General features: G+C 39.3%; 1 protein-coding gene across 1 annotated transcript; it reads right to left on the bottom strand.

The window, feature by feature from the left end:
• Positions 1-27,994: 27,994 nt before the first annotated feature.
• Positions 27,995-122,050, bottom strand: LOC126175611 (uncharacterized). The gene is made up of 4 exons (XM_049922494.1): positions 121,913-122,050; positions 119,435-119,701; positions 58,258-58,821; positions 27,995-28,122 (listed from the first exon to the last, which is right to left on the bottom strand). Exons 1-4 carry the CDS (start codon positions 122,048-122,050, stop codon positions 28,027-28,029), a joined length of 1,065 nt encoding a protein of 354 aa, XP_049778451.1. The 3' UTR covers positions 27,995-28,026.
• Between the last annotated feature and the right edge of the window lie 22,129 nt (positions 122,051-144,179).

Genomic DNA, 144,179 nt, shown 5'->3' with positions numbered 1-144,179 from the left:
GCAGCTGATTCCCTTAACGGTTTTCTGTGGGATTGGTGCATTAGGTACTAAATGACTTTCACTGTTTTGTCACCCTTTTGTCTCAATTTTCTATGCTTTAGTATATGTTACTTAAATGAATAAGTTGTATTAATATCACTCAAACAGTAAGACTGAGCGATTAAATACATAAATATTCCGAATTGCTCAATACGAGCTTGGAATAATTTTCAATTCTCAATTCTTTTGACTAATTTTTAAAAATAAAACTTTTCGCAACAATTGATTATGAGAAGGAATAGTAGTCTTTAACATCCTTCAGAATTTTCAATAATTACATGTTCCTATAAAAACATATGAAAGTGTGTTTTCCCCATTTAAAATACATGGAGCCAAGAATACCTACGTTACCTCCATGGATTGGGGAATTACGGCTCATGTAGGTGGTCTGATTATAATTTCATGTTAAGCTGTTTTCAAAATTAATCTATAATTTAACACACTGATGTATATACACATAGCTCAACTTTAAGAGTCTAATTTTTGATGTAGGGTAATTTTAAACAGTAATATGATCATTACTGCTTAACCTACCACCATTCCCCCATTCTCCCCTAACAACACCATCTTCAGATACACTATTTAAGTTGAAATCATAAATATCACAGTCTTCATATCTTAAATATTTTTCAAAGATAGGTTTCCTCTCATCATACGCGTTAGTACATTCACTAGGACACAAAATTCTCTTTTAAATGCTATTTCAAACTGACAAAGTCTTAAACTTATACTGGTATTTGGAACTCAAAACAACCACTTCCTTTTGCAAGTGTTCATGAACAAAATTAATTTTTGCTGCATCTGCCCAACCTTTGGGTATTACTTCCTTTAGCTGCTTCAAAAAATGCCACTGGGTGTATAGAACCCTCTGGTATGAACTTTATAAATACCTTCTGGTGTACAGTAGTATCCAAACAATTGGTGATTGCACTAATAAACTCAACATTCCCTTGAACCTTTGGTTCGATTCATTCCTGTAGATGCTTCTCCAAACTAGTCACAGTATTTGGGGCACTAGTTACTTCACAGAAACCTCCATTTTGTTCTGCACATACTATCATGTATCTGAGATCTGGCTATTTATACTTTCACATTCATTATTTTTCTCTCTAGCTCAGAACATAACATCTTAGGTAAATTTTCTATTACTGTTTCTACATCAGAAAGTTTATCTACCTTTTTAGCTATCTCCTCTGTTTGTATTTTCAATTTTAAGAAATTATGGCCACACAGTGGAAAAAAATCAATATATACATTAATATCCTCTCACTACAATGAGTGCACAAACACAGTGAAATGGGTTACAACAATTCTTCATAGACCAAATTAAAAATATTTGTGTCATGTACTGCTCACCTAATTAGTTGCACAGCAAGTCGCCCAGCTCTGCAACATGTAGCATGTGGGCAAGGTGAGGTAGAGGTGAGTCGCTGTTAACTTGTTGCATAGTCAGCCAGTCGGCCACTGCACTGCAGAGTGATGCTATGCTGTGGTTGTGCTGGACAGCTGCCTCAGAAATGCTGCCTGAGAATGCTGCTGCAACTGTAGTCTCGTTGTCCTATTCGAAATTCTTCTGTATTGCCGAAAATTTCTTCTTCATGCCCAAGAACAAGATCGCTTAATCATGCATATATGTACTGCTGTTGATCTGATTGTTCTGGTCAACAATTATTCTCTTCACAAGTTTTTAATGTTATTTAGTTCTTCTTCACTTATTTCTGCTTGGTTAATCAAATCAGCAATGTATGTAACTGTTAATAACTTTAGTTTTTGACTTGTGTTGCTCAGACCAAAGTCACATTTTTTCTCTTATTTTTGTCAAAATTTCATATAAAATCATGAGCAATCTCTCCTTTTCGCACCTCCAATTCATGTTCTACACCAGGGAGCTACATGAGATGTAATGACCAGTCCTGCTGCAGAACTAAGCCAAATTAGGTGTTCATGGTCTTACCTCATGTCGTTCTTCACTTCAAGCATAATTTGTAAGCAAGAATATGTGTACAGCAATTCACCTCATAAGTAATTTCCTGTCACCATTCTCAGAGTTAATCACTTATCTGGTCCTACTATCCAGTGCCACATGACTGTTCTCCTGGACTTCTTCACTTTGTTGCAATGTACGAGTGCAGGAAGAGAGCTGTAATCTGTCCAAGCTACTAAATGATATCCAAGCTACTAAATGACGTGAACAGCTCAGCAGAATCTCTTTTGTATATCACACTCACTGGTTTAGACATACAGCTGTTAAACATGGTTCAGTTAAAACTAGCAGGGGATGCTAGAGCTATTGTGAGATCTGATGGGAAGTTGTGGGATGCTCAGTCCTTTATGAACTTATGAGTAGGAATACCGTGTAAAATTATCAAAAATGTTGAATGAAATGGTAGGTATAAGTATGCCAGATTTGGCTGATGTAGCAGAATACTTTGTATTTGCTGTTAACAGAATTCAAATGAACTACTCAAAATGCCACTCTAGAGTTAGGTAATATTTCTCTCACCAACTGACAATAAGCAAACATACAAAAATGACCTTTCATGGAAATATCACCCTTCAAATTCCAAAATAATATCAAGCACAGTTGATATCATTAACAGGCATAATCGGTAATCATGAAAAATTAACTTCTCACATTTAGGACAATGTAGCACAGTGAACAGCAACAAAATTTAGACTGAAAGTAAAATGAAAGCAGTTATTTTACTCACAGTAAATGGTGGTTTTGCTCATTGTTACATTGTTGTTGCCTATTATTCACTGATAATCTGGCATCTTTCAGGATTAAATTAAAATAAGACACTGTAACATGGCAATGTGGAGTGCATGAATGACTAATCTTTGGATAAGTTCTAGCCTTTTTAGTTAAGTGAGCGCCAATTAGAATTCAGCGAGATGGCAGACAGACAGACGGCCAGAGCGGATGAAGCATGCCAAAGAGTTACGATAAGGGTTGAGTTGCGCGATAGGCCAGCATGGTAACTTGCAAGAACGTGAAGGCAGAGGGACACAGAGAAGTCAGGGGTAGCTTAGAAATATGAGACAGCATCCACAGGTGGGACACCCCTTGGGGATAGAGAAGGTGGACTAGTCGGACCAGGGGCTGCCGAAGGATTAAGAAGTAGTTCGTTTGTAAAAACTTTAAATTAGAGCAGAGGACTGGGCCAGAGTAAAAATTGCAGAAGAGTGTAAATCAAAAGTGTATTTGCACAGAAAGCAACAGGGAAAGTATAAGATAAAATGTGTCTGTTTTAAGGGCAGAGAGCGTGGATGACATCACAAGCGGTTTGGTGGGGGAGAAGGAGCCCACAGCTTGCCATTGTTGAGGACTAGCAGTTAGACCGGGGAGCAGTATGGATGTCCAGCAGTTGCGCTCCCTCAAGATTACCAACTAAACTTTGCTTTTTGGGTAAATCTACATAAGACCATGACGAAGTAACAGTCACATAGGTGGTGAATTTATTTTGACTGTGAATGAATTTTTATCTTAATATGTGACAATTACTAAAGTATAGATGCAAATAGTTAATTGAGCAAAGATTAGTGAACGCAACAATACGACAGTCATTGAACACGTTAAGTCAGCTACTGTCCTCGCTCCTGCTGTTGCAATCCTGTTTTTGATTTGTTTCTGCCAATGATAATTATGGCCCATTGGTTATGATCATGCTTATTTTTATGTGGGTTATCAAGTATGTATATTATGGATTATGTGGGATATCAAGTATAAGCCCCCCATGAACCATAGACCTTACCGTTGGTGGGGAGGCTTGGTTCCTCAGCGATACAGGTAGCCGTACCGCAGGTGCAACCACAATGCAGGGGTATCTGTTGAGAGGCCAGACAAATGTATGGTTCCTGAAGAGGGGCAGCAGCCTTTTCAGTAGTTGCAGGGGTAACAGTCTGGATAATTGACTGATCTGGCCTTGTAACACCAACCAAAACGGCCTTGCTGTGCTGGTACTGCGAACGGCTGAAAGCAAGGGGAAACTGCAGCTGTAATTTTTCCCGAGGGCATGCAGCTTTACTGTATGGATAAATGATGATGGCGTCCTCTTGGATACAATATTCCGGAGGTAAAATAGTCCCCCATTCGGATCTCCAGGTGGGGACTACTTAGGAGGACGTAGTTATCAGGAGAAAGAAAACTGGCGTTCTACGGATCAGAGCATGGAATGTCAGATCCCTTAATCGGGCAGCTAGGTTCAAAAATTTAAAAAGGGAAATGGATAGGTTAAAGTTGGATATAATGGAAATTAGTGAACTTCGGTGGCAGGAGGAACAAGACTTTTGGTCAGGTGAATACAGGGATATAAATACAAAATCAAATAAGGATAATGCAGGAGTAGGTTTAATAATGAATAAATCAATAGGAATGCGGGTAAGCTACTACAAACAGCATAGTGAACGCATTATTGTGGCCAAGATAGACACGAAGCACACACCTACGACAGTGATACAAGTTCATATGCCAACTAGCCCTGCAGATGACGAAGAAATTGAGGAAATGTATGATGAGATAAAAGAAATTATTCAGATAGTGAAAGGAGATGAAAATTTATTAGTCACGGGTGACTGGAATTCGGTAGTAGGAAGAGGAAGAGAAGGAAACGTAGTAGGTGAATTTGGATTGGGGGTAAGAAATGAAAGAGGAAGCCACCTGGTGGAATTTTGCACAGAGCACAACTTAATCATAGCTAACACTTGGTTCAAGAATCATAAAAGAAGGTTGTATACATGGACGAAGCCTGGAGATACTAAAAGGTTTCAGATAGATTATGTAATGGTAAGACAGAGATTTAGGAACCAGGTTTTAAATTGTAACACATTTCCAGGGGGCAGATGTGGACTCTGGCCACAATCTATTGGTTACGAACTGTAGATTAAAAATGAAGAAACTGCAAAAAGGTGGGCATTTAAGCAGATGGAGCCTGGATAAACTGAAAGAACCAGAAGTTGTACAGAGTTTCAGGGTGAGCATAAGGGAAGAATTGACAAGAATGGGGAAAAAAATACAGTAGAAGAAGAATGGGTAGCTTTGAGGGATGAAGTAGTGAAGGCAGCACAGGATCAAGTAGGTATAAAGATGAGGGCAAATAGAAATCCTTCGGTGACAGAAGAAATATTGAATTTAATTGACGAAAGGAGAAAATATAAAAATGCAGTAAATGAAGCAGGCAAAAAGGAATACAAACATCTCAAAAATGAGATCGACAGGAAGTGCAACATGGCTAAGCAGGGATGGCTAGAGGACAAATGTAAGGGGTAAGATAGATATTGCCTACAGGAAAATTAAAGAGACCTTTGGAGAAACGAGAACCACTTGTATGAATATCAAGAGCTCAGATGGAAACCCAGTTCTAAGTAAAGACGGGAAAGCAGAAAGGTGGAAGGAGTATATAGAGGGTCTATACAAGGGCAATGTACTTGAGGGCAATGTTATAGAAATGGAAGAGGATGTAGATGAATATGAAATGGGAGATATGATACTGTGTGAAGAAATTGACAGAGCACTGAGACACCTAAGTCGACACAAGGCCCCGGGAGTACACAACATTCCACTAGAACTACTGACAACCTTGAGAGAGCCAGTTCTGACAAAACTCTACCATCTGGTGAGCAAGATGTATGAGACAGGCGAAATACCATCAGACTTCAAGAACAATATAATAATTCCAATCCCAAAAAAAGCAGGCATTGACAGATGTGAAAATTACCGAACTATCAGTTTAATAAATACTAACACGAATTCTTTACAGACGAATGGAAAAACGGGTAGAAGCCAACCTCGGGGATGATCAGTTTGGATTCCGTAGAAATATGGGAACACGTGAAGCAATACTGATCCTACGACTTATTTTAGAAGCTAGATTAAGAAAAGGCAAACCTACATTTCTAGCATTTGTAGACTTAGAGAAAGCTTTTGACAATGTTGACTGGAATACTCTCTTTCAAATTCTGAAGGTGGCAGGGGTAAAATACAGGGAGCAAAATGCTATTTACAATTTGTACAGAAACCAGATGGCAGTTATAAGTCGAGGGACATGAAAGGGAAGCAGTGGTTGGGAAGGGAGTGAGACAGGGTTGTAGCCTCTCCCCGATGTTGTTCAATCTGTATATTGAGCAAGCAGTAAAAGAAACAAAAGAAAAGTTTGGAGTAGGTATTAAAATCCATGGAGAAGAAATAAAAACTTTGAGGTTTGCTGATGACATTGTAATTCTGTCAGAGGGAGCAAAGGACTTGAAAGAGCAGTTGAATGGAATGGACAGTGTCTTGAAAGGAGGATATAAGATGAACATCAACAAAAGCAAAACGAGGATAATGGAATGTTGTTGAATTATGTTGGGTGATGCTGAGGGAATTACATTAGGAAATGAGACACTTAAAGTGGTAAAGGAGTTGTGCTATTTGGGGAGCAAAATAACTGATGATGGTCGAAGTAGAGATGATATAAAATGTAGACTGGCAATGGCAAGGAAAGCATTTCTGAAGAAGAGAAATTTGTTAACATCGAGTATAAATTTAAGTGTCAGAAAGTTGTTTCTGAAAGTACACTCCTGGAAATGGAAAAAAGAACACATTGACACCGGTGTGTCAGACCCACCATACTTGCTCCGGACACTGCGAGAGGGCTGTACAAGCAATGATCACACGCACGGCACAGCGGACACACCAGGAACCACGGTGTCGGCCGTCGAATGGCGCTAGCTGCGCAGCATTTGTGCACCGCCGCCGTCAGTGTCAGCCAGTTTGCCGTGGCATACAGAGCTCCATCGCAGTCTTTAACACTGGTAGCATGCCGCGACAGCGTGGACGTGAACCGTATGTGCAGTTGACGGACTTTGAGCGAGGGCGTATAGTGGGCATGCGGGAGGCCGGGTGGACGTACCGCCGAATTGCTCAACACGTGGGGCGTGAGGTCTCCACAGTACATCGATGTTGTCGCCAGTGGCCGGCGGAAGGTGCACGTGCCCGTCGACCTGGGACCGGACCGCAGCGACGCACGGATGCACGCCAAGACCGTAGGATCCTACGCAGTGCCGTAGGGGACCGCACCGCCACTTCCCAGCAAATTAGGGACACTGTTTCTCCTGGGGTATCGGCGAGGACCATTCGCAACCGTCTCCATGAAGCTGGGCTACAGTCCCGCACACCGTTAGGCCGTCTTCTGCTCACGCCCCAACATCGTGCAGCCCGCCTCCAGTGGTGTCGCGACAGGCGTGAATGGAGGGATGAATGGAGACGTGTCGTCTTCAGCGATGAGTCGCTTCTGCCTTGGTGCCAATGATGGTCGTATGCGTGTTTGGCGCCGTGCAGGTGAGCGCCACAATCAGGACTGCATACGACCGAGGCACACAGGGCCAACACCCGGCATCATGGTGTGGGGAGCGATCTCCTACACTGGCCGTACACCACTGGTGATCGTCGAGGGGACACTGAATAACCCATCGTTCTACCATTCCTAGACTGGCAAGGGAACTTGCTGTTCTAACTGGACAATGCACGTCCGCATGTATCCCGTGCCACCCAACGTGCTCTAGAAGGTGTAAGTTAACTACCCTGGCCAGCAAGATCTCCTGATCTGTCCCCCATTGAGCATGTTTGGGACTGGATGAAGCGTCGTCTCACGCGGTCTGCACGTCCAGCACGAACGCTGGTCCAACTGAGGTGCCAGGTGGAAATGGCATGGCAAGCCGTTCCACAGGACTACATCCAGCATCTCTACGATCGTCTCCATGGGAGAATAGCAGCCTGCATTGCTGCGAAAGGTGGATATACACTGTACTAGTGCCGACATTGTGCATGCTCTGTTGCCTGTGTCTATGTGCCTGTGGTTCTGTCAGTGTGATCATGTGATGTATCTGACCCCAGGAATGTGTCAATAAAGTTTCCCCTTCCTGGGACAATGAATTCACGGTGTTCTTATTTCAATTTCCAGGAGTGTATTTGTATGGAGTGTAGCCATGTACGATTTTACAACTTGTTTGTAATAAATTGTATCACAGGATTTTGAGGCCAATGAAACTGTAGAATACAATTGCTTTTATCAGAACTGCATTTCATTATTTAGTAGCACTGGAATTCCTCTCCAAAACCTTAGTTCTCCGTATTTACTGAGTCCAGAATCCACAGGGTGCCGAATAAAGTACAAGGGGCTGAATTGCACGTAAGGGCAGGTAAGATTACAGGTCAAGAAAGCGCAGAGGCTGACTACGCTGCCACCAAGCAAGTAAGTCACAAAGACGTCCTGCCATGCACCACTGTAAATCTACCACTTAGCATAACAGACAGTCCAAGGGGGCCAGTATGTTACAAGTTAAGGTTAGTTATTCCACAGAGGAGATGTTACAATGTAGTATTGTAGCGGTTCCACCTGCTTTTATTTCTTCGTTTGTTGTCCTCAGTGTTGACATATTGGCTGAAATATGGGGTTGTAATTTGGACAGTGACTACTGTAAATATTGTAGCCAACAGATGCTTAGTTGCAGTTCACTGTCTTTTACTTTCACTTTTTACAATCTCCCCCAATATACACATTTATACTGCCAGCACACTATTGGTTAACTTTCCATAAGCCTCATTAATAGTTTGCAGGCAAACAGCCACATACTGCTACAATAGTTTCTTGTTGAATGTCTATGAGCAGTAACACCTAACCACAAAGTTCACAATTCTTGAAGAACAATCAGGCACATATGGAGCAGACACTGTCACTGTTTTTATACATGGCCTAATTATTTAACACTTATTCCACAGTTAATTTGAAGCATTGTTGTTGTTCTAACCAGCACAGGTTACTCGTCTGAAACTGTGGACTGACTGTCTCATGACCAAAAATCGGGCCCTTATATATCATCATAATAATATGTGCAGAGACCACACACTGTTCGAAGTTTAATTTACAGAAAGTACAATTAAAACTTAACTCACTGCATTAACTGAATACATCGAAAAATTGGTTCTTTTTAATAGTTTCTTCTACTACACGAGTTAACCCGAATTATTTGTTTATATCATAACAAATACAGTTATGCAAATAATACTTTTGACAAAACTGTTAATTACTTTGAAATTCACGAAGGGCTGGTTTTGCTAACATGTTTTCGAATATAGCCAAACAGATACTTTAAGATTACTAGTATTTCATCTTCCAAATGGTTACAATTATTATTTAATTTATGTATGTTTATATGTCAACAACAGAATTTAAGTTATGAAACAATTACTGATTTCACCCTATAACAAAAGATACTAACTAGTAATAGTCAAAACAAATTACAAAATCAATTACATACATAAAACTAAGCATAAAATTAGATCTGGTGCTATATTCTTTAAAACTGAGGGACAACCTTTCGCTTTTATGAAAATGCAGATTATACTCATGTATGTAAACGTTAATTAGTTCAAAATGAAAAAAAGTGAATTTTAAGGAGCCAGCTGGTAAAACAAGAGGGGAATTACAATTATCCCAGCTTGCTTCGTCACATCACCACCTCACTGGATTCACCAGATAGATATTGCAAATAGCTAACTGGACAATTCAATGACCACAGGTGATGCCACAAAATTGGGTTTAAAATCTACACACAAAAAATATCACATAAGAAATCTTATCAAAAACTACAGTACATAAGTGTTTTCAAAATTATACTTATATGAACTAGGCATACGAAAATCCCTATACAAAATAATTACATACAGTGTATTGTTGTACAATATCACAAAATATCTAGAAGTTATTCTTAAAAAAAAAAATTATGCATCTTCATCACAAGTGATGTACTTTTTTGTTAAGTGAAGATTACATTTTAAAATACATATCACTTTGTACAAGTCCTGTCTTGTTAAACAAAATAAATGCTCAAGAGTTGGGGGAAAAAAATTATACTGTGCATTACAGTTCACTCTATAGAAAATTTCACTTACTCAATGTTCAGTACTAATCACAAGCACTTTCATTTTTTCAATGAGCCTTAACACACTTTCTCACACAGCTGTCCACACCTTCAACAGAACCAAGTGGCAGGTAGCAAGGAAATGCACCGAGATTAGTTCCCTTGGAGGTGGTTCTCCTCCACCACAGTACATGAAAAAATGAGACTAAATGCCGCCGGCCGTGGTGGCCAAGCGGTTAAAGGCGCTGCAGTCTGAAACCGCGCGACCGCAACGGTCGCAGGTTCGAATCCTGCCTCGGGCATGGATGTGTGTGATGTCCTTAGGTTAGTTAAGTTTAAGTAGTTCTAAGTTCTAGGGGACTAATGACCTTAGAAGTTGAGTCCCATAGTGCTCAGAGCCATTTTTTAGACTAAATTCCCTACTTTAGTACACTTACTTTTACTTCTAACTTAAGTCTAAAAATATTGTTTAACACTAATGGCAAAAGACAGTCATTACATCATAAATAAATACATAGTTCTCATAACATTACATTAATTATCACTAAAATTGACTATAGTATGAAAAGTGGTGTCTATAAAAATTTAAAATCAATTGCACATCACACTATGAAACATTACTCCAAGTCATAACTCTGTCTGAAACTGATTAAACTTGAAAGATTTTTGTTTCTTTCCCATTTGCAAAAATTCAAGATGTGCATCATCTCCAGTAAAAACTCAAGGTGTGCAGTAGTATAGATTTACTAATCATTAAGTTATGAAAAAATAGAGTCACCAACACATAACTTAATTACTATTCAAATCAAAACTAAGGGGACTGAAGTTGTACCAAATCATTGCCCTATTTCTTCACTCTGAGTACTACTCTCATACAACTGGAAAAGTAAATCTTCACAAAATCACTAAATGTTACCAAACACTTGACCTGTCAGAATATTCACATCAGTCTAGCTTCACAGTTACTAGTTAATCAGCAAACTTATTGTTCTTTGTGCCAGTATTACCACTTTAAGCTTGTATTTTCTCAGAGCACAAATAGAAGTTTTTGATAACCTATAGATCCAATGATGCAACATTATACAGCTTGTAAATATTGCTCTTTCTGTTAATCTCTCATGCCCAGCTGCAGTGTCATGAATTGCACAGTATACACAGTACTCGATGTGGCCTAGTTCAAAAATAGATCATTGTTACAGTTACGCCGGTCAGCTCCATTATTTTACTTACATTTCTTATCTTGTTAGCTAGTGGAGTGCATTCTCAAAAAAATATCCCTACTGCAGAGACAGACTCCCTAACCATTAAGACCCTAATATTATTCATTATTTATTTATTTCATCATTTCATTACCTAATAAATAAATACCTGCACTACTTACGTAATGCAAAATTGACTCTACTGACAAGCACTCCACAGTAACAGATCCTTATGCTAAGACAAACTTGACTCTCATTTCCGATCAAACAAAATTATCACTCAGAGAAACTATTATTTCACTGTTTTTCAAGAAAGATTGTGAGGCAAGGCTGGAAGTGAGAAATTCCTGGAAGGTTTGGAGAGGGTGATTTTGAGGAAGAGGAGGTAGGTCCTGCTGGATACTTGATGTCACAGCGCTGCAATGGAGCACTTCCTTTCACGTCAATCACCTGCTACACTACCTAAAACCTCTTTCCTCATTACCTTAGCCAGCTTCATCCTAATGCACAACTTCTTCACTTTTGAAGGCCAGACATACCAGCAATTAAAGGGAACAACCATGGGTACCAGGACGGCCACCTCGTACGCCAACCTATTTATGGGTCGCTTAGAGGAAGCCTTCTTGGTTACCCAAGCCTGCCAACCCAAAGTTTGGTACAGATATATTGATGACATCTTCATGATCTGGACTCACAGTGCAGAAGAACTCCAGAATTTCCTCTCCAACCTCAACTCCTTTGGTTCCATCAGATTCACCTGGTCCTACTCCAAATCCCATGCCACTTTCCTTGATGTTGACCTCCATCTCTCCAATGGTCAGCTTCACAAGACATCCATCCACATCAAACCCACCAACAAGCAACAGTACCTCCATTACGACAGCTGCTACCCATTCCACATCAAATGGTCCCTTCCCTACAGCCTAGGTCTTCGTGGCAAATGAATCTGCTCCAGTCCTGAACCATTACACCAATAACCTGAAAACAGCTTTCGCATCCCTACCGACCTGGTACAGAAGCAAATAGCTTGAGCCACTTCCTCATCCCCTAAAACCCAGAACCTCTCACATAAGAACCCCAAAAGTGCCCCACTTGTGACAGGACTGGATCAGACTCTGAATGTGGCTCTCCAGCAGAGATACGACTTCCTCAAATCCTGCCCTGAAATGAGATTCATCCTTCATGAAATCCTCCCTGCTCCACAAAGAGTGTCTTTCCGCCGTCCACCTAACCTTCGTAACCTCTTGGTTCATCCCTATGACATCCCCAAACCACCTTCCCTACCCTCTGCCCCTACCCTTTATTAGACCACAAAGCAAAATACCTGAATTCCTTATGTTCTCCTAAGAAATTACCATCCATTCTGACACTTTGGACATCCTGAGCAACATTAACCACACACTGTTTCATCACTTTATTTTATCATAGTAAGTTCCTCTCTCCTTTTATGGAATAAACATTGCTACCCACACTGTCATTCCACATCTCACTAGAATTAGAAATTACACTTGTCTTACTACTACATTACTTTTACCTGTGATTACAGCATATTTACCGTATTTACTCGAATCTAAGCCGCACTCGAATCTAAGCCGCACCTGAAAAATTAGACTCGAAATAAAGGAAAAAAAAAATTTCCCGAATCTAAGCCGCACCTGAAAATTTGAGACTCGAAATTCAAGGGGAGAGAAAAGTTTTAGGCCGCATCTCCAAATCGAAACAAAGTTGGTCCATTGTAATATGATAGACAATTTAGGTCGAATGAATGACGATACAGCTACAGTAGTTTGGTTCGAGTTGTAAGCTTAGCAGTTAAGCTTTACCACGTAGCCATTGCTATGCGTCAGGCGCTCCGTCCGTATTTTATACGGATACCTTTCCTTTTTCACGTGTTTCGTCTGGTTTGAATCGATTGCTTATTTTGCTTTGATCTGATAAATGCCGTTTTCTTTGTTATAGGTGTTTACGTCACTCTAAGCTGAAAATGCATTACTGCACTGTATCATGCATTGTTTGTCGCATTCTGATAGTGCGTGTTTACGGCCAGTCGCGGCTCGCGGCATGGCTTGCTTTTGTGCGTGCTACCGCCGCGTACAATTTTTAAAAAAAAAAAAAAAAAAAAAAAAAAAAAAAAAAAAAAAAAAAAAAAAAAAAAAAGGAGAGAGAGAGAAAGGAATCGTCTCATTAGCGAAACAATGGCAAGAGACTGCTATTTGTTCTTACTTACACTGCTGCTTTCTTTGATAATGATCAACAAGAATCAAATAATAGACTGCGTATGATAGAACATGTTCTGAACGAGAGTTTGTGAAAATTTTTCTCCGTTTGAAAATCTTTGCGGCCGGTTCTTTATTACATCAAATTCTGCACAGAAATTACAGTCATCTTAGATTTAAAAATCTAGTCACTTGCCGTGCTTCATTTCTGACTGTATCACTATTACACATAAGAATAGTACGAATATAAACATGACATGATATGTATATTCTTCCACGTTGGCTGTTGTCTCACTCTATAGTTTCGTAGTTTATTAGGCAGACAGGATTTAAATGAGATAGCAGCAAACACGAAAGAATACATGGCAAAATGTTTATATTCGTATTATTCTTATGGTGAAGAGAATACTGTATGTGATTCAAATTTCATCAGGTTCCTATTAGCAACCATCTCTTCTCACAGATAGGAAAAAATTCAGAACGTAGAGTTGGCCATATTGACAAACATCCCAAACAGTCTTGCCAGTCAGATTTTCGTAGTACACTGAAATTGTGCTACATTCGAAGATGAACAATACGGAATTTGTATTTACTTCGTTGGATAATGTATGAAAATGCAGTGGTCGAAACTCGCGGCGGAGAAAAAAAATCTCGTCTTCCACTTTTTTTTAAAAAAATTATTTACTGACGCAGAGGTTTTGGCGCCAGTATTTATCTTTGTGCCTACAAAGTATGCTTGCGTAGCGCTACATGTATTCGCCGGCAGAAGTTAGTTGTGGCGGCACGTACGAACATTTTTCATAACTTCCGCTAGCTTTGCACTCGATTCTAAGCCGCTGGCGGTTTTTTGGATTACGAAAACCGGAAAAAAAGTGCGGCTTAGATTCGAGTAAATACGGTATATACATGTGGCTCTTCATCTTGTTTACCTGAAATTCTCGCCCTGATTGAGTTTTGTCATCAAAATTTCTCCTACGATCTTCCACTGAGGGCTTCACCATCTCCAATTTATCAACATAATTCAATAAATTGCTAATATTACCCCTAGGGGTAGGTACAAGCAATTCTCTAACTTTCCGAGGCAACTTAGTTTCTAAACCCATAGTTACTGATTCACTACCTAGCTTGAGTGTGAGCCAAAACTGGAGGATTACCTAGTTTAAATGGTTTGATCCAGAGTCAAAGTCATCTCCTCAATTTCTTCTACTTGAATTTCACCTATCGTTTCCGTGCCCATTCTGGCTATCCTCCACCCAACCATTCCTTGAATTTCCATTGCAATTAGTCCTGTTCATCCTATTTACCTGAAATTCTCGCCGTGGTTGAGTACTGTCATCAAAATTCCTCCTACAATCTTCCAGTGAGGGCTTCACCCTCTCCAATTCATCAACATAATTCAAGAAATCACTAATGTCACCCCAAGGGGCAGGTACAAGCAATTCTCTAACTTTCTGAGGCAACTTAGTTTCCAAACCCATAATTATTGATTGACTACCTAGCTCTTTGTCCAAATATTTCTGTTTGTTTATCCAAATCTGATAGAAACCTTTCACAGTACCCTTCATAGATTCAAATCTGCCCCCCCCCCCCCCCCCCCCCCCAAATTCACTCACTCAAAGTTCTCTGCTGCTTCTCTTTGGACCAATATTAATCTAAAAATGCTTTCTCAAAGCTTTGCCAAGAAGTACAACTATCAGCTACTTAAGCTGCCCATCCAGAAGCACCCCCCTTCAAAAAACCTCTCACACATGACATTTTCTCTTTGTCATTCCATGTTTGAGGCAAATCATTAAATTCCCTAATGAAATGCAGTGGCTGCACTGCCCCATATGGTTCAAAATTATTAAATTTCTTACAACTGACAAATGAGGGACTGTTTGGGACACTCCATACTCTATGCTCTAGATTTTGTACCTCTTCCAACTTTTTCCGTATTTCAGCCAATTTTGAATCAACAGTTTTATTTACTCTTACTAGTTTTTCCTATACCACTACTGCACACTTGGTTTCTACCTCTGTTTCAAAATAATTTTTAATCTGATCTATTTGGTTCTCAAGTTTAACCCTGTTTTCAGCACAAAATTTCCTGGCACCTCTGATTTCATCTTTACACGGTTTTTCAGAAGCCTCCACCTTGCTACTATAGTCATCACAAAGCTTCTTTCTCTCTTTTACACATTCACATTCACCAATGTTAATTTCTCATTAGTGTTATGTACTACTGTCTTTATCTTTTCATCACAATCTTTATCTACCACTTCAACCTTCTTATTTAATTCTAAAAGGCTAGAGCTGACCACCTCAATCTCTTTTTTCATTTCTTTCTTCAGTTTATCCTTTAAGTTAACCATGTCAGTTCTAATGCTATCAGCTTTCTTTTCACCCTACTAATGTCTTCTTTCATACTACTTTCCATCCTATTCATGTCTGCTTCCATATTACTAATGTCTTCTTTCATACTCATATTATTCACAATTTGCCAAAACACCACTTCCAAATTTTCGTCTGCCATAAACTTTTTCCCTTGCTGACTCACTACTAGATTCTTCCTCCTTAACCTTAATGACCTCACCCACTTCAAAACTGTTTTAGTCCATTTCGCTCTTTACAATAGGACTTTTACCCCCCCCCCCCCCCCTTCAAAGTTACATTCATGTCTGATATATAACTACCAGTTTCTACCGACCCAATCCCACTTAGGCCTTTCCATTCGCTCAACAACTTAACCTCTACAGCTTTGTTCTCAGTCACACTATTGTGTTCGTTAAAGTAACTCATTATGTATCACTTAATACAAAACAGCTTTTGCTATGAAATTACCTTATTCTCTTTCACTCTTCTTATGCTGCTCTGCTGCAGCTGTTGTGATTGTTCTCTTGTTCCATCAACTGCACGGCAGCAGTAAGTTGTAATTCTTTCGGCGAGGGGTTTTGTTTACCTCCAGTCAGCTGTGTCCATCTGCGTGCTGAGTGGCTGCTCCTGTACTCAAGGGCTGCTTCCATAGAACCCACCTGCTGACTGGCTGCTGCACCTTCTTCATTATCGTATGATTTTAGCAGTCATGTCCTATGGTGTGTACTGAGCCATTAAGTGGATGGAACAGAGCACCTGACATGTTATGCTTCTACACAGTACAATAAGGTGGACAAGAATTACTCAACAAGAGAAAAGGAAATAATCACGATAATGTATGGCATCACCTCCTTTCATTGGTACTTATGTTGATGATGTTTTACAGTAACAATATATTGTGCAGCAATGAAATGATTTATGGACTTTAAAGAGCTTTGGGCTTTAGAGCTACACGAATTTGATTTTGGATTTGTACACTGACAGGGAAATCACACAGTAATGTGGACTGACTAACAAGGAGTCCACACGGCTACTGGATTTTTGTGATCTTTTATATTTCAGTTCAGAACTCAAATATTATCTAGCTGAAGCAATTCAATGCAACTTTGAAATTTTCAGAGTGCCTTTAATTAAGTAATTCATGGTTGATTTTGTCGACAAGCCACATGACTCTGTGGTAGAATGCTCGCCTGCCATGTGGGTGGCCAGAGTTTTATTCTGGCTAATGCCAACTTTTAATCAATGGTGCACATTCTACAAGCATTTCTGTGAAGCATAAAATATGTACAGATCAAAATTGGTAGTGCTTGAGACATAATTGCTGGTTCAAATCTTGTTTGACTCATTGTTTTTATTCATGTTATCCATTCAGATATAATACTTACAAAATTCATCAAATATATGCAATTCAGCACTGTTGATGGAATGCCGTATACACAGATGAGGTGCTATCAATGCGTAGTTGTGCTGGCAAGTTTAAGGAACAAGGTATTGAGGCAGTCTTATGATTTCATTTTGGTAGGGTAGAACTGCATCCCTTATGCACTGGGAAAAAAGTTGAGGGTTCAGTGAAGCCCATTACTTAAGTTTGTGGAGGCAGAGAGACCATTCCAAATGATCAGTATGGTCATTCTTGGTTCCTTTGCATATACGCTGGGGACAGGGGGAATTATTATGAATTAACTACAATTGGTCATTTTTCACATTTTGTGCCCCTGATCACTGCACCACATCAACTGGCAGAAACAATGGCCTGGGCAATGTTTAATCAGTGGATAATAATGTTTGGAATACCAAAGTCTGCAATAACTGACCGTGGCACTAACTTTATGTCCACATTAAAATTGTGTCAACTGTTAAGCATAAAAATGTTATGGACAAGTGCACTATACCTGTAAGCAAATGAGGACTGAGGTAGTACATTGGACAATAGGTAAAATGCTGAATTATCATGTGAATAGTGGCCATGGTGGCTAGAATTTTCTCCTAACATCTATAGTAGCCTATAACTCAAAGATCCTGTGAGAGTATGGCATTCTCCAAATGAGATGCTTTTGGCCCCTTTCAAATTATGCAAATCACTCCTGGGAGAAGTATATGCTCTATGCACTCTTCTCAAAACTTTGGTGAAAGATTAAAAAGTATCTTGTTTCAGGTTAAAAGATGAATACAAAAGTCCTACACTGGCAGAAAGGGACTCACAACAGAAATGTAAAACTGCCCATTCACCATGTCGGGCAATGGATAACTGTGCTGCAAGAGAAAGCAAAACAATTCATTACATGTAACCAAGGACCTTATCAAGAAGTCAAGATACAATTTCCCTGCATCACGACTACAGATGTGCATGTACGACAGATTTATCCATTTAAGAGTGCTCTGGAAGCACTGCCCCAATTGCTGCCAGCTCCTTCTCTTCTTCTGATGGAGGAAAGAGTGTGTATGGGAGGGGGATTTGAAGGTGGGGGTGGGGGGAGGTAAGGTTAGGAAAATGGACACTCCTGTGGTTACTCTGAGGTACTCATATGTCTTAAGGTCATAGTGTGTCTTCGTGAGCTAACTGAGAATGCAATACATATGTGAATTTTATAGGTTTTCTTATTAGTTATCAGGGATATGTGTGTATATGTGTTATGGTTATGTTTTAAAAAGTACCAAATCATGAACGGTGTTGCACGTAAGAAACAGACACATGGGTGACCGTAAAGGAGGCATTTTTGTTTAGATAATAGGTTACAGGAACTTCCTGGTGAAATTTTTATTTGCCATGTTGTAATGGTAGTGGAACAACAGCAAGTTTAATTTAGTCTGGTAAGTAAACATTAAGGTTATGTAGTGCAGTATGATGATCATTCTGTTAAGTGTGTGGTTTGTGTAGAAGAAGTAGTTGTGCAGAGTTGTAACAGGAAGTAGGCTGTTAGGAAGTACAAGTAAGTGTTTATATGTGTGTTAGTCTTTGGTGTGAATGGTTAAAGATTTTTTTATAATGAATGTTTTCTAAGTTAATTTAGTCACTGAAGGTGATAGGGTAATCTGAGAAAATCCCATGCCTCCTTCTGCACCACGGAATTATTACAGTGCAGAACTAGGCAAGTCACCATCTGCACCACAAAACAGATACACCAAGTCCCTGGGTCATTCCAAGAAGCCTGCGACCGAGTGCCCCACAGAGGCACAAATAGAACTGACTTCTTTCAAAAGATAGTATCACACTGACCACTTTTGGTGACAAATCTGGTAGTTGTCATTTGCATTTGCACCTGCTAAGAGCACAATCATTTTTATGGTACACAGCGACTGGAAGTGTGGGAAAAAAAAGGAATGTTGTTTCTGGGAGGTAATTCATTCCTGAGTCCAGATCTAACAGATCTAAATTCATAATTTTTGCATTGGCCTCAGTTTCCATGTGACACTGGTTTCTATAAATGCTTACATCAGCCTATGTATGTGTGACTGGGAGGGCGATTTGAGAAATGTCCTGTTGGACCCATTTTACATGCTCATCACTAATGCCACCACTGTTACCCAGGAAGAAGTCAAAATGGTTAATTCCCTTATTTGTGGTCCTACAGATATTACCTCCATAATTTTTGTTTCACTGATCCTTGGAAACTTATCTCACAAATACATGCATCCACCAGATTATTTTGTTCCATGGCTTTCATGATGTTTTCAATAAGGTCCAATTTAATATGCAGCAGAGGTAGATAAACATATTTTGAGTCAACAAGGAAGTCTTTGCCACATTCTTCTCTCCAGGCATGTTCTTTCTGAACAGGCCATTTTTCTCAGAATAGTGATTTTTCTGTCTGCTGTCCCACCTGCATGTACAGCAGCAGTACTTTGTGTACCCAAGCTGCAAACCGAGCAGAACTGCAATAATCTTGAGCTCTCCACACGTATGCCATCTGTATTTCTTACATTGGAATGTGTGAACAGCAGTTTAAAGTTCTCATATGCCTCCATAATGTTCACTGCTTGAGCAATTCAAACAGAAGAAAATTTGATTTCACTGTGGAGAAGTACTGCTTTCAGACTACATTTGCTAGACTTTATGAAGAAGTGCACATCACTTACACTGAAATAATGGTGAAAAGTCTCCATACTGGATTTGATGTCATTACAAAACACCATGCCACCTTATTCAGAAAAAAGAGCATGGTGGTCATGATAAATACTCACTTTCATAACAGGAAGAAGAAGATTCTTTTCTTTTAATTGTGAAGCTAGAAACTCAGCTTGTTGCATTGACAATTTTAAAACATGAATAATATCACTGAAATCCCTTGAGAAAAAAGTGGCTCATTTGACTCACAGGGGGTGTGTAATGTTGGGCTGGCACACGTATCTCCTTCTAGGTGTTTGTCTCTATATTGCACTTCACTCACTGTCACATTCTCAGGAGGCACTGGCACTGGCAATTCTTCACTGTGATATCTTAAAGCAGATCGTAAATTAGAATATTGAAGTTTTCTTTGTTTTAGAGGTGATTCCAGCAATTTTTGTCAAAAAGAAATAACAGTTTTTTGTGTGATTCACTGTTTCTCTCAAAATTATGGGGCAATCAAAGGACATGTGATACGATACTTTTAACCAAGCTGTCAGGAGCATAACACATGTCAAACAGTATTTGTAGGGAGCTCATTTTTTGACTTGGTTGCCAACTTTGTATCCAAAATTAAGTTCATAGCACTTTTTACAAGAGGATTAAGTCTTCATTTTTGTGATTTCAGAGTTAACTCACCACAAATGTAACAAAAATAATTGGGGTTGCTTATACAGGTACAAGGCATTTGTTCTTCTCGATTCACACAAAACTCAAATCTTCATGAACCTAACTCAAATCTTCATGAACCTACAGAAACTCACTTCACAAGGTCAGAGCTCTATCACTAATGAGATTGATGCAACAAACACAACACAATGCGATGCAACATGAACATAACACATTGGCCTTCATCATATCCTGGTGATGAATGTCAGAACTAAGGATCATACATGGAATTCCTTGTATATATTTCAACTGTTTACCAACAATTACATACACAAAAATTAATGAAAGCAAATTTATTAATTGACTGTAAAGAAAGCAATATCCTGCATTTTCAGGTTATATAATAGATAAAGGGTACCATATCATGAAATCTGAGCCCAATAGGCAAAAACGGATTTCATTTTCGAATTCAGTAACCACGAATTAGCTAAAAACACCACTCACATTCCTTGTGATAAAAGTGCTATTGACTAGTGTTACATGCCACCATCACTGGAATCACAAACCTAAACATCACCTATTGGTCAACATTTCTGGCTTATCCTTTGAGATCCTGCCCCTGGAAAATTTAACCAAACTAAATGATTCCTCCAACCTACTCCTCCTTACCTTCCTAGACCATATGATAGCTGTGCAAAATGGCCACATATTGATGGAACACCTGCTCAACCATGTGAAAAAATACTGTACCGAACATCATCAGCAACTCATCACTGTAGGATCTACCACATCAGCTGCCCGCATAATTTGGAGATTACTGCTTACTGCAATCTCATGCACAGATGTGGCCAGATTCTACTCTTACCAACCTTTAACCATACTACAGTCATCACCAATGAAGAAGTGACTCATTCTCAAAGAACTGCATTAAAGTAGAACTAAACAGGACTAAGAAACCCCATATCTGTTCCTCATAGGAATGAGACAGTGAACATAATGTAAATACAGAAAAGAGAAAAATGACACCAAAAGATGAAGGTTGTTCAAGAGTGTGTACCATGGTCTTGAGTATGAAAATGTGAAGTCAACATACAATTTTAAATATATTATATCTTCTGTTACAGCCAATTTCTCAAGCAGGAAAATGGTGAACCGGATGTTCCCTAGGAGGGAGGAAATGTAGTGACATGGGCAATATCTGGTGGAAAACCTGAAAAAATTCTGGTCCTAGGTAAAATTGCTAAGTGGGTCTAAACCTTCTATCCAGTCACTTGTTGAATAGTATGGTTTGGCAGTAGGAGACAGCAAAAGGAAGGCCGAAGTTTTACATTCCACATTTAAGAAATCATTCATGCACGAGATTTGTACAAACGTACCATTGTTTGACAATCACACAGAGTCCATTATAGATGACACAGTAATATGCATCCCTGGCATAGAGAAACAACTGAAAAAGTTGAAAACAAATAAGCCACCAGGTCCAGATGGAATTCCAATTTGGTTTGACAACGAGTACTCTACATCACTGGCCCCTTACTTAGTTTGCATATACAGCGATCTCTTGATAAGTGCAAAGTGCCAAGCAACTGAAAAAATTCAGGTGACTACAGTACATAAGAAAGGTAAAAGAACAGATCTGCAAAATGACAAACCAATATCCTTAACATCGGTTTGCTGTGGTATTCTATAGCAAATTCTGAGTTTGAATATAATAAATTTCCTAGAGACCAAAGAACTCATGTCCATGAATTAACATGGCTTTAGAAAGCATCGCTCACATGAAACCCAGTTTGCTCTTTTCTCACATGGTATACTGTCAACTATGGATGAAGGGCAACAGGCAGATTCCATATATCTAGATTTCCGAAAAGCATTCAATATGGTACTCCACTACAGACTTAACAAAGGTACATGCATATGTAATAGGCTCCCAGATATGTGACTGGCTCAAAGACTTCTTAAGTATTAGAACCTAGTATGTTGTCCTCGATGGCAAGTGTTCATTGGAGCCTGGGGTAACATCAGAGCGCCCCAGGGAAATGTGAGAGGACCATTGCTATTTTATATATACATAAATGATCTGGCAGACAGGGTGGGCAGCAATCTGTGTTTGTTAGGCGATGATGCTGTGGTGTACAGGAAGGTATCAAAGATAAGTGGTTGATACAAGATGACCTAGACAAAATTTCTAGTTGGTCTGATGAACGGCAGGTGGCTCGTAATGGAAAAAATGTAAGTGAATGTGGATGAATAGGAAAAACAAATCTGTAATGTTCAGATACAGCATCAGTAGTGTCCTGCTTGATGCATTCATGTCATTTAAATATCTGACCATAACACTGTGAAGTGATATGAAATGGAACGAGCATGTGAGGATTGTGGTAGGGAAGGCAAATGGTCAACTTCGGTTTATTGGGAGAATTTTGGGAGAATGTATTTCATATGTAAAGGATACCACACATAGGATGCCAGTGCAACCTATTCTTGAGTACTGCTTGAGTGTTTGGGATCTGCACCAGGTTGGATGGAAAGAGGACATTGAACCAGTTCATAGGCAAGCTGCTAGATTTGTTACCAGTAGGTTCAATTAGCATGCTAGTGTTACAGATATGCTTCAGGAACTCAAGTGGGAATCTCTGGAGGGAACACTACTGAGAAAGCTTGGAGAACCAGCACTGAAGCTGACTGCAGAACGATCCTATTGTCACCACCATACATTTTGCATAGGGACTACAAAGACATGATATGAGAAATTAAGGCTCATATGGAGGCAAACAGTTGTTTTACCCTTGCTCTGTCTGTGAGTGGAACAGGAAAGGAAGTGACTAGTTGTGTTGCGGGATACCCTCCACCATGCATCGTACGATGGCTTAAGAATATGTATGTAGACGTCACCACATTTTATCATACTGGCAGCATCCTCAACAGCTACCTACCTCAGCAGTGACCCAGTTCTCCACAGAATGACCAACTATCAGAAAGTTTTGAGGGCACTGAAATATATGGCAGTACTTGTCTTCCATGTAAGCGAGCTCACTTTGGCCTTAGATATACCTCCTGGCCAACTGAGCTGGTCATTGGCATGGCAGGGCTATGCAGTGATGCCTGGCGTATATCGGTTTCTGTTGTGGGGTCACAGACACATTTCTGATGCAGCTATCATCTTCACAGCCAGGTTGTAAACCAAGAACGTCTGCCTGACGGCGTAGCCACTGGGCCACCTTCACTTTGTCATTGTCTCCACATGACAGTCTGCATGGATCCTGCCACTGCCTAATGGTACAAAGTATGAATCACAGTCCTACCAGCTCCGAACCATTGGGGTCCACCAGATGCAGCACCAATCTCCAGCCATGTGCCATGGGTTCACCACCCTGGGAAACACCACCTCTTCCACTGGGTAAGCCATTGGTCCTCCTTGCTCCGGCCACCTGATGCTGGAATGCTGTCAAACCATCCTTACTATGAATCAGCCAGCTGCTGGAATGAACCAGTATGCTCGCTACCAGCTGCCTCCTCTAGAAACGTATTAGTGCACCTGGGTCCAGAACTCAAGGCCATTCCTGCTGTTTGCTTAATGCAGGCACGCTGGACTACATTTGTCTACAGTTAACAATTGAGAACTTTGACACCATTTGGCTGTCTTCAATCTCTATGCCTCCACCCTCCTCCAACAAGAGCCACTTACCCGTTCCATCGATCCTGACACCTTTTACAGAATCCAGAAGGACTATCACACTAAAAAGGAGATACTAAGAATTAGAACCAAAAAAAGTAAATAAACGAATAATGCAGGGATTAAGACAATCATTTATAGGAGTTAAGTTACCAGAACTTGCCTGGAGAAATGAAAAAACTAAAACAGTTATCTTTAACATAGTGGTTTAAATTTTATAAGACACTGAACACTTTTTGAACTACTCTCCAGAAGTCAAGATGAACTTTTTCAAGATAAAGAGATCCTTTATATTACCTTATACAATAAATGGAAATAAAAATTTTACGATTAATCATCATCATCATTATTTAAGACTGATTATGCCTTTCAGCGTTCAGTCTGGAGCATAGCCCCCCTTATACAGTTCCTCCATGATCCCCTATTCAGTGCTAACATTGGTGCCTCTTCTGATGTTAAACCTATTACTTCAAAATCATTCTTAACTGAATCCAGGTACCTTCTCCTCGGTCTGCCCCAACTCCTCCTACCCTCTACTGCTGAATCCATGAGTCTCTTGGGTAACCTTGCTTCTCCCATGCGTGTAACATGACCCCACCATCTAAGCCTGTTCGCCCTGACTGTTACATCTATAGAGTTCATTCCCAGTTTTTCTTTGATTTCCTCATTGTGGACACCCTCCTGCCATTGTTCCCATCTACTAGTACCTGCAATCATCCTAGCTACTTTCATATCCGTAACCTCAACCTTATTGATAAGGTAACCTGAATCCACCCAGCTTTCGCTCCCACACAACAAAGTTGGTCGAAAGATTGAACGGTGCACAGATAACTTAGTCTTGGTACTGACTTCCTTCTTGCAGAAGAGAGTAGATCGTAGCTGAGCGCTCACTGCATTAGCTTTGCTACACCTCGCTTCCAGTTCTTTCACTATGTTGCCATCCTGTGAGAATATGCATCCTAAGTACTTGAAACCGTCCACCTGTTCTAAATTTGTTCCTCCTATTTGGCACTCAATATTTCTTTCCCACTGACATTACTTTCGTTTTAGAGATGCTAATCTTCATACCATAGTCCTTACATTTCTGATCTAGCTCTGAAATATTACTTTGCAAACTTTCAATCGAATCTGCCATCACAACTAAGTCATCCGCATATGCAAGACTGCTTATTTTGTGTTCACATATCTTAATCTCACCCAGCCAGTCTATTGTTTTCAACATATGATCCATAAATAATATGAACAACAGTGGAGACAGGTTGCAGCCTTGTCTTACCCCTGAAACTACTCTGAACCATGAACTCAATTTACCGTCAACTCTAACTGCTGCCTGACTATCCATGTAAAGACCTTTAATTGCTTGCAAAAGTTTGCCTCCTATTCCATAATCTTGTAGAACAGACAATAACTTCCTCCTAGGAACCCGGTCATATGCCTTTTCTAGATCTATAAAGCATAGATACAATTCCCTGTTCCACTCGTAACACTTCTCCATTATTTGCCGTAAGCTAAAGATCTGGTCCTGACAACCTCTAAGAGGCCTAAACCCACACTGATTTTCATCCAATTGGTCCTCAACTAATACTCGCACTTTCCTTTCAACAATACCTGAGAAGATTTTACCCACAACACTGATTAAAGAGATACCTCTGTAGTTGTTACAATCTTTTCTGTTTCCATGTTTGAAGATTGGTGTGATTACTGCTTTTGTCCAGTCTGACGGAACCTGTCCCAACTCCCAGGCCATTTCAATTATCCTGTGTAGCCATTTAAGACCTGACATTCCACTGTATTTGATGAGTTCCGACTTAATTTCATCCACCCTAGCCGCTTTATTGCACTGCAATCTATTGACCATTTTTTCCACTTCCTCAAATGTGATCCTATTTCCATCATCATTCCTATCCCATTCTACCTCAAAATCTGAAACATTACTGATCGCATTTTCACCTACATTGAGCAACTCTTCAAAATATTCCCTCCATCTGCCCAAGGCATCCACAGGATTCACCAGCAGTTTTCCTGACCTGTCCAAAATACTTGTCATTTCCTTCTTACCTCCCTTTTGAAGACTGCTAATTACACTCCTGAATGGTTTTCCAGCAGCTTGACCCATAGTCTCCAACCTGTTTCCAAAGTCTTCCCAAGATTTCTTCTTGGATGCTGCAATTATCTGTCTGGCTTTGTTTCTTTCTTCAACATAACTTTCTCTGTCTACCTGGGTTCTGGTATGTAGCCATTTTAGATATGCCTTCTTTTTCCTTTTACAGGCTGCCTTGACTGTATCATTCCACCAAGCTGTTTGCTTCATCCTACTTTTACACACTACTGTTCCAAGACATTCTTTAGCCACTTCTAGTACTGTGTCCCTGTACCTTGTCCATTCCTTTTCCAATGACTGTAATTGACTACATTCAACTAACTGGTACCTTTCTGAGATCGCTGTTATGTACTTGTGCCTGATTTCCTTATCCTGAAGTTTCTCCACTCTTATCCTCCTACATATGGACCTAACCTCCTGCACTTTCGGCCTCACAATCCCAATTTCACTGCACATTAAATAATGATCAGTGTCATCAAAGAATCCCCTGAATACACGTGTGTCCCTCACAGCCTTCCTGAATTCCTGATCTGTTATCATATAGTCAATGACAGATCTGGTTCCCCTGCCTTCCCAAGTATACCGGTGAATGTTCTTATGTTTAAAAAAGGAGTTTGTGATTACTAAGCCCATACTGGCACAGAAATCCAAGAGTTGTTTCCCGTTCCTGTTGGCCTCCATATCCTCTCCAAATTTACCCATAACCTTTTCATACCCTTCTGTTCGATTTCCAATCCTGGCGTTAAAATCACCCATGAGCAGAACACTGTCCTTGTCCTTTACTCTAACAACTACATCACTGAGTGCCTCATAAAAACTATCCATCTTATCTTGATATGTCCCTTCACAATGCGAATATACTGACACAATCCTAATTTTCTTGCTAGACACTGTCAAATCTATCCACATCAGTCGTTCATTTACATACCTTATTGCAACTACGCTGAGTTTCATTTCTTTCCTGATGTAAAGCCCTACACCCCATTGTGCTATTCCTGCTTTGACTCCTGACAGGTAGACCTTGTATTCTCCCACTTCCTCTTCTTTCTCACCCCTTACCCGAATGTCACTAACAGCTAAAACGTTTAGCCCCATCCTACTTGCAGCCTCTGCCAGCTCTACCTTCTTCCCAGAGTAGCCCCCATTGATATTAATAGCTCCCCATCTCATTACCATTTGTTTGCCAAGTCGTATCTTAGGAGTCCCTGGTTTGTCAGTTAGAGGTGGGACTCCGTCACCTCCAAAGGTCCGAGGCATTTTGCTCTGATTGTTGCCAGCATCATATTTAAAGTACCAGGGAAGCAGGTTGCTAGCCTTACTTGCCCTGAGTCCCATTGGGTTTTACCCCTAACGGCTGAGGGACTAACCGGTGGATTTGGTAGTCTTTGCCGTATGAGCACTAAGGTGACCACGACTCAGAATATGTCCGAGATGCTCAGCCTTATTCCAAAGTAACTGGTATCCTGACTGTCGGGACCACTTACTTGGCCACTCACACGTTGCCCGTGGTTCATGAACCAGGACATGACTACAGGAACCCACACCATGAACCTTGATTAATCATATCAGAATTTATTTCTTAAATATCAGTGGACATGACGATTTTATAGCTCAAATCTGATGCATATGCAGAAAAGCAAACAGATTTTCAGAGAACAATACAAACACATATCCCTCTTTTGTGCTAAATCAATAAAAAATTAAAACCTATAACAAAACATGTAGTATCAATGAAACACTACTATTGAATTCCAATAATGAAAGTAATTTTGGGATTAAAGTTATGTCTTACAGCAACTCTCGACGCATCTACTGAAACTGACTGAACCTTACCTCTTATTTTGTAGGTTTTCAATCTCCATCAAAGATTTTTCTTTCATAGACAAAATCTTATGGAGAAAATATGGTAACTGTGTCACAATCACCTGAAATTTTTTTTACAAAATCATTGGTAAATTTAATTTATACTACACTAGTGATAAAAATATCACTAGTCTCTATTTCTGTCTTTGATTTATGAACTATTGTAACAATTACATTCTGTTATTACATATTTCCTTCTCTTTTTAATAGATGCATTAAAATCATGAAAAAGAGTAAGAATATGCTACAAGTCAAGTTATAGTATACATTAGAAAAGAAAAGCAGTTAAACTATTTTTAAATGCTCACAAAATTATTTGTGCTTACTTGGTTTGAATTTAACACAGTAAAGTCAGTAGCAACACTGCTACTTTGGAAAAGACTGCTGATTTTTTTTAGATATGTTAAACAGCTTCTACTGCTACATATAACCTACATGTTCTCATTCTTACTTATCACACATAGTTATCTACAGTTATAAAAGAGGCTAGATATAATGAATGTTGCCACTTATCATGCAGCTAATAGAAATCTTCAGTTCTTCAAAATAATCTTCAGTTCTTTACAATAGACAATCAGATAATTTGGGAGAGGAGTAGCTAAAGATGAATTTTTTGTGATTCTTTGTTTCTTCTTTATGTATTATGGGAGAGTTGAACCCCTTGCATCTGAACACAGTAACCCACTCTTAACCCTCAGCTAGTTAACCCTGAGCTAGGAAGCAAAGGTTATGCGAATATTATTTTCCTGTCTTGAACAATGGGTATGTAAATCAACAAGAACAGACTTTTGTTTTTAGCAATACATACATTAAGAGTAAATATATTGGGGAGTGAGTATATGAATTATGAGAATTTTGATAAGGTCTGCAAAAGGTGTGTGGTTTTCAGGTTTACACATTTTTCTTACTGCTTACTACCGCTGTATGAAATGTAATGTACTGTGGCACTGACACCCAGAAGTTATTCCCATAAGACAACAGGGAGTAAAATTGCAGAATGTGCTACAAACCTACTCTATTGCTCAACACAATCGGAAATTCTTCTACATACAAAACAACCAGGGCTGAATTGCTTGATTGGTTTGTCCACGTGTTAACTCCATTTTAGCTTGTTACTACTGAAATCCAAGGAATTTCACATATACTGCTTCACTTGGTTTGAGACCAGCAATGTACACTCCTGGAAATGGAAAAAAGAACACATTGACACCGGTGTGCCAGACCCACCATACTTGCTCCGGACACTGCGAGAGGGCTGTACAAGCAATGATCACACGCACGGCACAGCGGACACACCAGGAACCGCGGTGTTGGCCGTCGAATGGCGCTAGCTGCGCAGCATTTGTGCACCGCCGCCGTCAGTGTCAGCCAGTTTGCCGTGGCATACGGAGCTCCATCGCAGTCTTTAACACTGGTAGCATGCCGCAACAGCGTGGACGTGAACTGTATGTGCAGTTGATGGACTTTGAGCGAGGGCGTATAGTGGGCATGTGGGAGGCCGGGTGGACGTACCGCCGAATTGCTCAACACGTGGGGCGTGAGGTCTCCACAGTACATCGATGTTGTCGCCAGTGGTCGGCGGAAGGTGCACGTGCCCGTCGACCTGGGACCGGACTGCAGCGACGCACGGATACACGCCAAGACCGTAGGATCCTACGCAGTGCCGTAGGGGACCGCACCGCCACTTCCCAGCAAATTAGGGACACTGTTGCTCCTGGGGTATCGGCGAGGACCATTCGCAACCGTCTCCATGAAGCTGGGCTACGGTCCCGCACACCGTTAGGCCGTCTTCCGCTCACGCCCCAACATCGTGCAGCCCGCCTCCAGTGGTGTCGCGACAGGCGTGAATGGAGGGACGAATGGAGACGTGTCGTCTTCAGCGATGAGTCGCTTCTGCCTTGGTGCCAATGATGGTCGTATGCGTGTTTGGCGCCGTGCAGGTGAGCGCCACAATCAGGACTGCATACGACCGAGGCACACAGGGCCAACACCCGGCATCATGGTGTGGGGAGCGATCTCCTACACTGGCCATACACCACTGGTGATCGTCGAGGGGACACTGAATAGTGCACGGTACATCCAAACCGTCATCGAACCCATCGTTCTACCATTCCTAGACCAGCAAGGGAACTTGCTGTTCCAACAGGACAATGCACGTCCGCATGTATCCCGTGCCACCCAACGTGCTCTAGAAGGTGTAAGTCAACTACCCTGGCCAGCAAGATCTCCGGATCTGTCCCCCATTGAGCATGTTTGGGACTGGATGAAGCGTCGTCTCACGCGGTCTGCACGTCCAGCACGAACGCTGGTCCAACTGAGGCGCCAGGTGGAAATGGCATGGCAAGCCGTTCCACAGGACTACATCCAGCATCTCTACGATCGTCTCCATGGGAGAATAGCAGCCTACATTGCTGCGAAAGGTGGATATACACTGTACTAGTGCCAACATTGTGCATGCTCTGTTGCCTGTGTCTATGTGCCTGTGGTTCTGTCAGTGTGATCATGTGATGTATCTGACCCCAGGAATGTGTCAATAAAGTTTCCCCTTCCTGGGACAATGAATTCACGGTGTTCTTATTTCAATTTCCAGGAGTGTACATTTATTGCACCAGGAGGTCATTTTTATTTGTTTCAAACTGTGTAACACAAGTCTTCATGAAATTAAAATTGAAACAGTTTGCTGTGAACCAGTTGGATGGTTATCCTGTGATCAAATGGGCTCTGTCTTATATGGTTCTCTATGGGACCTAGATTATTAAGATAGAATCACTAGTAAAAATCACAGATTTGGAATAGTTCTTTAAAGTCAACAGAAGGATACCTATTTGCACTGGTTGAGAAGAGGCATTGAAATGTTTCTGCTACCGTGGGAAGCATCCCAACTACTATCGATGTTAAAAATTGCTTCGAATAGAAATATCGCAACTTACAGAATTAAGCACATGGTTCTTTGTTGCTGATTAAGGAATACTTAACCTAAATTGCTTTGTATGTAGGTTTCTCCACTAGGAAAGAGAATCCTTCCTATAGGTGTATGTTGCAGTAATAAACTGCAGAATTATTGAGTCATCGACCTTTATTCATGAAAAATACAAAACACTTTCATTGTCCAATCATTCCATCAACACCCATCACGTGCATTCCACTGCTGTTCCAACTTCCCTCCAAAACACATCTCCCCCAAAGAACAAACAATTTACAAAACATTAACATCTTTGGAAATGGAAGATTAATGATTTAACGTCTAAAATTAATATCAATAATTCTGTCATACTAGAAAATGCATAATTTAAGATTTGATTAACAACTGTCGTAAAACTGAAAGTAGACACTAAGATCTGCACATAGTAAAATGCGTAATTAAGATCTGCAAATAATTTGCATAAAAACAAAAGCAGACACTAAGTTCTGCACATAGTAATGGGAAGGATAGAAATGGGAAGGTGGTTCGATTTCAGCATGGAGCAGTTTCAGACCTTGCCGTACTGGATATTTCATACTCCCCCTATCTGAATCTAGTTTTGTTCCTCTGATGCAGTTTGACAGTGTAATTTTCTTCCTGTAAGTGGATTTCCACCTATGCCACAACAACCGTATTCCCAAGTTTAAGTCATTATCCCCACAATGAAAAACATTAATAGGGTCACAGTTCTTCCAGAATTTCATTTTTGAAATCATAAGATAATCCTTCATGAAATTGGAACTGAGAGGCCATTTGCAAGTTCTTCACTGAGATATGACACTACTGCTCCTTTGTCTAGTTCACTGACTATACAAATCTTTCTACTTGCTTTAGTTTCTGTTTGTACTTTGATATTCATTGTTGTTAAAGCTACCTCATGGTCACGTATGCCAGTTTTGACACGTATGTTCCCCAAGAGGTCAGGTCTATTTGATGCCATTAGATCTAACATATTTCCATCATGAGAGAGGTTCAGAACTACCTGTTGTAGTTCTAGGAGCGCTCACACTGCTGTCTGCTGTCGTAATCAGCATGCTTGACCATGGCTTTGTCATCTGCTGTGGTCCCTTCCAGGTAGGCTGCTCGCACACTGCAGGTGTGAGAGAGGCTGTAGATCTGTCAGCCGAATGACCCGCACACAGCTCCATGTCACCTATCTCATATTCCTGGCCTTATTGCATTTGTATTACGGTCCTTAAATCTTTATTTTTAATTAATTCTTTCCTTACACTTGCTTGAATGTTATCACTATGGTAAATTATTCATATCAAGACATTTAACCAACTTTAACAAGAGTTGTCCAATAAATCTCCTGTTTAATTCCTCCAACGTGAAAAATCCAGTGCGGAAGTTTGGAACACATTTTCTGAATATTCTTTCCAGGCATGATCACTGCACTTGTTTTACTATTTCTCCATGCTCCCACACCCACCTATGCATTCTGGGTACAATACTCTTCAGTCTCAATCACCTATGTGATGCAAGCACAATGCTCTTCAATTTCAAGTGCTCCCACTCCTGCTTCTGCCTTCTGGGCACAATGATTTGACATTCGACATTCTACTGCACCCATCTCTTCTGTCCTGGCGAAATCTTTTTTCCTTCTAGATGCTCCCTAGCCCATTTCTACCATCTCGAGCCAATGATTTTACTGCTTGCTTGCTTCTGCATTGATTTTTTACTACTCATCTGCCTCCACACTCACTATGCTCTCTGGGCAGAAGTGTACTTCTCCCATGCTCCCACATTTATTTCTGGCCTTGGGTGCCAAAATTTTCCTTCCAGAGTGCACCCACCCTCACATCCACAAATGGGGTGCAATTATCCACATGACCTTTTCAGAGTGCTTTCACATATTTTCCGCCATCTACATTCAGTGCATCTATTAATATACATAGTCTCCTCAGAGATTCGCTCTGGATGGCTTCCTCCTCAACTGCTGCCAGTGTTGCCAACTGCTTCAGGTCTCCCAACACCAACCTCACAGGATCCCAAGATAGGGCCACAGCCACTGGACATCTTTGACATTACCATTATTCAGCAGCACTGACACTGTATATCAGCAGTGGTCACCCACCTATTAGGTCAGGACAAGAGAGATGTGTGACTGCAGTCCAGATACACGAGCTACCAGATCAACCTGGTGTGCCCCCAGAAAAGACCAACATCTTCTACCTGAGGGTTTTTATAGTCTTTTGTTCCATACTCAGGCTTCCTCTCACCAATTGCCATGGGCAACATCAGCTTGCCTGAGCCCCAACACGATAAACACCAGGGAGAACTGCCTGTCTCCGATCCTGGCTTCTACACCACGGGATATCAAATACGCCCTCTTGAGTGACTGGTTCCATGAGCGAGCAGTTGCTACCCAGCACCTCAGGGTGTGCCACATCTTCCCATCCTTCATGCACTGGGGGGGGGGGGGGGGGGGGAGCTGTGCACTGGCCATTTGCACAACAGACCTACACCTCCCCTCACACCTACAGTATGCAAGCAGCCTAACCTGGAAGAGGTTACATCAACAGACGACAAAAATACAATCAAGCACACTGACTAGGGCACCAAGCAGCAGTGTGTGTGCTGCTAGAAGTCACTGGCCCTGTGGACCTATTTGCTTCTGTGGACCGTATGAGTGCAAATAGTACCTCTAGTATTGCTGCACCGTCTGGGTATTGAGGACTATACTGAGCCACTCTGAGCAAACTTCCATTTAGTCTCTGGGCCAGGTGCTGACAGCATCCACAGTTCTTCAATCAGAGTCTCATTGGAAACTTCACTATATGTGACATCGTGCCATTCATCAGCCGCAGCTGACCAAGAGAACCACAAGTGTCTGTCACTGTCATCATCTGGTGTTGCCTCTACCTTGGGAACTTCTAAGGCTTTATTGACCTAACCTCAAGTTATATTGTTTCACTATCAAATGAATCACACACTTGACTTATTCACCATTAGAACCATCTCTTCCAGGAGAATCAGCTCCCCAAGTTGTACTGGAGAACTTCTGTGAAGTTAGGGAGGTAGGAGATGGTGTGCTGGTAAAAGTGCAATTGTGAGGACATACTGAGCTGTGCTAGGATAGCTCAGTTGGTAGAGCACTTGTCCGTGAATGGTAAAGGTCCTGAGTTCGAGTCTCCATCTGCCAGGATGTTTCATGTCAGTGCACACCCTGCTGCAGAGTGAAAAATTTATTTTTCTCACTTTACTTGAAATTAAAGAAGGAAATGAATACATTTTTATACATTTTTTTTCTAAAAAATATGAATGTCCTTACAAGCCCACAGAAAAGTCACAACCAAAAGCTTTGTTTTTCAAAGGTCCCAAAACTGACAGAGAAAAGAGGGTTATATGATGCTGATTTAATTAAGATATATCTAAAAGCAGAGATGATGTAACTTACCAAAGGAAAGCATTGGTATGTTGCTAGACACACAAATAAACACAAACACACACACACAAAATTCAAGCTTTCGCAACCCACAGTTGCTTCATCAGGAAAGAGGGAAGGAGAGGGAAATAGGGAAGGATGTGGGTTTTAAGGGAGAGGGTAAGGAGTCATTCCAATCCCGGGAGCGGAAAGACTTACCTTAGGGGGAAAAAAGGACAGGTATACACTCGCACGCACACACATATCCATCCGCACATATACAGATGTAACATTACGAAACAAGATAGCTGTAATGGAAATTGAATAGCGTAAAGTTATCATTAAAAACGCACGCCGCGCGATTTGTGACGATTTGGTTGGTCATAATAGTAGTAACATGCTTTTGAATACAATTAAAATATAACGGCGATACCTGTTTAGTGTTATTGGAAACAATATGTAGTAAATTAATGAGTAAGGTAGCCGATCCTATAAGAAGAGGTGAAATTGGGCATATTAAGGGGTTTTGCTTTATGTCGACTAAGCCCATGACACGGCGTCTTTTTTTCCGTTTACTCTTAGAAAAAAAAAAACAAGTAAGGAAGTGCTAATTGTGCGTTGTGAAAAATATAGGGGCGAATTTTAAATAGCTACAGTGTATAATCAGACTAACAAATGGACATTCAGTTACGCGAAATAGCGGACAGCGAAGTGTGGTCATTAAATTGAGTACACCTACAGGGCGGTAAATTCCGGGATAAGTCTATTCGCATCTCACGAGGGACGCAGTATTGAGATCGGTTTTTTTTTTATTATATCGCGGAGAGCGGGCTTCAATTTATAAAAAGGAGAAAAGCTGTATCATTATCATTGACTGTTGGTGTTAAGCAACCAAAACTGTTCATCAAAGGGTTTCGGTGAATGAGTGGTGAATGCGAAATGAAACTGTGAACGAAGTTATGTTAAATAAAGCAGAAGAGACAAGACAGTTTGGTCGTATCTGTTATTATTCCATCAACCGTAACAATTCTTCTCGTTGAACGAAGCCTTTATAGACGATCGTTATGACAATTTGCTTTGAAGGGATCTCGTTACGAGTTAAGTTTTGGGGACCTGGTCAACAGGGGATAGTTCGTAGATCTTAACTACTGCAGCTATTCTGGAATCAGGTGCTGCCGTGACCGTTGTGTGTTGTCAATGGCTTAAGGTCATCATATCTCATGCTCTAAGATCGACGCGCCTTTCCTCTTGGTATAACGGTGTCTCACGGTAACAACGACAACGCCAATGGTGAAGGAAGATATGGTAGAAGTGGCGCCCAACGTGGGGCTCGATCAAGGAGGATTGCTGCATCGAGTCGAGTGTCATCCGGATTCACGAACCCTAGAGTTGGAAAATATAGTAGCAGCCAGTGGGTCTGTCCAATGAAAGAGGTATTCTTCAATAATCGCTAAAAGTGAGCGATACTACCAGGTATGATTAAAATAACTGTATAATTATATTAAAAAAAAGAAGTTGAGACTTGTGATTTCGGTAGATAAATATATAGTGAAAATAAGTGTATGTCTTGGTAGTGAATAATCATGTCAAAATGAACGAAAAGAATACATGATAATGTGCAGTTGAGTAGAGTAATGAGTAGAGAGAGAGAGGATATGGATGATGCATCCCATGAGCTCAATCTGGGACAGGAGACATGTACAGATAATAATACAGTTATTGATTTAGAGCCGTTAGGAGATTCAAATACAATGATAAGTAAGGTAAGCAGCATGGGAGAACATAAAGATCTTGAGGTTTCGGAAGTAGATCAGCAAGTTGATCCTCAAAATGGAAATATTAATCAAAAAATGTTTGATATGCTGGTGTCAATAAATACTCAAATAGGTGTAATGAATGGAAGACTTGGTTCACTAGAAAAAGATAATAAGCAATTAAAAGAGGACAATAAAAAGTTAAACGAAAAATTTGAGGCCAAATTTGGTTCATTAGAAGTTAAAATGGATTCTTTGGAAAGCAAACTGAACACCTTTGATTATAAACTGGAAAATACTAAGAAAGAATTAAAGGCGGACTGGGAGACTCAATTAAATGCAAAATTTGGAGAACTAGATGTTTCAATGCTAGCGCACAGATAGAAGAGCTTTCGAAACAAATAGTCGAGTTTGAGTCCGATGCTCGTAAGGGGATTGACAAGTATTTAGTAGATCAAACTAAAAGACTTGACGAAGATCTATCTGAATGGATAGAAATAAAAGGAAATGAAATTGTAGACAAGGTTAAGACTACTATAGGAGCCCAGCCAAATGAAAATATCAATGAGCACCGAAGTAGAAATGATGAATTAATTAAGCTCTTCACTAGCGAAATTCAGAAAATAAAAGAGAAAATAGTTGATGAGTTACCTAAATGGCAAAAGGAAACCAATCATAAATTGGCGGAGTTAGAACGAAAGTCATCACAAAAATTGTTGACAGAGGACGAACATTCGGAGAATAGGTCGAAAAACAACCGAACATGTGATAATACGAAGTACAATTGTGGTGAAAATTTGCATTGGGAAGTTGATGATTCGGTTGGTAAAGATGATGATTCTTTTGGTCAGCAAGGATATTTGTCTTCGTTAAAGGTGGAGAACAGCATTTTTAAAAGTAGACAATTCCCAACATTCTCCACCGAAAAGAACAACCTGCATCCGAAAATCTTTATCAATAATTTCAAAAGAATATTTCCACGTAGCTGGTCAGAATATGACCGACTTCAATTTATAGTATCCAAAATTACCGGAGAAGCCGCATTATGGGCCGCTGAAGTAAGTGAAAGTTGCCCTACTTGCGCTGAGTTTGAACAACTTTTTTTGGCTAAATACTGGTCGTCGAGTAAACAAGAGAAATTAAGAAAAGAGGTTTACCAACCTGAGTATTTTAACAGTAAAAGGAGTACTTTAAGGCAATATTTTGAAAAGTACATAAATAAGACACGTTACTGGAGTGATCCAATTTCTCACAAGGAAGTGATCAGAATTTTGAAGGGAAGGTTGCCCATAAATATACGTGAAAAGTTAATAAATGTTCCTGACCACGATGTAGAACAGTTCTTGTCGGTGATTGACTCTATAGATATGATTATGGAAGACGCAAGACAAATGAGTGGTAATCAAATGTCGACTCACACTCATAGTAATACGAATAATTATAATAATAATTTAACGTATGATAATAATAATACCGAAAACCAGGTCAAACCCGCATCACAGGAGCGTGGACAATCTTCATCCTATGGTTGCAATAAAAACAATGATTATAATAAATATAGAAGAGATACTTACGGTGCTAGAGGCAAACATCGATATGGTGACGCGAATATGCATAGTAGTGATATTAATAAGAGTAACAGGTACCCAAGTGATGATCCCAATTGTATTCGACCTTGGGAAGATAATTCGAAGTATAATGTTCATCGGCAGGATGGAACAAATGCCTCGAGTCCTCATCCAGCACAAGGAGTTATACCAATGGGCGAAGGAGCCTCCAATGTGCGACGGGGTGAATACCATAACTCGGATCATACTGTACGGATTGTGGAAGTTCATGAACCCCCACCGATGACTCAACAAGATACATTAAACTAATACCAGTCACTAAATGCCTTCCTAGGATGACTGGAAAGGAGAAGGAAGGCAGGCATCAATTTGAACTGAGAGTATTAAGGTACAATAATGATCAGGATATAAGGAATGAATTAACTGAAGAAAAACCTGAAGTTTCTAATAAATGTGGACAAATTTTACAGGCAATAATTCCAACAAGTATAAATAATGTTGATGTTGAAATATTAATTGATACTGGAGCAACTATTAGTGTCATGACGCTGGACTGTTTAAAACGGATAAGCTGAGGGGTAAAAATACCCACTTTTCCTATCACAGGATGTACCGTGTCTGGCGCGTTCAGCGCAAAAATGCAAAAAGTTGTGAAACAGATACGTGTCGACGTTACAATACGGGGGGCTCAAATAGAAAGTACATTCCTGGTTGTTCCTAAAATGACAGTACCATGTATCTGGGGTTTGGATTTTTTATGTGAGACCGGTGCAATCATTAATTTAGAGAAAGGTGAATGTATATTTAATTCCAATGGTAATGTTTTGACAGCCACCCCGAGAAAGGGCCGAGTAATTCCAAATCAGTTGTGTATGAATCTAATGGTAAAATATGTCAGTATTGATGATGAAAATGTGTATGATATATGCCTTATTGAATGTTCTGAAGAAATGATTCATAAAATGTCAATGCAGGAAAAGGTGTTAGAATCAGAATATTTATCTGTTACCCAAAGGGACGAACTGTACTACTTGTTGGAAGCATATCAGTCGATTTTTAGTAAACGTCCACGTATAATAAAAGACTTTGAATTCCATGTAAAGACGTATGCACATAAACCCTTTTGTCATACTTCCTATTCTATCCCATGGACAAAGAAAGAAGTAGTCAGAAAGGAAATCAATAAAATGTTAGAATGGGGTATTATTGAGCCCTCAGATTCCGACTATTGTAACCCTCTTGTGGCGGTAATTAAACCCAATGGTGACATCAGATTGGTGTTGGATGCCAGAGAGATCAATAAGATCATTATACCTGTACAAACGCGACCGGAGAACCTAGAAGAGTTAGTACAAAAGTTTTATGGTGCCCACTTCTTAACTTCGAATATCGAAAGAATCTAGAAAATATACTGCATTCATTTTTCTGGGCCGAAGTTACCAGTTTACCGTCATGCCATTTGGGTTGAAAATAAGTGGTGGTGTTTTCATATCGGCATTAGATACCATACTGGGCAGAGACCTTTTGAATGAAGTTACTTTATATGTGGATGATTTGCTAATTGCTTCTGAAACTTGGGAAGAATATTTCGACTTATTAAGAAGAGTTTTTGTGAAATTTTTGGAATACGGAGTTACTGTAAATTTGGCAAATCCAAGTCTGCTCATAACCAATTGAAATTTCTTGGACATATAATCACTCCTGAAGGGATAAAACCAAATCCTAAAAAGATGGATGCCATTAACAGATGTGCTTATCCAAAAAATAGGACGGAATTAAAGTCATTTATCGGCTTAGTTTCATTTTTTCGACGATTTTTACCCAATCAGTTAGGAAGCCAAGACTGTTTGTTACGGCTGTTAAGAAAAAATGTCATGTGGGAGTGGAACTCCGAATGCACGCAAGCTTTTGATAACATCCGCAATGCTTTGACTAATGCTCCACTGTTACATCATCCGAGACTTGATCAAGATTTTTATATTGCTGCGGATGCTTCTGAAACAGGATTGGGTGCCACTCTTTTCCAGATGGACAATCCAGAAGATATCAGTACCATCAAAATAATTGGGTTTTCCAGCAGAACACTCTCTAACTGTGAACGTGCATATTGTACTACTGAACTGGAAGTACTGGCCGTGGTCTGGTCCCTTAGAAAGTTTCACTATTTTGTATATGGAAAGAAGATCATTGTATTCTGTGTCCACAAAGCTTTATCTTTTATTTTAACAGGAAGGATGTTCCATTCACGTTTAACCCGGTGGGCCTTGCTACTGCAAGAATATGATATTACGCTCAAATTCATCAGAGGGAAAGACAACATCATAGCCGATGCTCTTTCAAGACTACCGAAAAGAAAGAATGATGACGAGTGTGAAGAACGGACTATTGACTTTAAAGTCATGAATTTATCAAGGCAATGTTGTGAGAGGCAGATTTCACAGCTATGTCGAAGTCTTCCACAACTGCAAGAAGATGATAAGTTGTGGAAAGCCATGAGGCATGCTGTTGAAAGCAAAACGCTAAGTCACTCTCAAGAACAGTATCAATTAAAATCCGGAATATTGTATCGAAAGAAGGATGAAGAAGACGTTTGGAAAGTTTGTGTTCCAAATAAATATTTAGAATCACTAGTATGGTACACTCACTTGAATTGGGGTCATTTTGGTGCCGCTAAATGTACAGCCAAAATAGCACAATACTGCTATCATCCAAATTTGGGACGTATAGCTACAAATATTCTTAAGAAGTGCAAAATATGTCAGAAGGCGAAACCCATAAACTATTGTCGGAAGATAGAATTACATCCTATCATCCCACAACAACCTTTAATGTTGGTGTCATGTGATGTCTGTGGGCCATGTCCCATGACACGTGGACGGTTCAAATATGTATTGGCTTTCTATGATCTCTTTTCAAAATATGTGAAATTATATCCTTTGAAAAATCTCCACGTTCGACCCATGTTACGCAAATTTATCAACAACTATATAACTGAGCTTGGCAAACCTATAATGGCCTTGACAGACAACGCTGCTTGTTATACAAGCAAAGTATGGAGAGACACTATGAAAGAACAAGGAATCCAGCACATTTACATCTCAAGATTTTACCCTTGTGGAAATCCGGTTGAGAGAATCTTCCGAGAGTTGAACCGATTTTTACGGACGTACATACCCAAACAACATTATAAATGGATCGATTGGATTTATGAATTTGAGAAAGTGTATAATGACTTACCACACTTATCGACTGGTTATTCACCTAACCAAATAGTATTTGGTGAAAGTATTGTGCCAGAATGGATGAAGAAATTACCTGCGATAGAACAAAAGATTACCAAGAAAGAAGATATGGTGAAGAAGGTCTATGAAAACCTGAAGCATCAAGCACAATTGAGAAAAACCCGTTTTGATAAAAATGTGAAGAAAGTAGTCACATATGATGTAGGGGAAGAAATTTTATTGAGAAATCACCCAAAAGCATCAACCAGGAAAAGACCGAATAAGAAATGGCAATATTTATAAACAGGTCCATACAAAATAATGAAAATACCTCATGAAGGGAGCTACCTCCTGGCAGATTGTGATACTGATGTAATTAAAGGCTTGTTCCCTCACATAGACCTGAAGAAGTATTATCAATAATGAGCAAAATATAGATTCAAGAAACACTGGATGATACCAAGACTACACTCAGTGGACTAAATAAAAGCACCAGTGGATAAATACGTACTTATACTAACTTACAAAGAAAATTAAAGAATGTACCGACGATTTCCATGAGATACCTTCTTGGTATCAGCAACAATGTCGACGCTGAAATAAGATTTATCCTCTCACCGAACAGCGAGGATGGATGATTTAAAAGTGGAATTAAGAGAAACAGAAAAGGACCAAATCCTCTCTGGTTAAACAAGTGGCCTAATAAGGGTTTTGGCCTAGGATGCCAATCGTCGAACCTGGCTGTGATCCCTGCCTTGCACAGTCGGTTGAAGAACTGAGGGCTTCATCCAAGAAAAAAAATGTGGTGTGAATATGAAGTGATTAGTGTGAAGTGTTTCTAAGACAACCTATAAACAAATGTGGAATTTAGTTAAGGGCATTTTGTCTAGGCCCATTAACTCAACTTAAATATTGTGGAATGTATGTACTGACTTGTTGAGTGAATCTGAGAGTGAGTGTATTCACCGAAGGGCCGTGTAACATTACGAGTCAAGATAGCTGTAACGGAAATTGAATAGTGTGAAGTTATCATTAAAAACACACGCCGCGCGATTTAATTGAATAGCGTAAAGTTATCATTAAAAACGCACGCCGCGCGATTTGTGACGATTTGGTTGGTCATAATAGTAGTAACATGCTTTTGAATACAATTAAAATATAACGGCGATACCTGTTTAGTGTTATTGGAAACAATATGTAGTAAATTAATGAGTAAGGTAGCCGATCCTATAAGAAGAGGTGAAATTGGGCATATTAAGGTGTTTTGCTTTATGTCGACTAAGCCCATGATACGGCGTCTTTTTTTCCGTTTACTCTTAGAAAAAAAAACAAGTAAGGAAGTGCTAATTGTGCGTTGTGAAAAATATAGGGGCGAATTTTAAATAGCTACAGTTTATAATCAGACTAACAAATGGACATTCAGTTACGCGAAATAGCGGACAGCGAAGTGTGGTCATTAAATTGAGTACACCTACAGGGCGGTAAATTCCGGGATAAGTCTATTCGCATCTCACGAGGGACGCAGTATTGAGATCGGTTTTTTTTTTTATTATATCACGGAGAGCGGGCTTCAATTTATAAAAAGGAGAAAAGCTGTATCATTATCATTGACTGTTGGTGTTAAGCAACCAAAACTGTTCATCAAAGGGTTTCGGTGAATGAGTGGTGAATGCGAAATGAAACTGTGAACGAAGTTATGTTAAATAAAGCAGAAGAGACAAGACAGTTTGGTCGTATCTGTTATTATTCCATCAACCATAACATTTCTTCTCGTTGTACGAAGCCTTTATAGACGATCGTTATGACAATTTGCTTTGAAGGGACCTCGTTACGAGTTAAGTTTTGGGGACTTGGTCAACAGGGGCTAGTTCGTAGATCTTAACTACTGCAGCTATTCTGGAATCAGGTGCTGCCGTGACCGTTGTGTGTTGTCAATGGCTTAAGGTCATCATATCTCATGCTCTAAGATTGACGCGCTTTTCCTCTTGGTATAACGGTGTCTCACGGTAACAACGACAACGCCGACGGCGAAGGAAGATATGGTAGACAGACACAAGCAGACATTTGTAAAGGCAAAGAGTTTGGGCAGAGATGTCAGTCAAGGCGGAAGTACAGAGGCAAAGATGTTGTTGAATGACAGGTGGGCCTCAACCTCCGCTAATTTCAAGTTGTCGCTGCTCATATCTCACCTGTCATTCAACAACATCTTTGCCTCTGTACTTCCACCTCAACTGACATCTCTGCCCAAACTCTTTGCCTTTACAAATGTCTGCTTGTGTCTGTATATGTGCGGATGGATATTTGTGTGTGTGTGTGTGTGTGTGTGTGTGTGCGCGAGTGTATACCTGTCCTTTTTCCCCCCTAAGGTAAGTCTTTCCGCTACCGGGATTGGAATGACACCTTACCCTCTCCCTTAAAATCCACATCCTTCCCTCTTTCCCTCTTTCCTGATGAAGCAACCGTGGGTTGCGAAAGCTTGAATTTTGTGTGTGTGTGTTTGTGTTTATTTGTGTGTCTATCAACATACCAACGCTTTCATTTGGTAAGTTACGTCATCTTTGTTTTTAGATATACTTTTCCCACATGGAATATTGATTTAATTAAGAGATTTATTACATAAAACATACTCAAAATTTGTGTGAATTACATAGAGTGGCACCTATATTGCCTGAGTTAATCACTATATATTTTTTGCATTTCACTTTCTGTAAAACAAAGCTTCCTCTGTTACTATTCTATTTATTTTCTGTCATTGTGCTTCTATGACACAATAAAACCATAAAATCGAAAGTGTATGCGGTGAGAATAAACAGATCTGGTTACAAGAGATAAGCTAAAAATGATTCCATGGTTTGTCTTTTGCTCACAGGCACTATTAAAGATTCTTTGATATAAAATATGGAAGTCAAGTGTTAAATTTATAAAAAAAAATCACAGCTTGAGGTGAGATGTGCCGCTGAAACCATTTTCTGCACAGTCAGCCATCAAGTTAACGAAGTTATCACAACCTCAAAATGACATTACTTATGTATGTTACATTAGTGTTTGTACAGACAGGATGAGATGTGATAATCATATGATATAAACTTGTTGAATACTGATGTGAAAGTGGCTAGCATTTATTCTCCAGGGCCAAAAAAAACTAAATTACTTTAGAATAAAAATAGGGTGATGTTGCTACACGCGCAGAGAAAAAGTCCTTTACCAACATAGCGCACTACCTTAAGGTGCTCTGAGGAACATTCACCAGTCGATACGCAGCAAGAGAAGTCAAGCAGCACTCAGAATAAAGACACTTTCACTGTCACAATTTTTTTAGTAAACTGTCGAAGTATTCGTAATAATGTTCCCGAACTTACTGCCCTCCAGGAAAATTCTCACACTTAAATTATTCTTGGGACAGAGAGCTGGCTGAAACCCAAAGTGGAATGCTCTGACATATTTAGTGAGTCATGGAACATATATCGTAAAGACAGATTAGATGCCACAGGAAGGGGAGTGTTCATTGCAGTTGACAGACATATTGTCTCTATTGAGGTTGAAGCTGATTGTAACAGCGAAATCATCTGGTCATGTATAACGGCTGTAGATGAAACCAAGTCAATTGTTGGACATTTTTATCAGTCACCCAATTCTGTTGTGACAGTTGTAGCATCATTCAAAGAAAGTCTACAGTCAATAGCGCGTAAATACCCAGATCACACAATACTGGTTGGACGCAACTTTAATCTGCCAAATATCGACTGGGATGTCCATGAATTCATATGAATTCACTGCGGGAGGTGCAGAGGAGGGGATGGGGTGGGGGGAGTGGGGGAGGGGAGGGGGGGGTGTACAGGCAGACAGTCATGCAAAATAGTTTGGAACAGGTTTTCTGAATATTGTCTTGAGCAGGTGACTTGGCAGCCCACATGCAATTGAAATGTCTTAGAACTTGTAGCTACAAATAGGCCGGACCTTATCGACAATGTCAGTATGGGAATAGGGATTAGTGATCATGATGTCATTATAGCAGCTATGACTAAAAAAGTTAATAAATCAGTCAAAAAGGCTAGGACAGATAAGCAGTTATTAGCATACAAGCAGTTATAAACATCTCATTTAGACAAGAAGTGGCATCACTTAGTTCCAGTAAGATGGATGTAGAGGAATTATGGGCAAAGTTTAAGCAGATTTAAATTGTGGTCTGGAGAGTTATGCACCTAGTAAGTGGATAAAGGATGGAAAAAGCCACCATGGTTTAATAACAAAGTTCAGTGGACACTGAGGAAGTACAGACTGTTGCACTCTCAGCTCAAAAGGGAATGCACAAATGACGACAAGCGAATGTTAGTAGAGATGGGAAAAGATCTATGCGCAAACCATACAACAACTACTATTATCACACATTAGCAAGCAAAAGGTCTGACACAGAAAATTTTGGTCATATGTGAAATCACTAAGTGGGTCTAAGGCTCCATTTAGTGTCTTGTTCACAAGTGTAGTGTGAGAGTTGATGACAGCAAAACAAAAGCTGAAGTTTTAAAATCCATGTTCAAGAAATCATTCACACAGGAGAATCGCACAAACACACCATCATCTGACCATTGGACAGACTCCCCTATGGACAACATAGTAATAAGCATACCTGGCATAGAGAAACAACTGAAGGATTTGAAAGCAAATAAATTACCAGGTCCAGATGCAATCCCAGTTTGATTTTACAAAAAGTAGTCTATGGCATTGGCCCCTTACCTAGCTTGCATTTATCGTGAATCTCTCACCCAGCAAGAAGTCCCATGCAACTTGAAAAATGCGCAGGTGAATCCAATATATAACACAGGTAAAAAAAACAGACCCGTAAAATATCAGACAAGTATCTTTAAGTTCAGCATGCTGTAGAATCCTTGAACATACTCTCAGTTCAAATATAATAATCTTTATTGAGACTAAGAAGCTTATATGCATGAATCAGCATTGTTTTAGAAAGCATCGCTCGTGTGAAACTCAGCTTGCCCATTTCTCACACGATATACTGAGAACTATGGATGAAGGGCAACAGGCAGATTCCATATTTCTAGTTTCCACAAAGCATTTGGCACAGTACCCTATTGCAGGCTGTTAATGAAGGTGCAAGCATATGGAATAAGTTAAAAGACATGTGAGTGGCTCGAAGACTTCTTAAATAATAGAACCCAGTCTGTTGTCCTCAACAGTGAGTGTCCAACAGAGACAAGGGTATCATCAGGAGTGCCCCAGGGAAGTGTGATAGGACTGCTGTTGCTCTCTATATACATACAATGATTTGGATGAAAGGGTGGGCAGCAGTCTGTGGTTGTTTGCTGATGATGCTGTGGTGTACGGTAAGGTGTTACAGTTGAGTGACTGTAGAAGGTACAAGACAACTCAGATAAAATTTCCAGTTGGTGTGATGAATGGCAGCTAGCCCTAAATGTAGAAAAATGTAATTTTAATGCTGATGAGTAGGAAGACCAAACTTGTAACGTTTGGTTACATATTTACTAGTGTTTTGGTTGACATAGTAAAGTTTTTTAAATATCTGGGCGTAATGTTGCAAAGCGATATGAGGTGGAATGAGCACGTGAGAACTGTGGTAGGGAAGACGAGAGGTCAACTTCGGTTCATTGGGACAATTTTAGGTAAGAGTCATTAACCTGCATAAAGGGCATTGGTGTGACCACTGGTGTGACCTATTCTTGAGTACTGATTGAGTGTTTTGGATCTGTACCAGGTCTTATTGAAGGAAGACATCGAAGGAATTCACAGGCGGGCTGCTAAATTTGTTACTGGTGAGTTCGAACATCAGTTTGGATTCCGTAGAAATGTTGGAACACGTGAGGCAATAATACTGACCCTGCAATTTATCTCAGAAGATAGGTTAGGGAAAGACAACCTACATTTCTAGCATTTGTAGACTTAAAAGAAGCTTTTGACAATGCTGACTGGAGTGTTCTCTTTCAAATTCTGAAGGTGGCAGATGTAAAATACAGGGAGTGAAAGGCTATTTAAAATTTGTACAGAAACCAGACGGCAGTTATAAAAGTTGAAGGGCATGAAAGGGAAGCAGTGCTTGAGAAGGGAGTGAGACAGGGGTGTAGTCTATTGATGATATTATTCAATCTGTGTACTGAGAAAGCAGTAAAGGAAACAAAAGAAAAATTTGGAGCTGGAATTAAAATCCATGGAGAAAAGAAAAAAACTTTGAGGTTTGCCAATGAAACTGTAATTCTGTCAGATACAGCGAAGGACTTGGAAAAGCAGCTGAGTGGAATGGACAGTATCTTCAAAGGAGGGTATAAGATGAACACCAACAAAAGTAAAACGATGATAATGGAATGCAGCTGAATTAAATCAGGTGATGCTGAGGGAATTAGATTAGGAAATGAGACACTTAAAAGTAGTAGATGAGTTCTGCTATTTGGGGAGCAAAATAATGGATGATGGTCAAAGTAGAGAGGATATAAAATGTAGACTGGCTACGGCAAGGAAAGCATTTCTGAAGAATAGAAATTTGTTAAGACTGAGTAGAGATTTAAGCGCCAGGAAATCTTTTCTGAAAGTATCTGTATGGAGTGTAGCCACATATGGAAGTGAAACATGGATGATAAACAGTGTAGATAAGAAGAGAATAGAAGCTTTCAAAATATGGTGGTACAGAAGAATGCTGAAGATTAGATGGGTAGATCACGTAACAAATGAGGAGGTACTGAATAGAATTGGGGAGAAGAGGAATTTGTGTCACAACTTGACTAGAAGAAGGGATCAGTTGGCAGGGCACGTTTTGAGGCATCAAGGGATCACAAATTTAGTATTGGAGGGAAGCATGGAGGGTCAAAATCATAAAGGGAGACAAAGAGATGAATATACTAAGCAGATTCGGAAGGATGTAGGTTGCAGTAGTTTTTTGGAGATGAGGAGCCTTGCACAGGATAGAGTAGCACAGAGAGCAGCACCAAACCACTCTCTTGACTTAAGACCACAACAACAACAACAACAAGTTCGAACAACTGGAGAACCGACATTTGAAAGTGCTGCTGAACAATTCTACAGCCAACAACATACACTACACATAAGGAGCATGAAGATAAGATATGAGAAATTAGGGCTCATACAAAAGCATATAGGCAGTCATTTTCCCCTTCCTCTATTTGCGAGTGGAACAGGAAAGGAAATGACAAGTAGTGGTATGGGGTACCCACCACCATGCACCATACAGTGGCTTGCGGAGTACGTATGTCGATCTAGTTATAGATGCGTAGCATAAAAAAAGGTTAAAACCATAATTTGAAAAATGTCGAACATTAGTCCGACACTACAAGGTGCAGATGCTACTGACACCACTTTGAGGAGGGGAAGAAAGGAAAGGCGGAAATTATTTAAATACTAGTGGCCAGAGAGAGTAGTCATTTGTGTATGAGTTGTGTGAATGTGTGAGAGTTCCACTTCTAAGAAAGGAATTTGTCCAAAAGCTCATAGATTTCTTATATTCTTTTTATTGTTCCTGTCTACGACTCAACACCTCCTCTGTGTGAAAGGTAACAATCTATCTTTTTCAAGTTACCTTCCATTTGGGAAGTGGGTGCACTCAGCAACTGTTATAGGACTTGTAAAGGAAAAGATAGATTTATAACTTATAGAGTGCAGCAATCAGTCGTACTGACGCCCGAACAACATGGACTTACATGCACTGAGAATAGAAAATAGTGCACTGAAAATGGCTAGCTACTAGCCGAAATCTGGATCTGTGTAATAAAATCTAAGAAGCTACTAGCCGAAATCTGGATCTGTGTAATAAAATCTAAGAAAAGTACGACTTATTGCTGCACTCTATAATTTATAAGTCTATCTTTTCCTTTTCATTGTTATCCCATCCTGGACTTTCCACTGTTTAGTTATGATTAAGTTAGATGATGTGGTAACATCCAGCTTAGACCCAAAAGATATCATAAACATAACAAGGAAGTTTTTACAAGTTGCTTCTTGCATAGAAGATAACAGCAATCACCCATTGTCAATAACGCTGTTCATTCACACAAATAAAATCATTGCTGATTTCAAACAGACTGTTCACCTTCAGATAGCTGTTGTTGTTAATACATTTTTTGCTGTTTACATCAATTGTTGGATTTTTTTTCAACAACTAATATAAATGATAAATGTAAAATAAACATGAACAGACTTCTGAAGCTGAGCCTGTCAGTTCAAAACAGGTAATGGCACTATTTGTGTAAACAAATAACATTGTGAACAGTGCTATTTGCTGTTTTCTCCTTTGCAAGAATCAATTTGTATTTTGTACACAGCCATGGTCCCAAAAATGAAAGTATCCAAAAAATAACTTGATGGAAGTTTTTATTCCAAGTGCCATTAATACTGAGGCATCATGTTTTATTTCTGATAACACAAGCTTAAATATACAGCTTTATGTTTTTAACTAGTACACCTGTGGATAACAGAATACACTTCTCATACCTTTTAAATTTTGGAACTCCAGCAGAATGCATAGTCGGCGCAAAGACCATTTGCCATCTACTAAAGCATGTTTGAAAGGCTTTCTCTAAGATTTGGAGCCTGGATCAAGTCTAGGGACATGCAACAGAGAGTTGATAACTCAATAGTGCTGAATATTTGTTTTTTGGAAAAACTGCACTAAGAATGTTTTCCATTTCCACTGTCAAAAATGTCATTCGCCATTTGTCTAATGTCAGTCGCCATTTGTCTAATGTCACTCACCATTTGTCTAATGTTAGTCTCAGATGTCAGATACAGAAGCAGTGTTCTCTGGTATTTAACTTTCATAATGACAAAAGTTACTGTACATTTGAGACATGTTATATGGAGTTACTGAGTGAAAAGATCTTTGTATTTATTGATGGCAAACTGAAATTGGTTGAAGATTCTCAGATTACAACACAAAGACAACTGCAGTGGTAATGAAGTCAACTGAGCTGCATCAACATGGCTCAAAGAATATATACTTACAGATGCAGCATTTCAGAGTTTCAAGATAACAAGGTATTTCAATCTGAGCGCACATATATTTACAGGGGAACACCACAGCAGTTGATATGATAGTTATCCAGAGATAATCCTTGAAATAAATCTGGAAAAAAGGGTTTAGTTAATTATGTTTAAGGAAATTATGACAAAATGTACAGAAAGGCCAACACAGCATTAAGAAATTGAAACACAGTGGGTTGGAATGGAATCCTGCCAAGGAAGTCAGAAAGCAAACACCCAATACCATCATGCCATCACCTTGGCACATCCTCTCCCTGATGCACAACTCTCAATTACAGCATGTGCTAGCGATCCGACCATTGACGCTGTATTGCAACAGGAAGTCAACTGCTCCCAACAGCCCCTGCACTTCTACTCCCACAAGCTTATGCCATCACAATGCAAATGGTCTGCTTTCAACAGAGAACACTTAGCAGTCTATGAAGCTGTGTGCTATTTTCAAAACAACACTGAAGTATGCCTCCGAGCCTTGTTGGCTCCCTTTCCTTTTACAAATTCCCCACCTCATCTGCGCAAGTTTTCAGATGCAGTATTGAGAGTGTTGTTTATCCAGGGAGTGTGGTGGTGTTCCAATCAGGGAAAGGAGGTGTTGCTGTGGGAAGTAATGAGGTGGGACCGGTAGTGATTGGGCACTAATGCCTCCTCTCTTGATGTCAATAGGGGGGTCATGTGGTTCAAATTTGTGGCAAGGCATACTGACTTGGGCACTGGGAAGTTTGTATGGGTACAATGGCTCTTTTAGTGTACAGTTTACTAAAGTCTTCTGAAATTGATCAATTTGCCATCTGGTAATCTATATAGCTGTGCTTGGTAGCTGATCTGTGGCCACAGAATTAAGCTCCTTTGTTGCTAGTTTGCCTACTGTGAATTTTGGTTTTGAGAAATCCACTTCTTCTGTGAAAGGGTAGATCAAACTTTTCACGTGTGCATGACTGTTCCACTGGGTAAGAGTCTTGCTACCCTTCATGTCCCATCACCATCCCATTGGAGAGGATCTAGTTGAGCTGCAAATTTCTGGTTATTTAGAGTTCTTAGTCCATGCTTGGAAATACTTCTGGAATTACTTTTCTACTGTGCCATCTTTGTAATACCCACAGCGCCCAGCGCCACAACTGTGGCAGTGTTGAGCATGTTGCAGTGGTCTGGACTTAGATGCGGCTTTAGTCTGTTCCAGCATCACAGTAAGTCGGATGTAAAACCTTATGGAACTCTTAGACTACAGTGCTTTGTAGCTTTGCATCTACATGCCATGCCAACCTGCATCATCTTTGCCGAGGAGGTCGCTGCTTGCCAAGTTATGTAATTGTAATCTGTTAACTGTTTCGTGTAATTGCGGTCTTCCTCATTCTAAAGGCCTAAGGGGTCAGTGGAGTTCGGCACTTGCTAACTTTTGTAATTGTAATCTAGTAGCTCTTTTACATAACTGTTGTTTTTCTCCTTCTAAGGGCCTAAGCGGCCAGTTAACCTGTGCCAGTTTAGTACCCCTTGTTTTAACACTGAACTTGGCCAAGTTGCTTCTCTATCCCCCCCCCCCCCCCAAAAAAAAAAAAAAACAAAAACACTGCTCCTGTTGTAAACTGCTAACTCTTTTGGTTTAGTAGTTTATTTAATGTGGCAGCCCAGAGGGGTAAGTTTGTAATGTTCCTGTCAAAAGTAACAGAAAATTTTATTTAACTTATTTGCACACATTACCATTTTCCCAAGTTATGCCCTTTAACAAACATGCTGTAACTTACCAAATGAGAAAGCGTTGGTATGTTGATAGAGACAACAAAAAACACACAAACACACACACAAATTTCAAGCTTTCGCAACCCAAGGTTGCTTCATCAGTAAAGAGGGAAGGAGAGGGAAAAACAAAAGGATGTGGGTTTTAAGGGAGAGGGTAAGGAGTCATTCCAATCCCGGGAGTGGAAAGACTTACCTTAGGGGGAAAAAAGGACATGTATACACTTGCACACACACACAAATCCATCTGCACATACACAGACATAAGCCAACATTTGTAAAGGCAAATATGTACATATGTACATAGATATATATATATAGGGAAACATTCCAGGTGGGAAAAATATATCTAAAAACAAAGATGATGTGACTTACCAAACGAAAGCGCTGGCATGTTGATAGACACACAAACAAACACAAACATACACACAAAATTCAAGCTTTCGCAACCAACGGTTGCTTCATCAGGAAAGAGGGAAGAAGAAGGAAAGACAAAAGGATATGAGTTTTAAGGGAGAGGGTAAGGAGTCATTCCAATCCCGGGAGCCGAACGACTAACCTTAGGGGGGAAAAAAAGGACAGGTATACACTCACACACACACACACATATCCATCCGCACATACACAGACACAAGCAGACAACACCATTTGCACACCTGTGTCTTTATGAACTGTCTTTCGGTGTACAGCTTGTACTTGTGGCAGCACCCCCCTGGCCATCAGCTCTCCAGCAGGCTCTGCACTACCGGGGTGGGGAGCTCTGTGGGAACAGCAGCATTGCTGACCAGTGAGAGCTTTGGAACAGGCTCTCTCTGACTTGGCAGTGCAGTCTTGGACATTTTAGTGTGCGGACGTGTACTATCATATGTACTGTTTTTTCCTCAATAAAATGGTTGTTACACTCCGTATCTATGGCGTGATTTACTTCCTGTCACCGTTACATACCGGAGTTCCACAAACTTAGATAGCTGATTACATACAAATGATCGAAAAATAAACTTTGAGAAAATCCAGATTATGCAGTTTAAGCCTAAGTAATTAATAAAAAATTCCAAATCGTTCACAAACACCAACAGCTTCAAGAAACAGATCACAACAAATTCCTTGGGATATGTCTGGAATAAAATCTGTCCTAGGCCACACATACACAAACCAATCAGCAAATAAACTATATGGTTAAGTATTTGCAATGTCTGTACTGTCCAATTCAAAAACTTGAGCACTCATATTTTGAATCAATTGTAAGTAACATGTCAAAAAATGTATAGCACATATTGAAAGAATTAGAAACAAATGAAGTAAGAAATAACAGAAGTTTCATGGTCCATACTCACATGTATGCACAGACTCTACGATACATGTAAATGAATTTAAACTGAAAAAATATTCACTGTACAGCATATGGTATGCTAACGAAGGCATTGTGATATGTATTAACAGAAAAGTGGTACTATTCCTGCCACGAATTTCGTGATGATAACATAAAATTACAGTAGCTTATAATACACTTCCCATAAATTAAATTCTCTAAATAAAAATTTCATATTAATTTATGGAAATGTTTTCAATAGCTGCAGTAATTTAATAAGATCATTTTGAAAAGTGATGCATCACAAATTAAATGGTTTCATCTGTTTGTAATGGGACAATAGAATATTGTTTCTGAATGTCAAGCTGCACAGCTTTTTTATGATGCAATAATAAACAGTACTGATTTTCGCATTGCATCAGAAGCTCTTCAGGCTACCTATGATATCATCATTTAGGTGTTAATTTATCTTCTTGTATCCAGCAAATAACTTCCTTTGTCTGTTTACCATCCATTCACTTAGATAAATGCATTCCCAATCCCAATTTCAGATTTATTAGACACAATTATTTTCTGCACTCTATATACCAATACATTTATTCATCTTCCTATCTCTCCTAGCAATTCCCATCACTGTAGTAAGTGGGAAGAGGTAAATCTTTCCAGAAGTGGTAAAATTTTAGTTTCACACTCATTGGAAGCTTAATTTTGTAAACTCAAATCGTTGATCAAAGATACTTCAGGCTATTTTTACACTTTTCTTATTTATTTTCCTGTCATTCAGTCATCATGTCCAGCATCTGTGAGTACAGAAACTCTAAAATTGGTTCTATAGCTTGACATTTTTTAAATTGTTTGGGCCACCTCTGGGTCACAGTGCTTTGGTTTTTGCTGTGCTGTTGTCACCTACCACTTCTGGTGTTCTTGGTGGAGATTAGCAGTTGTTTTTGCATTAGTATGTTGAACTTTTGTGTCAGCTCAGTATTCCCCGGTCTCATCGAGGTTAACTTATGTAAGGGATTTTAGGCTGGGTCTGGCTACATTGTTATTTTGTACTATTTTCTTTCTGATTTTTCATTGCATATAGGTTAAGTATTATTACAATTAATTTTCTTGCCATTTTCACAATTTCTGTGCTACAATCTTCTATTTGCCATTGGAGTTTACCTACATGAGTGGCAGACAGTACAATCTCATCAATAAATTTATCACAGTTCATATATGTCTAATTTAGAAACATTGCTTCTTTGTTTTCACAGTTTATGGATCTGAACACTTCCACTATGACTCTGTAAACAACTTTGGTGATGTGGAATCTCCTTGTCCGACTCCTTATTCAGATCTGAAGTCTTCATTACCATGACAATGTCTTTTGCAAGCTGTGGTATCCCCACAACTCTGGTGATATGGAATCTCCCCGTTTGACTCCTTATTCAGTTCTGAAGTCTTCACTGCCATGACAATGTCTTTTGCAAGCTGTGGTATTTGCATATACTGCCATATACAGGGTGTCCCATTTATCTTGACCACCCTAAATAACTGTTTGTCCAGATGCAAATTATAAAATGTTTCAAGCAAATGTTCTTCAGCCATCAGGGGGCATCAGTCAGCATCATTGCCTTCATTGTAGCTTTGTTTTTTTATAAAGATTTGAATAGCAGTATGACTTTAAGCGGCACCCTGTATTTTTTATTGGGTAAATAATTTCCTCTCCTAAAGACCTATTCAAAAAGGTATCACAGTGTACCATTCACTGAAACAAACCGTTGTTAATTACGTAACACAACACTGACTTTGAGCCCGGGATCACAAACTCGTCTACCTGCTGAAACTCGTCTACCTGCTGCAGTTGTCAGAAAACAAATGAGAGCGAAGTTATAACATAACACAAAATTGACATCAACTCTCTTGTACCATTGCTCAGGAGTAGAACATTCAAAGGTGCTCAAAGTGGTGACCCTGGACACCGATACACTGGTGCACTCGTTGAGTGAAAGAATTATTTACTGTTTCCATTGAAGAGAATTACAAGCAAGCACGATACGTTCCTGCATGTCCTCTGGAGTTGTTTGAGTATAGCGATAGTCAACGTCTTTAATGCATCCCCAAAGAGAAAAGTCAAGAGGATTTAAAACAGGAGACCTAGCAGCCCAAGTAACTGTTCCTCCTCGACCAATCCATCTGGCAGGATACTATCAGTTCAGAACATGACGTGCATGCAAGGCATTGTGTGCTGGACATCCATTGTGTTGATACCACATAAGCATTCTGATTGTTAGAAGCACTTCATCCAGAAGAGGAGGAAGAATTCATCTGAGGAAGTTGGCATACGCGGTGCCATTTAGACTACCATTGATGAAATAAGGGTCAATAGTTGTAGTACCAAGCATCCCATACCAGACATTAACTCTACATTGACGCTGATGTTACACCTGTCTAAGCCATCGTGGGTTGTCGCTGGACCAATAATGCCTGTTCCTTGTATTTACTTGTCCTTTGTCTGAGAAGGAACATTCATTGGTACATAGAACACTGGAGAAGAAGTTAGGGTTGCCGAGCATTTGCTGCTGTGCCCACTGACAGAACTGTACGATTCTGGAAATCATTACAATGCAATTATTGATGTAGGTGTACATGGTAAGGATGCAAGCAGTGATGGGTAAGAATACCATGTACACTGGTTTTAGGAACACCAAACTTGTGTTCAAGCTGTCATGTGATCACATGTGGATTCATAGCAATGGAAGCGAGAACAGTAACTTCGGCAGCTTTGTCTGTGTGAGTGCTATGACGATTGCGTGGTCGTGGGTTGAAACTTCCTGTTCCCTGAAGCATCGCAACAAGACAAGAAAATGTCCATCGGGAAGGTGTGTTCTTGTCAGGATATTGCTCTCTGTACAGTTCCGCTGCCTGTGTAGCATTTTGCCTACCTTTAACAACAACAATAAAGGAAACATTTATGTCGATGCAGTTTGTAGGAAGGACAGCCTTTACTGTATGCTTACTGTACACAACAGTATTTAAATGGACTAAACTACTGTGCTAAATGTACCCATACATAAGAAAACAGTATTGTAATTACTGTTCTGCTAACTTACATTCCCCATATATGAGTAGCATTTCTACCTTCTCTTCATTGGTGTACATTCTACTCACACAACAATGTTTGACAGAATGATGGGTGTGCATTCTACTTATGTTTACATTTGTTCTCTGTCAGCGTCAGCTTGTGGATGTGTTCCATTACCCCGAGTACCTGCACTAAGCACTGGGAGCGTAAATGTCAATGTTGTATTATGTAACTAATAATGTTGTGTTTCAGTGAATGGTACAGTGTGGTACCTTTTTGAATAGGTCTCTAGGAGAGGAAATGAATTACCAAATAAAAATACAGGATGCCATTTAAAAACTTCATACCGCTGTTCATATCTTTGTGAAAAACAAAGCTACAACAAATAAAATCATGCTGATTGATGTCCCCCTGAAGGCTAAGGAAGATTTGCTTGAAAAATTTTGTAATCTGCATCTCAACAAACAGTTATTTAGGGTGGTCAAGATAAATGGGACACCCTGTACATATTCTCCAATATACTAATGGAGACTGAATTAATGCCTTCCTTCTCAAGGGATGTTAGTACTGATTTTTTTTAAGTGAGTCAAAAGCTTTCTCAAGATCTATCATTCCCAAAGAGGTAACCCATAATCTTTGCTTGATTCTATAATTTTATTCACAACTTGCAAATGGTGCACTGTACTATATGCACTACCAATGGTTGCTTGCTCTTTCCCCTGACATTGTAATTGTAACTGAGAATATGGGAGCACATATTTCCACATTATATTTCTAGATTTAATTGTTATTCAAGCGAATTTGCTCTTTTCCCTTCAGGCACACAGATTTTATTACTGTAAATAGAACTGACCATTTAAATCATATGATAGTGGAGAAGTCTGGGTGCAGTATAAATAATGGAAGGAATAAGGGTAACCAATCACCACCACATGGATAAAATGATGATATAGTATATCATTATACATAGTTAGATGATTCCTGTGTGCTGAACAAGGTCAGTGACTTTTATTTGTGATTTTAAGTGAATTTTGTCTTCCATAGCAAGAAGTAAGAACATTTCTGTTTAAAGAAGAATTAAGTTCCTTATCATTAACAGTCAAAGAGAAACACCTGTGAGTACACTAACCCTCTCAGACTCGCAGTATTATTCTGTGAATTACCAATAGTAATAGCAGTGCTCACTCTTTTATGTGAGATGTTGTAGAATTAAACTGATTTGTTAGTGAGAAAGTCTTTGTAAATTAAAGCCATTGCTGTAGGCCGCCATTGCAGAAATGTTGATCTCAAGAAAATTTGAGGTGTTACTGTGAAAACATCATTATTAGAATTTGTTCAAATTTATGTTGGGAAAGTATTGTTCTGAAGAATACAATTAATAGCATGAATTTGCACACATAGTGAAGCTTATCTGGAAAAAGACTATTGTCCTTTTCAAACACAATTATGAAATCTACAAAGCGACATACTCCCCTACCACCCACTTTTCATTAAATACACTATCATGGCACACTGATGATTCTGGTCAATTTTTTGGGAAGAGAGAAATGAATTTATATGAGGTTTCAGCTTTTACTGAGAATTTGCAGCGTCTTTGACAAGCAGCCAACTAGATACCTCAGCAAGCTGCACAACCATGATATTACTCAACATACAGAAAGGAGTTTTTAACCATTCATACTACTCTCAAGGAGAAAGGTATTACACTAGTTAGGAGCGATAAAACTTTTTCCATGAATTTTTATGTCTTAGAATATAACTGAATTTTTCCATGCAACGGACTTAAAGTAAGACCAATGAGGTTAGAGTAAACAAATACAAAGTTAATTGAAGTTAGTGTCCTTTTCTTTATTTCCATTCCCATTGTGAGAGATACTAGAATAAGCACTCAAAATTGACTTAACAAGACTGAAAATGTTGCCGAGTTTTCACGTAAGGTTCTTCTTTCAGAGCTAACTTACAAAAACTTGTGCAAAAACACATACAGCTACATTGTCCTGGAGCTACAGCCCAACAAATAACAGCCAATATGTTATGAATTCACATGGGTAGATTTCTCATATCATGACAAAATTCTGCAGACAACAAGAGGGAACATCTCTCAGTGAGAAGCAGAAATGTTTCACACAACTCCAAACAGAAAAAAGGTACAGATTGTACATAGACATAGCTCTTAACAATTACTAAGAGTACTTACAGGAAAGTCACTTGTAGAGTTAGTTTGGTCACAAAAGATTATCTTGGGATCACCACCTTCTGAACCACATATAACAACTTTTGGAAACAATTCTTCATTTGAAAAGAAGTTGTTTGCTCTTTTTGTATCCTTTATCTGATGCTTCAATTCTGGAATCACAGTGTTTACAGCGATCCATTCTCGAAAGCCTTCACTGACTACTTCCTCTTCTGATATAGTCTCTAGTGTCTTACTTACTTCATTTTCCAAAATATCCGGATGATTCAGACTTGAAGAAATTTCATCTATTTCATTGTTGTCACTATTAAAAGATGGCTCCAAGTTTACAGGGGTCTCAGAGACTGATGATTTAATACTTATCATCTCATTATTCACATTTCTATCATCTCCTTCAAATTCTGCCTGTTCTTCATCTGAATTAATTAGATGTTTAAGATCTGTATTTGAGACACCAACTAGAGCTTGAAGCCTTTTTGATGTGTTGTGTAATTCATTAAGTTTGTTTTTAATTTCATCCTTATATTTATCTACTTGTTTTTGTTCTATCTCTGTCAGTTCACCTTTCTGAAAAGCAAAGAACAGGTATATACGAAAATACAGCAATCACGAAACAAGTACAAGAACAGAATCTTATGCAAAACACTGTAGTTTCTGAAGCGCACAAAATAGTTTTGTAACACCACTTTATCTTACACATTTTTGGAGCAACAATCACACACTAAGTTGCATTATTCAGTCTCTAGACCAAAAAAACTATATGAAATATTATTACTAATTATTAAAAGTAAAGTAAAAGGCTATAGCACTCAAACAGGCTTCAGGTCTGACTGCAGGTAGAGTGCAGCCTTTCATTTTCCATGGCAGGGGGAGGATGGAGAGATCATTCCCTGGCCACCTTTTGTCCCAGGAAAAATCCTTGGTGGTTAGTTGATAGCAGGTGTAATGGATCTGACAAATAGACATAATTTTGTTATATTATACACTAAAGTCATGTCAAAAAAGCCTTTGCGTAAGATAATAATAAGTTAGGTGTTGCGATCAATAATCGATATTGGAATTCTATGGTCTTTGTAGCTTATGTCCGTGATCTTTGGTCTACAACAGGTTTTTGGCCACTTGAGTGTTGGCCGCGGTTGACTGTAGTTGTGTATCTAGTTGTGACAATAAAAGTGTGTTTTCGATACAAAGAAACCGTGGAATACTGCGACATGATTTCAATAGTCCTGTGATAATTAAAAAACCTGCACCTTTTCTTGGACCCAGAGCAGCAAAGGAATCATCGCCTAAACAACGAGAAGCCACATGGACAACGCAGACTCAGCAGCATCAACAAAGGAGACATCATGGCCAACTCTACTACAGCCATTAGCCACACCGTAACGGTGTCCTTATGGAGATAACTTTTCGTGCACAGTAGAGCGGGTTCGTGACAACTGGGGGCTCATTGCCAGGATTAAGACATATGTACTGGATTGAAAAAATCTGTTTTGCAGAAGTCTAATGACCACGTGGTACAAAGAAGTGCTATACATGGAAGTCAAGGGAGATGAAACGTAACAGTAAAGTGGACTGACCACACGAGTGAGGACTCAGACTGAAAAGATAAGTACATTTGTGTAGTGCTGTTTGCGCTGTTTATTCCTTTTATTATTTTGTGTGTGAAACTTCACGAAAATGACCATTGTGAAAGAGGAAAGTGGTGCTGAATCCGAGCAGGATTGTGAAAATTTGTTAGTCTTTGGGGTCGTAGACATGCCGATAAAAACAGAAGACGAGTCAGTCAAAGAAGCGGATCAAAGTCTTAATTCATCAGAACATGATGGAACAATCGTTAGCTTTAAATCAAACAGTTGCAGCCCGCTTACAAGCTAATGAAGATCAATTGCAAAACATGAATCGGACGGTCGACAGTTTTCAGGTTATAAATCAGAAAGTGTCGCGTCTAGAAGGAGCTATGAACAAAAAATTTGATAATGTCTTACTTTGGGGTAATAAACTTCGCAACGATATATCAAAGATAGACAAGAAACTTAGCAAGGCAGAAACAAAGATTTTGGCGGTAGAATCTAAAGTGGGAGAAGTAAAATCTAGTCTGAGTAACAAAATTCAGTCTGTAAAAAATTAACTGGTCACAGACAGAGAGAAAAATGCAAAGTGTTTTATTAATGTTAATAGTCATATAGATACAGTTTGTTTAAATGTAAAAGCTATGGCAGTAGATCTTGCAAGTAGAGTAGATTCGAAACTAAATGATGTGAATGATAAAGTGGAAACAGTCAGTAACACAGTAAAACTCCACGAGATTGAAACTAAGACAGATGTTAGTGAATTAAAAAGTACAGTATCAGAGTTAAACCAAAAGTTTGAAATATTTAGCAATGATGTAGCTAACAAAAATTTTTCTATGAACACATGTACTTTATTATCCAATATTCCAGTTAAAAACTTTTCTAATGAGTGTAGTTTGCATCCTGTTGAGTTTCTGCAGAGTTGTAGAGACAATTTTTTGCCCAATATGAGTGAAAGTTTCAAAATTAAGTTTAATAAAAAATTTTTGGAGGGGGAATCTTTGTCATGGGCCAATCAAAATTTTTCTATGGACATGTCTTATGCAGAATTAAATTGAGTTCTTAAAACGGTTCTGGTCTGAAACTGAACAAGCCAGGATAAAGAGCGAGTTCCTGAATGGACCAAATTATAGGGAAACACGGGGGCTATGAAACAGTTTTGTAAGAATCAACTGAAGAAACTTGTACATTTGAGTAAACCCTTTGATGAGCTCACACAGATGCTTTAAAGAGAAGGTTGCCAACAGATGTGCAATGGGACCTAGTGTATGGACCAGATGACAACATTGAGCAATTTCTAAACTACGTGGACAAACTTGACAGGATTATAGACAGTGGGGAAACCAAAAAACTATTTCAATCACACACAAAGAGGTGGGGATCATAGTTTTGGGGAAACACTAATTTTAACAGGAAGGAAAACAGAAGGCCCAACAACCATAGTTTTCATCATAGGGAACAAAATAGTCACAATATTAATAATAATTTCCATTCAAGGAAAAACTATAATTTCCATTCAAGAGGACAATCTGGGAACAATTGGAATAGAAGTAATTACAGGGAGTCTGAAAACAGGAATTGGCGTGAACATAGGGACACCAGGAGTCAGAAAGCTATGGGGAGTCATGAAGTAAAAAACTAGCATGCGCTCCATTGTCGGTCCACAAGGTAGGGGCGAAAAGCATAGATAATAGATGGACCAATAACACTGACTACGTTGCACCAAGAGATACGTCTCAAGTAATGAGTAGTTATCTTATGAATGTGTACTACCCTCTAAACACAGTACCTCTTAAGAACGAACACATTGGTTGTAATAAAGACCCAGAGAAAATAACTGACTTAGTTGAATTTTATGAATGGGCAGAAGCTTGTAGTTTGTCAGAGGACCAGCAGATTAATGATTTAAATGATTTAGGAATTGATGCACTGATGAGGGAACCAAGTGAGCAAATTGTTGACACTGATTTAACAAGCAAAGAATTAAAAACACTTGGGTGTGAAAGCAACGTTTTAAGTTTTCGGGAGAGAGAGGTTGATGATTGTAGTATTTGGGAAAATGAAGATTTAATGATACATGATGATGGTGAAAAATATTTTGTTTGCTTGAAAGAGGAAATGGAGGCATTAGGTGGTGTGGGAGAAACTGATATGCATGTTGTAGATGTATCCAGTTTAAGTGGTGTTAATGCCAGTGTCACAACCAAATAGGCTCTGTAATCCAACATCTTATGAAGGAACCTGGGCAGTTGATAAAGATTCCCTGAACAGTAAAACTGACTGTGCAAGTAGACTACCATTTGCAATGAACAAAGGTGAATTATTTCTTTATGATATGTGGCTAAAGAGTGATGCAATTAGAAATGATAGCAATTTTAGAAAAATGATTCTTAATATATCTCAAATTTTATATCCTGATTGGTGGCTAAATACTAAACATATTATTGAACAACTGAAGGATAAATACCTTAGTGATGAACGATGTTATATGGGTGAAAATATTTGGATTAATGAAATTATCAATGCAAGTGACAGTGCTAATGATGTGTGTGTTAATGTAATGACCGTAGATAATAAAGGTGACAGTTATATAGCTACTTTTAAGTCAGGAAGTCATTGTTTTAGTGAAATTCAAAATGATTTATTGTATGAATATGTTCAGCCTGAAAAAAGTGATTACTTAGGTAGTCCATTCATTAGAGCTAAAGTTGGTACCTGGGAAGGCAAGTGCCTTATAGACACAGGGAGTCAGGTGTCCGGAATATCTGAAATACTAAGCAAAAAGCTGAAGTACGAGAAAGGTTACATTGAAATGCCAGTCATTGGGGTGAAAATAAGAGGGGCTACAGGAAAACATAGTAAAACTGTGAAAAGTCGTCAAACTTTGTTATCTTTTACAATAGAGGGAGTCACATTTACACATGGATGCCTAATTATACCAGGCCTCAGTGATGACTGTATTCTCGAGATGTCATGGATTCGGAGTGTAGACGCAAGATTTGACTGGGGAGGACAAAAACTTATCATAACAACACCAAATGGGGGATGTATCTCCACCAAGTTTGTCAGATCAAATACAGTTTTGTGTAATGATGAATTTAACACTATAAATCTTGTGAAGGAGAAAAGATATGTTGACAAACACATAACAGAGCTAGATTTGAGTGAAGTAGATTTCAACACACTGGTAAACACTAAGATTTCAGAAGCCAGCAGTATAAATGATGAGCAAAAACAGGAAATAGAGTCTTTGTTATGGGAATACAGTGATATCTTTAGCAACATTCCAGGGAAAGTTAGAGGTTACAAATGCGCTTTGCTATTAAGATCACATGACCCATTTTTCATAAAACCATATGGTGTGCCCATAGCAAAACATACAGCAGTTGAGAAAGAATTACATAAGATGGAAGTGTGTGGCATAATTGAAAGGAGTATCAGTGCTTATAATAACCCACTGGTAGTTGTGTCAAAGAGGGATGGAGGAGTGAGAATAGTTCTTGACTCCAGGCCTTTAAACAAGATCTTATACAGGGAAACAGACCACCCTGAAAACATTGACGAGCTGTTGCACAAGTTCAAGGACATAAAATTAATGTCAAGTCTAGACTAACCTCAGGCTTTCACCAAGTACCCCTGGCACCCAAATCTAGGAAATACACTGCTTTTCTTTACAATGGCCGTTGCTATCAGTATTGTGTAGTCCCGTTTGGCTTGAACTCATCGGTAGCAGAATTCATTAGAGCATTAGACCATGTGCTTGGGCAGGAACTTGTATCCAAATTAGTGATTTATGTAGATGACATTTTAGTAACTGGACATGATTGGAATGAGCATTTTGGTTTTTTAAGACAGGCATGTGAAAAACTTAGAAGAGGGGGAATGACACTAAAACTAGAAAAGTGCAAATTTGCAGTACCTCAGTTAAAATTTTTGGGACATGTCATAACAGAAAAAGGAATTTTGGCTGATCCAGACAAAATTAAAGCTATTGGAGAGTCATCCTGTCTAAGTAACTTGTTAAAGAAGGACACTGTTTGGATATGGAGTAAAGATTGTCAAGAGGCTTCCGACATAATAAAAAAGGGACTGATTTGATTTGATTTGATTTATTTCGTGTTCCATAGGTCCAACTGTGTTGGATACACAAGGACGTGGAACGAGTCAGTTTTTTACAAATACAATCTGATAATCTTATAGCATATACAGAAATTTGAGTACATAATTATATAAAAATTTATACAGTAAATTCTTTGGGCAGCAATACAGAAAAAGAAAATACATATTTTCTTAGAATCATTAAAACACTACAGAAAACAGATATGGAGCACACACAGTTACAGAGCTCAGGTTAAATAAAATTCATAGTGGCATTATGTCAACTTGTATTATATAGTATTAAAATATTACAATTTATTTAGTTAAAAATTCATCTAGTCTGCAAAAAGCTTTTTCTAGCAAAAATATTTTTAGAGCTTTCTTAAACTCACTATTGTTATGAATCTTTGTCTTTATTTCGGGAGGAAGAGCATTGAAGAGTTTTGTTCCAGTGTAGTGGACACCCTTTTGTGCCAAGCTCAAATTTCTGAGTTCACTGTGTATGTCATTCTTCCTCCATGTGTTATGCTCATGATAATTACTGTTTGGTTGAAATATATCTATATTTTTACAAACAAAACACATGAGAGAAAAAAATATATTGGCATGTAGTTGTGTATATTTTAAGATTACGAAAACTATTTCTACAAGAATCTCTTGGGCGCAATCCACATATAATTCTTAAAGCTCGCTTCTGTGCAATGAACACTTTCCTTGCTAATGGCTGGTTGCCCCAAAAAATAATTCCGTACTCAATGAGACAATGAAAATAGCCATAATATGCCACTTTTTCAGTGTTAGGTTCAACACATGTAGTGACAACCCGTAAAGCATAGGTAGCAGAGCTAAGCCTCTTACAGAGATCAAAAATATGTGAAGACCAGTTCATTTTCTTGTCAATGTGCACTCCAAGAAATTTTGTTGTTTCCATTCTAACTATTGGTTGATTACCACATGTCACACTTATCTCTCTCTCTTTTTCTGTTTTTGTACAGAATTGAATAAAGCTGGTCTTACTGGAATTTAATGAGAGACCATTCACCTTGAACCAATTAACCATATCTGAGAGTATGTGATAAATGAGTTCCTCAAGAGTGTTGTCTGTTCTACTGCTCATAAAAATTGTGGTACCATCAGCAAATAATGTAAATTTACACGGCAGGCTTGTACATGATGGTAGATCATTTATAAAAATCAGGAATAATAGTGGCCCAAGAATTGAGCCCTGGGGCACTCCACATGTAATGGAACTCCATTCAGAATCTGAGGAAGTGTCACATACTCCACCCGAGCTATTCAACACAACTTTTTGTTTTCTGTCTTGGAGGTACGACTGTAGCCAATTGCCTGCAACACCACTTATTCCTACTAATTTTGCTTTTTGCAAGAGAATCTGGTGATCAACACAGTCAAACGCTTTGGATAAATCGCAGAAGACACCAAGTGCTAGCATTTTTTCATTAAGAATTTCTAGGACTTCATTTGCAAGTGCGTAGACTGCATCTTCTGTTGAACGGCCCTTTTGAAAGCCAAACTGGCTCTTACTGAGAACTTCGTTCTTCATGAGATGATCAGTAATTCTTACATGTATTAGCTTTTCTAGAATTTTGGAGAAAGCTGTCAGCAAAGAGATAGGTCAATAGTTAGTTAGTTCAGCTTTATCACCCTTTTTGTACAGGGGCTTCACAATGGCATACTTAAGTCTACTGGGAACAACACCTTTCTAAAGGGAAGCATTGAAAATATGACAGAGAATGTCCCTTATCCACACACAAGAATATTTCAATAAATTACTAGATATATTATCAACCCCTGCAGAATTCGTACTTTTTAGAGACATGATGATTTTTTGAATTTCTTCTACAGTGACAGGATTAAAGTGCATTTCTGAAATTGTGTTTGAATATACGGCTTGACAAAGAGTTACAGCTTCATCAACATCGGGCTTGCAACCAATCTGTTGAGTTGAACCTGTTACACAGACCAGATTTCAATTTACCTTTCTGTTTACATACCGACAGCAGTGATTATGGACTAGGTGCTGAATTATTTCAAGTACAAGAAGTCAATGGGGAGACAGTTCATGTTACAATTGCATTTGCAAGCAGAATGTTACTGAAGCATGAAAGGAACTATACAGTAACAGAAAAAGAGCTATTAGCCATACAGTGGTCATTTTCAAAATTCAGGACCTATTTACTTGGACATAAGGTAATAGTGTACTCTGATCATAAAGCCTTAAGCTATATACAGGAATGCAAGCTCTATCATGATAGGCTTACAAGATGGGAATTGTATTTACAACAATTCAACTTTGAAATTAAGTATATTAAAGGCACTGACAACATAGCTGCAGATGCTCTATCAAGGCTGCCAGTAGGAGGGGAAACAGAAATTTTTGATCAGAATGAAGAAAAACAGTTTAAAATGAGGTATATTAAAGGGGTCACAGATGAAAAAGTTGTTAGATCATTGTGTGATAAAATCAGGAGGAGCCAGAACCGTGATGCAAATTGGAAATTAGTAAAGAGCTGTTTAGGGAAAAAGAACTATGAAAAATTAGACAAGTACTATAAGGTATTTAAAGGTACTCTGTTTAAGAGAACTGATGAAGACTCAGACAATTGGAAACTATGCTGGCCTGAGGAGGAAGCTGAGAGGTTAATTAGGTATATTCATGAGAGCTATGGTCATTGTGGCATACAGAAGTGTATGCAGAAATTACAAGAAAACATATACTTCTACAATATAGCCAAGAAAGTTAGAAAAGAATTGTCAACTTGTGATAAGTGCCAACGAGTCAAAGTAACAGAAAATGTCAAGGTGAAATGCAAAACATTATTCCCGCACAACCTCTAGACTTAGTGGCTGTTGATTTCTGTTGGGCCTCTTCGAAGGAGTAGGAGTGGCCACTGCTACATTTTTGTCATGGTGGATGCATTTTCTAAACTAATCAAGTTGTATCCTGTCAGAAAAGCCACAGGTAAAGAGATAGTTACAAAAGTTGAAAAAGACTATTTCTTAAATGTTGGGAAACCAAAAGCAATCTTGTCAGATAATGATTCTCAGTTTTTGTCAAAAGTTTGGAAAGCTTTTGTTGATAAATCGGGAATCAAACATGTTCAAATATCTGTATATAATCTGCCGTCAGACCCAGCTGAGAGGTATATGCGCGAGATTGGTCGTTTATGTCATACATATTGCAGTCATAAACATCCTACATGGTACGACCAAGTAAGAGACTTTGAAGATGTTATGAACAGCTTGCAGCCCACTTCCACGAGATTTTCACCTTATGAAATTAAGTTTCATCTAAAACCAGACAACATTATCACTGAACTCATAGAATTTCCACCGTACACAATGATGACTATGCGTGAACGTGAAGCCATAGTCAAAGAAACCATGATAAAACCGGGGGAAATGAGAAAAAGACGACATGATGGCAAGATCAAAGCAACCAAGTTTAAAGTAGGAGATTATATTTTAGTAAAATCACATGAGAAATCAAAAATTCTAACTTCTGAAACAAAGAAATTCTTTGATATATACATGGGTTCATTCGAGATTGTAGAGCATCCACACCCTAATGCATACCAGTTGGTGTATCCTAAATCCAGGAAAGTTCTCGGGCTAAGGAATATTGTTTCATTGAAATTGTATAAACAAAAGGGGTAAGACTATTTTGAGAAAGTTAAAAGGTGACTCAACAAAGGTTTTTCACTGGAAATTATGAAATTTTATATATAAAAATTGTCTCATTTTGATACAGTTTTGTGCCCTTTAAAATGTTTATTATTTGTTTAATATGTATTCACTGTATGAAGTGTTTGCAATGAATTTTCTGTGTAATACGCTTGCCATGTTAGTTCTTGATATTTCTGTGTGTTTATGAAATTTGATTGATATTTGATAATTTGTGTAATTTTAGTTTGTGTAACTCTCACACCACACTTGTTGAGACATCATTTAAAATGCAAGCCACTAATCAGCACTAAATCTGTCTTGCAACAATTAAGTTTTTTAATTTTTTTAATCTTAATGGCAGAGTCACTACACACTTAAGTGCTTGAGATGTCCAACTCTACTAGGAGACAATCATTTTTAGTAAACCACGTGAATTACTGTACATTTCTTTCTCAACCACTGCAAAAGCATAGGCAATAATATTTTTTAATTTTGTTAGATACATACCATTCCAAAACTTTCATCCTTTGCACTTTTACTGTGAATATGAACCCTTGTAATGAACTGCCTGTAACTTTACTTTTGAAAACAATTTAATTTTGTTATCCTTGAAGTAAGTGTTATAGTCTGTGATAAGACATTTTACACCCAATATGTTGATGCATTTGTATTACATGTTTATTGAATTTATTATTTTTTTAAAGGATCTGTTTTGGACCAGTGCATGCCTTTGTAGTATTACTCAGACAGATTCTGTAAACTTCTCCCACTAGATAAACATTACCAGAAGGTTAACTATGTATCCTAACCATGTACTTACATATAAACATTATGTAACCAAAAGGTGATCTCTGTATGTGATTTTTAGATAACATGGCATTATAGCCAATGAAGCGATACAAACAGCTAAGATTTGGAAACAGACGCACTGTATGAAAAGCAGAAATCAGATCTTTTAACGGAAGTCACCTATGTGCAGATGGACAATGTGGGACAGACTGTGAGTAGTGTGAAAAGTGGGCAACAAAAGAAAATAAAACAAGCCTGCAGTTAAAAGTTAGTCTTTCAATGGTTTCATGTGAAGTGTTACAACATTATGGACTCTTCTAAGTGAAAATTGTGAATCTTCTTTTGTATTTCATTTACTCTATGGTTAAAATTGTATGTGTTCCTTTACTTAGTATAACAATTTCAGTGTTAGCATAATTCAAAGGAAACAGTTATATTAAAAATTGTAATTTATTTAAAATCATATTCTTGGCAGTTTCATTGTTCTGGTGTCAGAATTTTGTTCGCATTTTCATACTTACAAAATTCTTGGGGGGCTATTGTAATGGAACTGACAAATAGACGTCATTTTGTTATATTATACACTAAAGTAATGTTAAAAAAGCTTCTGCGTAAGATAATAATAAGTTAGGTGTTGCGATCAATAATCGATATTGGAATTCTATGTTCTTTGTAGCTTATGACCATGATCTTTGGTCTACAACGGGTTTTCGGCCACTTGAGTGTTGGCCACGGTTGAGTGTAGTTGTGTATCTAGTTGTGACAATAAAAGTGTGTTTTTGATACAAAGAAACCGTGGAATACTGCGGCATGATTTCGATAGTCCTGTGATAATTAAAAAACCCGCACCTTTTCTTGGACCCAGAGCAGCAAAGGAATCATCGCCTAGACAACGAGAAGCCACGTGGACAACGCAGACTCAGCAGCATCAACAAAGGAGACATCATGGCCAACTCTAGAAGTACTATACAGCCTTTAGCCACACCGTAAGGGTGTCCTTATGGAGATAACTTTTCCTGCACAGTAGAGCGGGTTCGTGACACAGCGTGAGAACCTGGGGCCATCCTGAAATGACTGGAATAAGGAAAAATGCCCAATCTTGCCCCAGATTGAAGCCAAGACCACTGGGCCTGGAGCTTAGCACTATACCAGTTAGATCAAAATAACATTGGCAAATATTACTATTATTAATACCATTATTTTAATTTGTTTATGATTTAGTCTGTCCCATTTTGAAATGATAAAGCAGAGGGTTTTAATCAGGAGACAAAGGTCTTGAAGGTAAAGATAAGCTAATCAACATACACTAATTATAATATTTACGAAAGTGTTACCGATCACACGCACTGGCTTCATTTATTTACTCCCATAGACATCCATCTCTCACCATAATATATATTCCAAGCCAACACAAAACAACATCAATTTTGATGTATGAAACAACTGTGTCATAACAATTCTATTACAAATCAAATCTCCACAATAATTATAGAGATTTAAGGAAATTAAAAGTTCTGAATTGTGTGAACATTATGAAAGCAATATTTTTAAGTTTTCTGTTAACAGTCAGCAGTAGAATGAGTACAGAAAACTGCTTATTGCATGACTACGAAAACTATTATGCCTGTTGATACAATGAATCAAAGCAATAGCTAAACGTGCATGGGCACACACGTGTGTGCGCGCATACAAACACACACACAATTATAAACAAATCACATTCACATAGCACTGCAAAATGCAATGACAATGTAGCACTAAACGACTAAACATACACATTTCCTAACAAAATACCATAAAATAATGGACATAGACAATAACACGGATTCTGAATAGAACTAATAAAGGGTGGTATCCATAAGCGTTAGAAAAGTCAGGAAATTGTGCTATTTATAAGTGGTAGAAAATTATACTGCCAAAGGATAGGGACATCACGAGATTTTATAATGGCAAATGAATTTCCCCACAACAATTACTTTAATATTTATGGTGGTGTTCGTTATTGCAGAATTTCTGATAAAACATTCATAAATGTACTACTAGAAAGAGAAGACGCTAATAATATTCATCACTCCACCATAGTACGACACAGAAGGGAAAGGAGTTGTCAGCCATAAAAATTATTGATCATTAATCTAGTGATGTATAGAAAGCAACAGAATATTAACATCATGCAAAGACTAAAATCATATCTCCAGAATGAGATTTTCACTCTCACCAGAGTGTGCGCTGATATGAAACTTCCTGGCAGATTAAAACTGTGTGCCGGACTGAGACTCGAAATCTGCAAGGTTCGCAGAAGAGTTTCTGTGAAGTTTGGAAGGTAGGAGTCAAGGTACTGGCAAAATTGAAGCTGTGAGGACAGGTTCTGAGTCATGGTTTGGTAGCTCAGTCAGTAGAGCACTTGCCCAATGAAAGGCAAAGGGCCCGAGTTCGAGTCTCAGTCCGGCACACAGCTTTAATCTGCCAGGAAGTTTTGAAATCATATCTGTTTGATAACTTCTTCCACTACCATGAAAAATTTCTGACTGTGTAGTAGTAGTATAATATAATGTGTGTGTTTGTTCTGACAAGCATTTAAATGTTGTGTCACAAGATTTTTCACTGAGAAAACATATTATAAATGCGAACTGAATCATTCTACATCACAGTGACAGAGATTATACTTATGATCCATAGAACTTGGAGCACATAACTGTCTCAGTTATTAAGGTACAAAGAAAAGACATGTCATGTAAGAGCTGATGGGTGGTGGCCTCTATGAAAATCAGGCTCCAACATGTACAAACACAGTAGTGCCATGCGTGGAGCTCAGCCTATAGTAGTATAATGGGGTTTGTGGTCACTTCTTATGCTATCCCATACTGTAATATTTTTAGAAATGCTTTATTACTATGTTACCATGCACAAAATGAAAAATGTTATGTGTAATATATGGATTGCATGTCTCAGCAATACAGCCAGCCATACGGTAGGTGCAACCACAATGAAGGGGTATCTGTTGAGAGGCCAGACAAACATGTGGTCCCTGAAGAGGGGCAGCAGCCTTTTCAATAGTTGCAGTGACAACAGTCTGGATGACTGACTGATCTGAACTTGTAACATTAACCAAAACAGCCTTGCTGTGCCGGTATTGCAAATGGCTGAAAGAAAGGGGAAACTACGGCCGTAAGTTTTCCTGAGGGTGTGCAGTTATAGTGTATGGTTAAATGATGATGGTTCCTCTTGGGTAAAATATTCCCAAGGTAAAATAGTCCCCCGTTTGGATCTCTGGGCGGGGACTACTCAGGAGGACATCATTATCAGGAGAAACAAAACTGGCAATCTGCGGATCGGAGCATGGAATGTCAGATCCCTTAATCAGGCAAGTAGGTTAGAAAATTTAAAAATGGAAACGGATAGATTAAAGTTATATATAGTGGTAATTAGTGAAGTTCAGTGGCAGGAGGAACAAGACTCCTAGTCAGGTGACTACAGGGTTATAAATACAAAATCAAATAGGGGTAATGCAGGAGTAGGTTTAATAATGAATAAATAGGAGCAGGGGTAAACTACTACCAACAGCATATTGAACACATAATTATAGCCAAAATAGACATGAAGCCCATGCCTACCACAGTAGTACAAGTATATATGCCAACTAGCTCCACAGATGACAAAGAGATTGAAGAAATGTATGATGAGATAAAAGAAATTATTCAGACAGTGAAGGGAGACGAAAACTTAATAGTCAGGGGGACTGGAATTCGATAGTAGGAAAAGGAAGAGAAGGAAAAGTAGTAGGTGAAAATGGAAAGGAGGAAAGGAACAAAAGAGGAAGCCGCCCGGTAGAATTTTGCATACAGCACAACTTAATCATAGCTAACACTTGGTTTAAGAATCATGAAAGAAGACTGGTATACATGGGAGAGGCCTGGTGACACAGGAAGGTTTCAGATAGATTATACGAGGGCTATCCACAAAGTACATTACGTTTTGGAATTAAAAATAAATAAAGCATTGGAATTTTTTTATTATGTACAGATGACAGCCACACTTAAATACTACTTTTCTACATAGTTGCCATTTAAATTAAGGCACTTATCGTAGCGATGGATGAGCTTGGAAATTCCTTCATCATAAAATTCAGCCGCCTGCGCCTTCAACCACGTGGTTACCTCTTTTGGGACAGAAAAGGTAATATTTTTGTGGATTTCATGGAAAGAGGCACTACAATAAACTCTCAAAGGTATTGCCAAACTCTGCACAACCTCAGAAGAGCAATACAAAACAAGCGCAGGGGAAAGTTGGGCTCAAAGATCTTGCTGATTCACGACAACGCCCGGGCCCACATGGCAAATGCCACTCATGAAGTTCTCGAATCTTTTAAGTGGGAGTTGTTTCCTCATCTGCCATACAGTCTCGACCTAGCACCGAGCGACTTCCACTTATTCCCAGCAATGAAGATGTGGTTGGCTATGCAGCATTTTGATGACGACGCACAGCTTCAAGAAGAGGTAACCACATGGTTGAAGGCGCAGGCGGCCGAATTTTACGACGAAGGGATTTCCAAGCTCGTCCATCGCTATGATAAGTGCCTTAATTTAAATGGCAACTATGTAGAAAAGTAGTATTTAAGTGTGGCTTTCGTCTGTATATAATAAAAAAATTCCAATACTTTAATTATTTTTAATTCCAAAACATAATGTACTTTGTGGATAGCCCTCGTATAATGGTAAGACAGATTTAGGAACCCGGTTTGCAATTGCAAGGCATTTCCAGGGCCATATGTGGACTCTGAACACAATCTATTGGTTATGAACTCTAGATTAAAACTGAAGGAACTGCAAAAAGGCAGGAATTTAAGAATATGGGACCTGGATAATTTGAAAGAACCAGAGGTTGCAGAGAGGTTCAGAGAGAGCATTAGGGAATGACTGACAAGAATGGGAGAAATAAATACTTTAGGAGGAGAATGGGTAGCTCTGAGAGATGAAATAGTGAAGGCAGCAGAGAATCAAGTAGATAAAAAGATGAGGGCTAGTAGAAACCCTTGGGTAAGAGAAGAGATATTGAATTTAGATATTGAAAAATATAAAAATGCAGTAAATGAAGCAGGCAAAAAGGAATACAAACGCCTCAAAAATGAGACTGACAGGAAGTGCAAAATGGCTAAGCAGGCATGGCTAGAGGACAAATGTAAGGATGTAGAGGCACACCGAACGTAAATATCAGTAACAAAAACTGGCGTTTGACGGGACAACGTACTACGAGAAATAGTCAAGCCGTAAATCGTGCTCAGAATGCAATGCTCAGAAATCGTGTGTTGTCTAGCGCCACGTGTGATCGTAGCCCTGTAAAATCTGAATGTAAACAAACTGTAACTGAAAACAAAGCTAATGTGGGGGTACGCCTACGTGAAATGGATCCAGAAAGTGATTTTAAAAGTGTAACTACTGATAACCGCCGGGTGCAAGATGCTAGCAAGGTCAATTTGCAGTCTAACTTTGCTCAATATCTTACACAAAAACTAACCCAAAGTGAACAATCCGCCACAAAGTGTATGAATAGTCCGCCAACCAACATAATCTCTCAAGCACCAATATATGTGCAGGACAAAAACGAAAGAAATTCCAGAATGTTACATAGCAAGAAAATCTCGGAAAAAATGAAAGTATTAATATTAAGTGACAGTCATGGAAGAGACTGTGCTCAAATACTGCAAGACAAACTAGGGCCCTCGTACCAGGTAAAAAGCATAGTAAAACCTGGCGCCCCACTAAAAGAAGTGATAAAAAACGCAGAATATTTGACAAGAAGCTTCGGTACACGTGATACTTTGATTGTAATAGGGAGTTCTAACGACATAGACAAACCTCTCGATCTAATGTTGAAGCATGTGGTAGAACCACTGGAACCAATACTCGCTCTAAAAAACAAAATGAATATCATTATCCATCCTATACCCAGGAGATATGATGTTCAAAATTTAAATAGTAAAATTAATACTGCAAACCTCCACCTGATACAGGCTCTGAATTTAGCTAAACAAAAAAAGAATTGCTGTGAACTTTAAAATAGAGAGACTAGCCACAAACCACTTCACAACACATGGCTTACACCTAAACAAATGTGGCAAGGAGATTATCTGCAATAGACTGGCCTTCCTGACAACTATGGGTGACAATAAGAAACCAAAAGTCAGAAACCATAAACAGACACTAATAAGCAATTGGTTAAAGACAAACAAGATGGGAAATAAAAAGAGTAATAGTGGCCATACTGTGCAAACTACACTAGACAAATGGGTCACAGAGACAAAACACAAACCCCCTGACCCCTCAAAAAGATCAAGAACCTGAAAGGATCAATAATATGATGGTGAACATTATCGAGACATCCCTCCAAAACGTCAATGTGATGCCTCAACAGTGTGAAGTGCATGTGGATACTTTTCAGGCCCACCTGGAAGATGAGATGGCTGCCAAGGACGACCAGCACAACTGCTCAGAAGTCAACATGCCTGGAATACAGCACAATTTAAACTCAAGGTCAGTGACACAGTAAATATGACTTCGACCCCCTGAGTAAACCCCATTCAGACCTGAAAATCTATTATCACAATGCCCAATCCTTGAGCAACAAAACTGATGACTTAAGCATTTTGCTGACCAGTGAACTAGGTGATATCTCAGTAGTATGCCTAGCAGAGCACTGGCTCTGCACTGATGTGGTTAAGCTAATCTCACTATCCAACTTCAAATTGTGTGAACACTACACCAGATCAAATCATGGACATGGTGGGGTTGCCATCTTCATCAAACAACACATTGAATATAGCCCACTTCCTACCCTAAAGGAAATAAGAACAAATAAGATCTTTGAATGTGCAGCCATAAAGCTTACAGAACTAAATCTAATTGTAGCTACAATCTACCGTCCCCCCTCCAGTAGTATTAATGATTTTCTGTTACAAATGGACTTGTTTCTATCCAAAATAAGTCAGTGGAAACAGGAGGTGATTATATGTGGTGACTTTAATATAGACTTTCTCACCCACAACATAAACAGGGAAACATTGATTAACATTGCAAAAACTTATAATCTGCATGGCCTTGTAAACGAGCCCACTAGAATAACACCCACATCCAAGACAGCTCTAGATCAAATTTTTGCAAATAGAAATAAACTTAACCCAACTCTAGAAGTATACAATGCAGGATTCAGTGACCACCAAGCTGTCATTCTAAAGGTCGAAGTTAGCAAAGATACCTCAAACCCAGTCCCACCTAAAACTTTACGAAGCAAGAGAACTTGAACAAGCTAAATGCCCTCCTTATTAAAGAAAAGTGGACAGAGATGTACACAGCCAATGATGTCAACATGAAATTCAACATATTTCTTGACAAAATGATCCACCACTTTGAAGAGGCCTTTCCGCAAAAACCAGTAAGAATAAATAATAGAAACAAGAGTTGGATTACACCAGCTATAAAAATCTCTTGCAAACATAAAAGAATACTCTACATGTTATGTAAACAAAGTAGTAACTCCCCCCAACTAACAGAATACTATAAAAACTACACATGTATCCTAAGAAGAGTGATAAGACAAGCAAAAAGGATGCAGAATGATGAGTACATTGACAAATCCAGCAATAAAGTAAAAGCAATGTGGAATATCATAAAAAGGGAAAGAGGGGAAATGAAAGCTTCACATACGAACATAGAAATCAAACTCCACAATGAATCTATATCCAATCCCGAAGTTGTGGTGAACTCATTCAACAATTTCTTTACAAGCATAGCTGAAAAACTGGTCCAAAGTAATACTAACACAAATTACCAACCAGCAAACCAAAAATATCACACATGTGCAGAATCAATTTTCATTACCAAAGTCACTGAAAATGATGTTGGAAAAGCCCTCAGAGAGTTAAAAAATTCATATTCAGCTGGAATTGATGGTATCCCAGCAGCTGTAATCAAAAATTGTGAACACACAATTGCTGAACCATTAACTCACCTCTGTGACTGTTCTTTCCAGGCAGATATCTTCCCTGAAGCTCTGAAACTTTAAAAAGTAATTCCTGTCTTCAAAAACGGTGATAATAAAGATATGAATAACTACAGGCCTATCTCAATCTCATCCTGCTTTTCTAAAGTTTTTGAAAAAATAATGTCCAAAAAAATGATGGACTTCATTGAAAAAAAAAAGATTTACTAAGTTTAGCACAACATGGGTTCAGTAGCAACAAATCTACTGAAACTGCAGTATATGATTGCATAAATACACTTTTAGAACTGTTAGATAGAAAACAACCCATAACACGCATATTTCTGGATCTGTCAAAGGCTTTTGACACTGTTGACCACAAAATATTACTGGAAAAATTAGAACACTACGGTATCAGAGGAATTGCAAACAACTGGACTGCTACATTCCTAACCAATCGGATGCAGAGAGTCAGCATGAAATATACTAATAGACAAAGCAACTCAATAACCGAAATACTATCAAGTAATAAAACTGTAAAGCAAGGTGTTCCACAGGGCTCAGTATTGGGACCCCTACTTTTCCTCCTGTATATTAATGACTTGAGCCTGAATGTTGATGCACACAAAACAATAATATTTGCTGATGACACAACTGTACTCCTCAAAGGGGAGAATACAGAGGCTGTGCAAAAAGCTGTGAACTTGGCTACTGATCAACTCAGCAACTGGGCAAAAACCAACAGATTAACTATCAACACCAAAAAGACAGCTTCCATGAACTTCCACACAACACAAAATGCAAATTCCTCTCAGCCATCTGTCACTATAAATAACCAGTCAATAGATACTGAAACTGTTTTCAAATTCCTAGGTCTGTGGGTTCAAGATAACCTGAAATGGAATACACATACAGGAAAGGTAAATGCCAGGATTTGCACTGGCTGTTATGCATTGAGTGTACTGAAAACATGTGCTAGCCTGAAAACATTAACCAGTGCATACTAACTACGCTTATATACAAGCCCACCTAAAATATGGTGTAATATTCTGGGGAAATGCTCCAACTGCTCTGAGCACATTCAGAATCCAGAAGAGAGCAATGAGGATTATTACTGGGAGCAAACCCAGACACTCCTGCAAACCCATCTTCAGAAAGTTGGAAATCCTTACACTGCCTAGCCTCTACATTCTTGGGACTCTAAAATTCTTCAGAAAACACATAGTGCCAATTGACCCCAGAGTCATAAAAAATAATGAAATACATGAACACAACACCAGGAAAAATGCAAACCTGCATGTTATATGTACAAACACTCAACTGTGTAAAAAGGGAGTTTTCCACATGGGCCTCCAACTGCTCAACAATCTTCCCACTAGTATTAAGTCCATCGAAGACAACATAAAATTTAGCAAAGCCGTGAAGTCATATTTGTTGTGTCACTGTTTTTACTCTGTAAATGAATACTTAGAACAGTAATCTTGCTGTTTGTGTTCAATTGTAAACATTGACCACTATAATACATTAGGATACTATAGGCTTACGTTAATACACGTTAACAATGTTAAATGATATTTTCCGACATCTGCAACACACTGTGTACCATCAGATCACATGGAATAAATAAATAAATAAGAGGCTTATCTCACTAGGGGTAAGATAGATACTGCCTACAGGAAAATTAAAGATACCTTTGGAGAAAAGAGAACCACTTGTATGAATATCAAGAGCTGAGATGGAAAACCAGTACTAAGCAAAGAAGAGAAAACAGAAAGGTGGAAGGAGTACATAGATGGTCTATATAAGGGCAATGTACTTGAAGGCAATATTATGGAGACAGAAGAGTAAGTAGATGAAGATGAAAAGGGAGATATGATACTGCATGAAGAGTTTGACAGGGCACTGAAAGACCTAAGATAAAACAGACAACATACCATTAGAACTACTGATAGCCTTGGGAGAGCCAGCCATGACAAAACTCTACCATCTGGTGAGAAAGATGTATGAGACAGGCAAAATACCCTCAGACTTCAAGAAGAATATAATAATTCAAACCTCAAAGAAAGCAGGTGTTGACAGGTGTGAAAATTTCCGAACTATCAGTTTAATAAGTCATGGCCACAAAATACTAACACCCATTCTTCACAGACGAATGGAAAAACTGGTAGAAGCCGACCTTGGGGAAGATCAGTTTGGATTCTGTAGAAATGTTGGAACATGTGAGGCAATACTGACCCTCTGACTTATCTTAGAAAATAGATGAAGGAAAGGCAAACCTAAGTTTCTGGCATTTGTAGACTTAGAGAAAGCTTTTGGCAATGTTGACTGCAATACTCTCTTTCAAATTCTGAAGGTGGCAGGGATCAAGTACAGAGAGCGAAAGGCTATTTACAGTTTTTACATAAACCAGATGGCAGTTATAAGAGTTGAGGGTCATGAAAGGGAAGCAGCGGTCGGGAAGGGAGTGAGACAGGATTGTAGCCTGTCCCCGATGTTATTCAATCTGTATATTGAGCAAGCAGTAAAGGAAACAAAAGAAAACTTCTGAGTAGGTATTAAAGTCCATGGAGAAGAAATAAAAACGTTGAGGTTTGCCAATGACATTGTAATTCTGTCAGAGACAGCAAAGGACTTGGAAGAGCAGTTGAACGGAATGGACAGTGTCTTGAAAGGAGGATATAAGATGAACATCAACAAAAGCAAAACGAAGATAATGGAATGTAGTCGAATTAAGTCGGGTGATGCTGAGGGAATTAGATTAGGAAATGAAACACTTAAAGTAGTAGATGAGTTTTGCTATTTGGGGAGCAAAATAACTGATGATGGTCGAAGTAAGAGAGGATATAAAATGTAGACTGGCAATGGCAGGGAAAGCGTTTCTGAAGAAAAGTTTGTTAACATCACGTATAGATTTAAATGTCAGGAAATATTTTATGAAAGCATTTGTGTGGAGTGTAGGGATGTATGCAAGTGAAACATGGACCCTTGTTTAGACAAAAAGAGAATAGAAGCCTTCATGATGTGGTGCTACGGAAGAATGGTCAAGGTTTGTGATTGCCATGGTACAGTACTAACAGATTTTGCTTGTAAGGTGCAATATATCACAGCAGTATACTACCAAAATCTCTTGACAATGTTACAGGTGACTCTCATTACAAAGTACTGGAAGAAGCTGTCCAATTATGTGTTTCCGCTATACAAAAATGATACAGCTGTTGCTGCACAAGACACAACTTGCTCCTTTTTTGGGGTATCAAATACTGCCTCACTCCTCCATATGCTATTTCTCTTTGCTCAGATGTAAAAACCATTGTGTGATAGGTATTCCTTGAATAATAACAAAGTGGTTTTCAAGGTGGAACATTTCCTGAATAGTTAAAAAGTACACTTTTACAACCAAAGATGCCACCAATTCAACCATCATTGGAAAAATGGTCTCGCACTGAAGGGTAATTATGCAGAGTAGAACTAAAACCATCACCAAGTTATTTTCGCTAGATGATCATCAAACCTTTATGATAACTGCTCATATGGTAGAGTATCTTGGACACTGACAATGTATTGGTTCCAACAACGCTACCCAAAAGCTGTCAGCTTCATTTGTGGGAACCAGAATACAAACAGAATGTTACTCAAGATTGTCTGCACTGCCAAGGTATCAGTGAACAGAAAAGCACTGATGAATCAGATGCACATCAGGCAGGAACATTTTCAGGAGACTCTGGCTAGGATGAACTAAATGGCTAAAAGTGAGATGAATGTGTGACTAAATACAAAAGGCGGAATGACATAAATGTTGGTAAATGTCTACTTTTGCAAGAAAAAGCTCAAGAGTTGCTACAAATTTCAGGCTTAAACTATGAAGACATTTGGTAGCAGCAAGCAGCAGATGCACATAGCTGAAAAACAACTGAAGAACAGCCCAATGCCAGGGGAGATGACACAGTCATACATAGTGTTTTCACACAACTCTATTCGGTGAACCTGAATATGTTGAGAGCATTGCAAGTTAAACACCTGAGGAAATGTTCCTTTTGAACAATGTCACCATAGCAGGGGACTTCATCAAGTGGTGTCATTAACCAAGATGGCCACAAGTGTGGAAGCCGATAATTTTAACACGAGAAATAGTTATAGTTATGTAGCTAAAAAGAAAACCTGTGAAAATTGTAAAGTTGAAATTACAACCCTAAACGAACGAATTTCAAGCCTACAATTCGTAGTCAATAATTTAAAAAGGGAAATAGCTGGACTGAAGAAAGAAATCGGCGAAGTACAAACAGTGGAAAATTCGTGTGAAGTGAAACAAGATACACGTGATAAATCATCCAAGTGGATAGCAGTGTCGCAAAAAGTTCGGTCTCAAATCACGAAAACTGTTAAAAGTGTTACTTTCTTAGAGAAAAAAACAAATATGATGTATCATAACGAGTGTACAACTGATCGTGACGCTGTAAAAACCTGCAATCCGAACACCAACAGTAAACTTGGAAACAGTGGTAAGGGCAAACACGAATCATTAAGGGAAAAGTGTGGTATTCTCTTGCTTGCCAACAGCCACGGCAGAAAGCTATCAAGCATGCTCCGGGAGAAAAATCGAGAAACGGCAGTGACTAGCATAGTGAAACCTGGAGCGGGAACACACCATGTCGTAGACATTGATCTTCAGATGAACACAATAGAGGATAATGACTTTATTGTATGTATAGCGGGTTCGAATGACATAGCTAAAAATGAAGCCGATGCCTGCGTTAAAACGCTACAGGACTTTCTAGAAGTGAATAAATCTAGGAACATAGTAGTAGCCACTGTGCCTCATAGACACGACCTAATTTACAGATCGTGTGTTAATAAAGAAATCAGGAAAACTAACATCAAAATTAAGAAATTGTGTGCAGAATACCCAAAGCGCGATGTACTGGACGTAAGTAAACTACATCGAAACCTACACACCAAACACGGAATGCACCTTAATTAAGACGGAAAAAGTATTATGTGCGATCACATCAGTGAAATAATTAAAAAAAGACTATTACGAAATAGATCAGTCTATTAGCTTCCTGAAAGACTTACAAGCAAAAATGAGGAAAGCAAATTCGACAAGAACGAAGAAAGCAGGACAGAGGAGACATCAGAAGATCCACAAAGGATTGCAGCAGCTACACCTGTAAGAGTAAATTTAAGATCAAGACGGAATATACCCAAGAAGGAGGATTTTTTCTATCCCCCTCTGAGAAAAGAAAAAACTTAGCATCATCAAACAAGTTAAAGATACACCATAAAACTGGCAAAGGACTCCATCAGCAAATTGTAGTAAATAAGGTAAAGTCTGAACCTCCTCACCAATGTGTAAAAAAATTAAACAAAAAAATTCTTGATCTAAAAGTATACATCCATAATGTACAAGGGCTCAAAAGCAAACTTAATGAATTAGAAATTTTGTTATCAAGTGCAAGTGAACTGTCAGATACTCAGATATTATGTATTAATGAACATTTCTTGAGGTCTTTTGAAATAGAAAGTGTTGTGATACCAAATTTTAAACTCGTGGGTCACTTCTCAAGAACATCTTACAAAGGTGGAGGCAGTTGCATATTTGTAAAAGACAACATTACTGCTACACCTCTTGATATTTGCAATTCGTATAGTATTGAAAAAGATATAGAACTGTCAGGTGTAGAGCTTACAGATCTAAATGTTTATATAATAGCACTTTACAGGTCACCCTCTGGTAACATAGGGACTTTCTACAAAAATCTAGCACCAGTAATAGAAAATCTAAGTAAAAGAAAATCATATAGTGTTCTAATATGTGGTGACTATAATATAGATTTTCTCTCAGAAAACCCCAGCCATCTAACCATTAAAAACTTTATGAACAGCTACAACCTAGACCTAATGGTTAACACTCCAACCAAGATAACAAATCACAGTACCACTTGTCTGGATCAAGTAGCAAGCAATATAAATTGTACTGTATCCTCCGTCAAACTAGGATTTTCAGACCACAATGCATCAATTATGCAGGTCTGGTTGCAAAATAACAGTCACAAACACAATAAAATCACTGTACAGAGGAGAAACTTCAATAAAACCCACATGCATACTTTCCTCTTTGATATACAAAATGAAAACTGGCAAAATGTATACGAGGCTCAAACAGTAGACAGCAAATATGAAGCATTCTTGGATATTTTCTGTTATTATTTTAATTGCCACTTTCCCTTACAAACAAAATGTATCACCAAAGATAGAAAACTCTCCAGCTGGATCACCCCAGGAATCATTAGATCATCACAAAGAAAAAGAGAACTTTTTTACATGAGCAAATCCAAACTAGGCAGTAGTGAAGCATTTAAGTCATACTTTACTCTATATAAAAAGATATTAAAGAACATAGTAAATGCAGCCAAAAAGCTACAGAATGATAACTACCTCAAATTGTCATCAAATAAGAGCAAAAGCATGTGGCAACTCATTAATATGAATACTAATAGAGGAAAACAGTTACAAAGTGATATTAGCCTAAAAATAAATGGAAAATTAGTCTCCTGTGGGAAAGAAACAGCAGAGGAATTCAATAACTACTTTACAGAAACAGTAGAAAACCTGGCTAACCATCTTAAAAATAGCTGTCCCTTACAACTAGAACCAAACTTATGCTCTGAGACTCTATTTCTAAGGCCTACATCTGAAATTGAAATAGAAAAGACACTGCATAGCAAAATTAAAAAAAAATCATCTGCTGGACAAGATCAAATCCCATGCTTCCTCCTTCATAATTGCAGTAACTCTATCAGTAAACCCCTCGCTCACATAATAAACTTCTCATTCCTGAATGGTACATTTCCTGACATGCTCAAAATTGCAAAAATTATACCTGTCCACAAAAAAGGAAGCAAAGAGGATCCCAGTAATTATCGACCCATTGCACTGCTTTCAACTTTTAGTAAAGTATTTGAATATATAATGGCCACCAGAATCATGTCCTTTCTAGACAAAGAAAATATCCTGTCACCTGCTCAGTTCAGCTTCCAAAGTAAGAAAGCTACAACAGATGCAATACAAGAATTTCTAGATCATGCACTGGAGCTTGTGGACAAAAAACTCCCAGCCATAGGTATATTCCTAGATCTAACAAAGGCATTCGACATGATTAACCATAGTATACTTCTGCAAAAGATGCATTCCTATGGAATAAGAGGAAATGCCTATGACTGGTTTAAAAGCTATCTGGAAGACCGACAGCAGTATGTCGAATTAAATGAAACTAAGCTCTCAGGTACAGCTACCACAGTACATTCCTCCATACATACCATAAAGCAAGGCGTTCCCCAAGGCTCCGTCCTGGGCCCTTTGCTGTTCTTACTTTACATAAATGACCTTCCTCACAGCCTACCAAACACAAAAACCCTTTTATTTGCTGACGACACCTCTATACTCAAATTCTCCAATCCAATATAGATAGAACCACAGATCAAATAAGTCGATGGCTTCAAAGTAATAGGCTGCTGATTAATGCAAAAAAGACAATTGGAATAACCTTTCACACTGCCCAAAACAGAAATCCATTACAACCAACTATATCACTGGAAAAAAATAATGTTAATGAAATAAAATTTTTTGGGGTCACTATTACTGATACGCTCACATGTAAAAGGCACATTGACGTTACCAGCACAAAACTTAGTAAAGTATGCTTCATGATTAGATCAATAAGGAACGTCACTAACACAAGTACCCTAACCACAATGTACCATGCACTCTTTCACTCCGTACTTAACTACGGAATCATCTTCTGGGGCCAAAATTCTGAATCAATTAAGATATTCAAACTGCAAAAGAAGGTAGTCAGAACAATTATGTTCAAAAAACAAAGAGACACTAGTAAACCATTATTTAAGAAACTAAATATTTTGCCCCTCCCATGCCAATACATACTAGAATTATTATTCTTTACCAAAAAAAGTATCAACAAAATTAGCAAAAATATGGACTACCACGATTATGACACAAGATCAAAAACCTCTCTAAGAATACTTCCCCACTCAACAAAACTGTACAGTGATGGTGTCAAGTGCATGGGAATAAAATTATATAATCATCTTCCAACTTTTATACAAGAAATCCAAGAAATAAATAAATTCAAACAGACAGTGAAATCTCTTTTATTAAAAGAATGCTTTTATACCATCCAGGAATATTTGGAATCAAAATTGTCTTAGTGCATGATAAAGTATCAAAGCTGAATGTTGTTAAGTCAGTTTTGTCACATCATGTAACAATTCTCTGTAAAGCTGTAACTTTAAGTAATATAATTTTGTAGGTAATGTAAAATAATCTTTCCTCTGTATTCATGTTTACTATTTTAGACTCCTGTAAACTGTATATTTGTATTGACTTATCCCATATCAGTTGTACAAGCCATTGTACTGATTTGATCCACAGGACAAATAATAAATAAATAAATAAATAAATAAACACATCAAGACAATACACCAAAAAAGGGTACACTGAAAAACGTTCAAAAGATTTCCAAATGTAATATCAATGGTAGTCATGGAAGACAATCAGGATCGCACATCACATCACTAATACAGTGAATACTTAAGAGAGAAGATATGAGGGTTTATGATTTATGTTACTGTTTGGACAAAATGAGCAGCATGGCCAATCTTCAGGGTGCTATAAGAAGGTGAATGCCAATGTGACCTGGCAACTGAAATGTGTCAGATTAAAGGTATTGTATACCCACTAAAATTGACAAGATTGCCTATTGTTGGACATTTCTGGAACTGCAGGAAGCCCTAATCACAAATTGTTAACATATTTGAACATCAACATTTTTACTGATATTTAAAGTTTAAACATCCATTTGTTTATGGTGCATAATAAGCATTAGCAGACATATCAACATGTACAATATGCCACCAAAGAGTTCATAACCTTAATTACATGATGAGCTAGCTTGCTGTGTGATATGAATGAAAACAAATTGTTAAATTATTTACATTTTTTATTAAACTGTGATAAAACAAAATTTGGCACACAATTACTTAGCAGCAGCATGTTGACTTTGCAATAGGGATTAAGATGTAATAATTTATTTACATATGATTTGTTATATTTGTAAAAACATTATGAAATGTGTAGTGCCACAACAAGAAGAAGAATAAGAATATGTATAACATTGGTGATGGAATAAAATGCACACAAAGAAGATTTAAATGTATGTATATTAAAACTTATAATGTATACAGAACAGTGCATTCTGCTAAAGTGGAGCAAGGAAGTAACAAACCTGACTACAGTAGCTAGTCATGTGACCAAGCACCGGAGGTGGCAAGCAGAGAAGCTTCGTGGTCTTTTGTCACTGTCATTTGAGGAGAGAAGATGGGGTTCTGATCTTTGGTATTGGAACAGAAGAGGTACTTTTAAATGAGCTTTAGTACAACTTAGAAAATATTACAAGGTGTTTAAAATTTTACATGTGCTACAAACTCTCACCTACATTGTGTGTTTGCCCAATCACTACAGGTTGCTACTGACAGGGCCAAAGTGAACATGCAGGTGGTTCACCTGCCAGGAAGTAGTTAGTGAGCTCACTAATAGGGTCTTGTCCAGAACTGCGCACAATATTCGCTACTGTTTCAGGATCTGGCATCCAAATAGTTATTCGTGGTATCTGCAGTAGTTAATTTATTTGGGGACTCTGAGCTATGTCTCTGCAGTAGCAGCAGTAAAGTAATATTAGGCATTGCTTGCACTGTTGTGTCCATGCCAAATGAGTCACAGCATGTTATGACAGGGCAAGATATGCACTGGCATGTTTACGGCAATATCATAGGGCCACCATAACTGTAAGGCTGCCATTCACACTGCCTGGTGAGTCGTGACCATGCGCTACCACATGCAATACCACCAAACATATGGTGACTTCCATGCCATTTCCACACTTTGCTGTAGGTAAAGCTGTCTTCCACACCGTTTCCACATGCTATCGAGGGTCCACGTCATGTCCACACACTGCCAAAGTTCCATGCCATCACCAGTGCTTCCAATCACCATATCCAAGTGCTGCCAGGGATCCACACCATGTCTCATTGCTCCAGCTCGATGTTGCTGCATGTGGAAGCCACCAACTAAGTCATCACATTGTTGTGCTGCTGCTGATGACCGCAGACATCGCATCACATGAGAAATTGAAAATAAGTACAGCAGCAGTTGTGTTTCCAGTATCTGTGTTTTCAATTGCCAGCCATGGCCAATGAAACTTGAGAAAGTTGCTAGCGAATGTAGATCACATCTTGGAAGTGATGAAAACAATCATAATATGCAAAAGGAAGAAGTAGGATGGATTCCAGTAAGTGAAATTAATTCGTTACTTGGAGAAATAAAATGAAATGATTGTGTGGCATTGTTGGCCAGGAGGCCCCACTCGGGTTCATCCGCCAAGTGCAAGTCTTATTTCAGTCGACGCCACACTGGGTGACTTGTGTGTCAATGATGAGGATGAAACGATGATGAGGACCACACAACACCCAGTCCACAAGCGGAGAAAATCTCCAACCTGGCAGGGAATCAAACACGGGCCCACTGCATGGGAGGCAAGCATGTTACCATTCAGCTAAGCAGGAAATTGTAGTTGGTTAAGAAAGGAGGAGGTTGACTACAGTTTCAATGGTCAGGTATCATATGCAAAATTACAGAAAAAACCTTGTTGCCTGAAGAATGGAATGAACTAAAATTCAAAATTGCCAAATAATTGGAGGAATTAAGTGGAGAAGAAAATGTTGAAGTTGCCATTAAAAATCTGTTTGAAAGGGATAGTGATGTGCATTTCGGAGAAAGATGTAAAGGTATTTCTATTGCAGCAAAATAGAAGCTTATTTATCAGATGAATCAGAACTGCACAGACCTGAAGTAATGGTGATACATCCTATAGTTGATATCAGTGTGGAACTAAAGATGTACATTATTAGACTATGGCTCAAGTTTGTCTGCAATTTCTGAATCTTTCTGGCAACAAATTAAATGTTTAGGATTAATATAACTATCAGTTACAGAAATCTCACATGCACTAAAACCAATGAGGAGGGAAGATAGCTAATCAAGAAAGTAAAACAGAGGAAGAACAAAACACAGAAGAGCTAAAAGAACAAAATAGGGAAATGTGACTGGCTGACTACTTACAAAAAACTTGGGTGAACCAGCCACCCTGTTGACTCATTAAAAATATCTCCCCCAAATCTTGTTAAAAACAAGGGACAATTCACAAAACTTTAAATGTGAACCACATTTGTTTGATCATTACATGATATAGACTGCAGATCCACCGGCAAATCCACTGCAGTCCGCTGGTCAGCAAATAAAATGCAGTCCAATATAATGTGATGCACCGTGATCTGCACTCCACAAGCACCACACATCAGATGGTCCTCTCACTGGGGTAAAAATCCATGCACCATAGGGCTGTGGCCGATACGAAGACAAGAAGGACCTCATCCCGTCGATGGGGTTGGGAGGAAGTACGCCTTGGTCGAGTTGTGGGCTTGATGACATGGAGCTTGTTGTCAGTCACTTCTAGCCACTCATCTTCTCATTGACACAGGACTTTATACCTCAACATTGAGGTGAGAGCATGAAGAGGATAGCACACCGAAAGATGACGATCATTTATGGCTGAGGGCACTAAACAGCTAGGTCATCAGTGCCCTTGCATTAATGTTACACTGAAGAAGATCAGTAATCTGGAAAACTACATTTGATCCCACCACAGGAAACGTAAAACAACCCCAAGAAGGTGAGGTTCAGAGAAGCCTGTAATATTAAACCCCAGCGAGACACAGCAGGATAACTAAATGAAATCACGGAGAAAATACTTGTAAATATGCTGTTAAAAAAGGGACAAATAAGTGTGGCTGGATGACGACTTAGAAATAATACATGACCCAGCCACTTTGGGGCACATTAAGATCACACACCAAGTATTTTGGGAAGAATTCCAGGCAGCACACAAAATTTTAAGACACGAACAACACTCACCTCATTATCAGTTAAAACAGACGGAAGATCCTGTGGGAGATCCAGTTCAACCCACAGGTTGTCATATAAAACAAACTCAGTTAAAATATGTCGTACTGACAGCCATGACCCACATCTCTGACATACTGAGGGCTGCTCCCAAAGTAAGAGGAAGCCATGTGTCAATGGACAATGTCCCACTCTAAGCCAAGTAAGGGCTACTTCTTCACACCATCGCAAGCGGAAGGAGGTGATCCAGGGTCGCACTTAAGTCTTGATGGAACATAGTTTATTGTTCCTCACTTCCAGCCCCTGGGACTCCCACCAACATATGGCCTTCCTGGTCACAAATGAAGTGACAGCCCGCAGAGAGACTGAACAGTGGGCAGGAGGAGGAAGGGAGCAAGCCTCCTTAGCAGCAGCATCAGAGAGTTAGTTTCCCTGGATGCCTATGTGCCCTGGAACCCAGCAAAAAATGATTTCCTTGTTTCGCCTGCGCAAGTGAAGGAGAGCGTTGTGTACTTGTTGCACCATCTGATCTGTTGAGTACATCTGTCAAGCAGCGAGAATGGCACTTTGAAAATCAGAGCAGATGATAAATTTGTGTCACAAAGCCTTCTCATCTGCTCCACTGCCGTCAGGATAGCAAACACTTCTGTGTAATGAACTGAAAACTGCTCTTGGAGCCCCATACTGAGGACAATGTCAGGGAACATGACAGAATAACCGAAAACATCTCCCTGCTTAGAACCATCCATGTAGACGGTAATAAAATCTGGGTGGCTATGTAAAATTTCATTAAATTTAATTTTAAAAACATGGTCTGGGGACAATGCTTCTTGTAAGGAGTCAGTTCTAAAAGCAATCTGGACCTTGGTAGTAGCCATGGGGAGGTCCTACTCCACCCCTGGCTTAGGACCTTAATGCCCCCCACCTGCAGTAATCAAGGCTTTCCCTTGCATGGATCCCAAATGGCCATGTTGCATGTGGTCAATGATCAAACTGCAGTTCCAGTAGTGGCTGAACAATGTAACTGGATGTTGGTAATGTGGGAATGGACAAGGGCCTATACCCTATTTACTCGAATCGAAGCCGCACTTTTTTTCCGGTTTTTGTAATCCAAAAAGCCGCCTGCGGCTTAGAATCGAGTGCAAAGCAAGCGGAAGTTCTGAAAAATTTTGGTAGGTGCCGCCACAACTAACTTCTGCAGCCGAATATATGTAGCGCTATACAGGGATGCTTTGTAGCCACAAAGGTAAATACTGGCCCCAAAACCTCTGTGTCAGTAAATAAATTTAAAAAAAGGTGGAAGACGAGCTTTTTTTCTTTGCCCCAAGTTTCGATCACTGCATTTTCATACATTATCCAACGAAGTAAATACAAATTCCGTATTGTTCATCTTCGAATGTAGCAGAATTTCAATGTACTACAAAAATCCGACTTGCAAGACTGTTTGGGATGTTTGTCAATATGGCCAACTCTATGTTCTGAATTTTTTCCTACCTGTGAGAAGAGATGGTTGCTAATAGGAACCTGATGAAATGCGAATCACATGCAGTATTCTCTTCACCATAAGAATAATATGAATATCAACATTTTTCCATGTGTTCTTTCGTGTTTGCTGCTATCTCATTTAAATCCTGTCTGCCTAATAAACTACGAAACTAGAGTGAGACAACAGCAAACGCAGAAGAATATACGTATATGTTTATATATTTATTATTCTTATGCCTAATAGTGATACAGTCAGAAATGAAGCACGGCAATTGACTAGATTTTTAATTCTAAGATTACTCTAATTTCTGTGCAGAATTTGATGTACTAAAGAAGCGGCCGCAAAGATTTTCAAACGGAGAAACATTTTCGCCTAACTCTCATTCAGAACATGTTCCATCATACGCAGTCTATTATTAGGTTCTTGTTGATCATTATCAAAGAAAGCAGTAGTGCAAGTAACAACAAATAACAGTCTCTTGCCATTGTTTCACTAATGAGACGATTCCTCTCTCTTTTTTTTTTTTTAATTGTAAGCGGCGGTAGCGGGCACAAAAGCAAGCCATGCCACGAGCACAGACAGGCCGTAAACACGCACTATCAGAATGCGACAAACAATGCATGACACAGTACAGTAATGCATTTTCAGCTTAGAGTGACGTAAACACCTATAACAAAGAAAACGGCACTTATCAGATCAAAGCAAAATAAGCAATCGATTCAAACCAGACGAAGCACGTGAAAAAGGAAGGGTACCCGTATAAATAAGGACGGAGCACCTGACGCATAGCAATGGCTACCTGGTAAAGCTTAACTGCTAAGCTTACGACTCGAACCAAACTACTGAAGCTGTATTGTCATTCATTCGACCTAAATTGTGTCTCATATTACAATGGACCAACTTTGTTTCGATTTGGAGGTGCGGCCTAAAACTTTACTCTCCCGTTGAATTTCGAGTCTCAAATTTCCGGTGCGGCTTAGATTCGGGAATTTTTTTTTCCTTTATTTCGAGTCTCATTTTTCAGGTGCGGCTTAGATTCGAGTGCGGATAGATTCGGAGTAAATACGGTATGCTTGGCCACCATGAGAAGATGATGTCGAATAAACAGTGAAGGCTCCCCCAGACCTATAACTGACACATTTAAGGATGTTTAAGGCCTTGAGGCATCTCAGTTTCAGTTCTGTAAGGTGTGGCAACCATGTTAACTTCTCATCAAAGATAAGAACCAAATACACACCGAAAGACCTGACGGTCACGACATGCCTCTTTGGATGCTCGACCCACCCTTTCATTCCCTGGAATTCCCAAGTGGCCTGGTAGCCATCAGAAAGACACCTCCTTCCCCAGTTGCTGTGGTTGGAGGAGGGCATCCTGAATAGTCTGGGTCACTTTATCTGCTGCGTACAAACATTGGATCACTTTATCTGAACGAACATTGGATAGAATAAAGGGCACTCAGAGAATCTGAACAGACGAGAAATCTAACAGTGGGATAATGTCTCATCTGCTCCAGTTGTTGGGTAATGGGCGAGTTGTGGCGCCCTGAAAATATTCTAAGTTCGGAGTTGGCATGGCCGCAAGGGGCCGCTCGGCAAGCTGGGGCACGTCAGCAACCACGTGGTGCCAAATGTTAGCCGGAGCAAGAGGGGTAGCCCCAGCACGTGGTCCAGGCCGACCATGTGGCTGAGAATTCCATGTTGACGCTGTGACGAGGACTGTGCTTTGTGTCAGTAAAGGAGATTTGTATGCAGAGAGTGTCAACCATGGCGGACTTTGTGAAACCATAATGACAGACATTTCACTGTTCATGTAGAAATTAATACTAGCGAGAGGAATCATGATACCATAAAAACAAACATACTACCATTATTTGCACAATGATTCTGATGTTGTAATCAGATTTTCAATATCTTTATTACTTTAAAGTTTAATATCTGACTGTAAATTATACAAGTAACACCCAACAACGATTTTCCAAAATCTAAAGGGTTCATCCGATTTTGTCGATCCACATGCCTTTAAAGACATTAGTGTAAACCTAAATTGGTATTATGAATTACAGGCATGTAAATTGATTAGTACATGAGTTATTGGAGGTGAAAGTGGCCGATTACTATTGATCACATCAGGCCATAAGTACTCCACAGTTACACAAAAAAACGGTAGCAGCATGCTTATAAATACATTTATTTGTCTACGTCTTTGTTTATATCCAATATGAACTATTAATGAAGAAATTGGTCAAATATTTGCTGTGTTTTAGAAAGCACAGAGACATTAGGCTACTGGTCTACTTTTTGTTCTATTCCTTTGAGAGCGTGTTATGGTCCAGTCGTAGGAATATTTATTTAATTTCAAGTTTAAATGTAAATGTATGTGTTTCAATACGTTTGTGAGTGTGTGTTGGCTTGGAGACATGGCGGGAGCACTCTAGGCAATCACAGCGCTCGTTACTACGGTAGGCGACTACCGAAGTCAGTGGCACAAGACACAAGGAGGGCTGGACGGGAAGGCACAACAGTTGGTCGCAGGAAATACTTGGAGAGTGTTTAGCAGTTTGCGCTTGGTCACGGGAGATAGAAATATTTCATAGTTCTGACTTGTGTACTTGTGAAATTTCTGTGGCTTCTGCAGTGAAGACATAGTATGTGTTTAGAAGTGAATATCTCACCAGCTATGTTGTAGTTCATAACTAATTACATGAAGTAGGAATCAATTGTTACCCTGTCATTCAACTTATATCTACATCTACATCTACATTTATACTCCGCAAGCCAACCAACGGTGTGTGGCGGAGGGCACTTTACGTGCCACTGTCATTACCTCCCTTACCTGTTCCAGTCACGTATGGTTCGCGGGAAGAACGACTGTCTGAAAGCCTCCGTGCGCGCTCTAATCTCTCTAATTTTACATTCGTGATCTCCTCGGGAGGTATAAGTAGGGGGAAGCAATATATTCGATACCTCATCCAGAAACGCACCCTCTCGAAACCTGGCGAGCAAGCTACACCGCGATGCAGAGCGCCTCTCTTGCAGAGTCTGCCACTTGAGTTTGTTAAACATCTCCGTAACGCTATCACGGTTACCAAATAACCCTGTGACGAAACGCACTGCTCTTCTTTGGATCTTCTCTATCTCCTCCGTCAAAACGATCTGGTACGGATCCCACACTGATGAGCAATACTCAAGTATAGGTCGAACGAGTGTTTTGTAAGCCACCTCCTTTGCTGATGGACTACATTTTCTAAGGACTCTCCCAATGAATCTCAACCTGGTACCCGCCTTACCAACAATTAATTTTATATGATCGTTCCACTTCAAATCGTTCCGCACGCATACTCCCAGATATTTTACAGAAGTAACTGCTACCAGTGTTTGTTCCGCTATCATATAATCATACAATAAAGGATCCTTCTTTCTATGTATTCGCAATACATTACATTTGTCTTAAGGGTCAGTTGCCACTCCCTGCACCAAGTGCCTATCCGCTGAAGATCTTCCTGCATTTCGCTACAGTTTTCTAATGCTGCAACTTCTCTGTATACTACAGCATCATCCGCGAAAAGCCGCATGGAACTTCCGACACTATCTACTAGGTCATTTATATATATTGTGAAAAGCAATGGTCCCATAACACTCCCCTGTGGCACACCAGAAGTTACTTTAATGTCTGTAGATGTCTCTCCATTGATAACATGCTGTGTTCTGTTTCCTAAAAACTCTTCAATCCAGCCACACAGCTGGTCTGATATTCTGTAGGCTCTTACTTTGTTTATCAGGTGACAGTGGGGAACTGTATCGAACGCCTTCCAGAAGTCAAGGAAAATAGCATCTACCTGGGAGCCTGTATCTAATATTTTCTGGGTCTCATAAACAAATAAAGCGAGTTGGGTCTCACACGACGCTGTTTCCGGAGTCCATGTTGATTCCTACAGACTAGAGTCTGGGTTTCCAAAAACGACATGATACTCGAGCAAAAAACATGTTCTAAAACTCTACAACAGATCGACGTCAGAGATATAGGTCTATAGTTTTGTGCATCTGCTCGACGACCCTTCTTGAAGACTGGGACTACCTGCGCTCTTTTCCAATCATTTGGAACCTTCTGTTCCTCTAGAGACTTGCGGTACACGGCTGTTAGAAGGGGGGCAAGTTCTTTCACGTACTCTGTGTAGAATCAAATTGGTATCCCATCAGGTCCAGTGGACTTTCCTCTGTTGAGTGATTCCAGTTGCTTTTCTATTCCTTGGACACTTATTTCGATGTCAGCCATTTTTTCGTTTGTGCGAGGATTTAGAGAAGGAACTGCAGTGAGGTCTTCCTCTGTGAAACAGCTTTGGAAAAAGGTGTTTACCATTTCAGCTTTACACGTGTCATCCTCTGTTTCAATGCCTTCATCATCCCGGAGTGTCTGGATATGCTGTTTCGAGCCACTTACTGATTTAACGTAAGACCAGAACTTCCTAGGATTTTCTGTCAAGTCGGTACATAGAATTTTACTTTCGAATTCACTGAATGCTTCATGCATAACCCTCCTTACGCTAACTTTGACATCGTTTAGCTTCTGTTTGTCTGAGAGGTTTTGGCTGCGTTTAAACTTGGAGTGAAGCTCTCTTTGCTTTTGCAGTAGTTTCCTAACTTTGTTGTTGTACCACGGTGGGTTTTTCCCGTCCCTCACAGTTTTACTCGGCACGTACCTGTCTAAAACGCATTTTACGATTGCCTTGAACTTTTTCCATAAACACTCAACATTGTCAGTGTCGGAACAGAAATTTTCATTTTGATCTGTTAGGTAGTCTGAAATCTGCCTTCTATTACTCTTGCTAAACAGATAAACCTTCCTCCCTTTTTTTATATTCCTATTAACTTCCATATTCAGGGATGCTGCAACGGCCTTATGATCACTGATTCCCTGTTCTGCACATACAGAGTCGAAAAGTTCGGGTCTGTTGCATTTAATTGCTGGACCATCGACACCAATAAGTGTTTTGCAGAAATATACTGCATTCTCAAAAGTACTTCTACTGAAAGTCGTTAAGATAGTACCTGCAGATTTCATTAATTGCAATTTTTCATTTATAAATACCCTACTAACACTAAGAGTGTTGAGAGAAAGACAAATAGCCTCCTGAAGAAAAGTACTTTGTCACAGGAGACTATCAAGAGTCTTAATTCTTACTGTGCTGTACCACCTCCCTAAGGTCCATAAAGAGGCTGTCCCGTTGAGGCCTATTGTTTCTAATATTGGTGCTCTGACAAATCGTGTAGCTAAACATCTTGCTAGTTTGTTGAGCCCACTAGTAGGTAGGTGTGAACACCACATTAAGAACTCTGCAGATTTCTTATCTGGATTGCAGGGATTGCGTTTGAATTACTCTGATATTTTAGTCAGTTTTGATGTGGTTTCTCTTTTCACTCACGTTCCTCTCTCTGATTCGTTGCAGCTAATTGAGATTAAGTTTGGTGTCGAATTAACAAATTTGTTTCAACATGTGCTGAATTCCACTTACTTTTTATTCAATGGTCAGTACTACGAACAGACTGATGGAGTTGCAATGTGAAGCCCGTTGTCACCTATTGTGGTCAATTTGTTTATGGAGGACTTTGAGGAAGGTGCATTGGAGTCAGCGACCTTGAAATCTGCGTGTTTTTTCAGATATGTAGATGATACTTTTGTTGTGTGGCCTCATGGTAGTGAGAATTTAAACCGGTTTTTGGAACATCTGAATTCAATCCACCCGAATATTCAGTTCACTATGGAGGTGGAAAAGAATAGATGCCTTCCCTTCCTTGATGTGTTGGTCAAAAGGAAGACTGATGGTAGGTTGGGGCATTCTGTTTATAGGAAGCCCACCCACACTGACTTTTATCTGCAAGCTGATAGTTGTCACCATCCAGCTCAGCGTGAAGGAGTACTTCACACCTTGGTTCACAGGGCCCAAGTTATCTCAGACCCTGAAAGTTTGGCAGCTGAGCTAGCACATCTCGAAGTCACCTTTCGTCAGAATGGTTATAGTGAGAGGCAGATCAAACGTGCGTTGCGCCATCAGCCTTCTGTGCAACGGGTGAGTGATGATAGCAACGAAGTGGGACCTAAGTCAACGGCCTTTTTGCCTTATGCAGGAAGCATTTCCAACAGGATTGGCCGTATTTTACGGAAATATGATGTGAAATGTGCTTTTTGACCACCTTCCGAGATTAAGGCCCTGTTGGTGTCCGTAAAAGATGATCTTGGTTTGCGTAAGGCTGGGGTCTATTGTGTTCCTTGCAGTTGTGGCATGTCATATATTGGTCAGATAATCAGGACTATGGAAGACCGGTGTATTGAACATAAGCGTCACACACACTTACAAAAGCTGACCAAATCCGCTATTGCAGAACATTGCCTTGACACCGGTCATCCTATGGAATACAACAACATGGAGATTCTGGCTTGCATGTCAAACTGTTGGGATAGTGTTATTAGGGAAGCTGTTGAAATCAGACTATCAAGCAACCTTATTAACAGAGATGGTGGATTTTGTTTAAATGCTGCTTGGAATCCGGCTCTGTCTCTCCTCAAAAAACAGAGGGACAAAATTAGTGCTACCTCACCTGTTGATTAATAGTAACCATCGATATTTCTGATGTTGGTTATCTTTGGTTGTGTTGACACTTGTTTTGTGTGTGGTATCGTCCTTGTTCCTCCTCTATGAACTGAGGTATTAAATTTGCTTGCACATTTTTTCTACCTTGCATTTGTGCCTTGAGAATGGCAGGGTGTGCTCCTGTCGAAATATCGGCGGTGTCTGACGACGTCACCCGGCAGCAAACCCGTAAGTTATTTGAATTTTCCCAGTATTCTACCAATAAACTGAAGTCTATCACCTGCTTTGCTGACAGTGCCTATGTGATCACTCCATATCATATCCCTATAAAAGTGTTACACCCACATATTTGTATGAGATGCATGATTCCAACTGTGGCTCACTTATAGTCATAGCATACTACATTTTTTTAGTTTTGTGAAGTACACAATTTTACATTTCTGAACATTTAAAGCAAGTAGCCAATTTTTTTTCCAGTTTGAAACCTTATCAAGATCTGACTGAATATTTATGCAGCTTCTCTCAGACAGTACTTAATTATCAATAACTGCATCATCTGCAAAAAGTCTGTGGTTACTGTTAATATTGTCCACAAGGTCATTTATCTACAACATGAATAGCAGAGGTCTCAACATACTTCCCTGGGGCACACCTGAAGTTACTTCTACATCTGACAATGACTCTCCATCCAAGATAACATGCTGCGTCCTCCCTATCAAAAATCTTCCATCCAGTCACAAATTTCACTTGATACCCCATATGATCATACTTTTGACAATAAGTGTAGATATGGTACTGAGTCAAACGCTTTCCAGAAATCAAGAAATACTTTACCTACCTGACTGCCTTGGTCCAAAGCTTTCAGTATGTCGTGTGAGAAAAGCGTAAGTCGGGTTTTGCATAATTGATATTTTCTGAATCCATGCTAGTTGGCAAGGAGGAGGGCATTCTGTTCAAGACGCCTTATCATTTTTGAGCTGTATGTATGTTCTAAGATTCTACAACAAATTGATGTCAACAACACTGGACAATAGTTTTGTGGATTACTTTTACTCCCCTTCTTGTAAAGGGGTGTGACCTGTGCTTTCTTCCCAGAACTGAGCAGGTTTTTTGTTTGATGTGTTTGTGACAGATTACAGTTAGGAAAGGGGCTAACTCAGCCACATATTCAGTATAGAGTCTGACAGAGATTCCACTGGGCCCTGGAACTATGTTCAATTTTAACAATTTCAGCTGTTTCTCAACACCACTGACACAAATACTTATTTCACTGGGAACATTTGAAAACATAGTTAAGTATTTCAGCGTTTGCCCAATTTCAGTTCCTGTCTCATACATTAGGGACAGGACACAAACTTTAGTGCCACTAACAGCCTTTACTTATGATCCAAATTTCATTGTTTCTTGTGGAAGGTCATTTGACAATATTTTGCTATGGTACTCTTTGAAGGCTTCACAAATTGTGCTGTTTACTGAAAAATGCATTTCATTCAGGATCTATCTAGTCTTATACTTTGTTTTACACCTATTATGCATAAGTCTCTGTTTCTTTACAGTGATTGTATGCCATGGATGGTCCATCCCATTTTGAACTGTTCTACTGGGTACATATCTATCCAGTGCATGGTCAACTATTCTTCTTAGCTTGAACCTTAGTTCCTGTGCATGCTCCTGCTTTGTGCTGATTTTTTATCTAGTTTACTGAAGATATATATCTTTCCAATTGTTTTAGTTGTTCTTTGTACTTTAGTAATCACTGTTTCCACAACCGCATCATGCTCACTGATACCAGTTTCCATCTGTGCATCCACAAAGAGGTCAGATCAGTTTGTCACCACCAGATCCAATGTACTTGCATCATGAGTGGGATACAGAAGTATCTGTTCAAGGAAATGTGGTGATGCACTACACTGCCAGCATGCCAGCAGATGACATGTGGATCAGCCATGAGCAAAATGGACCTATGATGTGGAATCTCTCTCCACCAAGTGTTGCCCTGCTGCAGCTTTAGGGCTTTTCAAAAGAGGAGCATGCAACATAGGGAGCTCCCTGACTGGAACTTCCTGTGCTGGCGCCAAACGACTGATATGTTAGCCCGAGTGATATAATGTTTTATAGTGTCAGTTGTGCTATGTGAACTTGAAAAAGGGACTTGGCACAAAATGTAGTAACAGTACTCAGGATACATACACATGGAGAGAACACAATGCCAGTGAGTATGTACTACATGCTTTGGCTGAACAATGATTGCTGGCATCTGCAAACCTTGCAGAGTACTAGTGGCAGAGGATTAAATTTTTGTTCATAACTTGATACTGATGTTTTCACATCGACCCAGGCAGTTTCTTGGGATCTCTAGGCTACTTCCATGACACGGTATTCTTAGTAATAATTGTATCCTAGTGGATAGTATGCTGCATGTCCCCTGATCATTGTAGACTGCCATTTGCATGCCCACAAGCTTTTTTTGTTGCCTCCTCCATCGTCGTCATGACCACATGTATACAAATGGCATGCACACCTCAACTGAGAGACCCTATGGTGGTGTTATCTTGGCTTTTCCCCAGCATCCCATCTGTAGTGATACCACACACACTTAGATTAAATTATTTCATGCAAGGCATATTTGTGAATCCTTTACTTTTTATACCCTGTATTTGCTTAGGTATGAAGTCAATGTATATTATTTTTTACCTTTATAATTCGTTACTTTCCACTCACTGCAACCTTCAGTTCAATGAGTTTACCGTGTTCTATAGGAATTATTTCTCCTGTGTCAATTTTTCTCATTACATAATTTTATTTTGTTAAAGTTCTCCTGTTAATTTTTATGTAATGGTTCTGTTCCAATAAAGGAACTGAAAAATCAACCACTAACGCCTATACGTACTAGTGCACCGTAGGCAGCTTATGTGTGCAAGGACAGTGAGGAATGCATTTCCTGCCCTAGTGACTCTTGACTGGACTACCCCCACTACCCAGCTATCACCCACTGCAAAGGGTCACATGCACTGCACAGCCATTCCCATTCTTCCGCCTGCCACCACTGGTGAAGATAGCAGTGTGCCACAGTACAGACTGACTTGCTACACTGCTCCCAGCAAGTCCAGCCCCCACCAAATGCCAACCTCGCCCCCTCCCTCCCCCGCCAACCCGCAGGCACAGGTGGAGGGATTCCAACTGTTGTTAAGCAGTTTGCAGACATTAACACTGCACAGGGTGCACTGTGAGCCACACACAATGTGTCACCTGCCCAAATGCCTGCACACTATCACCTCTCCTGCTAAACCCTGACCCTGTGCAACACGACATCCAAACTCGATCCACATCATCTTTCCTTAACTTCTACCCAAAGTGTTCCACTACTCTCCTGTTCGTAGTTCTACAATTCCCATTTCCTGACAATATGCAATCATGCATTTCTTTAAGAATTTCTTCTTTAAGCTCTGCTGGCACTACTACCCTCAGCCCCAACCTCACGTTTTACACAACAATCCATCACCAATAGTGGACTGCAGCTGTGACACATACATTTTACATTCCACAGACTTGTGGGCAACTTCACACTCAAGTTTGCTCAATCTTAATGCACATCTGGTCAGTCTACTAGAGTGGTCCTTAAGCCCCAACAACCACTTAAAGGCTGCATGGTCAGTTATTACTTTGAGCTTTTTTCCATACAAATAACATCAGAAATACATGATTCCAAGTATCACACTGTGCATTTCATTTACTGTTGTGGAGTAGTTTTTTTTTTTTTCATCTTACTGTTAAGATGTCTGCATTCATAGTAGAATCTATATCTCTTAGTACCATCTGGTAACTTCTTGGCACAACTACCATGTCTGGCCACAAATGTACTTGTGCTATCTTCTACTACTCCATCACATAGTTATTAATCAATGAATTCTTCCAACATTATAAGTGGTTTGTACATCATCCAGGACTTCCAAATTAGTTACCAACATTCCTTTGCTCAGCTCTACACCACTGGTGCAGCATTATCCAAGTTCATGGATACCACTTTCCCACCAATCTCTCCCATATGCACAAAATGCTTCTCCTTGCAAAACAATGTGTTACTTCTAAGGCATTTTATGCAAGTGGTTCTACCCAACACAATACATTAACAGGCAATTTTGGTTCCACATTTACCCAGACCAACTTCCTGGTCCCTTGTGGCACTATAACAAGCAAATTAATCACTAGTGTTGTTGATCATAGTTCAAGTGTTTCATCTCTTACAAGCTTTCTCCCCTAATTTGAACATTGTCCCCATAAGTTCAACTACATGATTCCTAAGGTCCATTTTGGCATGCTACATTATTAGAAAGTCTAAACCTCATGCCATAACCTTCACCTATTCAGGCCACAACTTGTATGCATTGTTTAAAACACTATGTCCCAACCTGAAAATCTACCACTGCTGAATCCAAAGATTCCACGTCATTATCTCCAACACCATGTAAATTATGGTATGGAGGGTACAATTGCCTCTGACCCATGAGGTCCATACTTGCTACCAATACATGCACCCCTCTGTCCAAAAAAAACTTGTGCTTTCTACCCTTCACTACTCCAAATATACTACATTCTGCCTCTGCATCTGTACTTGTTGCATCAAAATTCACTGGGAACTTGCCTGGGGTTCCCTCTAGCGTTTAACACCTACTTATTCATCACTTGTTTTCCCTTACCATTCCTATAATCTTGTTGGTTGCATCCAACAACATGACATCTACTACACTGCCTCTACTACATTGCCTCTGCACATGTCCTGTCCTCCCACATTTGTAGCATCTCATGTTAGTGGAACTGCTCCCCTCTTACCCCACATTCCTGTTGCTAGATCAATTTCTTCAAACTCTGTGGCTAATCTGATCATAGAGTACAAATGCTTCTGGATATGCATTCTTACCATTCTCAACATATCAGGCAGCAAGCCTCTTAAAAATGTGTCTAATGCCCTCTGTTCTGCTTCCTGGAGTAGGAATTTATTTCCCTCATCACTTTCCCCTAATTAATATGTCAGCACATTCACCTTACGTCCTGTCTGCAAAATTCTCTAGTGACTTTTCTTCAACACAATAGTCAACTGTTCATGAGAAAACCTTACACTGTTATCCTTCTTGTACCTTTGTAGCGGGCCTTGTTTCAGTTCATCAAACATTTGCGTACCTCTTAGTCCCTTCGTGCATCCGATACATGTCTTTCTCTAACAATTGTAAATTTGTCACCAGCAGTAACTGACCCTGCAACACTGGATGTTAGTTGCAGGTCATCCAAGAGGAGGAGATTAGTGTTTAACGTCCCGTCGACAACGAGGTCATTAGAGACGGAGCGCAAGCTCGGGTGAGGAAAGGATGGGGAAGGAAATCGGCCGTGCCCTTTCACAGGAACCATCCCGGCATTTGCCTAAAGCGATTTAGGGAAATCACGGAAAACCTAAATCAGGATGGCCGGAGACGCGATTGAACCGTCGTCCTCCCGAATGCGAGTCCAGTGTGCTAACCACTGCGCCACCTCGCTCGGTAGGTCATCCAAGAAATACATTATGTCGCCAGCTGACTTTCCAGAGAAAGGCATGGTCAAACTGTCTGTGGCTGGATCTAATAAAGGAGTAGGTTGTTTGGCTAATTCCAACTCCTCAACGCTAGCTGCAAGCTTGTTACACAAGTCCATATCATCCACTCTCAGTGGTGCTACTTCATTAACCAAAGCTTGAACTTATAACAGAACGTAAAATCATGTATGTCAGTAATTTCTTTATGTGTAATGTTTTATGTAAATATAGCCTTTGACTGTGAGTTTAACAACTAAGAGACGGTTATCTTTGGTCATGCAGGAAGGAGGTGGATCTTTGGAAGAGGTGGTTGAGGGTCTTTGGATCGAGAGCGTGGGTTGGAGGAGGTGGTAATACAGATGTGGTGTAAAACAATGTCTTATTTCATATTATTGTAGAAGTGTTAAATGTGAATAAACGAATTAAATAGTGATATGCAAAACTAATGTAACGTTTGCTCTCTAAAAATCAAAATACCACATCGCCCTATAAACCAGTTAGTCTCATCCAAACACAAAGAAAACCGCGGGAACATCGCAGTGGAATCACCTCTAGACTTCACGAAGACAACAACGCAGCCATCGATATGAGTTAAGTACCAAACTGTTCGTACTTGTTAATGACCTCGGACTATAAATTTGAATCTCCTGTAGTGCCTGAAGTCACCATGTGGACACAGGAGTAGGACTACTTATAGACTGTGGAAATCATATGAAGAGGTCTGTTAAACTTGGGGGATATTACAGTTAAATGCGATGAGACTAATCGTGCTTCGTTTGCGGAACATTATAAACTTTATAATTCGTAAAACATGAATAACATCGTACACGTTTCCTGGACCAGAAAAAGTAGTGTGAGAACCAGCAAAGTGCTGGCTTATTGGAGAGGTGGACCTGTGATCGACGTCGTGGTGTGAAAAGATAAATACAATTCTGCTTTGTTTTAAACTTTTCGTCAAAACAGTGTCCAAACACGTGGTATCATCATGACGCTATCAGAAGAAATTAAAAAGGAAGTGGGGGAAATGTTAGACTCCAACGTGTGTGGTGTAAGTGATGATCCAGATGACTCACAAACCGAAAAAAAACTGGAACAACAGGACTGGGTAAGTTTACTCTTTGCCAGAATGGGAAAAATGCAGTCCGAATTAACAATGGCAATGAATTCAAATAGTGAATTCCTAGAATCGAAAATAAATGCATCCAGTGAGTCACTAGAAGCGAAATTAAACTTAACTAGTGAATCGCTGGAAGCAAAAATGAAAAGCAACGGTGGTGTACTGAAAGAAGAGATCTCAAATTGATCTCAAATTTAAAACTTCAATTAGGAGAAAGTTTGAAGGGCGTGAACTCCAAAATTGAAGCTATAGAAAATAAGTTTGTGACCTTCGAAAATAAGTTGGCCACAGTTAGCTCAAGTCAAGGGAAAGAGATTGAAAGGTTAACTGCAGCTCAAAAAACTGTGGAGGAGAGGGTAGACAAATTAAGTCTAGATACAGAATCAAAAGTTAACTCCTTAGATGCTGAATTCAATAAGATACAAGAGTCTGTAACATGTAATTTAAGTGTAATAGACAAGAGATTCACTGAAATGCAAGATAAATTTGTGTCTAGAAATTTATGTATGAATGGTGGAAGTGTGTGGAGTAATTCACCTGTAAAAAGTTTTCCTTGTGATAATTTACACCCTGTAGACTTTTTACAACACTGCTCTGACAACCTTGTTCCTGGCATGTCTGATAATCTAAAGATTAAATTTGCCAAAAAGTTTCTTGAGGAAGAAGCTTTGTCTTGGGCAAACCAACATTTTGATGAGTGGAAAATGTTTGATGATTTTAAGAAGAGTTTCTTAAATAAGTTTTGGTCTGAGACTGAACAGGGTAGAATAAAAAGTGAATTTTTAAATGGGCTTAGTTTCAGGGGCAGAAACCACTCAATGAAAGACTTTTGCAGGGATCAACTAAGGAAATTGGTGCATCTAGATAAACCCTTCGACGAAATGACGCAAATTGATGCCCTTAAAAGAAGGTTACCTGAAAGAATACAGTGGGAATTAGTGCATGGACCTGACGAAAGTTTAGACCAGTTTCTAAAATATATAGACAAAATGAGACAGGGCAATGGAGAGAAATGTGCAACAATTTAGCAACGGAAACCATTACAGTGGGAGGTGGAATTCTGATTACCGTGGGGAGAACCCTAGAAGGGACGATAGAGATTTTCAGAATGAAAACCAATATGATAGAACAAGAGAGTACAATGCTAATGGGAGAGGGAGTAACTGGGAAAACAATGGTGTAACTAGGAACAACAGATGGGAAGGTAACAACAGAATGAATACAAATTGGAGGAGTGACAATAGAGGTAGACATCTGGAAAACTCCGGACCGCCTCAATGAGGGTCCTCAGCTTTGGGGCAAACAGATTTAAACATAATAGGACCACTAACTTTCACACAAAACCCAATAGTGTAAATAACTGTACCATTAACAAACAGGTTAAAAACCAGGAATACCAATTGAATTATATAAATTTTGATAAAAAATTTTGGGATGCTATGTGGCACAGTAGACCACCACAAAAAACATAGGAAAGAGCAAAGTTTTGACTCAATTCTGGATGAGGAGATGTTAAATGATTTTTACAGCTGGGCAAAAAGGGGAGAGCAAGCTAATAATGAAGAGAGAAATAAATGTTTTAGTTCAGAATTTCACACAAGAAGGTAATAGTGAATCAGCTGATGATAAACCTAAGCAACAGGAAAAAGGATCAACCATAGAAAGTGAGAAACAGAGAGAAATAGATGAAACTGGCAGTAAAGTATACCATAGTAGTGATGATGTTAGTATTTTTGATGTGGAAAGTATGGTAAGCAAACCAGAAAGTGAGTACAATGTTTTTATTGAAATAAATAATGAAGTGTTGGAACTTGATGACAGTTGTGGTGACGAAGCAAAGGAATATGATAAGAATAATGAAGTGACAGCTGAAAATCAATTGCTACATGTCTGTCCTGATGATTTCATGGTTAATCAAAGTGGTGATAACAAAAGTGAAAATATTGTGAAAGAATTAGATTTGCGTAATATTATTGAAAGTAAAGGAAGCCAATTTTTAGAAATCCTGTGGAACCAGTATAATGAGAGTTGTAGTAGCAAAGTGTTCTGGTATCATCTAAGTATAATTAGTAGAATTTTATGCCCACACTGGTGGGAGAGTAAAAGAAAGAGTCTGAGTGAAAGGTACATAAACAGTAGGGAGATATTTTGTGTGCAGCCAAAGTGTAAACTTGACACTAGTAACTTTGAATCTGAAAATCAGGTAAACCTGATGAAGACTGAAAGGGAGGAAGTAGATGGAAATTATAAAGAAATTGAAAAAGATTTATTATATGAAGTCCCCGAGGGGAAGGCAGATGAAAAGGAATTAGGCTGTCCATACATTAAAATAAGAGTAAATCAGTGGGAAGGGCACTGTCTTATTGATACAGGAAGCCCCATATGTGCAATATCAGAAAAATTTAGAGATAAAATTAGAGATGGTAAGAACTTTGTAGAAATGCCGGTTGTAGGGGTAAAAATCAGATGTGCCACTGGTAGGCAAAGTAAGGTAGTTAAGAGTCAGGTATTGTTAACGTTTGAAATTGAAAATGTGGAATTTGAGCAGGGTTGCCTTGTGGTGCCAAGGTTAGAAGAAAATACCATTTTTTGCATGGATTGGATCTTAAAAGTGGGTGTAAGCTTCTCTTGGGAAGATAAGAGTGTTATAATTACTGAACCTGAGAAAAATAGTATTCTGAAAACAGAAATGTTCATCCATAACTGTAGTAATTCTTGCAACCATATCAAAGCTGTTGTAAGCGAGGTAGATAATCAAGCCATAAGTGATAACACATCCTTTGACCTTATAAATGAACAAAATTTCGAAGAATTAGTCGAAGTCAAATTGAAGGAAGTTGTAAATCTAAGTGAAAGTCAGAAAAATCAGTTAAGAGAAGTGTTATGGGAATTTCAGGATACATTCAGTGAGAGACCAAGGAAGGTAAAAGACTATCAGTGCAGACTTCAACTCAGAGATCATCATCCTTTCTTCCTAAACCCATATGGCATTCCATTCTCCAGGAAAAAAGATGTAGAAAGGGAAATCCAAAAAATGGAAACTTGGGGGATTATAGAAAGAAGTAGAAGTGCTTACAACAACCCATTAGTAGTTGTGTCTAAGAGAAATGGTGGGGTTAGACTTGTACTTGATTCTAGGCACCTTAATAAGTTTTTGATTAGAGAAAATGACTATCCTAACAATATGGATGAACTCCTGCACAAATTTGATAATATAAAATTTATGAGTAGCCTAGACTTGACATCTGGTTTTCACCAAATACCACTTGAACTTGATTCTAGGAAGTATACTGCCTTTTTGTATGGTGGCAAAAGTTACCAATATTGTGTTGTCCCTTTTGGATTGAATGTATCTGTGGCTGAATTTATCAGAGCACTGGATTTTGTATTAGGTGATGAATTGTCTTCAAAATTAATAGTATATGTAGATGACATCCTTGTAACTGGAAAAACCTGGGAAGATCATCTAAACCTTCTGAGACAAGTCTGTTCAAAATTGAGGGAAGGGGGAATGACTGTAAAATTGGAAAAAATGCTGTTTTGGAGTTAATGAACTGAAATTATTGGGGCATAATATTTCAGAAAAGGGAATCTTACCTGATAAGGATAAACTTGAGGCCATTGTAAACTTCGCTACTCCCAAGAACAAAAAACAACTCAAGTCCTTTTTTGGTCTCACTGGTTTCTATAGAAAATTTCTTAGTACCCAAGCTTTAAATGCAAGCTGCTTATGTAACTTACTAAAAAAGAATACTGTTTGGGATTGGACACAAAAATGTCAGGATGCATTCGTGGAAATAAAACAACAACTGTCCCAAAGTCAGATGTTGTATAGACCTGTTATGTCGTTACCATTCTGTATAATGACAGATAGTAGTGAGACAGGTTTAGGGGCACACTTGTTTCAAAACATAGAAGTATTAGGAAAATCAGAACACCATTCTATTGCTTTTGCTAGCCGGGTTTTACAAAAGTATGAAAAATCATATACAGTCACAGAGAAGGAACTACTTGCCATCCACTGGGCATTTAATAAGTTTAAAAGTTATCTGTTAGGGCACAAGGTAATTGTTTTCTCTGACCATAAAGCTCTAGCGTACATTCAGGAGTGCAGACTCTATCATGACCATATAACAAGGTGGGTTTTATTCCTTCAACAGTTTGACTATGAGATCAAATTTATTCAGGGTAAACATAATGTCATTGCAGATGCCCTTTCCAGACTACCAGTAGGTGCAGATGTTGAAAATACTTATGGAAAAGAGGAGAAAGAGTTCAAACTTATGTACTTAAAGGGTGTAAAAGATGAAGCTGAAATACTGAAAATCTGTAATGATATTCGTAGAAACCAAAATCATGATGAAAATTGGAAGTTTGTTAAAAGTTATATAGGGAAAAAGGGAGGAGAAAAGGTAGAACAGTATTATAAAGTACAAAAAGGGATTTTGTTTAGGAGACCTAGACCTGACTTAGATAATTGGAAACTATGCTGGCCTGAGCAATGTATTGACACGTTAATCAGTTACATACATGAAAGCTTCGGACACTGCGGAGCAACAAAATGTATACAGAAGATACAGGAAAATGTATACTTCTATAATATCAGCAGGAGAGTGAAGACAAAACTTGAAACCTGTGATTGTTGTCAGAGGGTAAAAGTGAGTAACCAGACTTCTAAAGGATTGATGCAAAACATTTTACCAAATAAAAACCTTGAATTGACAGCTATTGATCTATATGGACCAATACCAAGATCAAGGGGAGGGTATAGTTACATCTTCGTTATAGTTGACGTTTTCTCTAAATTTATAAAATTGTATACATTAAAGAGAGCAACCAGTAAACAAGTTATAATCAAGCTGACGAAGCATTATTTCACAAATGTTGGTATACCCCAGGCCATCATGTCTGATAATGGGTCACAGTTTACATCTAAATTATGGAAAATTTTTATTGAAGATACAGGAATAAAACATATTTTGATTTCGGTTTGTCACCCATCAAGTAACCCAGCAGAAAGGTACATGAGGGAAATTGGAAGGCTCTGCAGAACATACTGTAGTAAAAATCATGTTAATTGGATTTAAAATGTTACTGACTTCGAGAATATAATGAACAGCCTACAGCATTCATCCACTGGTTTTTCACCTTATGAGGTAATGTTTAATAGACGACCTGCAAATTTGATTTCTGAGAATACTGATTTCCCACCTTGTCAAACTATGACACCCCAGGAAAGAGAGACAGCTGTTAGGAACACTATGAAAAGACAAGGAGAGGTAAGAAAACGGAGACATGATGCAAGAAGTAAAGGAGTACAGTTCAGGACAGGAGATCTGGTTTTAGTAAAAACACAGGAAAAATCTAAATTGATGAGTTCTGAAATAAAGAAATTTTTTGACATCTATATAGGCCCCTTTGAAATCAAGGAAAACCCTCACCCTAATGCCTATAGGCTAATCTACCCAAAATCCAAGAAGTTATTTGGACCGCGCAATGTTACAGAGTTAAAACTCTACAAACATGACCCATAAAATAGTCATTAATAAGTAAAATGCTGCTCGGAAAGAACTAGTTGACTGGCCCAACTATATCACTTTATTGTTTTATCATTCAAGGAAAACTTCATGTCAAAGTGTGGGACTATGTCAGCTAAAAGTATGAAGTAGATTTTGTGTTAATGTGAATTATGTCTGTACTAATTTCTCTTTGTTCTCTAATATACCCAGTCTTTAAATTTGGTATGAGATCAGTGTGTCGGACTACGAACCATTCTACAGTGTCACAGTAATGTCTCTTAACAGAAAGCAAAGTTAATGATGTGGGCACTTTTAAAGTAATAAGATATGAATAGTGATTGTGTGTAAGAAGACAAAACCTTGTCATTTGTAAGCTATGTCAGATGGAACATTATTTAATGGATAAAGCAAACTGTAGGTACTTGTCAGATTACGAGAGTGTGCTTTGAAAGACCAGGTATGTTATAGTGTGTTAAAAATATAGTGGGTAGTCATGAAATTTAATTATGCAAATTAAGAATGTATTGAGGTTTAGAGCATTATGGAAACAGATGTTGGTGTGTTACTTTTGAAACCCTTGTGATGGATTGAAGGTTATGTGACACTAATTTTGAAGTTTATATTGTGGGAGAATATTTTGTAATAGTTTAGATAATTTAATGTTAAAGTGAATGAAGAGCTGTTAGGAATTTATCCCATACGTTGTTACACAATTTGGAATAATTTCTATTCATGGCAATATGCTATTTGAGCACAGGAGAGTAAACAAAAACGAAACACTGCTTAATAATGATGTAAAGTTAAGGTATAAATACTAACAATCTTACACAATTTAAGTGTAGAGTTTGTCATAATTTGACCTATAAAGCTGACATAGATGTACAATGTGAGGATACTGCAATGACAGTCACAATCATATATGGAACGTCTCAGCTACCTCATTATAAAGGAAACATTCAATCATAAATATGTAAACCAATCTGACTGAAAATACAGTGCTGATCACACATAATTGAATTTGCACTGGATTCACCATGTGATTACATTCATCACGTATACATGAATTTTCCGTAAGAGACAACCATTTAACATTGTGTATAAGTATTACAATATTTTGAACTATGTCTATTTTACGTATGTGGTTAAAAGAACCTGTTTATTTTAGAATAATGATTTCTTTAGATTTAATGGTTGTTTTGGGCACAAGCCATGCCATAAGGTATTTTATTGAAGCACTTATATTAAAAGATTGTGAGAGATGCCTGCGTTCCACAGTTCACTTAATATATTCTAAAGAAACCACTGTCAATGTTTCATGCTATCAGAAGAGTGAGTTTAACTAAGATGCATTAAGTCAGTATTGAAGTAAACTTGATTTTATACATATACTATATAATTATGTACCCATCTTAACACGGCTCTGCAGCTACCATGATCAATTAAATATAAGGTGCCATACTTTATTGTTAGTTATAAGCTCATTACACTTATTACTCAATACAGCCAATGTAACCTTCAAATTGTATATCATGGAAAAGTATATATCTATAACTAAGATCACTTGGGAAACCAATTTTATTACTAACTTTCAGAACTGGAAATTCTATTATGATGTGTGTATTAGATATATTTCATTCCATAGTGACACACAATCCCATGCATGCCATGCATGGACTTGTGTGTGTGTGGGGGGGGGGGGGGGGGGTATTATAACAGAACATAAAATCATGTATGTCAGTAATTTATTTACGTGTAATGTTTTATGTAAATATAGCCTTTGACTGTGAGTTTAACAACTAAGAGACGTTTATCTTTGGTCATGCAGGAAGGAGGTGGATCTTTGGAAGAGGTGGTTGAGGGTCTTTGGATCGGGAGCGTGGGATGGAGGAGGTGGTAATACAGATGTGGTGTAAAACAATGTCTTGTTTCATATTATTGTAGAAGTGTTAAATGTGAATAAACGAATTAAATAGTGATGTGCAAAACTAATGTAACGTTTGCTCTCTAAAAATCAAAATACCACATCGCCCTACAAACCAGTTAATCTCATCCAAACACAAAGAAAACCGCGGGAACATCGCAGTGGAATCACCTCTAGACTTCACGAAGACAACAACGCAGCCATCAATATGAGTTAAGTACCAAACTGTTCGTACTTGTTAACGATCTCGGTCTATAAATTTGAATCTCCTGTAGTGCCTGAATTCACCATGTGGACACAGGAGTAGGACTACTTATAGACTGTGGAAATCATAGGAAGAGGTCTGTTAAAAACTGCATCCTGACACGTGATGTCCTGTGCTGAAACTCTGTCACTGCAAAATTTTAATCTCCAAAGCACATGAAATGAAACACATGAAGTAACACAGAACACACCTACAACAGATTGTATACCACAATACAACATTTACATATTATATCTTATCAACAACCATCTTAACACAGCATTGACTAGCCATATGCCAGTACGTACAGCAACACAAATTACTGGTAGTGATTCCATGCAGAATGTCCAAGCAAATTACAATGACCGCATCACACCAGTACCAAATAATGCTTCTTTACATTACTGCAGGATTGGGAAAGATCAGCCAGTTCCATTGGCTACACAGGTGAAGCCCTGAAATTTCTGTGAATATCCCACTTATTTCCATGTCTTCTACATATAAAACGGGGAAAACAACCACAAAAACCAAGTCTGTTCACTCACACCCTCTGTTTGACAAAACTGCATGATGTGGTTGCGAAGCCATGCTGCATGTAGGTCCACTAATACCAAGATACTACTGACACCAATCTGTAGCAACCCTGGGTGCGTGGTGCCTGTCGCTACAGTGTCAAAATGATGAAATGACAGGGTGTTAGGTGATGCTGCTGGCTAGGAAAACTTGGCTGAAAGCTGAAACATCTTAATGCACAACAATGATTGAAGTGCTCCAACCCCACAGATATGTCCCTTGAGTTGTATGGTTTGTTGGCTGCTGGATGTGTGACGTCCACATTCTGCTATGATGCCACTATTTGCCTCACTCAGTAGAATGTGCACCATTTAGCACTGTGCAGCTATGAGCAAGAAGTGTCTGTAACATGAACTTCTGCCTAGATCCACATAGAGGTCCATTGCTATCAGAAGAGAAGTTCACCCTGCTGAGGATGCATGGCAGTCGTACTGCCCTGGCTGTGAACTGCTAACCTCCAAGGCAGAACTCTGGCTATTACAGTACAGCCTGAAGTTAGCTCATCCATTATACTGCCCAAGTCCATGGGTGCATACTTAACCCTGCTGGTCTGATGCAGATGACTGCCCAGATCACTTTCACCTGCTCGTAGCTAACACGGAGGGGGCGTGCATAGCCATGGTATCACATAGCGTGCTGCCAGACTGTGCATAGTCTTGTTAGAACCAAAGGTGATTTACAGTGATTAATGATACATTTATTGTGTTGCTTTGTACCTTCCAGGCATGTACATATCAACACCTTTGTGACACAATGGTGTGAAAGCCCTCCTCAAGCATGTTCGAAGTTTCACTGCTTTTCTGCGATGTTGCCAAGATTTCACGGCTTAGCCTGGCTGCCTTGTGATAGGTAAATAAGCTTCTTTATATCATCACATACCAATACCTCCACACCTGCCTGCTCGCCTCGCATACCACAGCAATGCCTAAAATTATGAGCAACGTTGAAATAAAAACATAAGACATTTTGAGAGCCTTCAAAAATGATAAATACTAAATAACACAAAACTGCTCACTGTCGGGTTTGAGCTGGTGACCTGCAGCATGTCAGCCAGCAACGCTGACCGCTATGCCAAACTGCACGCTGCACAGCTCACAGTAATATGGCACAGGATATTTGTTTGTGAGTTGGATAAAAATATACTTCTTGCTACTCTCATAAAAAGTTTCAGTATATCTGAATTAGGAGCATTTGATACAATAAATATAATTTATGAGCTGCTTAGAGCCTAAGGGGTATAGCTACACTTTTTCTTTCTTTCTTTCTCTTTTGATAGGGTCAGGATCTTGTTCAGCATATGGTGTTTCGTTAACAGTGCAAATGGTGTGAGCCATAACTCATTAAGTAACTGTACAGTAACAGCAATAATTTCTACTATGCTCATTCAGCAACAGCACATATAGCAGCAGAAGTTTCTGCTGTAAGTACAGACCTCTATACATTAACAGCTGATGTGGTGAAGTTGTGAGTTACACCACTGTGCTTGCTATTGTTTTGAGTTTTCTGAATTCACATAAGATGTTCGATATTCTGACTGTTCCAATAACAGGACTTTACTCATTTAGTTGTTTAAATTGGGTTCAGTGTGTTTCACTGTGAGTTATAGTGATAAAGACAATTATTTGGGATGATAATGAATCCAGCGATTAATATTTTCCACCACATTAAGAGTCTTTACTCAAAATGTGCTGTTGTGTGGCCTGATAAAATGGAAAATGTCACATCATTGACAAACAAATGGCAGTAACAATTAAAAAAAACTGCAACTAACATTATTCATGTGAATATTGATGGAAGAAGTGAAACAGAATGAAAAAAATACTTCTTGAAAACATTCAAAATCTCTGATGGTAGAATGACCCGAGCCATAAATGGATAAAACTTATAGAGCCTTCGCATGGAGATAAATAAGCCAAAAAGTTCCAGGTATAAAATTCCAAAAGAAAAGTAGTAACAGTATGTGATCACATAGCGCCACTCCCATCTTAGATCCCACACTAGATCCCACAACCCAATCACAAAATATTAAACAGAAAAATTGAATATTCAGCCACTCAGTAATTTGTGCAAAAAACATACTGAAAGTCAAAGAAACGAGCCAGCTGCAAAAAACATTTATTATAGAACTTTTGCCACATTCACCTTCCATTCCCAAGTGCATCACAAATTCTCTTTTGTACAATGTGATACTTCAGATAATAAACTCAAGCATCAACAGATGAACAAGAAAAGGCACAGCTTCAACAAGACCATGAATTGCATCTACATAAGCCTGGACAAACTCAGGACTCTATGAAAATGGACACGAAAAATCAGTTTCTGATAGCTCCTACTATGCCTTTTCTTTTGATTTAGAAAATTCTCTGCCCTATCCTACACTGACATATTAAGTAACTTATTACAAACATAATTCACATGTTTCCAATTTGGGTGCCACGAGCTGTCATCAAAATTGGGATTCATAAACTGCTGGAATGAAGTGGCTGGATCTCAATGTTTCTAAGAAATTCGTGCTTGTTTAATCTGTTGTTGTTGTTGTGGTCCTCAGTCCTGAGACTGGTTTGATGCAGCTCTCCATGCTACTCTATCCTGTGCAAGCTTCTTCATCTCCCAGTACCTACTGCAACCTACATCCTTCTGAATCTGCTTAGTATATTTATCTCTTGGTCTCCCCCTACGACTTTTACCCTCCACGCTGCCCTCCAATACTAGATTGGTGATCCCTTGATGCCTCAGAACGTGTCCTACCAACCGATCCCTTCTTCTGGTCAAGTTGTGCCACAAACTTCTCTTCTCCCCAATCCTATTCAATACTTCCTCATTAGTTATGTGATCGACCCATCTAATCTTCAGCATTCTTCTGTAGCACCACATTTCAAAAGCTTCTATTCTCTTCTTGCCTAAACTATTTACCGTCCATGTTTCACTTCCATACATGGCTACACTCCATACAAATACTTTCAGAAACGACTTCCTTACACTTAAATCTATACTCGATGTTAACAAATTTCTCTTCTTCAGAAACGCTTTCCTTGCCATTGCCAGTCTACATTTTATATCCTCTCTACTTCGACCATCATCAGTTATTTTGCTCCCCAAATAGCAAAACTCCTTTACTACTTTAAGTGTCTCATTTCCTAATCTAATACCCTCAGCATCACCCGACTTAATTCGACTACATTCCATTATCCTCGTTTTGCTTTTGTTGATGTTCATCTTATATCCTCTCTTCAAGACACCATCCATTCCGTTCAACTGCTCTTCCAAGTCCTTTGCTGTCTGTGACAGAATTACAATGTCATCGGCGAACCTCAAAGTTTTTATTTCTTCTCCACGGATTTTAATACCTACTCCAAATTTTTCTTTTGTTTCCTTTACTGCTTGCTCAATATACAGATTGAATAACATCGGGGAGAGGCTACAACCCTGTCTTACTCCCTTCCCAACCACTGCTTCCCTTTCATGTCCCTCGACTCTTATAACTGCCATCTGGTTTCTGTACAAATTGTAAATAGCCTTTCGCTCCCTGTATTTTACTCCTGCCACCTTTAGAATTTGAAAGAGAGTATTCCAGTCAACATTGTCAAAAGCTTTCTCCAAGTCTACAAATGCTAGAAACGTAGGTTTGCCTTTCCTTAATCTTTCTTCTAAGATAAGTCGTAAGGTCAGTATTGCCTCACGTGTTCCAGTATTTCTACGGAATCCAAACTGATCTTCCCCGAGCTCGGCTTCTACAAGTTTTTCCATTCGTCTGTAAAGAATTCGTGTTAGTACTTTGCAGCTGTGGCTTATTAAACTGATTGTTCGGTAATTTTCACATCTGTCAACACGTGCTTTCTTTGGGATTGAAATTATTATGTTCTTCTTGAAGTCCGAGGCCACCTCGCCTGTTTCATACATCTTGCTCACCAGATGGTAGAGTTTTGTCAGGACTGGCTCTCCCAAGGCCGTCAGTAGTTCCAATGGAATGTTGTCTACCCCCGGGGCCTTGTGTCGACTCAGGTCTTTAAGTGCTCTGTCAAACTCTTCACGCAGTATCGTATCTCCCATTTCATCTTCATCTACATCCTCTTCCATTTCCATAATATTGTCCTCAAGTGCATCGCCCTTGTATAGACCCTCTATATACTCCTTCCACCTTCCTGCTTTCCGTTCTTTGCTTAGAACTGGGTTTCCATCTGAGCTCTTGATGTTCATACAAGTGGTTCTCTTATCTCCAAAGGTCTCTTTAATTTTCCTGTAGGCAGTATCTATCTTACCCCTAGTGAGATAAGCCTCTACATCCTTACATTTGTCCTCTAGCCATCCCTGCTTAGCCATTTTGCACCTCCTGTCAATCTCATTTTTGCGACATTTGTATTCCTTTTTGCCTGCTTCATTTACTGCATTTTCATCAATTAAATTCAATATTTCTTCTGTTACCCAAGGATTTCTACTAGCCCTCGTCTTTTTACCTACTTGATCCTCTGCTGCCTTCACTACTTCATCCCTCAAAGCTACCCATTCTTCTTCTACTGTATTTCTTTCCCCCATTCCTGTCAATTGTTCCCTTATACTCTCCCTGAAACTCTGTACAACCTCTGGTTCTTTCAGTTTATCCAGGTCCCATCTCTTTAAATTGCCACCTTTTTGCAGTTTCTTCAGTTTTAATCTACAGGTCATAACCAATAGATTGTGGTCAGAGTCCACATCTGCCCCTGGAAATGTCTTACAATTTAAAACCTGGTTCCTAAATCTCTGTCTTACCATTATATAATCTATCTGATACCTTTAACAGAGCAAAATACGAGCACCATCCTCAAAACATGTAGCAATGTACAGTCATACCAGGAACTGGGACATAGCGCTGAAATTAATGAAACTAGTTTTAAGGAGTAGAATAATATTGAAATCAGAGACCAAAAGTTCATGAAAAGTGGCCATTCCAATCTCTTCAATGATGGTGGTCTTGCCTCAATAGAAAACTGCAACAAGACACAACAGATCTTTTGCCCCAATGATTGGTACAATATTATTGTCAAGTCCAGCATACCATCTGTTCACTGCCAGATCTTCCAAATTCTTCTTTTTTTCTGACAAGGCTGGAGATATTGGGCCACTGAATGGAAATAACAATATTAATGATGACAACTAAAATTCTACATCTACATCCGTACTCCGCAAGCCGCCTGACGGTGTGCGGCGGAGGGTACCTTGAGTACCTCTATCGGTTCTCCCTTCTATTCCAGTCTCGTATTGTTTGTGGAAAGAAGGATTGTCGGTATGCTTCTGTGTGGGCTCTAATCTCTCTGATTTTATCCTCATGGTCTCTTTGCAAGATATACGTAGGAGGAAGCAATGTACTACTTGACTCCTTGGTGAAGGTATGTTCTCGTAACTTCAACAAAAGCCCGTACCGAGCTACTGAGCGTCTATCCTGCAGAGTCTTCCACTGGAGTTTATCTATCATCTCCGTAAAGCTTTCGCAATTACTAAATGATCCTGTAATGAAGCGCGCTGCTCTCTGTTGGATCTTCTCTATCTCTTCTATCAACCCTATCTGGTACAGATCCCATACCAGTGAGCAGTACTCACGTAGTGGGCGAACAAGTGTACTGTAACCTATTTCCTTTGTTTTTGGACTGCATTTCCTTAGGATTCTTCCAATGAATCTCAGTCTGGCATCTGCTTTACCGACAATTAATTTTATATGGTCATTCCATTTTAAATCATTCCTAATGCCTACTCCCAGATAACTTATGGAATTAACTGTTTCCAGTTACTGACCTGCTATATTGTAGCTAAATGATAAAGGATCTTTCTTTCTATGTATTTGCAGCATATTACACTTGTCTACATTGAGATTCAATTGCCATTCCCTGCACCATGCGTCAATTCGCTGCAGATCCTCCTGCATTTCAGTACAATTTTCCATTGTTACAACCTCTCGATACACCACAGCATCATCTGCAAAAAGCCTCAGTGAACTTCCGATGTCATCCACCAGGTCATTTATGTATATTGTGAATAGCAACGGTCCTATGACACTCCCCTGTGGCACACCTGAAATCACTCTTACTTCGGAAGACTTCTCTCCATTGAGAATAACATGCTGCATCCTGTTATCTAGGAACTCCTCAATCCAATCACACAATTGGTCTGATAGTCCATATACTCTTACTTTGTTCATTAAACGACTGTGGGGAACTGTATCGAACGCCTTGCGGAAGTCAAGAAACACGGCATCTACCTGTGAACCCATGTCTATGGCCCTCTGAGTCTCGTGGACGAATAGCGCGAGCTGGGTTTCACATGACCGTCTTTTTCGAAACCCATGCTGATTCCTACAGAGTAGATTTCTAGTCTCCAGAAAAGTCATTATACTCGAACACAATACGTGTTCCAAAATTCAACGACTGATCGACGTTAGAGATATAGAGAGATATAGGTCTATAGTTCTGAACATCTGTTCGACATCCCTTCATGAAAACAAGGATAACCTGTGCCCTTTTCCAATCTTTTGGAATGCTATGCTCTTCTAGAGACCTACAGTACACTGCTGCAAGAAGGGGCAAGTTCCTTCGCGTACTCTGTGTAAAATCAAACTGGTATCCCATCAGATCCAGCAGCCTTTCCTCTTTTGAGCGATTTTAATTGTTTTTCTATCCCTCTGTCATCTATTTCGATATCTACCATTTTGTCATCTGTGCGACAATCTAGAGAAGGAACTACAGTGCAGTCTTCCTCTGTTAAACAGCTTTGGAAAAAAGACATTCAGTATTTTGGTCTTTAGTCTGTCATCCTCTGTTTCAGTACCATTTTGGTCAAGAATGTCTGGACATTTTGTTTTGATCCACCTACCACTTTGACATAAGACCAAAATTTCTTAGGATTTTCTGCCAAGCCAGTACATAGAACTTTACTTTCGAATTCATTGAACGCCTCTCGCAAGCCCTCCTCATACTACATTTTGCTTCGTGTAATTTTTGTTTGTCTGCAAGGCTTTGGCTATGTTTACGTTTGTTGTGAAGTTCCCTTTGCTTCCGTAGCAGTTTTTTAACTCGGTTGCTGTACCACGGTGGCTCTTTTCCATCTCTTACAATCTTGCTTGGCACATACTCATCTAATGCATTATGTAAAACCCATGTCTGTTTTTATAGCAAATAAAATCCTTTACTTGTTTGTATCACAAGTGGTTTAACTTAATTTGGGACCTTACATCAGGTCTACAACTGAATAAAATTTATTGAAATTGTTGATTTTAGTAAGGATAAACTATTCTGACAGCATATATGATAAAAAGGTAATACAAAAAGTACTGTTGAATTGTGAATAACATTCCTTGTACAGCATTAAATATCTCACAATAAGAATAATTTGAGTTACACTACATGGGCTTGAAGGGGCTCATATGAATCTCCATAAATTGTAAGAAACAGATGTTTTGGTGTGGATGAGTGATAGGTCTAAAATAAAGTCTCTAATCAATGATTTACACAAAACTGTGTGATAACTTATGAAGTTCATTTTTAATCAAACTTCTAAAACTTTTTGGTGATTATGTCACCTCCAATACTATAAGTATTTGGTGAATGTAATGGTGGAATCTTAGAACCTCATAGAATCCAAATTTAAGTCACTCTCATTTCTTTTTTATGTGGCTTTTGTGGTGGAAAAGAAGGATCTGTAAAAGAAAGCAGCTGGGATCAGTGCAGATCTTCAAAGAAATTAACGAAACTCTGTGCTAACAAGTTGTCCATTTCAATTCTGGTTATATCTATTTACGTTAGTTGCATTTCAAATAGTGAGTGATTCCCAAGTGAAATTTAAATAAACTTAATTGTAAAGCAGCACTACTATTTTTCTCAGTGTTGGAGTTGTTAGTCATGTAGTACCCTGTTGATAATAAGTGAACATTTGTATGACCTGTAAGCCCAGATATGTCCTGTGGTGTAATCATTTATTTAGTATTGAATGTGAGATGGCATAGACAGGAAAAGGTGTAAGTGATAGCACTATAGCACTACAGACGTGTTTTACCTCTTGAAATAAATTCAGTTTATCTTTCACAAAAGAAATATGTTCTCCTAAATAAGTAAGCTTCTTTTCTGCTTCTTGAATTTCATTAGTGATCCCAAATTCTGCATCCTCAGATTTGTCAGACATATTTCCATTGCTGTGAATTTTGATTTCTTCAGTGTTACACAATGTCATTACTTTTTTGTGACCATCCTCTGTGCACAAGGATGTTTCTATGTCCTTGAGAGTCTGCATTTTAGAATCCTCCTCCTCCTCCTCCTCCTCTTCCTGTGAAATAAGTAAGTTCTTCTTTCAAACAACAACAAAAAATAATAATATCAGTTATCTTTATTAACCACTGTAGTTCTAGAAGGAATTACCTTCTAAATAATGACAGAAGAAAACATTTCCCTAATTGCAAATAAGTATATGTAAAGAGATAAAAAAATACTAGCTGAATGAAATATAATCTTTAGGCAGCAGCCATTAATCATACATACAGAAGGATCACTTAATTATGAGAAGCTTACTAACTATGTAAACAAAGCTACGTGTATATGTAACACTAGCTTAGCGCCCACTGCTCTGCTTGTGTAGACTGTGTGGCGTGCACAGATTTATTTTTGTTTTTCTTTAATCCAATTTTTATGTTACTGCTTTTTGTTAGCCTCCCAATCTCCACAATAACCTTGTCAGACCCTATGCTCCTCCTTCAACCATCTCTCTACCCTATGGCTCCTACCCCTGTGATTGTCCCTGCTGCAAGACTTGCCCTTTGGAGCCCCCTGCCACCACCTATACCAGCCCTGTAAGTGCAAAACATATACTATCAAAGGAAGAGCCATCTGTGAAATGACAGGTCATATATGAGCTGTTACAAAAACACTGTTTGGCCTTTTACATTGGCATGACTACCACAAAGTTGTCAGTTGGGATGAATAGGCATAGGAAGACGGTTATACCAGCAACACACGAAATCTTGTTGCAGAGCACACTCTACAACATGACAATTGTGATCTTGGTGCCAATTTTACCATGCACGCCATCTTCATTCTTCCCCCAGACACAAGTTTTGCAGTACTCCACAGGTGGGAACTAGCGCTACATGTCCTTTGTTCTCACTGTCCATCTGGGCTTAATTTGCATTAATTCTGGGCTTAATTTAAGCTAATTTCTTTCATCTCAGCATTTCTTCAAAGTAACTACTCCTTTCTTCACTCCATTTTAGTTTTCTACATCTTTCATTTTCTAACCTGTCTATTTTTTGCTGTACCCCTCTCACCTCTTAAGTACAATGCACTTAGCTTTTCATACTTATTAAGTCGTGCACAACATTGTAGCAGTAATCTCTGTCTTGCATATTACCTTTAAGCTCTCAGGCTTTCATATCTCGCATGATGCAGTCTCCAACAATATGTCTTTCCTTCTTATCCTGTCCAGTAAGTGTCCCCTGATCTGGAGTTCTGGGTGACTTTCCCGAACCCTACCCCTTTTCCTAACTCTCTCCAGTCTTTTTCCTTCACCCCTGTTCCTTTCCCTTCAACTCTTCTGCCAGAAGAAGGAGCCACCAGCTCATAAAGCTTGCATATGTAAAACCTTTTTTTATATGTGTGTTCTCCTGATGTTGCTTGTGAGTAGATTTTTTATCTATCCAATATCTTGACATTAATTTTTAGAAACTAGTTATAGTCAGCAAAGAAGAAATAACATTCTTCTTTTCTTGATAACAACGCCATTAACAAGAAATAATAATTACAAATCATGAATACAATAATTTTAAACCATTCCCAGAAAGAATTTAATCAAAAATCACAAGTGAAAAGTAAATACAAAAGATTCCATGCATCACATGTTCATTGAATTTACTCTGAATCTACTAGATTAGTTTCAAGAAGCAATGGCAGAGTATGCAGTAGATGCACTTTAAGAAACTGAAATAGATTGGCAGCCTACAATAAACTATTTTCACCTAATACAGCCAAGCTGCACTGGCAGCAGTCAATGCATCAACTTCACTATGAATAATGAGTTTGTAACTAGTCAGCTAGCAGCAATGGAAAGTAGAGTAGAGTCAGCAATGTAGACACAAAGCAGAAGCATCAACAATTGGAGCCAGCAGCAGTTGGTGATTAGCAGGCAACACACAGCAACAAACCACAGGTATACAAGTCAATGGAAGTTTGTGGCAGATAGCCTGGCATTACACAACACCTCAAAAGGCTCCACTACATTTAAACCTTGTGGGTTTTGTTCTTTTCAGATACAATATACAGTGAAATGGTTTCTTGAGTATTTTGTCACTTGATTTCCTCAAACAGACAAAATGTTTTCTTATATGGATCAAACACTGAGTGAGATAACTTCTCAATTAAATTAAATTATGAACACACTAGATAACACAGTATACTTAGGAAAACACAGAACGTGTGCTCCCTTTCAGGCTGGTCAGGGACCTGCACACTCAAATGACAAGGGCTGCTCCTAATCCCACCAACTGACATAGGACAATCCCATCTCTGTCCATATGTGCACCCTTGTTGAAGCAGTGTTAGTATGCAAAATTCTACCACGAGCAACAACAACAACTGAAGACTTCCACAATATACCTACAGATATAGAATCATCTCTGCCACTCATCCCACATGGACCAGGTCATGTGGAGCCCTGCATACTGATGCAGGAGAGGGTTTAGCATTATATGACTCTCTGGTTATTTGCATGTTCTAGGAATCATAATTACGCTATGATGTGGGATGGCAACATGCTCACTTTTTACATGAATATCTTAAGCTGCTACTTCTTTCTTTCTTTTTCCTTCTTACAATGCTTCTATGCTCAAGTATTTTCAATGTCTACATTTCTCACATGCTCAACTAAGATGGTGCCATGGCGCCATGTGGTAAAGTCATAAGTGAAAACTGCACCAGCAAAAATGAACTTAAAAGTGCAAACAACTGCAAGATTTGTGACAAGAAAATATTAAAGTATATCCAGTGTAGCAACTGTCACCGTTGGTTTCATGAGAAATGTTCCAAAGTAAGAATAAAATTTGTAACTGACGATTATACATGGTCATGTCTTATGTGCGTTAGTGATGCCTGTGAACGCAAATTTAAATACGTAATCAGAAAAAAGGACGAAATAATAAGAGCACTTCAAAGTGATATGTTTGCTCTAAACAAAAAATATACTGCTCTGAAGACTATGAGTGCACTTTTGGAAAAGAAAATACATTTCTCTCCATCGGTAGAAGACCACAATAAAGAATCTGATATAAACAAAGCAGACATGCTGATTCACCGTAAAAATTGTACTTCATCGAAAGAAGACAGCCATAAGCACCGGAGAAAGACATCTCAGCATCATGTAAGAATGGTTTTTCAAAGGAATATGCTATGTGTACATCAAACAGCAGCGGAAAAACGGCTACAAAAGAACAAAGTGAAACTACTTGGCGACAGTCATGCAGGAAACATTCCGGAATTATTGACAAACAATGTGAATGACTGTGTTCAAGTTTGTGGCATCATAAAACCTGGAGCAAATTACGAAAGCGTAACATTGAGTGTTAACAAAGAATGTTCTGATTTCACAAGGACTGATTGTGCTGTGCTCACAGTGGGTGTTAATAACATCTACAGTAATGAAGCTAGTACCTTTGTTAAGAAGCTGTTTAAGGTGCTACGGTTCCTGTATTTCACCAATGTCATCGTAACAACATTGCCACTAAAGTATGACTTACCAGACTGGTTGTGCATTAAGAAAGAAATCAGACTTACTAATTTGAAGCTGAAAAACTTCTGTGCCAAGTTTGTGAGTGTTAAGGTGATAGACATTAGTAACTATGACAGAAATTGTTTCACATACCATGGAATGCATCTCAACAAATACGGTGAAAGGACGCTAGCTTCTAACATAAGCAATGCTCTTGAAGAGATCTCTCTTGTCACTGAAAGTAGAAATACGTCTGTTATTGTGCTGAGTGATCCTTCACAGGGAAACTAACAGAGTGAACCAATTCCCATGGAATTTGGTCCACGAGAAACAAAATAATGGAATGAAATTTAGAATTAAAGACCCACTGAGGTGCCACATTCGATGACCAATTAAATGATTCTCTGTTTGATTTAGTTCATAATAATTTCAAAATGTATCTTAACATAGGTGGTTTATCAATAGGAATGATGAACAAATTGTATGCACTAGAAGTATTTCTAGAGAACACAAATTCTGTAAAAGTTATATGCTTAAACAAGCACTGGCTTGAAAGTGAAAAATATAGACTTGATAAACTCACTTTCAGGTTACAATTTAGAAGTGAGTTTTTGTAGACAAAGGATTGTGCATTCTAGCAGAAGAATCACTAAGCTTTGAAGTCAGGCAGACTTTTAATTGCTTGAACAAGGAACTATTATTTGAAAGCTGCTGCACTGAACTTTTGTAATATGGTATATTAATTATTAGTTTATATCATATCCCTGACTATTCAGCCACATGTGCATTTTTAGACAAATATGAAACATTGGTATGTAGATTTGAGGAAGAAAAGTTATGTAAAAAGGTCATAATTTGTGCTGACTTCAACATAAATGTAAGACTTGATGACAGGTTTACTGTTTCTCTGAAGGATAAGTTATCTACAAATGGCTTAACGTTAAACTTTAGTTAGTACACTAGAATAACAGCATCTTCTGCAACATGTATAGATAATACAGTGAGCAGTATCAACTATGGTGCTACAGAAAAGTTCATCTTAGAATTAAGTATATCTGACCATTCAGCCCTTTTTATCCCTTTGCCAAATTTAGATAAAACTGTAACAGTGAAACGGGTCAGGAACTTCAGCCACCACAATGTGAATACATTTGTCTTAAGACTAAATGAAATGTCCTGGCCTTTCAGCAAGCGGTACTCAGTAAACACAAACTACAATGTTTGTAGCAGAATTCATGAATATTTTCAATGAATACTTCCCCTTCATAGCAGCTTGTGACAAAAACTGTAAAAAGAACTCTTAGATAACTGAAGACATAAGGATCTCTAGTATTAGAAACAGGAAACTGCACGTGGAAGCAAAGAACAACCATGATGCAGAGTTTGAAGCTATGTAAACAAATACAAAAAAAATATTTGGTACAGTAGTTAAACACGCAAAACAAATGGCAAACATTAAATACATATCAGACGCCACAAATAAATCAAAAGTTGTATGGCAAATTGTCAGGAGCGAAATAAGTGCAGAAAAAACAAAAAGTTTTAATCATAAATTAGAAATAGATGAGGAAATGATTACAAGCTCCAGACATATTTGCCAAGAATTCAACAGGTATTACATAAATTGTACGAAAATTGACAATCTCCCTCCTCCACATGGAAGTCCCAATATAATGCAGCACAGATCAGTAGAATTCTAATTCAGTAAGGTATCCTGCTATGAAGTGGCTAACATTCTAAAATCCCTAAAAAATCTCAAATCCATGGGCTGGGATGAAGTTCCAACAAAAATAATAAGGGGAGGATGTGATAATATTGCACCCCAACTTTGCCACATGATAAATCAATCGTTTGATGAGGGCTGTTTTCCGGACAGGCTGAAGTATGCAAAAGTTTGACCTATCCACAAAAAGGGCAGACAAGAGGAAATATGACTTTTTCGCCCAGTATCAATATTGCCAACTATTTCTAAAATATTTGAGCAAGTAGTGTGTAACCTACTAGAAAAATATAACACAAAACACTATTCTTAATAATCAATATGGATTTAGAAAGGGCCAAAGCACTGCTATTAATGAACTAGTCACTAAAATATGCAAATGCCTTGATAACAAGGAGAGTGTATCCGGTATCTTTTGTGACCTCAGTAAGGCATTTGATATGGTAAACCATAAGCAGCTGCTCCTCAAATTAGCTGCTTGCGGCTTTCATGAAAAAACTTTACTTGGTTCAACTCGTATCCCAAAAATAGGAAGCAGAGGGTAGTTATACAAAATAACAGAGAGAAAGCTTGCTCTAGTTGGAAGGAAATACAAGCAGGTGTACCCTAGGGATCCATACTAGGCCCATTACAATTTCTATATTATATAAATGACTTGCCAGGTAAGATAACTTCAGATACGATTCTGTATGCAGATTACTCAACAGCAGTTGTCTGCTGTAAAAACACTGAAGAATTAGCACAGAAAACAAAACAGACTCTTCAAGAACTATAACATTGGATAAATAATAATTCTATGAAACTGAACCTAACACAAACACAAATTGTACACTTCAGGACAAAACAAGTTGTTGAATATATAACACAGTTAAGTTATGAAAGCAGAGAACTGTTAACTGCACATTCTGTCAAATTTCTGGGAGTGACCATAAACAAAAACTTATCATGGACTGATCATGTGGTTTGCTTATTGAAGCAGTTAAATAGTTCTGATTACACAACGAGGGTGCTAATAAAACTAACTGACTTAGCTGTTAGGAAAATTGCGTATCGTGCATATTTTATAGCAGTTGTAAGATATGGCATCATTTTTTGGGGAGCTGAAAAACGAAGTCCCCTCAGTGTGTTCAAGCTACAGAAAAAAATTATTAGCGCTATGACTGGAACAAACAGTAGACAATCATGCAAAGCTTTATTTGCAAGCCTTGACTTACTGACAATTCCTTCCATGATTATGTGTAAAACACTTCTCTTTGAGTTAATAAACCTACATCTTTTTGAAGGAAATTTATTAACACATGCTTACAAAACAAAGCACAATCAATATTACATGTTGTTATTCCACAGACTAACGTTGTTTGAAAATACTCCATATTAAAATGGCTTTGAAGCTTAGCAACAAAATGCATTCAAAGTTGAAGGACTGGAAGCTAGAACCTTCAGCTGCAAACATTGAAAAATATTTAACACGCAAATGATACTACAGTGTGAATGATTTTATAAATCAGGAAGACAAGTAGGAGATCTTACATTTGTTATGTTTTCTGGTTTTTCCTACATTACATTCTATGCATATGCTTATGCTTACTTTTAATGGAGGTATATGTTCTTTTTATATGTGTCCACACTTATAAACTACGTATAGTGTGAACTATGTATCTAAATATCTGGATGTATACATACAGGGCTATTACAAATGATTGAAGCTATTTCATAAATTCACTGTAGTTCCATTCATTGTCATATGGTCACGATACACTACAGATATGTAGAAAAACTCATAAAGTTTTGTTTGGCTGAAGCCGCACTTCAGGTTTCTGCCGCCAGAGCGCTCGAGAGCGCAGTGAGACAAAATGGCGACAGTAGCCGAGAAAGCGTATGTCGTGCTTGAAATGCACTCACATCAGTCAGTCATAACAGTGCAACGACACTTCAGGACGAAGTTCAACAAAGATCCACCAACTGCTAACTCCATTCGGCGATGGTATGCGCAGTTTAAAGCTTCTGGATGCCTCTGTAAGGGGAAATCAACGGGTCGGCCTGCAGTGAGCGAAGAAACAGTTGAACGCGTGTGGGCAAGTTTCACGCGTAGCCCGTGGAAGTCGATGAATAAAGCAAGCAGGGAGCTAAACCTACCACAGCCGTCGGTTTGGAAAATCTTACGGAAAAGGCTAAAGCAGAAGCCTTACCGTTTACAATTGCTACAAGCCCTGACACCCAATGACAAAGTCAAACGCTTTGATTTTTCGGCGTGGTTGCAACAGCTCATGGAAGAGGATGCGTTCAGTGCGAAACTTGTTTTCAGTAATGAAGCAACATTTTTTCTTAATGGTGAAGTGAACAGACACAATGTGCGAATCTGGGCAGTAGAGAATCCTCACGCATTCGTGCAGCAAATTCGCAATTCACCAAAAGTTAACGTGTTTTGTGCAATCTCACGGTTTAAAGTTTACGGCCCGGTTTTCTTCTGCGAAAAAAACGTTACAGGACACGTGTATCTGGACATGCTGGAAAATTGGCTCATGCCACAACTGGAGACTGACAGCGCCGACTTCACCTTTCAACAGGATGGTGCTCCACCGCACTTCCATCACAATGTTCGGCATTTCTTAAACAGGAGATTGGAAAACCAATGGATCGGTCATGGTGGAGATCATGATCAGCAATTCATGTCATGGCCTCCACGCTCTCCCGATGTAACCCCATGTGATTTCTTTCTGTGGGGTTATGTGAAAGATTCAGTGTTTAAACCTCCTCTACCAAGAAACGTGCCAGAACTGCGAGCTCGCATCAACGATGCTTTCGAACTCATTGATGGGGATATGCTGCGCCGAGTGTGGGAGGAACTTGATTATCGGCTTGATGTCTGCCGAATCACTAAAGGGGCACATATCGAACATTTGTGAATGCCTAAAAAAACTTTTTGAGTTTTTGTATGTGTGTGCAAAGCATTGTGAAAATATCTCAAATAATAAAGTTATTGTAGAGCTGTGAAATCGCTTCAATCATTTGTAATAACCCTGTATATACTACTATTTTGAAAGTATGTGCTCTTTAAAGTACGTCCATATTTATAAACTAGAGAAACAAACATGAAAAATACTTAAAAAGAATAATTTCAAAACACTGTGGAAATTTTAAGAAACCAGAAGAGAACTAATTTAATTATCTTTTTATGTTGTAATGTGCTTCTGGAAGCATCCATATGCTTTATTTTAATGTATATTGTTTTAGGGTATACTTAAGCAGGCACAGAATTATTCACTGACAAGTCTGCAATGTTTCAAGCAAATGATTGTATATCACATGTCATGTGACAATAAAGATTCTACTCTATTCACACACACACACACACACACACACACACACACACACACACACACTAACAATTGTTATACATTCAAAAAATTCTTCTTTGGGGTAGAAGGAGTTATCAAGTGGATATGATTGTTCGAAGTTAATTTTCATATCCATCAAAATCTTTACATCACTTGGTAGGAAGTCAAATATTTTTATGGCTCCTCACTCCTTCCTTTGCTGGTCTCAAAGTATGTGAGGGACAGTTTAACTTATTTCTTTGTCTACTATTATATTTATGATTGTTACTGCCGTTTTTCAACAACAAAATTCGTAAGGGAGTCGATGTACTGTGAAGCTGTTTTCATTAGGCTCATGTGTTTAAAGAGATATCTACAAGAGGTTTTAGAATGGATACTACATATTATACTAATTACATATTTCTATGCAACAAATATGTTTGTCCTAAATTATGAGTTACCCAGATGATGGTGCAATAAGACATTAGTGAATGAAACTGGGAAAAGAAGTAATTTGATGTGAGATGATTCCACATCCTTCATGTAATTACTGAATATGTTCATTTCTACTTACAGCTGTCAGATATTATTTTTCTTTTATTTAACAATGGAAATTTCAGGATGAAATGTAACAATATTATGAAAAGCATAGTTGCTACTAAGCATATGGCAGAGACACAGATAAGCACAACAAAAAGACTGCCAGAAAGTACGCTTTCAGCCAACAAAGCCTTCATCGAAAATAGACAGCACAGGCTGACATGGCCTCAGCAGCCAGAGACTGTGGTCATGTTTGTGCGATCATCACACATAATAGGTCCCCTCCTGTTCTTGATATATGTGAATGACCTCCCTTCTTATGTGATACAAGATGCTGAACTGACACTGTTTGCTGATGATACAAGCATAATTATTAATCCAGTAAAAGAAAGTCCAAAAGAAAATGATACAAATAAGGTCTTTGGAAAAGTCATTAATTGGTTTTCTGCGAATGGTCTTGCTCTGAACTTTGAAAAAACACAGTACATCCAATTTTCTGCTGCAAAAAGTATAATTCCTCCAATAAACATAACATATCAAAAAAAGTCAGTAGCCAGGGTAGAGCATACTAAGTTTTTGGGTGTACGTATAGATGAGAGTCTTAATTGGAAAAGTCATATTTTGGATCTCCTAAAGTGACTACGTTCAGCAACTTTTGCAATCAGAATAATTGCCAATTTTGAGAATGTAAAAATTAGTAAGCTAACATACTTTGCATACTTCCACTCTCTGATGTCAGACGGAATAATATTCTTGGGCAACTCAACACTTAGGCAACAGGTATTCACTGCTCAAAAGTAAGTAGTTAGAATAATGTGTGGGGTTTATAGCCGCACATCTTGTAGGCATCTGTTTAAAAGGTTACGAATTCTTACAACAGCTTCACAGTACATTTACTCAGTAATGAGATTTTTTCTCAACAACATGGACCAGTTTAAAATCAACAGCGACCTTCATGATTACAATACCAGAAAAACGAAAGACCTACACTATCCTTTACTTAACCTATCTTTGGCACAGAAAGGGGTAAAATATGCTGTTATAAAACTTTTGATAAATTACCAGATGAAATAAAATGTCTGACAGACAGCAGTAATAGTTTCAAAAACAAACTGAAATCATATCTCCTTGACAACTCCTTCTATACCACAGATGAATTCTTGAATATGAGTAAATAAATCTGGAGATATAATATATGCATTTTGTGCCATTTAAGGGAATGGGATAGGTAATAGAAATATTTAGGTATAAGGCTACAACGAAAAAAAAAAAAAGACTTGTTTCCTGTGTGCATTTCTTGTACATTTGACACATTCCACATCATAACGGTTCTTCCGTGCTATTGATCAATGGAACACATAACTAACTAACTAATTAACTAACTGTGATGTGTGTATGTTGTCTATTTCCAAAAAGATTTGTTGGCTGAAGGCTTACTTTATGACAGTCTTGTCATTGGACCTATCTACAGCTCAGCACCTATATGGTGAGTAGCAACTATCCTTTTCATAGTATTGTTCGTTTATTCAGTGTGACTGTAATTCCAAGTATCGCTCATCTTTAAGGAGGAAATCTGGAATACAAATATACACCCTGGCATAAATACAGCTGTGAAGTACGAACTATGTGCACGTCACATGGTACACAACTAATCACGAATTAAAACAATCCAAATACAAAACCACAACTGTAACATATATCTAACGTATGTCTGTCTGCTATACTTGTCATCCAACTGTCAAGCAGGCCCTTATGAACATCGGTGTACATTTATTACATTTGTCATCTAAATGTCAAGCAGGACCACAAAAATGTAAGAAATATGTTACTGTCATGGTTTTTATTTTGTTCTGGGATTACTCATATGCTTATGACTTGGACGCAATTCATACTCACTTAATTTTTGCTAACAACTGTATTTATGCTTGTGTGCACACTTGTACATATTTTAGATTTCTGCCCGATAATATTTCACCATAATATGCATAGCTATCCTGGCTGCATGCAAAGTAGCATGTAAGTTTCTCCACTCCCTCCTTTCTCTACTATCTTAGTAATGAACATTGTCCCTCATGCTACTTCTTGACCTTAACATTCTTCTCTGAACAACACGGCAGAAACACCCGCTCCCATCAGAGCAGAATCTTTCCAATCCCACTCCTTCATTCAGTCATTTTCCCAAAATACTCCCCATTATCAGGAACCCAACTCTGAAATAGCCTCCCACATTATATTAGAGAACTGAATAAAATCTACAGCTTCAGAAGACAGTTCATGAGATACCCACTAAAGCAACAATAATGATTATCCTTGTAACTCTTCAGGCTTTCCCGGCGATCTAATGACATCTTGGGTTGTCGGGTGTTCTGCGGGATATCAGCGTCGTACTTGCACAATATTTCGGTCACGTAGCTCATGACCTTCATCAGGTGCGACCTGAGACTGCTCCTCAAGTGGACCTGGTCCAGTATTTATGCATAAATACTGGACCAGGTCCACTCGAGGAGCAGTCTCAGGTCGCACCTGATGAAGGTCACGAGCTACGTGACCGAAATATTGTGCAAGTACGACGCTGATATCCGGCAGAACACCCAAACCCAAGATGTCATGATTATCCTTGTCCCTGTACACACTCATTACCCTTGCACATCCTTGTTTCCAACAAGATCTTCCTCACTTCCCAGTATTGTTAGCTGGTGTAGACTCCTCAAATTTCCTTTCTCCAGAATTCATTACATTAGAAAACATCTATTTTGTACACCTATAAATTATTTCATATCTGTCACTATCATTATTGTTATTATTATCACAATTATCATTATTAGTCACAGCAACAGCAACAGTAGAAGTACTGCCAGTGTGGCGATGCGCTATACATTCATGCCCACCACCCGTCTGCCCTAGCAGATGATCTCACACTGTAGCAGATGATACATCACCCAGCAACAAAACTGTGTCATGAACTGTATGCATCAGAGGACAAGTTTTCTCTGCTACACACCTGTTTGCTCCAGCGCATGCAGTTTTTCGTAAAGCACGAATCATCCAGAACACCCTACACTTCCCAAGCTGATGCCAAGCTGTCCACACAATGAATGAAGCAATAAGTTTATGTTAAAATTATTTCATTACTGGAACTTAGCAGCTTGAGATAGTGCTACGAGACAGGTGAACAACCCACAGAAACATCAATGGTGAATTGTTTTTGTGTTGTCTATAAAGCGAACAGAATTGCAGGCTCCTGTGACACCTAAGGAGAACTGGTAAGTGAGATTGACACCATACTTCAGGAAAACATTATTCAGCACCCGCTTTGTAGTATCATGTCCTGAGCATGGATTATCTGGTTTATGTCTGCCCCGATAGCTGAATGGTCAGCGTGACGGACTGCCATCCTAAGAGGCCCGAGTTCGATTCCCAGCTGGGTCAGGGATTTTATCCACTCAGGAACTGGGTGTTGTGTTGTCTTCATCATCATTTCATCCCCATCCGGCACACAGGTCGCCCAATGTGGGATCAAATGTAACAAGACCTGCACCAAGGCGACCAGACCTGCCCCATAAGGGGCCCCCGGTCCATGACGCCAAATGCTCATTTAATTTCCATCTGCTTTATGGAGCCTGTTGAATAATAGTGAGTGTGGCAAGATACAATCTCTTTTTGTTAACTACACGCAAAACCCTGTGGCACAACACATGGGGCTGTTAAAGACTGAAAGACCTAACTACGAAGTCTGTTCAGAAAATTCTGGAATTCTGGCCACAAAATTTTTCTTCACTTACCTTTTCCTTATTAAGCATGATCTCTTTTGAAATAGTCTCCTCCACAATTGACACACTGCCCCCAATGCCATTTCCACTTCCAAAGTAGCCTAGGTATGCCTCTTGCCAGATCATGCTCTAGCCGGATCATGCGAAGCACATCTGCAAATTTTCTTTTATCTCCTCTATCATTGCAAATCTTCATCCTTTCAACAGAGTTTTCAACTTTGGAAATAAAAAAGAAGTTCACAGGGGCCAGGTCTGGAGAGTATCGAGGATGAGGTGGCACAATGATTTTGTTTTTTTGTGCAATAGTCACACAACAACAGGTATGAATGTACGGGTGCATTAAGGTGGTGCAAGAGCCATGAATTGTCTTGCCACATTTCAGACTGCTTTACATTCTAATATTTTCTTGCAGGTGTCAGAACATGTCCCAATAGTACCATAATTTAACAGTTTTTCCCCTGTGTCACAAATTCATGATGAACTAATCCTTCAAAGTCACAGAAAACTATCGGCATGGTTTTGACATTTGACCTGACCTGATGAGCTTTTTTGGTCTTGGGGAACCTTTCCTGACCCATTGTGAAGATTGAACCTTGGTGTCATCATCATAACCACAGACCCACATCTCATTACCAGTTATATTTCTCTTAAAGAACATCTCATCTTCATGTGCATGATCCAAAAGCTCTTCACAGATTGTGAGGTGAAGGTCTTTCTGGTCTTGACTCATGAGCTGTGGGATGAACTTGGTGGCAACACGATGCATTCCAAGATGCTGTGTCAGAATTTTATGACATGATCCAACTGAAATGTTACAATTCTTCTGCAATCCTTCGGACAACCTGTCTCTGATTGGCACACATAATTTCGTTGATGTTCCTGACATGAGCATCGTCAGCAGATGTCAAAGGATGTCCTGACCATTTTTAAACTGTGTGAAGTATTCGCAATACTAAGTATGTTTCAAATAGCTCTGAGCACTATGGGACTCAACATCTTAGGTCATAAGTCCCCTAGAACTTAGAACTACTTAAACCTAACTAACCTAAGGACATCACACACACCCATGCCCGAGGCAGGATTCGAACCTGCAACCGTAGCAGTCCCGCGGTTCCGGACTGCAGCGCCAGAACCGCTAGACCACTGCAGCCGGCTACTAAGTACGGCTTAAGCATTTATCACTGTATGCTTCCTGCATCATTTGGTGTGTGTCTCTGTAATGGTTTTCGTGAGTTTCACACAAACTTTAATGCAGGTGCATGGCTCCTCTAACTCTGCCATCTCAAAATTCCCAAAATTTGTGACACAATGTCCTACTGAATACAGCACTGAACAATAGCTAACAGTCATACAACAATGAAACTTTCAGCAGTTACACATTAAACACGGCCATGTGCAGGGATGCCCATTGCATTTTGCTCCAACAAATCATTGGCAAGAAATTTCGAATGTTTCGGAATTTTTTGAACACACCTCATATGTTAAATTAGCTTCATGTATGGTACCTGAAGTCTGTCTATTTGTATGTCATATTTTGCTATAATCACTGTTAGATTTGTTTCATCCTTTGTGCCTCAATTTCGTTTACTTGTAATTCAATTTTGCTTTGATCATAGTGTTACACGACACACTTATGGTACCTCCAAGTTCATTTATTTGCACTTGCATATTTCATTGATTACAGTGTCAGACTGGCCCCATTAACCACACAACGTGAAAAATGTTACTCTTGTTGTCTTAAGAAAAACTGTGTAAGCAGATTCCCCATAAATGGATGGAGGGGCACCCCTCACTTGTTCTCGTAATGCTTTCATGAGTGATGGGCATTACCAGATAAGACTCAACTGAGTTTTTGACCACATGATTTTTTGTGCCAATTTACCTGTGTACATGCCTTCTGTGACTGATTGTGTCTGTTTGTGTCCCAGTAAAGGAACTGTTTAGTATTCGGACATATTTTGTTACACTGTTCCCACGCTTTACCCATTTGTTTTACCCTCTACACCTAGCAAACCCATGGTATCCACCTGTCATCTTCAATGAGGAGCACTATTTCCCCGCTGGTGATCCTGGCCAAAAAGAAACCCTCCCACCCTGCCTTGGCCAAGCCCTACACCATGACTGGCCCCACTGAGTGGCTGCTGTTGTCACATTCCCCTACCATCCAGCTAGTCCTTTCTATACCGTGCCATGTGCATGCACACCATGTGCATGCACGCTCCTCCACCTCCCAGCTAGCATACGCCATGCAGGGCTGCATAAATAGCACAGCACACTACTCTGCTGTTCCAGTACTAACACAGTAAGTGAAGTGTCTTTACACATGGTGATTCCAATCCCGTCTTAATGCTACCTTGAAATTTAGTACTGCCCAGTAACAACCCCCACCCCCCTGATCAGCAAGCACATTTAGCTGAGTTTCACACTTTCCTCAGCCACTGCATGCAAATCGCAAGGACTGTCACCACTCAGACAAATACCCCCAGCCCAACTCTCAACCGTCCTTCCAGCACATTCGATGCCCTGAAACACCGGCTGATACCACAGCTGACTATGTCAGAAATGAAGCACATGCATACACTATCTTCATCACAGGAATTCATCAACACGTGGCCCTTGCAACTTCTCCAGCATCTCCACACACTTCCTGAACTTATTATCAGTTCCAAAACAAAGCTACTTGCAAGTTGACTCAGTTGTCTGTCCACCACAGTCTCCGTGTCTTCCGAGTCCCTAGAGCCACACACTGTCACTGCAGGGCATTGCAAAGGCCCTCCACACAGTCTCTCACACATAAAACCATATCGGCATCCATGTCCTCCACACCCCATGAAGCCTCAACGGAAAGCTCAGTTCATAGCCCACATGATCAGTGAGATGAACAAATCTCCTCCACCCTGGAGTGGACACCTGCCCCGCCACTCACCCCCTCACCGCGCAACTCCCATCACAGTTAGCAAGCACATCCAAGCAGGCACACACACACCAAATCACCTAGTGGTGGCCAGGACATTTGGGATGCCGGTGATCGTTGGTGATATCACAAGTGTTCCAGCAGTGACACTGCAAACTACGGGGCATCAAGTCCATTGTTCCCAAAACTGACAGCAGCTGGCAGTAGGTGCACCCAGCTCCTCTGCTATTTCTCAGTGCCTGTTCATGTACTATTACTGATACCCCTCCTACCCAACAGCCTACCAGCTTGACACTGGTTCTGACCTCACCACCTATCCCTGCAAAATGATAGCCTCCTCTGCCCCTGCCACTCCCATCTCCTCCTCACTGGAGGATTCCACATCCAGTTCGTCAACCTTGGACTCAGCAGAGATTTTGCTTGGACCTTTACCATGCCTGTCCTTGGCATGAAATTCATCACCTACTACAGCTTCCTTGTCGACTTTGTGAACTGCTGTATCTCGATGGCATGTCATGCCATTCCATTCCTTGTACTGTCACATGTTTTGCCCTCAAGCAATTGTCATACACTGGCCCCTTTGCTGACCTCCTCACTGAATTTCCTCTCCTCACCCGTCATTCAAGCCCTTGGCTGGAGATTCACCACAATATGTTGCACTACACTGCAAAGATGCTGGGTCCCTCCAGTTTTCTGTCGCTACCACTGCCTTCCTCTGGGTAAGCGAAGAGCTGTGCAGACCAAAATTGAGGCAGGGATTTCCACCAGTGTGCTCCAGCCCTCAAAGTGCCCATGGGCCTATGTCTCGCACATCGTCCAAAAAAACAATGGCACTTGGTGACCATGTGCTGACGTCTGGGGCCTCACTGCCAGGACGATCCCCAACCACTACCCACTGCACCTCTTGTGCAGGGTCCTTTTGCTACCCTCATGACAGCACACACCTCTGCTCCAACAGGTGGCCCTGTCTACCAGCAAGAGGTGGCAGGTAGGTCACCTAAAGTGCTCGCACAGGATGGCATGCATTATGAAATATGCATGGGGTGCACTGTGCTCCATCTACCATACACGATCTGTCCGATCAGCAGCACACTTCCGCGCCCTCCACTAGGCCCCCACCAGCACCACAGCACACTCGACTATGCTTGCCACGGTGCATCACGGCTCCCTGCACCAGCTAGCAGAGTGGCAGGGTATTTAGCTCACAACGTGATGTTCCAGGGGCTGTCGTGTGGACCATGCCTTCCCCTCCACCACAGCCAGTGCCCCAGGCCTGCCAAAATTGCACCACCAGCTGTGGCAGTCTGCCAATTGATGCTGGAAGTGGCCACTGCAACCAGCAACCTGCCTTCTCTTTCTCACATGGCAGAGGTGGTGTTGGGGGCAGGGGAGGGGAGGGTAAACTTTGTGGCAACATACTACTATACAATTGTGCCTACCACCCATCTGCTCTAGCAGATGATCTCGTGCTAGAGCGGACAACATATCGCTTAAATTTTAAAAAATAAAAAAAAAAAAAATAAAATAAAATAAAAAATAAAAACGCATCATGAATTGTATGCATCCAAGAACAAGTTTTCTTTGCCACAGCACTTGGGATTTTTCTGTAAAGCATGCTATCGCAAGTGCCCCCAGAAGCCCAGCAGCCCACACTTCCCACCCAAATGCCAAATTGTCCACATGATGAATGGTGGGATTTAATATTCCACTGATGTTAATCGTAGTGCCACTAGATAGGTGCACGACCCATGAAGACTTCAATGGTGAGAATCTAGGGTATCTGCCAGTCATGTTCACTGAGGAATGCTATTCCCACACCAGTATTAATGTTATCAGTTCTTAGTCAGTATAAGCTACTCACACTGTCTCCACAGTCTTGCGTGTTCGAGTGTTTACTAGGCACAACCTTTTATTTTAATAACAGCGTAGTGTACAGTACCGCCATTGCTATCGACCATTGTATCAACCCTCGTATCGTACAGGCTTCTGTTCATTTGGTTAGAACAGCTCAGTGTTGGTTAGACCGTCAGTGAGAGTGCACCGCTAGTTCCTGCTACTAATAAGGCGAGTACACCGTTCGCTTGTTACATATTTTTATGAGCTTCAAACTGGAGTGACTTATTTTCAGTTATGTGTGTAGTTACTAGTTTATTTTTGTAATTTATTGCGTGTTCGAGTGCTTACTAGGCCCAATCTTTTATTTCAATAACAGTGTACTGAACAGTGCCGCCGTTTCTATCGACCGTTATATCGACCCTCATATCATACAGGCTCTTGTTTGTTTGGTTAGAAAAGCTGAGTGTCAGTTAGACCGTCAGTGAGAGAGCACTTCGATCTCCCGCTCCTAATAAGGTGTGTACACCATTCTTTTGTTGCATATTTTTATGAGCTTAAAACAGGAGCGACTGCAATAATGGATAGGAACTGTGATTAGTGTATAAAATTTTGAGCTGAGTTGGTGACCCTTCGCTCACAGCTCCAGGCTGCGTTGGCTTCTGTCACATAACTTGAGGCTGCTGCCAAGGGGCATCACTGTGGGGGATCGAACGCAGGAATGAGGGGGACATCAAGCATGTCCCACGTGTCCCCCAATCGTTCCATTGCTGTGCCCGCCCCGGGTACTGCCTGCAATGAGGTTGACCCCTCACCCGTGGTAGAGTGGGAGATCATTCCAAAGTCTGGCAGGCAGGGAGTCATTCTGGATGTGGAAAGGGTGCTTCCAGATGCCATCAAGAGTACAAGGTGCAGCCAACTCCAGATGGTGGCTTATGTCAGTACCAATTACGTGTGTTGCTTTGGATTGGAACAGATTCTGTCTGGTTTCAGGCAGCTAGCTGAAATGGTAAGGACTGTCAGTCTTGCTTCCAAGGTTAAGGCGGAGCTCATCATCTGCACCATCATCGATAGAACCAACTGTGGCCTTTGGTGCAGAGCCGAGTGGAGAGTTTGAATCAGAGGCTCATGTGGACTGTGACCGTGTAGGCTGCAGATTACTTGACTTGCGCCATCGAGTTGTGGGTTTCCGGGTTCTGCTTAATAGGTCACTATAGGTCTTCCACTGTGGCGAAATAAAAACCGAAAACAACTGACGATTATGTAAAGTGTATCTTGCAAATCATGTGAACAGCCGCCTGATGATGAACTTGCCAGTTCGAAACTGGTTACAGTGCTATTTACCTAAATAAATAGCAGTATTAATAGTGGTTGGTTGCTGTCTTCTTCTTTGTAAGAATTAACCTACATTAATTGTACACAGCCACAGTCTCACCATGTCAGTTATAGACAAAATAGCAGCTGAAGTAGATAGTTCGTGTAAAATAGTATGGGTAGAGGTTATAACTCAAAATTGGACTAAACTATTAATTGGAAATTTTTACCGAACCCCAACTCAGAAAATACAGTGGCTGAACAGTTCAAAGAAAACTTGCATCTCATTTCAGATAAGTACCCCACTCATACAATTATAGTCAGTGGTGACTTCAGTCTACCCTCAATATGCTGGGAAAATTATACGTTTAAAGCCAGTGGCAAGCATAAAACATCATCCGAAATTGTACTGAATGCTTTCTCAGAAAATTATTTTGAACAATTAGTTCATGAGCCCACTCAAAGTGTAAATGGTTGCCAAAGCATACTTGACCTTTTAGCAACAAATAATTCTGGACAAATAGTGAGTATTGTGACGAGTACAGGGATTAGCAACCACAAGGCAGTTGTTGCTAGGCTGAATACTGTAACACCTACAACCATAAAAAAGAAACGCAAAATATATCTATTTCAAAAAGCTGATAAAAATGCTCTTAACACCTGTTTAAGAGACAGTCTTCACTCCTTCCGATCTGATCATGTAAGTATAGAAAAATTGTGCAATGTTTTCAAAGAGATAGTATCGACAGCAATTGAGAGATATATACCACATAAATTAATAAGTGATGGTACTGACCCCCCATGGTACACAAAATGGGTCACATTGTTGTTGCAGAAGCAACGAAAAAAGCATCCCAAATTTAAAAGAACGCAAAATCCCCAAGATTGGCAAAGTTTTACAGAAGTTCGAAATATAGCGCGTACTTCAATGTGAGATGCTTTTAATAATTTCCACAACAAAATTCTGTCTCGAAATCTGGCACACACTGCAGCGGAGTGTGCGCTTATATGAAGCTACCTGGCAGATTACAACTGTGTGCGGACCAAGATAGACTTGCCTTTCACAGGCAAGTGCTCTACCAACAGACCGTGACTCACAACCTGTCCTCTCAGCTTTACTTCTGCCAGTATCTTGTCTCCTACCTTCCACACTTCACACAACTTCTCCTGTGAACCTTTCAGAACTAGAACCCCTAGAAGAAAGGATACTGTGGAAACAGGGCTTAGCCACAGCCTGGGCGATGTTTCAAGAATCAATTTTCATTCTGCAGCACAGTGTGTGCTGATATGAAAACTTCCTAGCAGCTTAAAACTATAAACTAGAGCTGTGAGGAAGGGTCATGAGTCGTGCTTGGGTAAGCTTGGGTAATTCAGTAGGTAGAGCACTTTCCCGCAAAAGGCACGGTTTCTGAGTTTTAGTCTTTGTCTGACATGCAGTTTTTATCTCTTAGGAAGTTACCTATCAGCACGCACGCCACAGTAGAGTGAAAATCTTTCTGGAAACATCCCCCAGGCTGTGGCTACGCAATATCTCCATGATATCCTTTCTGCCAGGAGTACTAGTTCTGTAAGGTTTGCATGCGAACTTCTGTGAAGTGGAAGGGGGCAGACAAGGTACTGGTGTAAGTAGAGCAATGAGGACAGGTCGTGTCATGCTTGGGTAGTTCAGCTGGTAGAGTCATTCTTGGGTAGCTCTGGTAGAGCACTTGCCCAGGAAAAGCAAAGTTCCAAAGTTTGAGTCTTGATCCAGCACACAGTTTTAATCTGCAGGAAAACATGTTTTTGTGTTTTGTAAAGTGCTCAATTGTGCATTTTTGAACATTTAAGACAAGCTGCCATTCTTTGCAGAAGTTTGATAACTTACCAATATTTGACTGAATACTTGGGCAGCTTTTTCTAGACAGTACTTTATTGCAGATAACATTGTCATCTGCAAAAGGTATGTGGGTAAAACTGATGTTATCTTCTATGTGATTAACATTAAACATGAACAGAGGGGGTCCTGCACACTTCTCTGGGGACGGTTGGAATTACTTCTACTTCTATTGATGAATCTCCATCCGAGATAACATGCTGTATCCCTCCCTCCAAGAAATCCTCAGTCCGATAACAGATTTCTTTTGAGACCCCATACAGATTAGCAAGGGTGTCATTCTGTTCAAGATACCTCATTATGTATGTGGTCAGAATAAATTCAAAGATTCTACCACAGATTGATGTCAGTGATACTGGATCAAGGAGCGCTAATTCAGCAGCAAATTCTGTATAGGTACTGACAGGGGTTACACTGAGCATGGAGTTTTCTCCAGTTTTAATGTTTTCATTGGTATCTTAATGTCACTGATGCTCACACTTAATAACACTTATCTTTACAGAAGTGTGAGAATTAAAGTAGGGTAGTACTATTGTATTTTCCTTTAGAAAGGAGCACTTGAATGTGGAATTCGGCATGTATGGTTTTGCTATTGTTTACTCCCTTATGATGATTGTTGTCAACAATCAATGACAATACAAAAACAATAGCAACATTCACAAATATAATTCTAGGACGAGGAACGATTTACATAAGCCTTGGTGTGACACAAAAAGCAATGAGATATTGTGTGTGTGTGTGTGTGTGTGTGTGTGTGTGTGTGTGTGTTTGTATGGAGTGAGAGAGAGAGAGAGAGAGAGAGAGAGAGAGAGAGAGAGAGAGATAGCTTACGACAAAACATGTAAATGATCAGCTCATTGCTGTATTTTTCACCGAGAAAATTTTTAATAACTATAACTGACTTGTTCCACAACATACCAAGAGATTGCAATTAGGTTACTTGTGACACAAAGATAATTAATGTGATCCTTGGAAACAGAGGCTTCAAAATGTTTTGCTGTAAACACAAGCATGTCTTTCCTGTGCTAAAAGTTTCAATTGCTTGCTAGTACATACCATGAAGAAAATTGCCTGCAATAGCAGTCAAAATATTGGCAGCTTTATTACATCATGAAGCACACACACACCCAAATAAATTTTACTGGGTTAAGCACACATTCTACATCTACATCTACATTTATACTCCGCAAGCCACCCAACGGTGTGTGGCGGAGGGCACTTTATGTGCCACTGTCATTACCTCCCTTTTCTGTTCCAGTCGCATATGGTTCGCGGGAAGAACGACTGTCTGAAAGCCTCTGTGCGCACTCGAATCTCTCTAATTTTGCATTCGTGATCTCCTCGGGAGGTATAAGTAGGGGGAAGCAATATATTTGATACCTCATCCAGAAACGCACCCCCTCGAAACCTGGACAGCAAGCTACACCGCGATGCAGAGCGCCTCTCTTGCAGAGTCTGCCACTTGAGTTTGTTAAACATCTCCGTAACGCTATCACAGTTACCAAATAACCCTGTGACGAAACACGCTGCTCTTCTTTGGATCTTCTCTATCTCCTCCGTCAACCCGATCTGGTACGGATCCCACACTGATGAGCAATACTCAAGTATAGGTCGAACAAGTGTTTTGTAAGCCACCTCCTTTGTTGATGGACTACATTTTCTAAGGCCTCTCCCAGTGAATCTCAACCTGGTACCCGCCTTACCAACAATTAATTTTATATGATCATTCCACTTCAAATCGTTCCGCACGCATACTCCCAGATATTTTACAGAAGTAACTGCTACCAGTGTTTGTTCCGCTACCATATAATTATACAATAAAGGATCCTTCATTCTATGTATTCACAATACATTACATTTGTCTATGTTAAGGATCAGTTGCCACTCCCTGCACCAAGTGCCTATCCGCTGCAGATCTTCCTGCATTTCGCTACAATTTTCTAATGCTGCAACTTCTCTGTATACTACAGCATCATCCGCGAAAAGCCGCATGGAACTTCCGACACTATCTACTAGGTCATTTATATATATTGTGAAAAGCAATGGTCCCATAACACTCCCCTGTGGCACGCCAGAGGTTACTTTAACGTCTGTAGACGTCTCTCCATTGATAACATGCTGTGTTCTGTTTGCTAAAAACTCTTCAATCCAGCCACACAGCTGGTCTGATATTCCGTAGGTTCTTACTTTGTTTATCAGGTGACAGTGCGGAACTGTATCAAACGCCTTCCAGAAGTCAAGGAAAATAGCATCTACCTGGGATCCTGTATCTAATATTTTCTGGGTCTCATGAACAAATAAAGCGAGTTGGGGCTCACACGATCGCTGTTTCCGGAATCCATGTTGATTCCTACAGACTAGATTCTGGGTTTCCAAAAACGACATGATACTCGAGCAAAACACATGTCCTAAAACTCTACAACAGATCGACTTCAGAGATATAGGTCTATAGTTTTGCGCATCTGCTCGACGACCCTTCTTGAATACTGGGACTACCTGTGCTCTTTTCCAATCATTTGGAACCTTCCGTTCCTCTAGAGACTTGCGGTACACGGCTGTTAGAAGGGGGGCAAGTTCTTTCACATACTCTGTGTAGAATCGAATTGGTATCCCGTCAGGTCCAGTGGACTTTCCTCTGTTGAGTGATTCCAGTTGCTTTTCTATTTCTTGGACACTTATTTCAATGTCAGCCATTTTTTCGTTTGTGCGAGGATTTAGAGAAGGAACTGCAGTGCAGCCTTCCTCTGTGAAACAGCTTTGGAAAAAGGTTTTTAGTATTTCAGCTTTACGCGTGTCATCCTCTGTTTCAATGCCATCACCATCCCGCAGTGTCTGCATATGCTGTTTCGAGCCACTTACTGATTTAATGTAAGACCAGAACTTCCTAGGATTTTCTGTCAAGTCGGTACATAGAATTTTACTTTCGAATTCACTGAACGCTTCACGCATAGCGCTCCTTACGCTAACTTTGACATCGTTTAGCTTCTGTTTGTCTGAGAGGTTTTGGCTGCATTTAAACTTGGAGTGAAGCTCTCTTTGCTTTCGCAGTAGTTTCCTAACTTTGTTGTTGAACCACGGTGGGTTTTTCCTGTCCCTCACAGTTTTACTCGTCATGTACCTGTCTAAAACGCATTTTATGATTGCCTTGAACTTTTTCCATAAACACTCAACATTGTCAGCGTCGGAACAGAAATTTTCATTTTGATCTGTTAGGTAGTCTGAACTCTGCCTTCTATTACTCTTTCTAAACAGATAAACCTTCCTCCCTTTTTTTATATTCCTATTAACTTCCATATTCAGGAATGCTGCAATGGCCTTATGATCACTGATACCCTGTTCTGCACTTACAGAGTCGAAAAGTTCGGGTCTGTTTGTTATCAGTAGGTCCAAGATGTTATCTCCAAGAGTAGGTTCGCTGTTTAATTGCTTGAGGTAATTTTCGGATAGTGCACTCAGTATAATGTCACTCGATGCTCTGTCCCTACCACCCGTCCTAAACATCTGAGTGTCTCAGTCTATATCTGGTAAATTGAAATCTCCACCTAAGACTATAACATGCTGAGAAAATTTATGTGAAATGTATTCCAAATTTTCTCTCAGTTGTTCTGCCACTAATGCTGCTGAGTCGGGAGGTTGGTAAAAGGAGTCAATTATTAACCTAGCTCGGTTGTTGAGTGTAACCTCCACCCATAATAATTCACAGGAAGTATCCACTTCTACTTCACTACATGATAAACTACTACTAACAGCGACAAACACGCCACCACCGGT

This window comes from Schistocerca cancellata, chromosome 3 (genome assembly GCF_023864275.1).
Source record: "Schistocerca cancellata isolate TAMUIC-IGC-003103 chromosome 3, iqSchCanc2.1, whole genome shotgun sequence".
NCBI classification, from domain to species: domain Eukaryota; kingdom Metazoa; phylum Arthropoda; class Insecta; order Orthoptera; family Acrididae; genus Schistocerca; species Schistocerca cancellata.
The sequence above is the reverse complement of the archived record's forward strand: the minus strand, read 5'-3'. Positions and strand labels throughout refer to the sequence as shown.

What these genes read in the sequence shown, in the direction of transcription:
- LOC126175611 (XM_049922494.1), bottom strand. Translation starts at nt 122,050, where the DNA reads ATGAGTGGCAGAGATGATTCTATATCTGTAGGTATATTGTGGAAGTCT. An exon ending in AACTGAATTTATTTCAAGAG is followed by an intron (nt 58,822 to 119,434) that starts GTAAAACACGTC and finishes TTTGCTTTTCAG; the next exon opens with AAAGGTGAACTGACAGAGAT. An exon ending in ACTCTACAAGTGACTTTCCT is followed by an intron (nt 28,123 to 58,257) that starts GTAAGTACTCTT and finishes AAAAAATTTCAG; the next exon opens with GTGATTGTGACACAGTTACC.